This window comes from Pimephales promelas, chromosome 3, assembly GCF_988280905.1.
Source record: "Pimephales promelas chromosome 3, fPimPro1.hap1.1, whole genome shotgun sequence".
NCBI classification, from domain to species: domain Eukaryota; kingdom Metazoa; phylum Chordata; class Actinopteri; order Cypriniformes; family Leuciscidae; genus Pimephales; species Pimephales promelas.
Genome location: NC_142771.1, coordinates 5129839 through 5264886, shown reverse-complemented (window position 1 = coordinate 5264886; position 135048 = coordinate 5129839). Strand labels below are relative to the sequence as shown.

At 37.6% G+C, this 135048-nt stretch overlaps 8 protein-coding genes across 11 annotated transcripts; 7 read left to right on the top strand and 1 right to left on the bottom strand.

Annotated features, from left to right (window-relative positions):
* Positions 1-19087: 19087 nt before the first annotated feature.
* Positions 19088-23937, bottom strand: LOC148981908 (uncharacterized). The gene is made up of 2 exons (XM_089129211.1): positions 23792-23937; positions 19088-20998 (listed from the first exon to the last, which is right to left on the bottom strand). Exon 2 carries the CDS (start codon positions 20994-20996, stop codon positions 20013-20015), a length of 984 nt encoding a protein of 327 aa, XP_088985337.1. The 5' UTR covers positions 20997-20998; positions 23792-23937; the 3' UTR covers positions 19088-20012.
* An 820-nt stretch (positions 23938-24757) lies between these two features.
* On the top strand, positions 24758-28167 carry LOC148981907 (GTPase IMAP family member 7-like). 2 transcript variants are annotated; one of them, XM_089129229.1, is made up of 4 exons: positions 24758-24958; positions 26158-26198; positions 26315-26348; positions 26456-28167. In XM_089129229.1, exons 2-4 carry the CDS (start codon positions 26196-26198, stop codon positions 27178-27180), a joined length of 762 nt encoding a protein of 253 aa, XP_088985355.1. In that variant the 5' UTR covers positions 24758-24958; positions 26158-26195; the 3' UTR covers positions 27181-28167. The 2 variants fall into 2 exon arrangements, with proteins under 2 accessions (XP_088985355.1, XP_088985354.1); XM_089129228.1 differs by having other exon boundaries at positions 24761-24958; positions 26453-28167.
* A 1424-nt stretch (positions 28168-29591) lies between these two features.
* On the top strand, positions 29592-53677 carry LOC148981906 (uncharacterized). The gene is made up of 4 exons (XM_089129016.1): positions 29592-29726; positions 34529-35132; positions 40933-41043; positions 51627-53677. Exons 2-4 carry the CDS (start codon positions 34559-34561, stop codon positions 53675-53677), a joined length of 2736 nt encoding a protein of 911 aa, XP_088985142.1. The 5' UTR covers positions 29592-29726; positions 34529-34558.
* Positions 53678-62105: 8428 nt separating this feature from the next.
* On the top strand, positions 62106-65532 carry LOC148981905 (GTPase IMAP family member 9-like). The gene is made up of 3 exons (XM_089129210.1): positions 62106-62388; positions 62990-63025; positions 63139-65532. The coding sequence occupies exons 1-3, from the start codon at positions 62355-62357 to the stop codon at positions 64059-64061; spliced, it is 993 nt and encodes a 330-aa protein (XP_088985336.1). The 5' UTR covers positions 62106-62354; the 3' UTR covers positions 64062-65532.
* Positions 65533-70797: 5265 nt separating this feature from the next.
* On the top strand, positions 70798-80652 carry LOC120486751 (GTPase IMAP family member 8-like). The gene is made up of 6 exons (XM_089127717.1): positions 70798-71082; positions 71646-71681; positions 71799-72704; positions 77954-78556; positions 78666-80006; positions 80111-80652. The coding sequence occupies exons 1-5, from the start codon at positions 71049-71051 to the stop codon at positions 79622-79624; spliced, it is 2538 nt and encodes an 845-aa protein (XP_088983843.1). The 5' UTR covers positions 70798-71048; the 3' UTR covers positions 79625-80006; positions 80111-80652.
* A 9924-nt stretch (positions 80653-90576) lies between these two features.
* On the top strand, positions 90577-94355 carry LOC120463208 (GTPase IMAP family member 7). Of its 2 annotated transcripts, XM_089129208.1 has the most exons (5): positions 90577-90693; positions 91912-92097; positions 92396-92482; positions 92911-92946; positions 93046-94355. In XM_089129208.1, exons 3-5 carry the CDS (start codon positions 92446-92448, stop codon positions 93969-93971), a joined length of 999 nt encoding a protein of 332 aa, XP_088985334.1. In that variant the 5' UTR covers positions 90577-90693; positions 91912-92097; positions 92396-92445; the 3' UTR covers positions 93972-94355. The 2 variants fall into 2 exon arrangements, with proteins under 2 accessions (XP_088985334.1, XP_088985335.1); XM_089129209.1 differs by lacking the exon at positions 91912-92097 and having other exon boundaries at positions 90589-90693.
* Positions 94356-95656: 1301 nt separating this feature from the next.
* Positions 95657-109941, top strand: LOC148981904 (GTPase IMAP family member 8-like). Its single transcript, XM_089129133.1, has 5 exons — positions 95657-95764; positions 96907-97503; positions 107650-108820; positions 108911-108985; positions 109065-109941. Exons 2-3 carry the CDS (start codon positions 96924-96926, stop codon positions 108501-108503), a joined length of 1434 nt encoding a protein of 477 aa, XP_088985259.1. The 5' UTR covers positions 95657-95764; positions 96907-96923; the 3' UTR covers positions 108504-108820; positions 108911-108985; positions 109065-109941.
* Positions 109942-121810: 11869 nt separating this feature from the next.
* LOC120463194 (GTPase IMAP family member 9) lies at positions 121811-134335 on the top strand. 2 transcript variants are annotated; one of them, XM_089129197.1, is made up of 3 exons: positions 121811-121906; positions 123484-123519; positions 132500-134335. In XM_089129197.1, the coding sequence occupies exon 3, from the start codon at positions 132568-132570 to the stop codon at positions 133588-133590; it is 1023 nt and encodes a 340-aa protein (XP_088985323.1). In that variant the 5' UTR covers positions 121811-121906; positions 123484-123519; positions 132500-132567; the 3' UTR covers positions 133591-134335. The 2 variants fall into 2 exon arrangements, with proteins under 2 accessions (XP_088985323.1, XP_088985324.1); XM_089129198.1 differs by lacking the exon at positions 121811-121906 and adding an exon at positions 122086-122340.
* Positions 134336-135048: the final 713 nt, after the last annotated feature.

Below are 135048 nucleotides of genomic sequence, written 5' to 3'. Positions count from 1 at the left end.
TTCGCGGATGATTTGAAATGGTCCGACGGTTTGTTTACGATTGATGCAGCGCTGTTGGTGTGTTTGATTGATCGTTGTTAGACTGCTGGGCTTTTGCGGATCTATTGGTGTTGTGAGACATATCCGATGCGTTGTTTTGGATTGTGTTCGCTTGTTTGCCGTGGCCTGTTTAATTGCGCTGAGGTGTGTGTGCTTCAACTATGAGTGGGACGGAAACGGGTGCGGATGTCGAACCTGAAAAGGATGCATGTAGAAGAAAAGTTCAACTCACAGCAAAGGCTTTGGCTTATAAACTTGAGCAGCTTCAGAAAGAACGAAAAAGAAACGTAAATGTGATTAAAAGTTCAATCAAAGAGCTCATGCTGAAAAATGAGAACGTTTCAGCGGCAGTCTGAACTTGAAACTTTGGTGCAAATTTTTGAAGAGACCGTCAAGCTTCATGATTCAGTGATCCCATTATTGCCTACTGACGAGCAAATTAAACAAAATGAGTGGTTCTCCAAAATTTACACGCACTGTGAGGAATTTATAAAAGAGACAAAGCAATGGATACATGGAATTGAGAAGTCAATTGACGATAACCAGGATCAACAGTTGACAACAGTCGAATGCCGTTTGGAAGATCCAAAAGATCAGAATATGTCACAAATTTCCAGCCATCAGGATGATATAAAGCCAAGTGACAGTATTTCCAATGTTGGAAGTAAAGGATTAAAGGCCCGTACACACCGGGACGAATATCAGCGCGCGTTATTCGTCAGCGTTTTTCAACGCGTTTTTTGTGTTCACACCCAAGCGTTTTTCGCTGACGATGAGCCGAGTGAACATGCAAATTCATTCCCTGACATTAGCGCTTAATGTAAAACAGAAATAATAATAGAATACTATACTAGGGTGATCATATTCATGTCTCAATGTTTTATTATGACAGATAGAAAAAAACGAATGAAATAATGATAGAAATAATGTCTTCTGTATTAGAAAAATAAATATATAAAATATAGCTGCGAGCAGCGATGGCGGGCCCAAGCCGGTGGCACCGCAACCCCGGTTCCTTTAGTTACCTAAATGCACCCGGGTGGCGGTGCCGAAGGCTTTGGCCCTTTTATGATTAAATGTTAAAACGGCTTGCCATACTCTGTCATTTCGACTAGTCACAATTATGTTACAGATATCTTAAATTATAATACAAACTATCCAAAATGTAATTACGAATAGACAGAAAGACGTTGTTGATATCTACAATGTTAATTCCGGACAGGCAAACTTAGCTTTTAAATGTTAAAAGGGCTTGCCATACAGGGACGTAGGCTCAGAGAGAGGCTCACCATATTCAAACCAAAATATCTGACTTCCTCTTGGTCCGAGCTAATGACTATGTATTAGAAAGTTGTCCGGCTTGAGGAGTACAATGTATATAGCGATTTTTGTAACTGTAGATAAAACTAACAACCCCACTTTTGTCAAAAGGTGGCGCTATTTAGTCCTTGCACTATGCCCGTTTCTGAAACTTTGCACATGTCTACTGGCTAATAAATGTGATGTATCTGTTGAGTTTCAAGCAATTTCAATTTCAATTTCAATTTGACTGTTGAAAAGAAGTGCGCCGATTAGATACTCAGGATCGGTATCGGCTCTGACACTGCCATCTTTGACGAGGCTGATTCAAATTCTATATTGTGCATATATACTATTCTATGTTAGGCACAAAGGCACAAAAACTTTCTAAAGTACCATAAAGTTTTTGGGTACTGTATTATTAGTGTTCTGAAGCTATTATGTGATATAGAAATTAATATTTAAGTCATTAAATTCAAGAACACAAACTTTTCCCTCTCTGCGCCTGTCAGTCATTCTCCATTCAGCATTCAAACAGCACGTCACATTCGGTTACAGTCAATGATGAAACGATCTTCAAGATGATTGAATGTTAATCCTATTATACTGGATCTTTAAGATAAAGGTCTAAAGGTCTATATTTTCGAATGAAGAAACTTTTTCTTGCTGGACTGTAACTTAACCGTGTTACTTTCTACCGGGTGTCGGACGCTGTCGGTTAGATCACAACACTAGAGTCAGAGCACTATAATTGTTCTTCACGCACACAGTAACTGAAATTTAAAACCTTTAAAAGAAAAGGCTCAATAAACTATTGCATAGATAGATAATGTATAATACACTGTTCATAAATATGTATTTCCTTTGTGCTTTGAACTTTTCAATACGGACTCACTGCGCTGTAACTTCATGTGGCTTCAAGCACATCATTCTCCGCTCGGGATGCACATAAGTGCTTTGTGCTGCACCGTATTGGAGCCGTAATATCATAATGCAGTGACGTAATGACAGATTATTAATTGCCTTTCAATTATATGTTGCTGCGTCATTAAACATCTGTCCTATGCATTTCAAACATTTATAGCAGCCATGGCTATATTTTTTTATGATTTTTGTTATCTTGTTTTTCATGAATGTATTTTTCAAAAATAAGAGCAATGTGTATTATCTATTATTAATATGGTTTATAATAGCATTTTTGTCATAGATTATGACAAAGTAATCATATGATCCACCAGCGAGGAACCAGCAGAACAGAGTGAACATTCTTTCTGTTTAGTTCAATCCTACTTAATAGGAATTTATTTAAAATGCTCGCTCTACTCCACACCATTAATGTCTTGTGCGGACATCCGTATTTCGACTTTCGGTTTTAAGTAAGCGATTTAAAAGCTCCCAAGTCCCAGCGGAGTCACACGTTGATTAACCGGTGGGAATATACACAATAGGCCTACCTGATATTGAACACAAGAGGGCAGTATAGCACTACGTATGACTCAGATTATTATTTTTTTCTGAATTTTACAACAATTCTGGCTGTTTTTGAACGTAAACATAATTCTTAAATGAAAAAAAGGAAAAATTGGGGAAGTTATAATATTTGTATAATTTAATTTAGAAACAAATGATGTATAATTACATTTTTAGAAGATATGAGGCTTTTAGTGTTTACTTTTTTGACATTACTTTAATCTTTTGCCATAGTTGCACATGTCTACTGGCTAATAAATGTGATGTATCTGTTGAGTTTCAAGCAATTTTAAGCATGCTAAGAGTCCCAAAAGCATCAAAAAAGAATGTTAAAGTTTGTTTCGTTGCCACGGCAACAGTATCAAAGATATCAAAAATTCATTCACAGGTCTACATCTGCCGAGTATTTACATTATACAGATGAAGTTTAAAGCAAATCGGTTAAAAATAAGAGAGTGATTTCAAAGCATTTTGAAAGTGACACACTTCCTGCTGCCAGTTGGTGGCGCTATAACTTTGACTCACAATAGTCACATCCATGTGATCGGTCTCTTACAGCGAAAACACTGCTGAAGTTTCATCAAGATCAGTTAATGTATGCTGAAGTTATAACACACATCCTGTTTCATGTTTCTCGCCATAATTTCGTTTCCTCGCCACGGCCAAACCGTTCGAGATATCAAAAATCCCGTGGCACTTTTTCATCCGTAATGTCTTGACTTCACGCTGATCGAGTTTCGTCGAATTTGGTTCAGTGCTCTAGGAGCAATAATTTAAATTCCATTGCATGTGTTTTAAACACAACCCTAAATAGCCGACTTCCTTTTGGGCTGGGGTAAAAAGTAAGAGTGTGAAGTATATATGAAACGATGAGATCTATATGTGTACCAAGTTTCATATTATTACATGCAAGTGTGTTTGATTTATGGACCAAATTTTCAGACCAAGTTTATTGACCAAGTTAATCTGATTAATAAACTAATTATATAAAACTATTGTCAATTCACTACAATTAAACTAGTTATATGCCTTTACTTATAAAAAATAAAAATAAAAACTTATTTAAAAAATACCAGGCTTGAGAAATGTATTTTCTTTATGCAGGTCATACACACAGCAGTGAAATGGTTAAGCCCCCTCCCCCTGCACACACACACACACACACACACAGACAGACAGCCAGCCAGCCAAAGACACAGAGACACAGAGACATGTAGGCTCAGAGTGGCCATATTCAAACAAAAATATCTGACTTTCTGTGGGTCCTAGCTAATAAGTGTCAATTAGAAAGTTGTCCGGCTCGAGGAGTACAATATACATACCAATTTTTGTAACTCTAGTTAAAACTAACAACCCCACTTTTGTCAAAAGGTGGCGCTACTGAGCCCTCACCACGCCCGTTTCTGAAACTTTGCACATGTCTACTGGCTAATAAATGTGATGTGTCTGTCGAGTTTCATGCATTTTGAAGCATGCTAAGGGTCTCAAAAGCATCCTAAAAGCATCCTAAAAGAAGGGTAAAGTTTGATGCGTCGCCACGGCAACAGTTTCAAAGATATCAAGAATCCATTCACAGGTCTACATCTGCCGTATGTTTACATTATACATATGAAGTTTGAAGCAAATCAGGTAAAAATAAAAGGGTGATATCAAAGCATTTTGAAAGTGACACACTTCCTGCTGCCAGTTGGTGGCGCTATAACTTTGACTCACAATAGTCACATCCATGTGATCGTCCTCTTACAGCGAACACACTGCTGAAGTTTCATCAAGATCAGTTAATGTATGCTGAAGTTATAACAAACTTCCTGTTTCACGTTTCTCGCCATGATTTCGTTTCCTCGCCACGGCCAAACCGTTCGAGATATCAAAAATCCCCACACAAGCTTTCATCCTCAATGTCTTGACTTCACGCTGACCGAGTATCGTCGAATTTGGATCAAAGCTCTAGGAGGAGTATTTCAAATAACATTGCGAGCGTTTTACAAACAAACCTCAATAGCCGACTTCCTGTTGGGCTGGGGTAAAAAGTAAAAGCGCAAGGTATAGATGAAACGATGAGATCAACATGCGTACCGAGTTTCATATTATTACATGCAAGCGTGTTTGAGTTATGGACCAAGTGTTCGGACCCCATTCCAGGGGGCGCTGACGAGCCCCCCTGCCACGCCCGGGTACCATCTTCAGCCCGGCTCTGATGGCCGCGGGTTCTGACCCGTGTGCAAAGTTTCAAGAGTTTTCGAGCATGTTAAGGGCCCCAAAAGTGCCCGAATAGTCGTAAGAAAAATAATAATAATAATAATAATAATAATAAATATAGCTGCGAGCAGCGATGGCGGGCCCAAGCCGGAGGCACCGCAACCCCGGTTCCTTTAGTTACCTAAAGGCACCCGGGTGGCGGTGCCGAAGGCTTTGGCCCTTTCATGATTAAATGTTAAAGCGGCTTGCCATACTCTGTCATTTCGACTAGTCACAATTATGTTACAGATATCTTAAATGATAATACAAACTATCCAAAGTGTAACGACTAGACAGAAAGACGTTGTTGATATCTACAATGTTAATTCCGGACAGGCAAACTTAGCTTTTAAATGTTAAAAGGGCTTGCCATACAGGGACGTAGGCTCAGAGAGAGGCTCACCATATTCAGACCAAAATATCTGACTTCCTCTTGGTCCGAGCTAATGACTATGTATTAGAAAGTTGTACGGCTTGAGGAGTACAATGTATATACCGATTTTTGTAACTGTAGATAAAACTAACAACCAATGTAGTAGCACTTCTCTTTTTTTGATTGGCTGATGCGTAGCAGGGTCGACTGCTGAACTCCAGGCGAGACGCGCTTGATTCTCACGTGAGAGCGGCGCGGCCAGAGAAATTGCGTATATTAAATATATTATTAATAGTTTTTCCGCATGAGAAATACAATGTGTGACGGAAGTGTGAGACAAAAGACTGAAACGAGTGACTGTCATGCTCAATGCGTGACACACTATAAAAAAATATTTCACACTGACTCCACATTTAGGGGGCCACAAGGGGGTCCAAGCTTGTTGTCGCAGGGGCACTGGCCCCCCCAGGCCCCCGCCTAGAACCGCCATTGCTCACACACACACACACACACACACTTTCTCTCTCTCTCAAGAAGCAAAAACATGACTGCTAAAGGTTGTATCAGCGATGGCGGGGTAACATCACTTAACATCACGAGTGCTATTCCCTTAGGCCACGCCCCCTTGTCTCCCCAAAGTATTATAAGCAATCATGCGCATCCCGTGTGCAGAATGATGCACTTGAAGCAACACCAAGTCACAGCACGCAACGCTTCACATTGAAAAGAACATAGCGAAGGGATGGTATCTATAATCTATGCTTAGTAGGGCTGCACGATTTGGGAAAATGTCATATTGCCATTATTGAGCCAATATTGCAATTGCGATTTGCGACTCCGATATAATAAAATGGTTTCATGAGTCCAACTTGCTTGGTTCTAAAGTAAAATGCACACACAGATTAATGTTTATTTCTCAACTCAAACTAAAAACAACAACAACAATAAATGATTGATAACACCTATAATGATCAATAAACCATCAACCAAACCAACATTACAGTGATTCCATCAATTGAAAGCCATCAACTTTTTAAAAAATTATTACGCTTAAAAAAAATATATAACAGCTTTTAAATTAAGTGAACTTCAAACAATCCCCACATAAACCCATAATAAAAAACATATTTACCTGTGCCCTTCCTGTCTTAACAGGTACAGAAATTGAATAAAGTTATCAAACAGTCTGCGCTGCCTGAATCATAAATTATATATATAATAATCCTTATTAAAGCTACAAAAGTTCTTTACTCAAGATCAGTGAGTAATTTTCTAATTTCCCTTTGTTCTTTTAACTTTACTGAAAGAACGCTTTATTCGCTGCTGGCCCTTTAAGAGCACCCGTTGCCGAGACGCGGATCTCACACGCGCCTCATAGCACAACTCTTTTCATCCATAGACTTTTCTTATGTTATGAAGATACTAGACAAAATCACATTTTGGCATAATTGTGTGTGCTATTGTTCGTTCAAGCTCGAAAGAGAACTGTTTATTCTGGGCTGGCACACGGTCAGTGCATGCGCATTATGCGAGTCTCATCTATTCTAATCTAGGGCACTCACAGGCAGCTTTTCACTTCTTGTCGTGCAAAATGCGAAAAGGCATTTGAACCAATAAGAGGGGGATCTTGTAACACTAGTCAAAGGATGACAAAAAAGAAGAGATGCTGCGCTAATAGCCCTACTTTGTTTATTTCATATAAAATCGCGGCATTTTGCGTTATATAATTGCATAGGTTTGAGATCGCTATTACGACTGCGATATAATTAATCGTGCAGCACTAATGCTTAGTGTATTCTAAAGGGCAATAAACTCCACTCCAGCAAGATAGTCATTTTATGCAAATCATAGACCTTTATGCCTTATCTACAAATAAAGTATAATATTGGGAACATTGATCTTGAAGAGAGTGTCGTCGTGTTACTGTCGCAACCGAACGCGACGCGCTAATGCTGATGCATGGAGAATGACTGAGGCGAGATGACTTTCCGTTAACTTTAACTTAGAGACTAAAATATTAATTTTACCACACATTAAGCTATTGAATGACTTTAGAAGTCTTGGAATATAGTGTGAAAACTTGATTGTGCTTTACAGTTTTTTATGCCTTTAGTGGGGCTTAACAAAATAACACAATATGCAGAATGTCGGACGTCACTTATAGGCTAAACTGTTTTTATAGATAAAACTATTTACATTCGGCAGTCATGAAAACAAATCTCAGATAACGGTTGACTAGGTAACAATGTGTAATTTTGCGCCGGAGTTCTCCTTTAACTTACATTAGCTAGCTAACTACGAACGAGCTAACCAGATAACATTAACAAATTGACAAGCACTTACTGGGCACAGTGGGCAGAATGGCTCTTCAAATGACCGACGAAATTGGAGGTTGTCATCTGACTGTCCGCGATCTTAACGTTGCATGTCTTGCAAAGCGCTGTTCTTTTGCCATCTTGTTGTAAGAAATTCTTGAATCCAAAAGCGACGACGACCCTCGTTATCCCTCCGGCTGACATGTTGATGTGATCTGATGTAAGTGGGCGTGGTGTGCGCGTAAGGTATGAGAGGGCATGACTGATGATCTCGTGATCCAGTCATGACAGCGCTATTCTCAGCCTGCGCTCCAGCTGGATCAACTTTATTTTTTTTTACATAATTTATATATTTTATATTCAAACTGAAAACATGATGTGATTAACACTCAAGTCATATTATTACATGCAAGTGTGTTTGATTTATGGACCAAATTTTCAGATCAAGTTTATGGACCAAGTTAATTTAATTAATAAACCTATAAAACTATTAATGCACTACAATTAAACTGGTTATATGCCTTTACTTATAAAAATAAAAAACTTATTAAAAAAAATACCAGGCTTAAGGCATTTATTTTTTATGCAGGCCATACACACAGGAGTGAAATGGTTAAGACCCCTCCCCCTACAAACACACACACATACACAGACAGGCAAAGACAGAGATGTAGGCTCAGATTAAGCAAGACCACATTCAAACAAACATATCTGACTTTCTGTGGGTCCTAGCTAATGAGTGTCAATTAGAAAGTTGTCCGGCTCGAGGAGTACAATATACATACCGATTTTTGTAACTGTAGATAAAACTAACAACCCTACTTTTGTCAAAAGGTGGCGCTACTGAGCCCTCACCACGCCCGTTTCTGAAACATTGCACGTGTCTACTGGCTAATAAATGTGATGTGTCTGTCGAGTTTCATGCATTTTGAAGCATGCTAAGGGTCTCAAAAGCATCCTAAAAGCATCCTAAAAGAAGGGTAAAGTTTGATGTGTCGCCACGGCAACAGTTTCAAAGATATCAAGAATCCATTCACAGGTCTACATCTGCCGTATGTTTACATTATACATATGAAGTTTGAAGCAAATCGGGTAAAAATAAAAGGGTGATATCAAAGCATTTTGAAAGTGACACACTTCCTGCTGCCAGTTGGTGGCGCTATAACTTTGACTCACAATAGTCACATCCATGTGATCGTCCTCTTACAGCGAACATACTGCTGAAGTTTCATCAAGATCAGTTAATGTATGCTGAAGTTATAACAAACTTCCTGTTTCACGTTTCTCGCCATGATTTCGTTTCCTCGCCACGGCCAAACCGTTCGAGATATCAAAAATCCCCACACAAGCTTTCATCCTCAATGTCTTCACTTTACGCTGACCGAGTTTCGTCGAATTTGGATCAAAGCTCTAGGAGGAGTATTTCAAATAACATTGCGAGCGTTTTACAAACAAACCTCAATAGCCGACTTCCTGTTGGGCTGGGGTAAAAAGTAAAAGCGCGAGGTATAGATGAAACGATGAGATCAACATGCGTACCGAGTTTCATATTATTACATGCAAGCGTGTTTGAGTTATGGACCAAGTGTTCGGACCCCATTCCAGGGGGCGCTGACGAGCCCCCCTGCCACGCCCGGGTACCATCTTCAGCCCGGCTCTGATGGCCGCGGGTTCTGACCCGTGTGCAAAGTTTCAAGAGTTTTCGAGCATGTTAAGGGCCCCAAAAGTGCCCGAATAGTCGTAAGAAAAATAATAATAATAATAATAATAATAATAATAATAATAATAGAAAAGAATAATCCTAAGGAAAACAATAGGGCCTTCGCCCTTTCAGGGCTTGGGCCCTAATAATAGAAAAGAATAATCCTAAGGAAAACAATAGGGCCTTCGCCCTTTCAGGGCTTGGGCCCTAATAATAATAATAGAAAAGAATAATCCTAAGGAAAACAATAGGGCCTTCGCCCTTTCAGGGCTTGGGCCCTAATAATAAATAACTAAAAGAAATGCCTCCAAATGTAACAAAAAATAGCTCTCACAAACTTACAAAAACGAACTAACAAAATCTATATCTTTAGTTTTCATTCTCTTTATCTTGTTTTTCTTGCTCGTCCACCTTGTTTGCCCATCTATATTTTGCTGTCGGACTGATCTTTCCCAGCAGTTTTTTTGAGAACCAGGACATTTTCATCACTTAAAAACAGTCAGGATGGGATGTGGAAACAGGACATGTGTAACGCAAAGTGGAGATGTTGCCCAGAGATAAAAACATAGCAGATGTCGGATGAACAGATGCACGAGAGACGAGAGTTGTCGTATTTCCCCGCGTTTAATAAAACCACTCAAACGTCACACTCGTCCTCCTCATACATCGGGATCGAGCGAGAAAAAAAAAAACACAAACAAACATCTGGTCACAATAGCAAAAATAAAAGAAAGAATACAAAGAGTCGGCAGAGCGGTTATCTCCTCTCCTCACTTGTCAAAATCTAACTGACACTACACACACTATGCGCAGTTCTCATCTCAACTCAGATTTCTATAAAGCACAAAGTGACCGTTTTACACATGTCCCGGGAAAACAGGACTGTTGGTCACCCTATACTATACTATTATTACAGAAATACTAATATAAATATTATCATATAGCTCTTTATGCTCAGAGACCAGCAGCTCAACATTCATCTTGCCCATAGGTATCTTATCTCTTCTTCGCCGTGTGCTCGGCAAGACCGTTTTGTGTTTGAGCGCCCTCCAGTTGTGTTTTACTGTAACTTCAGAAGTACCAGACACGTGAGCAAACCCGCCGATCTCGTTGGTCGGATAGGTTTTGACGCGGCGCGTCAAACCAAAAAAACGAACCCGAGGCGTTTTTTTAAAAATGACGCTTTTACGCGTGGCGTTTTTCGCGTCGGTGTGAACACTCACATTGGCGCCCATTGTTTAGTCACGAGGCGTTAAACGTCGACGAATAACGCGCACGAAATTCGTCCCGGTGTGAACAGGCCTTAAGTCAAGGATCAAGTCAACGCAGCTCAAGACGTTCAACTTCAACTTCGGCCCGCATTAATGCAGAGGCTGAAATTGCAGCTTTGTTGGTACGCCAAAATTTAATGAAGGAAAAACATGCAATCGAAGAAAAGGAACAGAACTTAAGGAAACAGAAAGAGGGTTTTGAGTATATGAAGATTGCTGCAACAATTGCAAAAGTGAAAGTGCTTAAAGGTTCTAGTGTGCATTATGTTAAAAGTGATGTGACTCATCGGTCTGATGGAATGAATTCCTATTTTGATAGAGGACAACAGGCAACACAGACTCTCAACGTTGATGCAATTTCATTTACTCCTACAGCTTGAACACTTCAAATTGTTTCTTCTAAGGATGGTGGTAATGCAGGTGTCAAGGCAAACAAAGGGAATGTTTCTCAGACAATTTATTCCCAGAACATCTCAAAGTTGAGTCAAACAATTCCAAGCGGAATTGTGAATGCTGGTCCAGGAAATACTGATCAAGTTCTTCATATTATGGATAAACAAAATGAAATTACATCTTTATTGATTCAACAACAGTGTTTGTCACCTTTGCCTAAAAGAGAAATTCAAGTGTTCGATGGAAACCCACTACAATATCATGCCTTCATGAAATCCTTTGAAAGTGGTGTGGAGCGTAAAACTGAAAGCTCGAGTGACATCTTATACTTTCTGGAACAGTATACCAGGGGTCATCCAAAAGAGATTATAAAAAGTTGCCAGCATATGCCTGCCGACCGTGGGTATTTAAGAGCCAAAGGTTTACTTCAAGAGCACTTTGGTGACCAGTATATAATTGCATCTACCTATATGGAAAAGGCTCTTTCATGGTCAAATATCAAAAGTGAAGATGTCAAAGCTTTACAGGATTATAGTCTGTTCCTAAGAAGTTGTTGTAACTCCATGGAAGATATTCAGTATTTTCATGAGTTGGATACGCCCTCTAATATGTTGACTGTAGTAAAGAAATTACCATACAAATTGAGGGAAAAATGGAGATCTGAAGTCTGTGAATTGCAGGAAGCTGTCAATCAAAGAGCTACCTTCAGCGACATTGTTAACTTTGTTGAAAGACAAGTAAAAATAATGAGTGATCCAGTTTTTGGAGACATACAGGATAGTCCAGTATTGACAGGAAGTAAAATGTTGAACAAAGGCAAACCTCAGTCTTATCTCAAATCTAAAAGAAGCAGTTTTGCTACTACCGTTACAGCAATGGAAACTAAATCAGAAATTGGATCCAGCAAAAAAGAAATCGTTTCACCTAGCAACAAGAGTTGTTTGTTTTGTAGACGTGGACATGCTCTGGAATGGTGCCCTCTATTGGAAAAGAGGAGTCACGGGGAGAAGATTGCGTTCTTAAAAGAGAATGGCGTTTGTTTTGGCTGTATGTGCACAGGGCACATCAGTAGAGATTGTAGAAATCGCCTTTCATGTAAAGTGTGTAATCTTAAGCATCCAAGTATACTTCACATCTATCCTAAAGAAAAGGAGATCGATTCAAACCCCGTCAGGAGACAAATGGACACTGTAATGGGCAGTGTTTCGGGATCTGTTGAGTCTGGTGAATTTGAATGTAAACTTTCAGTGGTTCCTGTACAAGTGAAATCTAAAAAAGGAAATAAGACTGTTGTTACTTACGCTTTTCTGGATCAAGGTAGCACTGCAGTATTTTGTACACCTGCATTGATGAACAGACTTGGTCTTTCAGGTAAAAAGACTAACATTCTCTTGCGTACTATGGGACAGGAGAAAGTCACAACTACCCATGTGGTTTCTGGATTAGAAGTGGCAGGTTTGAACAAAGACGACTTTTGGGAGTTGCCTGATCCCTATACACAAAATACCATGCCTGTGCATAGCGGAAACATCCCAAGACAAAAGGATCTAAAGAGATGGCCTCATCTGAAACACGTGACTCTAACTGAAATTGACTCTGAGGTTGAATTACTCATAGGAATCAATGCCCCAAGGGTTATGGAGCCAATTCAAGTGATCTGCAGTGTCAATAATGGACCATATGCAATTAAAACCAGGTTGGGATGGACAGTAAATGGACCACTAAGAGGAGATGATGGGGACCAGTCTTCCTTTGAGTATCCTGATGTTACAGTTAACAGGATTTAAGTTTCAAACTTGGGAGAGCTTTGGCAACAACAATTCAAGGTCGATTTTCCTGAATGTAACAAAAACGAACAAGTTGGATTTTCAAGAGAAGATCACAAGTTCATTGAGATGGTAACAGACTCATTAAAGCTTGTAGATGGGCATTATTCTATTGGCTTACCTTTGAGGAAGAAAAATGTTTGTATGCCAAACAACAGGTCGATTGTTGAACAGCGTGCTCTAAACCTAAAGAAAAGGTTGAAAAAGGATGTTTTGTTTCATTCAGAATATTCGGTTTTCATGAAGGACCTTATTTCTAAAGGTTATGCTGAGAGAGTGCCAATGGAAGATTTAAGACGCAACGACGGGAAGGTATGGTACATACCCCATCATGGCGTCCATCACCCACGAAAAGGAAAGCTCCGGGTTGTATTTGATTGTGGTGCCACATTTCGAGGGATATCGCTGAATACCCAACTGTTACAGGGTCCAGATCTCACCAGTTCATTGATTGGAGTGATCTCCAGATTCAGGAAGGAAAGAGTTGTGATCACATCAGATATCGAAGCCATGTTTCATCAGGTGAGGGTGCCAAAAGATGATGCAGATATGCTGAGATTTTTTTGGTGGCCTGACGGTGACCTTACTCAAACTCTGGTTGAGTATCGGATGGTCGTGCATCTTTTTGGAGCTACATCATCACCCAGTTGTGCAAATTTTGCCCTCAGAAGGTGTGCTGAAGACAACAAATACTTCAGCAAGGAAGTAATTGAAGCAATCCTGCACTGTTTTTATGTGGATGACTGTCTGTTGTCAGTAAATTCAGAGGAAAAAGCTGTTTCTCTGTATCACGACCTTGTTGCTATTTGCGCGAAAGGAGGTTTTCCACTGTCGAAATGGATGATTAACAATCGAAATGTTTTGGCAAACATTCCAGAGGAATTAAGAGCAAAAAATGTGAAGGACTTGGATTTGGACCAGGATCAACTTCCGGTGGAAAGAGTGCTGGGAGTACAATGGTGCATACAGTCCGATGCCTTCAAGTTTAAGATTGTGTTGCAGCAAAGACCTTTGACCAAAAGAGGGATCCTGGCTACCATGAGTTCTGTCTATGATCCTTTAGGAATTCTGTCTCCTGTGATTTTATATGTAAAAAAGATCTTGCAAGATCTGTGCAGGAAGAAACTAGGCTGGTATGAAATTATTCCTGCTTCAAATGCTCAGGATTGGATCAAGTGGTTGGACGGATTACGTGAATTGGAAAACTTCAAAATTGATAGATGCTTCAAACCAATGGGTTTCGGAGAGGTGAGCACAGCACAATTACACCACTTTTCTGACGCGAGTGAAGATGGTTATGGAGTAGTTTCTTATCTGCTTTTGCATAACGTTGACTCACAATCGTACGTCGCTTTCGTAATGGGGAAAGCTATAGAGTAGCTCCTTTGAAGCCGATAGCACTTCCGTACTTAAATACATCAAAAACGAAGTTTCTAGGTACAAAACTTTTGTTGCCAACAGAGTTTCAGAAATCCTTAAGGTGTCTCGATCATCACAATGGCGGTATGTGAACACTGCGGTTAATCCAGCAGATATAGCTTCTAGAGGGTTGAGTGTGAAATCATTCTTGAAGAACAAGAATTGGGTGTTTGGACCTCAGTTCCTTCTTTTGCCTGAACAGGAATGGCCAGTTAATCCGATTGACCTGGGGGGATGTTCACCAGATGATCCAGATATAAAAACAACTGTTACAGTCAATGCTGTACAAATAGAAGAGAATGTGGATGTTACAACATACTTCATCCAGTATTTCTCTTCTTGGACTCTTTTGAAGCAGTCAGTGGCTTGGATCCTCAGATTCAGGCAATTACTCTTCAATCTAAGTCAGAAGAGGAAATCACTGCGTATGTCTTTAAAGGGTTAGTTCGCCCATTTAAGACATGAAGTTTTATGCAATCCTTACCAGCACTATAGTGCATACACACTGACCCTCTCTGTTGTGACCCCCCTGGTCAGAGTTCTGACCGCTGGAAGTTTTTCAATGAAGTACTATTTTCTTCTTCTTCTATTTTCCCCGGCTATTTTCCAGGGCCACAAAACTGTGCGTTTTTACGTGAAAAAATGATTTGCGTTTCAATGCTTGATTAATTTACCACACAAAAAACACGCCGGGCAAAATTCATACCTCAGTTTTAATGCAGCACTATTTTCGATCCATTTCTATCAATCCGCGCTGCCGCAACGTCAACAGTGCGCACGTTACGATCAGCTGTTCCATAGTTTTTACACAATCGATTGACAACTAGGTAAAAAGTATTAAATTAACAATAGTGCGAACTTGTAAATTCCCAGGCTGTGACCACAAGGATGTTCGAGGATCAAAGTTCAGATTCCATCGTTTTCCTGTTTCCTATATGAGACAGCTTTGGCTGGTTGCCATGGGAGCTAAAATATCCATAATAAAGGATTTTCTTGTGTGTGCTCACTTCAGCGAAGACGATTACATCCCCAACCAAGGAGGAAAAGGGAAAAAAAATATTTTAAAGAGTTTTGCTGTTTGCTACCAGTACCACGGGTAAGCTCACTTTATGATCCCATGTCTAAACTATACGGTAAACAAGCTGATGAGACATTTGGTGTCAAGACAGTAATAAAATTATTAATTTATTAATAATTGTATTACTGTCCACTCAGTATAATAATAATAATAATGCAGTCAGATAGACTAGGCCTATTATATAGCCAACTAGTCAAGACAACGTTAAATTCTTAAATAAAAAAACTACAAAGCAACATGAGCGATCACACTTACTCAGCCGACATCTGACCGTCAAGTCCAGCTGGTTTGGGTCGCTTTTTCCAATTCAGTTTAGGTTCGAAGAAGAACGTCTCCAGGACACCTGCATTTAGCATTGCAGGGAAAATGTCATTGGATGTAGCTAATGCAGACAGCTGGCCTCCTCGTCAATCGATAGGTTAGTTCGGCATTGGTATACTCCGGTTCATAAGGTATCCCTTTGTCGTTGTGCTAAAATTACTTTCATCATCTGATCCATCTGACATTGTGCTAAAATTCGTTTCATCATCCTAAGTTTCGCAGTCAGACATGTTGTCAGCGAGTCGCGCGCTATCAACAGCTGATCGTAACGTGCTCACTGTTGACGTTGCGGCAGCGCGGATTGATAGAAATGGATAGAAAATAGTGCCGCATTAAAACTGAGGTATGAATTTTGCCCGGCGTGTTTTTTGTGTGGTAAATTAATCAAGCTTTGAAACGCAAATCATTTTTTCACGTAAAAACGCACAGTTTTGTGGCCCCGGAAAATAGCCGGGAGTACTTCATTGAAAAACTTCCAGCGGTCAGAACTCTGACCAGGGGGGTCACAACAGAGAGGGTCAGTGTGTATACACTATAGTGTTGGTAAGGATTGCATACAACTTCATGTCTTAAATGGGCGAACTAACCCTTTAACACAATCTTGCATTGACAAAACCCAACAAACTCAACATATGCAAGAGGAAATGGAGAAAATCAAGGCACAATGTTGCAAAAATGATCTTTCTGTGGTTGAGCTAAAGAAAGCTGAATTAGAGGTAATTCGTTACTGCCAAAGAAAAAGATACTCTTTTTCTCAAATCTCAAGCTTGCAAAAGGGAGAAAATGTGAAAAAGAACAGTCACATTTATAAGCTCAATTCTATCCTAGAAGATGGTGTTATAAGAGTCGGCGGACGTTTGAGTAGGGCAGTTATGCCTGAAGAGACGAAACATCCCGCTATACTTGCTAAGGATTTTCACATCTCAAACATCATTCTTAAACATATACATCAAGAGGTGGGTCATGGTGGTCGAAACTATATGCTATCAAGGTTGCATCAGAGATATTGGATACCCGGCGCCAGTGTAGCCATAAGGAAGATATTGTCCAAGTGTGTGATCTGCAAGCGTTTGCAAGCAGCCCCAGGGCATCAACAGATGGCAAACCTACCTCTGAATAGAGTTTCTCCAGATAAACCTCCATTTACATACGTCGGAGTCGACTGTTTTGGACCCTTTGAAATTAAAATCAGAAGAAGTATGGTGAAGAGATACGGAGTTATCTTCACATGTCTAGCCATTCGTGCTATTCACATTGAAGTGGTGCAGTCATTGGATACTGATTCCTTTATTAATGCACTGCGACGATTTATCGCACGACGTGGACAAGTCTTGGAAATGCAATCTGACAATGGTACAAATTTTCGTGGAGCGAAATGTGAGTTAAGGCAAGCTATTGAACGTTGGAACCAATCTCGGATCAACAACATGCTTCTGCAGAAGGGAATAAAGTGGATTTTTAATCCCCCCACTGGTTCACATCACAGAGGCATATGGGAAAGAATGATTAGGTCTGTAAGAAAAGTACTCAATGCCACCTTAAGAACACAAAACCTTGATGAAGAAGGTCTTCATACAGTTCTATGTGAAGTTGAAGCAATTATTAATGGACGTCCCATTACTAAGGAATCTACTGATGCCAATGATTTGGAAGCACTGACACCCAATCATTTGCTGCTGTTAAAGACTACCCCATCATTGCCACCAGGAGTTTTTCAAAAGGAGGATCTATATGCTCGGCGTCGATGGAAACGGGCACAATAAATATCAGATCTGTTCTGGAAACGATGGACAAAGGAATACTTGCCTCAACTGCAAGAGCGACAAAAATGGTCAGCTCCATCTCGTAACTTCGTTCCAGGTGATATCGTGCTTTTGGTTGATGACTCAGCACCACGTAATTCATGGATAACTGGAAAAGTGATTCAGGCGTTTCCAGATAACCAAGGCTTTGTTCGTCAAGTGAGACTTAAGACCAAGACAAACTGTTTGATCAGACCAGTGACCAAAATCTGCCTTCTGCAAGAGGTGGATATGTGACATTTTTCCTTGAAAGGGAATTGACTTTTTAACACAGACATGGACTTATCACCCTTAATCACATTGACACACTACATACTTCTCACTTCACATCGATGGTGAATTCACCTGGTGTTGATACTGTGTTATGAGCTTTACAAGAACTCGGTACTGAATAATTGATGTGCAAACATTTATGATTGTTGTAATTTAAAAAAAAATGTGTATTGTCAGATCTTGTATTTATAAATGTCTCCTATGTATATTTAAAATAATTATCGATTTATAATAATTAGGGGCTGGTATGTAGGAGCCATTTAATGGGAAAGTCATGTGACCAAATGATAATGGGCGTGTCGTTTATTACGTGTGGTTAAAACACCTGTTGTTTGTGTGTGTTAATATGGAAGAATGGGGGTGAGTGCTGGAGCACAAATCTTTGTTGAGCGTGTAAAGCGTGCAAGCCTGTAAAAATAAAACATCATGCAAGCTGTACAAAGAAATGCGTCACAGAAGTTATTCCAGTCACTCAGTTCCTTAGCGGTCTTTGGTTCGTTTGTATGAGCCGGTACACTATAATTGAACTTAATTTTATTTTTTTCCCCTGTAATACTTTTTGCCAAGTACAAATAATGCATTATAATATATGCTTGGAAAATAAAGCTCTGTAAATTTCTGTAAGAGAAATTAATTATAATGCTGAGTATCATTGTTGCTTTTTTTTAATGATTCATGTTTTTGTTGTAATGAGAAAATTAAGTGAAAAAAATTTAATGAGATTTTGATGAAGAAAATGTCATTTTTAAAGTGAAACATCAACCATGCACAACAATGTTTATGAGAATGTTAATTTACTGGAAGATGATGTCATCCAGGAGCTCTTGTTCTTCTAGGGGTTTTACAATCATCTGTTTTTATTTTATAAGTTAGTCTGTACCCAAGTTGCTCTTATTAAATGGCAAATTATGGCAACGTCTGCTTAAACCAAAGAAATTATATTAAAAATGAATAAAGAATAATAAAAAAAAGTGTTAATGAAGAATACTGTTTTCCATCTTCAAATTTTGTCACTGTTTGTATTAGTCAAATATTTTTAATTTTCTAAAGTTATACATCCCTTCTGGTGAAGATCCAGGAGGTTTAAGCCCATCTAGAACACCCATCCAAGCTTTTCAGCTGAAAATAAGTCATAAAATTACACTTATCAATAATTTCAAGGTAGCATTTGAAAAAAGGATTTAGCGATGCTCAGATTACATAAAGCAGCACTTCTGTTAAAAAAAGATGCATTTAATAAAGTATGGTAAAATAGAAACAAACATATAATTTGATTTGATTTATTCAACAATACTCTTAAACAAATACAATCATGCCAAAGGCAATTCATACACATTTCAAGGCTAATTGTCGAGGATAAAATACACAAAAAAGCCTCAGGCTTATTTCCATTGTGGTCCTCATAAAATGGACGACCGCTACCAGTGGGAATAAAATCAAAAACGAACATCTCACACCATAATAAATTCATATAGGATCTTAATAGCTTGTTTTCACGTGACGTCACGCCACTGCGTTGCCATGGCGCGAAACACAGATGGGGGGCAGGAAGTGATTTCTATATTTAGGAAGCATTATAACACACTCAAAATTGCCTGTGTGTGTGTGCAGTGATCACTTCATCAAATGTGAGTTAATACATTATTTATGTGGCTTATAATTACATTATTAAGGTGTTTAAATACACTTATGTGGCTGTTTGTGTAACGTACCAGTTTCTGAACTTTGTAAAGTCAAAGTATGTCTGTAAGACGAGTTAGTTGCTGATATCTACAGCCTCGATGGCAGGCAAATCTCTCAATTCAGTTGAAAATTGGTCCTCTTCATAACGTAAGGATCACATCCTACATATGTTTCGATTTTCTGTTTATATATTTCTCTTGTAATCGCGTCTAAAGTAGTACAGTACAGATTTTCCTCCATCTCGTCCATTGCGCTCTTCACTCCTTGCCCTCCATCTCCGTTCCGCGCGTCAACACAATCACGTGACTGCAAACCACCTATTGGAAAGCCATTTTTTAACTTCTCTTGTAAAGGGCCACGCCTCTTGTATTTGTTTTAAATAATCTGGCAATTCATTCCAGGCAACTGCTCTCGAGTACGGAAGTCTCCATGTGCACATTGTGAACAGTTTAACATTTATAATACGAGGGACATGAAATATTAAAGTGCAGCCATACTGAGAATGATTCATCATAAATATGCGCACTGGTTCATGATTGTGGTGTAAGCCACAACAGCGCCCTCTATTCCTCCTAATAATACTGCTGATGAACCCACTGGACCCAATAAACACACACTGATCCCTCCAGCAGCAAAACCGCTCAGGACTCCCAGCAGTTTCACAGTTTTATGATGTTGTTTTGTATATTTCCCAATCCTCCGACACCGGTTTCTCCAAATCTTTGCCCAGATGAATCCTGACGCAGCTCCTGACACTGCTGATAAGACTCCTCTGACACAACCATACAAAAATGAGCTAAGATCCCAAGAACCGTCCTTCTCCATATTAACACAACCTACTATTAACACGATGACAACACTGACAACACACAGATATTTAAGCTTCAGATGTACTTTGTGTGACTGAGCCTCAAACATCTGTAAAGTGTAGCATCTGTCCTGATTTTCAGACACCAGTCGTTGGATCTTCATCAGGAGTTCATGGACCTGATCTCTGTCGTTCAGATCTTTGTTGTTCAGCAGGTGAAATCTTCCTCCACACTCCTTTATTAGTTTGGACAGCTCGGTGTTTCTTCTTATTAGTTGATCAAGAGATTTATTTTCAAGCTCGTCTCCGTGTGTGAAGAGGACTAATGTGTGTTTCATGGCCTTCTCTCCAAACATCTGCTTGAATAGGACCAGGACGTCAGCATCTTGCTGAGTGAAAGTGTGTAAAGGCAGAACCAGAAGGATCGCATGAACTCCTGAAGAGCACATGTTCAGTCCTCTCTTTATCTCCATACTCAGATCAATGTCAGATGAGTTAAAGAAGTTTGGGGTGTCCATCACTGTAACTCTTGTGTTGGACACTACAGCCGTGTGTGTTTGGCATCTGTCAGTGATGGAGGTCAGGCTTCGGCCGGACTGAAACACTTTTAGACCCACGATAGTGTTTCCAGAAGCGCTCACTCCTGAACCGGTTTTACCCGTCAGCAGAATCTGAAGATGCTCCATCACTGAAACACACAAGAAATATTATATCACAGATAGATGTCAGCTAAACATCGTTTCTCTTTTCTTCAGTGATTCTGCTTGTTATCATCAGGAGTCTTCAATAATCAAACAATCATCACTCAATTATTCACTTAATTATTAACCAAAATCCTGCGTAGGTGTTACTTTTACACATTTGACAGTGATATAAAGAAACGGTGTGATAGTCTGCTGTTTTTGTCAGTTGAACGTTTTAATTTAAAATGTTTGCTATTTTAACTAATACAAGTTTAAATGTTTTGCCACTTGCTTGAGCAACTTAAAATGAAAAGTGTAGCCTAGCCTAACTGTATAGACCCCTTTTACGCCGACGTCACAGTTACGTCACGGCGCTAGCTGGAGGCAAAACAAAGTGAAAACTGGAGGCGGCCAATACAAACAAGCACAGATTCGGCTATAATAAGGATCTTAGATTAATTGTTACTGTTATTAAATGTCATCTTGTTTTGTTGTTTAGTGCACGAATTTATGAAAAATTAATCTATAAGGTAGGTGTAGAAGTCAGGCCACTCAACCGAGGTAACGTACGTTAATCCTGTCAGATCGTCCATGCATTGAGTGGGTGTTGGGGGCTACGGGTCGGCCAATCTGGTTCCGTCCCTTAAAAATAACTTTTGGAAATAACAACCCAGACAGCAAACTGACATTGAATCAACGTGGAAACGACGTCTCTCATGACATTGAAACAACGTTGATTTGCTCATCGAATTAACGTTGAACCAACGTCAGACGCGGCATTCTTCAAAGCTAAATGAAAATCGAAAATTGGTTTGCTTTCATAACGTTGAAACAACGCGTTGATTTCAAGTTGATTTTCCGTTAGTTTTGAAAGAATGACGCGTCTGACGTTGGTTCAACGTTAATTCGATGAGCAAAACAATGTCAGATCAACGTTGTTTCGATGTCATATTTCCACGTTGATTCAATGTCAGTTTGCTATCTGGGAATCGCGGTCCTGGACACTGAATGACCTTACACATTAAGATGAAATCGGATTTTCTCCAGTCATTGTTAAAAAAAACAAGCTAGTTGCTAACTAGCGTTAGTGAAGCGGCCGAGGGATCATTCTGCCTCCACCTAAGCTCCGCCCACATAAAAACGTCACCATGTTTACTAACTGTAAAAGGGTACGAAGACCCATTACAATACTGGCACAACTTTTTTTAAAAATAAAAGTTGCTAATAACAACTTTTTGAAATAAAAATAGTGAATAAATGTGTATCTACAGCTAGGGGTGTGCGATATGACGATTTTTAATCGTGGACGATTAAAATGTCTCCACGATCTGCTTTTGAAGAAATATCGTAGTATCGTGTTACAGTGCGTCCTATCAGTTCAGTTCTGGCGCCCCGTCTCAAACTGTACAACGCGACGTAGCCTACACATCACACGTTAATGAATAGGTATGGGACACTGCAATTCACAAAAGTTCGTTATTTGCATAAGCCTTGCCGGTTAAACATTTAATTCACGCGCTGATGCGCTGTTCTAACGTGCGCTTTCCTGAGCGCATATACCCCCGACAATCACATGCAGGCACTAGAAGCCTGTCAAACAGTTATCTTTCGAGTCTTATTATGCTAATACTGTTAAATACACACAATGTGTACATAAACAGGCTATGTCTAAAGTGAAAGCAAACATTTGAGAGAATATCTGGTGTAATATGCGTCTATATTAAACAGGTCGCGTGCTGGTCTAAAAGCGACAGGAATAAATAGTACTGCCGCATGTCCTTAAAGGGATAGTTCACAAAAAAAAAAAAAAAAATCTGTCATTATTTACTCATTCTAATGTTGTTACAAACCTTTATTAATTTCTTTCTTGTGCTGAACACAAAAGACGATTTTTTTTAATGTGGGTAATCAAACAGTTGCTGGTCCCCATTAACTTACAGGAGAGAACCTATAAAAAACTATAGGGGGACCAGCAACTGTTCGGTTACCCACATTATTCAAAATAACTTTTATTTTCAACAGAAGAAAGAAACTTATTCAGGTTTAAAACATCTTGAGAGAGTAAATTAAGACCATTTTCATTTTGAGGGAACTATCTCTTTAGTAAAAAAAAAAAAAAAACACAAGGAAAAAATCACTCACTGACTGAGAACTTTAATTGTAGCTTTAATCAATTCATTCAGTGAAGTCTCTGTAGTGTTTTAATTTCATATTTGTTTAATTTAATTACTTTCTTCAATGCTACTGCTAAATACACCTAGTGCATCTGAAAAATAAAGCACTATTTATTTAATTTGAATATTAATTTGTGTAATGTTTATCTTGTCTTATTTTTTTAATAACAAAGAAAATAATGACAAAGATTTTTATCTTCGCCACTGGCCTAAATGTATGCCTTTGATACCTAAGGCTTTGTTTTTAACATAAGGACATTAGTTTGGCTGTAATGAACAGCCACTTGCAAAATATTAAAACCAACTTGAAAAAGAATCGTGATAAAAAATCGTGATCGTGATTTTCCTAAAAAAATCGTGATATGATATTTTTTCCATATCGCCCACCCCTATCTACAGCTGATGAGTTGCAAACTGCAAACGAAGTGTGTGCGTGCGTGCGTGCGTGCGTGCGTGCGTGCGTGCGTGTGTGTGTGTGTGTGTGTGTGTGTGTGTGTGTGTGTGTGTGTGTGAAACAGGCGCACGTTCAGCATAAGCTCGTCGAGTATATCCGAGGCGTTAAAAAACAAATACTGATCAAGTATAATTTATACGAGTTCTTAGGACACAGAGGAGTCGCCTTACCGTTAGTTGTTCTGTCTCGGTTGCTGTTTAAACAGGTGAATATCTGTAGATAATCTTGCTGAGGTTTCTGTGATCACATTCAGAGCACGGAGAGAAATGCTGTAAAATGGTTCTCTGAGGATTCATCAAAATGGCGGTTCTGTTCTTTCACTTTCGATTGACCAGCCCACTGAACTCTTCTTCAAGTGACTTTCAAGACTTTCTTTTTACTTTCAAGCCTTCGATTTTTACGACCAGGGTCTGAGATTCAGATTTTCATGATTCAAAAAAAAAAAAAAAAAAAAAAAATCATGATTTATGTGTAGCCACCTATTAGGCTAATTCATGTTATGAAACCAAAACTGTAAAATAAGACGTGATAACATTCAGGAATGTTGTTGACTCTCTCTTTCTACGAGAGAGAGAGAGAGAGAGAGAGAGCGAGCGAGAGAGAGCGACATCTGCTGGACAAACGTGTGTAAAGTGACAGAGGGATGAAACAAAGATGATGTGTTGTTGTTTTGCCTGAGCTAATAGTGAAGGACCAGATCATGAGTTTAATAATCTTTCACTGTCCAGAGCTTCAACCAACAATCGTTTCACACTTTCACACAAGTACACTACATTTGTACTTTAGTTTAGGATACTGTTTAGTCAAACATAACTTTGTGTCCTCATCACTACATATTCATGTTTATTCATGTTTATTCTATTTCAAGTGGATATTGTGGCATATCATGTCTTCATAAATCTACATCAGCATAGAATGACTAAATCTTCAGGGAATACACTCTGAGCCATCACTTTTACTGCCAATCATTTACAGAAAGTTTCACAATATACAAAACTGATGATATCTATTACATCTTCTTTGATGTAATTGATAAGTGAAATAATTGTCCCCTAAAAATCTAATTAAATATCAGTATATTTTCAAGCAGACTTAATATATATAAAGGTAAATATCAAGTCATCATTAATAATCATGTAAGAATGACTGTTCTGTGTTATTTCACAGAATATAGCATAACATCTGCGGTTTCATCTCAGACTCAGTAAATTTCCATTGAGCTTGTTCCTCTTCTAGTGGGTGGAGCCGATCACATCTGAAGAGTTTATAAATCTGTGCTGAGTCAAAAACTCAAACTAAACTACACACAGTTCAAGCCTCTGAAGATCAGCATTGCAGTGAGTATTTGTACATCCTTAATAGCAGATTTAACGTGACTGTTCGTCATCATTGTATTCTTTTAGTCAGTGTGTTATAAAACAGTGTGATATTTGTGTTAATGTTGAAGTTTAACTGAACATAGTGGATCTGAATGGGGGATTTCATGTCATTATGAAACTGAAACAGGTTTTTAGGCAGAAGAAGTTTTTCTCAGTTATACTGGAACAAAAGATGAACCCAGAGAAGAAGCTGACTACATCTACTTTGTACTTTTCCTAATTGAATATTATGCTCATCACCATTGTCGAGATGCATTGATTGAATTATGGGGTTATGGCGATCAGTGTTTGCTTTAGTTGGACTCTTGACCCTTATGTTACTAACTTTAGATTTTGTTTGGCTGTTGTATATGAGTTAAAACTGACATATGAACCAAAAAAAAACAATCTAATGGTATAGGTTATATTATGACAATCATCATTTGAACTTTATGTTTGTGATTTGTGCTGTTGGTTACAGTATAACTGTGATTCTGCATAAATATTCAGAATTTTAGATATAATATAAAGGATTTCTTAAGTTTTTTCTTAAATCTATTGTTTAGGTACACACAGACCTCAAGATTCAGTCAATGCATCTCAACAATGGTGAAATGAGAATATGTTTTTCTCAGTTATACTGGAACAAAAGATGAACCCAGAGAAGAAGCAGACTGCAGTTTAGTGCTCTAAATCTGTGGACAGGGTTTTATTAGCACTTCATTTTCACCAAAGTCATCCCTTTTTAACAGCTTAAAGCTTGCAAACATTTCAGTACCAGATTTTTGGCATGTAAAATAATATTCAGATAAAATCACGCATGATAAAATCACACAGATCAGGAAATCCAACCGCACAAAAACAGGAAGTCAGAAGCTGCAGCTGCAACTCGCAGACTCAAAACTCAAAATCAACACAACATCAAAGTGTGTGATTTATTTCTAGTATTGAGAGAAATCAAGGTTCATTAAGCTTTAGTCTAAAAATGACTCATTTCTTCACAACAGAGAGAGAGAGAGAGAGAGAGAGAGAGAGGACAAACATATGTTAAGCGACAGAGGGTTTAGACGAAGAAAATGTGTCGTTGTTTTATTAGGACTTAATTTTCACCAAAGTTATCCCTTTTTAGCTTCAATCTAGGAGGTTTAAATGTGCTTTCTATATTTTATATGTTTCAGGTCTCGCAGCTCAACTACGAACAGAACAAAAGCAGACAATGGTATTAAAACAATAATTCAGACATTTTTCACCTAAAATCATTGACGCATCCGCTCATTTTATGTTTTTTTATGATTCTAATACGTTATTATGAATGTGTTTGATAATCTCACACAGGCTGAAAATGTGCGTCACAGGAGGAATAATGCAGGTAAACCTTGTTTTGACCACACACACACACACACACACACACACACACACACACACACACACATATATAATATGCAGAATGATGAACATTTCCTCTCTTCCTAGTAGTGCCACGGCCGAACAATGGCAATATAAATATCGTCCTCCTGGGGAAAACCGGAGTCGGGAAAAGCTCCTCGGGAAACACTATCCTGGGAGAGAACAGATTCCCATGTGGAAGAAGTCTGTCTGCTGTTACGGGTAGATCTAGTGTTGAGAGTGCAGAGATTAATGGCAGATCTGTGTCGGTCATCGACACTCCGGGGTTTTTCTGTACTAATCTTCCACCAGATCAGCTCTCCAGGGAGTTTGCGAGGAGTGTGTTTCTCTCCGCTCCAGGAGTTCATGCGTTTTTATTTGTTGTGCCGTTCGGCAGATTCACAGAACAGGAGGAAGAGATACTGACTAAAGTGCAGAAGGTTTATGGTAAAGATGTGCTGAAACATGTTATCATCCTCTTCACATACGGGGATGAGTGTGTGCGGGAGAGAATGCAGGGAGAGATTGATGGGAATGCACTAGTCAAAAGAGTCGTAGAGAAATGTCATGATTATCATGTGATCAACAACAGAGATCTGAATGACAGAGGTCAGGTCAATGACCTACTGAAGAAGATTGACACCATGATAGGCAAGAATCAAGGATACTACAGTGATAAGATGTATGAATGCGCACAGAAGAGCAAATGGGAACAATTCTGGGAAATGGTTATGGACTTTTGTAATGCGGTAATTGCCTATTTCCGGAACCCAAGTAAAGGTTTTAATTATGCACTCTTAAAAGGGGTGTGTTAAAAACAACACAACCTGTGTTATATCTTAACACACCTGTGTGTGTAGTTAAGGACAACACATTTTGTGTTACTTTTAACTCAACCAGTGTGTTATTGTTCTTAACACAAGGAGTGTGTTAAAATATTGAACACACTAATGTGTCGTAAATCACACAATTTGTGTCATATGTGCTATTTTTGACCAGTTAAAATGAACGCAAAACAATTTTTTTTTAAAATAAAAATACTTTATTAACAAAGTCAACATTCACATGTAAAATGATGTTGAAAATAACACAACCTGTAAAAAGAGATGTTAAAAATGACACATGTTGTGTAGATTTTAACACATGTAGTGTGTGTGCTTAGGGACAACACATTTTGTGTAGATTTTAACACGTTTTGTAGAAGAACTTTGCCACCTTAAAGAACTAATACATCATTTTCTTTGCTTTTGCTTTACTTTTATGAAACCTGATTAAATAAAACCTAAATGTGGGTAAGAGCCTGCTCTTTAATGAGGGAAAATTGTGTATCGGAACAAAATTAAAAATGAATTAATTGATTACTAAAGTTCTTACTTTCAGTTCTCTGTTTGTGAACTGAAAGGTTCATTATATATTATTTACACTGTACTTTCATGTGTTTGAAAAGATGGCTATTAAATGCAAAATCAGATCATATTGTGTCCTCAAACGGGCATGCAAGATGTACTACTTTATCTTTACTATTTATTCATTAAAAAGAGTCTTATGTAAATAAATCCTCTCTGAATATAATATAAAATACTTTAGTCCTTTCATATCAACAGGTACCTATATTCATATACATTATCAACAGTTCAAGTTTTGTCTGTTTGCTTTTCTGTCTAAATGTTAGATGATTTTCTGCTCTGTTATTATAATGTTGTGCTGTCATTTTACGCTTAGTAGTACACTGGACTTTTTACTCAAAGATTAATGTTTGTAATGTTTTGCACTGACATCTATATAATAAACTATCACAAGGCCTCATTGTCATGTTACTTATTTATATAGAACATAAATGTTACTTATTATTTATATAGTTATTATTTGCATATTTAAATGAATTGGTTAATTAAATGAAAGAAAGGGACAGCAAGTGTTCGGTTTGTTAGTAAATTATTAATATTATTATTATAAATTAGTAGAACTAGTTTCATAAGCAAGCTTTATGGATTTGACATGCTGGTATCTCCAAATAAATGGGCTATATTGGAATAATAGAAGTATTCAATTAAAAAATGTATCTTTCTTCTACAAAAGCTGGTGTGAAAATGATATTGTATTAGACAACTTTTAAATGTGAATGGCAATTTTTTGACTGGACAAACTAAACGGGAACACGCATGAACTTATGAAAGGTAACGAGGTCTATTGATCAGGTCAATAAAGTGACAAATGTTCAGGAACACAGGAACATTGTTAAATAAAATTTAATAACATCTTGTAACAATCCATCCGTCGGTCTGTGTCAGTTTGTCTGGTAATTATGGTAACAGGGTTGCAAGTAACAGGGTTGCAAATTAATGCATAAAATGAATAAAAGCTAGCTATTTAGCTAGCTCTTACTGACATTTTTAGGACAAACTTACTTATGTAAAAAGAAGAAGAAAACCTTTAAATTAATTTGTCTTATTCTGATAATAAGAGTAACAGGGTTGCATTGGTTAGAGTGACACATTCAATCAATGCTAAAAGTTGTATAATAATATGAAATATCAAAAAGAAAACATACCTTTCTTTTACCCATTCTGGCAGCAAACTGCTTAGTGGTGTCATTTCCTGTGAACCATGTGAATCATTTTTCTTCTTCTGCCAGGCTAAATATGATTCGGTAACAAGGTTGCTTGTATGTTGTGGGATATAACTTTATTGCAACATTTGTATTATTTGAAACATTTCTATCATTTCAAAAATTGGTTTAACAATAAAAAGAGGAATATATAAACAAAATAATACAAAAAAAAAGGATATTTAAAATGTATTTTAACAGTTGTATTTAACATTCAATTTGGTCATCTAGAAGGTGGGACAAGAGAAAATGGCACTTAAGTGGGTCTTAGAGACTTTTTTTTATTTTCAATAATATTTTTGAAGAAAAAAATCTTAATATTTTTGGAAAAAAAAAAAGTCTATTTATATTTAGTCCCAGGACAAATGTTTTTTTTTTTTTTACGCATAAATTGCATTTTTTGTATATTGTACATAGATTATTTTAAATTTCATAGTTGGGACAAAATATGTATAGTTTGTTTTTTTGTTTGTTTGTTTTTTTATATAATTATGAATAGTAGTGGTATTTTGTTGTTTTGTTCTTTCAAAGGAAGGAAAGCTGTGGCCCACACTCCAGGTGGCGGTAATGCACCATAATGCTGGTTGCAACTTGCCACCCGCCATTAAACGGTACAAAGAAGAAGAAGAAGAAGAAGAAACCATGAAGTAACCATTGCTGCACCTCGTCAGTTTTTCTGATAATGAAATGCTGGTTACAAATAGACGTTCACTTCAAAACTGAAACTAATCTCGAAGTAATCTTTTACGTTAGGTAAGTGTAAACAATATTTTTAACCCAACTCTTATGTTAACTTGTGTACATTACTGGACGTTAACACATTTGCTGTAGTTTTAAGCGCGTAGTTGTTCCCTAATCGAGCGGTATCTTTTAACGTTCAGCTTTGACACTAAATCACTCATTCGCTTTTGGTTCTCCGACATGTTTCGAGGTAATCACATTTGCGTCCTTTCTTTCTCTCTCTCCCTGCGTGGAAAGTTTTAAGACATCCTCAAAATTTGCTGATATGTTCGACGAAGGCTTTGGGACGCTTATTTTATTTTGGATAGGTCATTATACCTGTCTGATCGTCGTGCAAATAAACTTTTGCGACACAGCATGTTAGCTGGCTGAGAAAATCGGACAAAGCTGGGTCAGAGAGAAACCGCTAATATATCATTGAAAGCATGAATTGAAAGGCGGGCTGTGACATAGGCCTAATTTCAGGCCTGGAAATCTCACACTCATCTAGGCCATCCCATACACCCACAAAACATTATTAAACCTTACCACGGACAACTCTGTTTTTGTTTGGCGATTACAGATTAAAAACGATTTAAATCCTTAGTCTAAATGTTCTCTCCTGAACGGCACCTTTACTTCCATTTTACTTTTACTTTTATTTCTTTTCTCGGATATAAATCAACCAGCTTATTGTAATGTGTTTGCACACAATACACTGTAAATGTAAAGTATGCATCACGACCATCTGTTATTGTAAATCTTAAAAAATAAAATAAATACTTAAGATTTAACAAACTCAGCCATATTTTCTAAATGGCCTAACTTAAATGTCAAAATTCGAGCAATAAAAACTGCATCATAAACTGTGGAAACAAAGACACCTACATCTTGGATGCCCTTGAGGTAAGCTAAAACATATCAAAAATTAATTTCAAAGTGAACTATCCCTTTAAGCTTTAGTGCTGCAACATAACGTCGTCTGCATCAGGTGAGCTTATCTCTTTTGTTATCTTTTCAAAGGGGCATGTTTGCTGCATTTAGAAAGCGAGCGCCTCTCACTCTACACTGGTTACTATTTGATCGCATCATAAAAAACGTCATTGTTCGGTAAAATTTATTCGGCCGATAATTTCAGTTGCCAAACATTCGGTGCATCCCTAGTCGCAGATCACTGTGTAGCCTCAGTTAAAGTTGCTCGTAAACCGATCATCTCTTTCTTCTAGTTTATTTATAGCATGATATAAACATTAATTAATATCAGAAGACATTTTGTTTCTTTACCACGGAAAGACATCATCGGTGCACACTTTTTTAAAAGGGTGGTAAAACACAATTTCACTTTTCTAACTTTAGCTAGTTTGTAGTTTTGCGGTTTAAACATAAACAACATCTGCAAAGTTACAACGCTCAAAGTTTATAGATGTATGCTTTTATAGATATTTTAAAATATCTATAAAATAATAAAATATTATTATAAAATATCTTTTATAGAGATATTTGCTTTTAAAACACGACATTCCTTCAGGGTTGCTGACGTCACTAACCCCAATATTTGCATAAACCCCTCCAAGAATACTAATAAATAAAGATTAGTATTTATCAGTAATAAAGTGGGCGAGTCCATTTTATATTGCTTTGGATAAGAGTTGTTGTGGCATAGTAGGCTAGAGTGATGTTGCCGCAAAACAAACGTTTTTAAAAATCTCAACAGCAAACTTGAAATTAGTGTAAATTATTCTTTGATTAATGTTAGAGCATTTATGTATACGTTTATCGACAGGTATGCTAAACATGATTCTGTGTTTGATTTGGCTACTGTAGTAAAGCCAATGTTTAGTGTTCGTTTTGATAATTAATAGTTATTAGTTCTGGCGACAGATATTTGACAATCATTTTAAAAACGGTGCCATACAGTCAGTCATAACAGCGCATCTAAAAAGTATGACAACAACAAAAACCAAACTTCGTTCAAAGGTTCTATATGTAACTATTTTTATAAAATGAATCCTTTTTTTATTGCCTGTGTGTGAAGGGGTTGTAATCACACATTGCAACGATCCATTTTTCGGGTTTTGCCATTACCTCTGAAGGCCAATATTCTTATTTATATGCGAGGTCTCCGGGTCGGATTTCCTGAGAAATCCATCAGATGTGACGTGCATGCGAGCTCCCGAGTCCCGAGCCTCTCTATCCTACAGTCTATCATGCGATCAACAGCACTTCAGCTGACGACATGGAGTCTGATAACCCCCCAAAACGTCCTGTCTCCAGCACAACACAGACTCCTACACAAACTCCACATAAATATAAAGAAAAAACAAATTTTATCTGCCCAAGCTCGTCAGGCAAAACGTGAATCTGATCGACTCCGGACGAAAACGCGGATCAACATAATAACCTCAAGTGAAATAGATAAACTACATGAATACAAAATAATGTTCCAGGATAACATTAGTATAACATTTAGTATGTAACTTATTTTATTTACTAGATCTAACGTACTGACTAACGTCGTCATCCCACTACCATATTGTTTATACACATTTCCAGACACGTTCAGTGCAGTATTGTTACTTCCTACGATCTTACTAATACACTGAAACTGTTCAGTTTAGTTCACTAACCGTTTTCGTTATCATATTATACATTCACCTTTGTTGACATTGCTGATTGTGAAAGATACACGAATAGTTAGAGAAATGGCTTATGCTATCATCACATGTCGGCTAAATGCAGTTTATTGTAACATTATGATCATGGTACGAGCACAGAGCATTACGTCAAGCTAATAAAAGTAGGCTATTATTGTACCTGCAGTGGGAGTTTACATTAGTTTCTAGGGCTGGGTATTGTTAGGTATTTCACAATTCGATTCGATTTCAATTCTTGAGGCTTCGATTTCGATTCAATATTGACTTATTAGCTTCGATATCGATTCAATAATAAGTAAATACACAAGTAATTAAGTGCCTGAGTATATTTTTAAGTAATGTGCACAGTTTTACCAATGTTAAAGAACAAATTGACCCCAGCATGTTTGTTTCCTGTCATGGTTTATTCAGCAGAATAAAAATGCACAATATTGTATGTGTTGAATTCAAACACAACTGTGACAAGCACTGTACAGTGCTTTAACAACACCTCTAAAGTGCAAGTAACTAAGTAGTAGAAAGTAGATTTCTTTCTTCCTATACATTCAAGCTATAAAAGAAATGTAAACAGAAGCACAAAATGTGCATACTCAAAAAAGTGCAATATTATATTCTAATTATAATTTTGTAAACAATAAGACTTAATAGCTGATCATACTTAACAGCAATTGCGAGTTATCAGGCCAATTCTAAGGGGGAAAAAATACTAACCTTTTTCCCTCTCAGAAGTTTATATCTCATAGACTTTATATCATGCATTTCTGACTTTATATCATGCAATTCTGACTTTATATCATGCAATTCTGACTTTACATCATGCATTTCTGACTTTATATCACGCAATTCTGACTTTATATCATGCATTTCTGACTTTATAACACCCAATTGCGACTTTATATCACGCAATTCTGACTTTATATCTTGCAATTCTGAGAAATAAAGTCAGAATTGCGAGAGGTAAACTCCCAATTGTGAGAAAAAAAGTCAGAATTGTGAGATAAAAAGTCGCAATTATTTTCCATTCTGTGGCGGAAACAAGCTTCCATAGTTCCCGGCTTACAGTGGAATCCAAAATGAGCCCAAACGTCGGCTTTTAATGTTGGCGGTGCAGTCTTGAATCAGGCTTGAACGGAGTGCAGCTGCTGTCCGTCATCGCGCTGTTTTGCTAAGGGCTAAAGCGCGACTTGTACAACGCTGAACGCTCTCACTAGAGTGTAGCCCACAGCGCCGCCACTGGCCTGGATGGCTGAATCGATTCATAGGATTTGATGAATCGATATTGAATTGAGAAGCAAAAAATTGCAATGCATTGATGAATCGATATTTTACCCAGCCCTATTAGTTTCCAGCATGTGTGATAATTTCGCCATTGCGTTGAAAGTCTCCGTGTGGCTGGTAGTGAATGACTGCTCGCTCTTGAGATTGAGCAGAGCACGAGCGCTCCTGTTGCATTCTGAAACATCACCGCTAGAGGTCGCTAAAAATCGCATACAGCACCTTTAACAGCCGTTCTTGAACAGGTTCTGCTCAGTCGTCTTCAATAACATTCTCTGGGTTCGATTCAGGCTTAAATTGGTATGGTTTTATTGATGCCATTGTTTATAATATACAAACTACCGGTAAAAGGTAAGGGGCGTGACATTTCCGAAAAACCTGCACCAGGCGGTTAGCGAATCCAGAGCCATTTCGAGAGATCTGAGCGAATCACAATCTGAACCAATCTGAGCCCATTGCGTATTTTTGAGGGACTGGCTTCATAGAATCTGGAAACCATCAGACCGTTTTCACAAGGAGGGACAAAGCAGTGTAGAATAAAGGTAAAATATATTAAAAATAATGATTTTTATTTTTTTAAAAACAAAGCATTAATACGTTACACTGCACCCCACAAACACAATCAAGCCTTCGAAAAAATTTGTTTTACCACCCCACATCCACCAACGTTAATCTATTAACGCTCCTGATGGCTTTGTCGGACAAAATGGTGGAATATGATTGGTCAATCCCCTGTCAATCAAACTCCATGCAACGGGTCAACTTGTGGGAATTATAAGAACTTTTTAGATCATAATGTCAACGTCTCCGAGCCAGTAGGTCCTCACAGAAGCATTCTCATGTACTACATGTACTAAAGGAAATGTCTGAGATTTTTGATAAATGTGTGGTCATTTTGTCTTGCAGCACGTTTTAGGTTTAGGCCACACCTTGAAAATGGCGGAAAGGATTGAAGGTCTGAATTTGGTGTTACTTGGAAAAATAGGAGCTGGGAAGAGTGCATCAGGAAACACAATACTGGGACGAGAAGCTTTTCAATCAAAGAAAAGCCCAACTTCAGTCACACAAGTTGTCACTGTTGAATCTGGAACTGTTGGTGGACGACGGGTCACTGTTTATGACACACCAGGATTATTCAACACAAAGCTCAAAGAAGAGCAGATTCAGCAGATGATAAATGTAAATGTTCTTCAGAGATGTGAATCAGGTCCTACTGTGTTTCTGCTGGTCATCAAAGTCGACAGATTCACTGATAAAGAGAGAGAAGCTGTGGAGAAGATTGAGAAGCTGTTAGGAGAAGAGCGCTTGAAGAAAACCTGGATTCTCTTCACCAGAGGAGACGAACTGGAGGAAGAAAACAAGTCAATTGATGAATTTGTTAATGAGACTGAACCACTGAAGAGACTCGTTCAGAAATATGATCAGAGATATCATGTGTTCAACAACAAGCCAAAGGGACAAGTTCAAGAGCTGCTTACAAAAATATATTCAACATACCCTGACACAAAAGGTGAGTCGTTCTTATACAAGATATTATACTGTAGGGATTTGCATCTCCATAGCTGAGGCCGATGCGATACGGATCTCGATGCATACCCAATGAACGATACATTAGGCATAAAAAAAAAAAGTGTTTGGTTCCGGTTTCCGACCGACCCTGTCCAATTATGTGTGACCCAAATTTATTTTATGAGCTTGGGGAAGAAATAATAAAAATTAAATAAATACACGAATTTAAAAAAAAAAACTTTGAGGCGAACTATTTCACACATCGTTCGTCAACTATAATACATATATAAGTCTTTTGCATGCATTAGGCACGCACACACCACATGATATGTTAAAGTGTAACCTCCATCCGCCTCCCAAGTTTCATTAAAAATCATCCTCTTCTGCTGTCTACCACTTCTTTCGCCATGTATTTTTTCGTTTCTTTTATTATTTTATGCAATCCAAAAAAACACTCTTAACCTGCCGCTCTTCGTATCTCCAGAGCCCGTTCCGCTTGTTCGGGACAATTGGAATTTTGAAGGACAAGTAAAAGAGAAATTTACTCGCCCGAACGGACAAGTAGCCTGATTAGAACATCAACAACAAACAAAAAATAATAACTAGGGAATCACTAAACCGAGAGAATGATTCTGATTTTATTAAATTTATTGTGAGTTGGGATCGATTGTGGATGTATTAGCCTACTGACGGTGAGGTTGCGCTGTTGACGCTCGCGCCGCCTCTCGTGGAGAAATCTGCACATATGAGCGCAGCACGCACACACACTCAGTTAACAACATAGTGCCTATTAGTGATGGGAAGTTCGGATCATTTTACTGATTCGGATCTTTGAGTCTCGTTCAGTAAAATGAACGAATCTTTTATCGAGTCATTTCGTTCATTTCGGTAATTTCATAATTATATAATTAAAATGTCATGTTAAATATCCCAAAACATCTAGTACTTACGAAAATCTTAATTACATTTGTAAAAATAACATAATAGGGTAATGCAGCCAAAAACAAATGCAACTGAAATATCTGTAGCTATTAATTAGTTGCTGGGTCTCAAGTTCAGGCTATTGCAGTCTGACCCTGTTATAGTTCACCTCACCTCCTGATCCGAGACGTTCTTTGCTTTGCAACTTCATATTTATCAGGTTTGTTGTCCTCCTCTCATGTCTCGAGACGTTAGCTGTCGACTCGTCAGTGTCTGACTCTGATCTGCTGTTTGCTGGAAACAGAAATGATTAGTTCATCTCTCGAGTTCGGGTTCGGCGAGTCCGAGTCTTTCGTTCTTCCTGTCAGTCCCATAGAGTCTATGCTTTCAGTACCGGAAAGAGAAATGATTAGTTCATCTCTCGAGTTTGGGTTCGGCGGGTCCGAGTCTTTCGTTCTTCCTGTCAGTCCCATAGAGTCTATGCTTTCAGTACCGGAAAGAGAAATGATTAGTTCATTTGAGTCTTCGGGTTTGAGTCCGTCGTTCTTTTCTCACGTGGCCACGGGACGGGTCTCGCATCAAATACAACATTAGATTCGTATTATTGACTGCGTCTAAATGTATATTGTGGTTTATAGGCATTAAAATACAAAATATGTTCAATAAACACTATAAACAAAGGTTCCATTATTCATTATTCCTTATTATTGTCCCTGTCCGTCTCTTTTCTATATGCATCTGTGGTGTGTTTCATTATATATTGTACATTAATTACTACTATTATTGTAATTACTATTAATTAATTACTATAACTACTATTATATTATACATCTACGTGCTTGTTTGTAAAAGGTTTGTGAATTAGTTTGTAAAAAGTTTGTGAATTTGGCTATTCAATACGGTGACAATTCACGTGACTAAAGAACGAAGGACTCAAACCCGAAGGCTCAAATGAACTAATCATTCCTCTTTCCGGTACTGACAGCATAGACTCAATGGGACTGACAGGAAGAACGAAAGACTCGGACCCGCCGAACCCGAACTCGAGAGATGAACTAATCATTCCTCTTTCCGGTACTGACAGCATAGACTCAATGGGACTGACAGGAAGAACGAAAGACTCGGACCCGCCGAACCCGAACTCGAGAGATGAACTAATCATTTCTCTTTCCGGTACTGACTAGTGTTGGGCGATATGCTCCATTTTCATATCGTCCTATCGTCAGCCTGTGAGATCGGCGATACACGATATTATCGTAAGGGGGCGGGGCTAATTTATTTGATTATTAAATTGATTATTTAGCCTACTCATTAATTTGCTTGTTTTATTAGCCTACTTCGTTTTATATACGAGAATCTTTTTTCTATTTTGCTAGCAAAGGTGGAGTGTTTATTAATAGGATCAGGTTATTTCCTGGTATAGTGAGGTAAAAAAAAAGAGATCCTAATCCTTTTGTTTGTCAACGGGAAATTTACGGACACATTAGCCTATCCTCATGTCATTACATGCAGCATTTTGACTAGGGCCTATTTCTGCACGAGATGAAAACACGTTTTAATAATTTCTTGGGTCAGAAAGAGTCGGAGTTTGCGATATGTGCCCCCCTACCAGTGCGCTCTCTGCGCACTTCATATGCGCACTTCAGTAAGCACGAATTACGCGGGTTAATGTGTTTTAAATGCCGATAGAAACAAGAGCAAGGGCCAAACGTCTAGCTGAGTCGATCGGTTTATACTTATACTTATGACTTGACTCTGATAAAGGAAACGTTTACATGACCACATGCATTGTCAAGTTTATTCAACATAATCAGGTAAGGAAGTCGTCGCATGTAAACGCGCTCAATCTCTGAAAGTGAAAGTAAAAACGGACTGCTTTCGGCATCTGCATTAACGCCGCGTTCCCTCAGAGACGACGATGATAACGGTAACTATAATACTATTTTAGTGATATTATTATTAATACTATTTAGTAATTGTATTGTTTTAGTGTTAGTGTCATTAAACGTTTTGTTAATGTGTTGCAGAAACAAATACTGAAGAACAACGATGCCGTTTTCATCTTGGATCTGTAGGAAATTGAATTTTGCGTCTGTTAAAACGAGCACACTTGATAATTTGTGAATGGATCACCTTGCGATTGAATTTTGATGTGGGATGTTTTTTAGTCTGTTTTAAAAACATTCTCTTAGAGGAGTCCTCATTAGTGCGTGTGTTGTTGCAATTGTTATGAGGTGATGTACGTTGTAAATTTAGGCAAGGCAAATTAATTGTAGTTCCTAATATTCATTTAATAACAATACTAGCTTTATAATAATAATAATAGGCCTAATAATAATAATTTAATACATTATGGTAAAACGAGCCAATTATCGTATTGATATCGTCAAAGGCATCTGCCATCGGCGATATGTCAGACTATCGTCGATACACGATACTATCGTCTATCGGCACAACCCTAGTACTGACAGCATAGACTCTATGGGACTGACAGGAAGAACGAAAGACTCGGACCCGCCGAACCCGAACTCGAGAGATGAACTAATCATTTCTCTTTCCGGTACTGACAGCATAGACTCTATGGGACTGACAGGAAGAACGAAAGACTCGGACTCGCCGAACCCGAACTCGAGAGATGAACTAATCATTTCTGTTTCCAGTACAGATTCAGAATCCATATGTTGCGCAATGCGCATGCGCGGGTCACACAACATGAACGAATCACTCCCTGAGACAACTCGATAGTCCCGAGTCATATTAAAGATTCGTTCAAAATGAACGAATCGTTCATGAACGACACATCACTAGTGCCTATAAAACATCTAAATGTGTAGTTTCTATATTTTAACAAATGTGTTAAGCAGCCTCAATTATTTTTCCTGAATACCATCACGATTGAAAATGTGACATTGATTTCCTACAACAGTTCAATAAACAATCAAATTTTAGTCACTTACATTTTAGATGCAATATTGGCTGTTTTTGTTCTGTTTCAGCAGCGAAAATAGCTCCAAACAAAAATCACAGCAGAACCACAACGAATCTCACAGGAACACTCACTGTTTTCATTACTGAATGATTCAGCCGTTTAAACGAATCGGTTGAGTCAAAGATTCAATGACCATTAACATCTGTCTCATTCTTGAACGAATCAACAGTTTAAACGAATCGTCTGAATTAATGAATCAATGACTCACTCATTATTACGGCCGTCTGCCGCCACCTATTGGCGGTTTAGTGTTATGTTTATAAGTAGCCTAGTATCTTTCCAATGTTTCTTACTGCCTCTGAGGGAAAAAAAATAAAAATCTCCTACCGACCCATGACCTCAACTGACAAACAACCGGAACCAAACTTTTTTTTTTTTTTTTTATGCCTTAAAGATACAAATAAGCAGCTACAGATGCGATGCATATGATTCACTACTCATATGATGTGGTGCAATCCGTTAAAATCACTCGCTACAGACGCTCTCTTTGTGTTCGGCATGAACGCAGCAGTTACATAATAAAATATTGGTCACAAATGATTGGTCACTTTCTCGATAATAAAAGTATATCGGATCTACTAATAATTATATATGAATTAATCGTGTTTTACCAATGCAGATGTTAGAAATGATGCATCGCAAGCGATACAAATGCCAACTTGTATCCGATGCACACTTATTTAAATCGACGCATCGTATCGTTAGCTTTTATGCCGATGCACCGATGCGAATCGATGAAACTTACCATCCCCCTTATACATAATTGAGACAAATTGTGAAAGTCTGCTCTCACTGACTGTCTTTAGAGATTCAAATGCAGCGTCACAGCAAGACAGAGTTACAGAGAGAGATCTCTGTATTAGGGCTGGGCGATATGGCCAAAAAAAATTATCACGATATTTTTTTTTATATCAGTCGATATCGATAATTATCATGATATGTCAAATATTTATTTTTTTCAAGTTTAAAGGCAGATTTTTGCTACTAAGTGAAAGTTGTATAAACCAGAGTGTTAAATGTGTTTTTAAACTACTCTTTAAATTTTTGTTCATTAACAAAAACACTAACATCTGTTTGTTTTTTTGTTTTTGTGTTTTTTTTTATGTACCAACCACATTTTTATGTGGTAAAAAGTAATATTCTGACTGTTTGAGAATACATTGTCTGCATTAATAATGTTAGTTATACAATTCAATATGTATATCCCACATTTCATGGTGCAGTTAATATTACCAGGCTAACCTTACAGTAAATCCATGGTAGGCTAAATAGATTCAGTATCAATCCAGATTCTGACTGTATCGTTGCACGCAGTGTTTCTCCTTTTTGTCAGCGGTGTTTCATCTGCCTTTAAACTGGTTTAAACTTGACATTTGTTTTTCTTCGCTGAACTCAAGTGCTTCTCACTGGATCTCGTGAGCAAAACGATCAGAGGCGCGTCTGCGTGAGCTCGCGTTCGCTCAATGCACTGCCGGTTGAGCAGAGCGGATAAATGCTCCGTGTGGCGCGCGCGGTTTAAATGAGTTTCGTTCCGCTTTTTTGACGCATAAACATTATCGAACATTTATCGACCTCTTGATATCGTTTTATCGAGAAAGATTATATCGCGATAATTATCGTTATCGTTTTATCGCCCAGCCCTACTCTGTATTATGTTTTACTCATCACAGATTGGTTTATTATGGCTATTTTTTTTCTCCTGCATGACATGATAAATATTCTGCACACTTTTTTCCCCAAACGCTAGTGTTTAATCTACTGTCTTTACAGATGTGACTAGAATAACACATGTATTGTTATAGTATGTAATGCATCTGTAAAAAGCTGAAATGTTTTTCACACTGAGTGTTGGAAATGCTATTCAATTTATTCTATTTTTCTATTTTTATAGGCATTTTTCGCAGATCAACTAGGCCGTGGCATCCGATGCCTGTGGTCAGGGTGAGGCCTCCGTCTCAGATGACGAGGATAGCGGAACTGAAGATGTTAAGTTGTGATGAAGGTATTGTTAAAATACTCCATCGTTCTCCTCACTCGTGGAGATCTGCTAGAAAGTTTGATATTTGAACTCTTTAATACACAGATCTTACTGACACAATGTAGTTTCTTTCATAGTCAGCAGTTGCCGGGTTTAATATCATCCGTAGGGATGTGACTCATTCGCATACCTGCCAACATGTACGCATTTTGCGTAGTGGGCACGCATTTTGACCTCAATGTACGCTGGTACGATTTGTCACTCTAAACTACGCATAAACCTGGTGATGCCTATTTGCACGCGCAGTCCTCAAATCAAGCAGCAGCAAGAGAAGAAGAGTTCGACCTATCATAGCGCTGGGTTCATTCCCCAAATTGCAAGCGGAGATGATTGACAGATGCGTACGTCCTATAATTAAAAAGAGACTGAAAATCGACACCAATAAAGAATCCCGCTCGATCCCGCTTCCACTCGCACGCGCCCCGGGTCTGACTGATTTAAGCGAGGACAGTAGGCCTACAGTAGTCGGGACTTCTCCTGAAGGTAAACGGGCTGGGGTGGATGTGGAAAGTTGATATATTGTATTTGAGTTCATTTAAAATTGATTGGTTATCACACGGGACGGGATCGCAAGGATTATTTAAAAAATACTCCGTAATTCGTTCATGGTAACTCAGATAAGAGGAAGACATTCAGCCATGCAAATTAAAAAATGCTCAAGTAATGTTGAACAATAAATCTAAATAAATTTGAAATCGCTATGTCTTAGTGATTATGAAAGTGCCGTGATTTGTGGATGACTGATAACGTAAAGTGCGAATCTGGAGAAACAGGCGTTTATTTTTTTCATTTTCAGTGTTGAGAAACATAGTCTGCATCTGCATGTGTTACGTTATTATGTTAATAACCAAAGTACCGAATTATGTTACGTATTTATTTTGTATGAAAACTAGAGTTAACGTTAGTTGGCGTACTAATGGATTAAAAACGACCGTTGTGCTGCGCGAGCTCTCACAAACACAGACTCGCGCACACACACAGAGAGAGAAGATATTTATAAAATAAAAATTGACAGGCAAAGTTCTTGCTTGTGTTTTCTTTGGCAAAATGTCAAAGCTTTTTGTCTTGTCTATTCTTGTTTTTACAATTCGTTATGCGACGGACGCTTCACTGTTAACAGCCCTCATTATGTCGGATTTGTCTTATTTGAACAATTATATTATTGGTGGTCATGTGACAGGACTCCTGTCTGTTCATTGTTAACTGTTTTCTATGAATATATTTGGATTGGTTAAAGTTTATTCAGCTAATGCATGTCCTGTTTATAATGTGTAGCCTAATGTTCAAATGCAAAGAAAGCACAAATATAAGCCCTTTTCCCTGTAGGATTTAATATCATATTTGGATATTGGAATAATCAATTTAGTAGCCAATTTAAAATAAATAACATGCCTGTTTTTGTTTTTACACTGGTATCTAGGTTTTTTTTATTATTATTTTAGACTAATTGACCAGCACAGATTATATGCAATACAATACTAATCAATCATAAATAAAGAAATGGAGTTGAGCAGGATTGAAACTTTGTACTTTTACTGTTGCATTGCAGTGCACGTTAAATGTAGTATTTGTGTCAAATTAAAAAAACTAAACTTTTTATAGAATTATGAAGATAGGCATGTGTCTGTGTGTGTCTTGCATTCTCAAAATAATAACAAAAATATATGCAATATTGGCTGTTTTTGTTCTGTTTCAGCAGCGAAAATAGCTCCAAACAAAAATCACAGCAGAACCACAGCGAATCTCACAGGAACACTCACTGTTTTCATTACTGAATGATTCAGCCGTTTAAACGAATCGGTTGAGTCAAAGATTCAATGACCATTAACATCTGTCTCATTCTTGAACGAATCAACAGTTTAAACGAATCGTCTGAATTAATGAATCAATGACTCGCTCATTATTACGGCCGTCTGCCGCCACCTATTGGCGGTTTAGTGTTATGTTTATAAGTAGCCTAGTATCTTTCCAATGTTTCTTACTGCCTCTGAGGGAAAAAAAATAAAAATCTCCTACCGACCCATGACCTCAACTGACAAACAACCGGAACCAAACTTTTTTTTTTTTTTTTATGCCTTAAAGATACATATAAGCAGCTACAGATGCGATGCATATGATTCACTACTCATATGATGTGGTGCAATCCGATTTCGATTCTATTCAACGTTTTGCGATTCAATGTAATACGATGCAATGGAGAAAATATGATGCCAATGAGGTGAAATCGTGTCTCGCGCCACAGGACCTCCAGACCCGCGTCAACGCATCTTTACATTGACTTAACATGGAAATCACTCGCTACAGACGCTCTCTTTGTGTTCGGCATGAACGCAGCAGTTACATAATAAAATATTGGTCACAAATGATTGGTCACTTTCTCGATAATAAAAGTATATCGCATCTACTAATAATTATACATGAATTAATCGTGTTTTACCAATGCAGATGTTAGAAATGATGCATCGCAAACGATACAAATGCCAACTTCTATGTATTCGATGCACACTTATTTAAATCGACGCATCGTATCGTTAGCTTTTATGCCGATGCACCGATGCGAATCGATGAAACTTACCATCCCCCTTATACATAATTGAGACAAATTGTGAAAGTCTGCTCTCACTGACTGTCTTTAGAGATTCAAATGCAGCGTCACAGCAAGACAGAGTTACAGAGAGAGATCTCTGTATTAGGGCTGGGCGATATGGCCAAAAAAAAATTATCACGATATTTTTTTTTATATCAGTCGATATCGATAATTATCATGATATGTCAAATATTTATTTTTTTCAAGTTTAAAGGCAGATTTTTGCTACTAAGTGAAAGTTGTATAAACCAGAGTGTTAAATGTGTTTTTAAACTACTCTTTAAATTTTTGTTCATTAACAAAAACACTAACATCTGTTTGTTTTTTTGTTTTTGTGTTTTTTTTTATGTACCAACCACATTTTTATGTGGTAAAAAGTAATATTCTGACTGTTTGAGAATACATTGTCTACATTAATAATGTTAGTTATACAATTCAATATGTATATCCCACATTTCATGGTGCAGTTAATATTACCAGGCTAACCTTACAGTAAATCCATGGTAGGCTAAATAGATTCAGTATCAATCCAGATTCTGACTGTATCGTTGCACGCAGTGTTTCTCCTTTTTGTCAGCGGTGTTTCATCTGCCTTTAAACTGGTTTAAACTTGACATTTGTGTTCTTCGCTGAACTCAAGTGCTTCTCACTGGATCTCGTGAGCAAAACGATCAGAGGCGTGTCTCCGTGAGCTCGCGCTGCGCACAGTGCGCTGCCGTTTGGACTTTGACCCGAGTGATAAATGCTCCGTGTGGCGCGCGCGGTTTAAATGAGTTTCGTTCCGCTTTTGACGCATAAACATTATCGAACATTTATCGACCTCTTGATATCGTTTTATCGAGAAAGATTATATCGCGATAATTATCGTTATCGTTTTATCGCCCAGCCCTACTCTGTATTATGTTTTACTCATCACAGATTGGTTTATTATGGCTATTTTTTTCTCCTGCTTTTTCTCTAAATATAATTAGCCTATGTTTTGTCCCCAACTTTAAAATGCTTTAATTTAGGCTATTTCTGTAACTGCGCCACAGTTTAGCGCACACACATAATACACTCGGGAACCGCACCTGTGGCTGGCTGCGCTGCTGCTCGCGCTCTGTAAGGGATGCTGTATTCATTCAGTTAGAACGCTGCTTGTTTTGGCTTTAGTCGACAACATGTCCAGGAAATATAAATCTTTTGTCTGGCTGCATTTTAAAACAAAGACGACAAGACTGTGGAGGAGGCGATCGCGTTGCCATTATGAGCGCGCAAGTCGCGCGCCTACATTTGAAATCGAACTTGAGCGCGCAAAGACGTGAGCAGCCTTTTAACGGCTATATCATGCTGACTCAATAGATTGTGTTTTCTTAATGTTTTCGTTTTTATTTGTACACTTGACGCATTTGAAAATAGCCTAAATAATGCAACAAAACGAAAATAAACCTATACGCGGTCCTACAGCCTATTATTAGGATTGTTTTTAGGCTATTTGGGTTTTTTGTGTGTTGTTTAAAACGCCTTGATCATCAGGCCGAAAGTTAACCCATAGCTTTGAAAGTAAAGAAGAATATAAAGCCTGTATAAACGAGAGCTTTTGTTGGGATTTTTCATTATGTGGCAGATAGTAGTTATTTTTTGCAGTGTGTGGTGTGGTCAGGTGCGCGATTGGGACTGTTACTATAGACCTAGGAGGACAGAGCTCTTCACTCTTTGCAGTTAAAAAATCACTTAATTTTCAAAGAATTGTATTATTATTATAGTTTTATTTATTTGTAATGTTTTTTCGTTGTTGTTTTATAAATGCTCAATGACAAGTGTTTAAAAAATGTTTAATCAAAACATCACTTTTTTGTTTTGTTTTGTTTTTTTTAGTCGACTAATCGTTGCACAGGACAAGACTTAGGTTGACTAAGGATTTCTTTGGTTGAATACAGCCCTAGCAGCTAGTTTGATCTCTGCATTTCATCATTGTCGTCTTGAATAAGCAATAGGTGACTTTAGGGCTGCAGGATATAACATTTTAGCATCAATATCATAATGTGTGCATCCGTGATGGTCACATCGCCACATGTGTGATGTGAAGTATAGGGATCATAGATCAGGTTCAGAACGCTTGTGATTCGCGGATCATTTGCACGTGTTTTCAAGTCCAATCAGTTTAAATATTCAAGCCAACTTAAAGCATTCAAATGAAAAGACTTGAAAGAGAACTGGATCTCGCACCCTGTTTCCTGTGCAGAGATCCTCGCAGACAGAACATGAATATTTTCAGTTCTCTTATTTTTGTGTTTGAACGGACGCACACAAAAGTGTTAATTCAAATCTCAGAAAGTATACTCGTACAGACAGTTGCTATGTCTTAAAGGGGTCATTTGATGCTATTTTCAAAGATAATTGTTTTGTGTACAGGGTGTAATAAAATACATTAACATGTTTTATTGTTCAAAATATATAAATGCGTAGAAGTCTTTCCTTCTGAAAAGCTTAGGTTGCTCTGATTGGCCAGCTGACCCATTGCATTGTGATTGGCCGAACACCTCAAGCGTGTGTCGGAAATAGGGCTGAACGATTTTGGAAAATAATCTAATTGCGATTTTTTTTTTAACCAATATTGCGATTGCGATTTAATATGCGATTTAAAAAAAAAAGTTATTTACCTTCTGTATTAGTCGACAAAGACAAGCAATAAATCATTGTACAGTAGGGATGGGAATCTTTAGATAGCTCATGATCCGATCTACTTTTTTTCTTATTAATTAATCTTAATAACTCTTAAAATATGTATTTAATTACATGTGTAAAAACACATACTTCAAAAAAAACATTTAATTAAACCAATTACATGTTAAGAATTTTAAATAGGCTATATAAAATAATATAGCTTCAAAATATAAAAGCTAGTAAATAAAGAGAAACAAAAAAAAAACATTACAAGCAATAAAGAAAGAGTGGTCTCAGTATTTAAAAGTAGGCTGTCTGAATGTTTTTCATTCAAGAGCTGGAGTGATTTCCCTTCAGTTTAAATACGATATGCTGCATTCACACTAATGAATATCTCTTTTCAAATTGTAAATGTGGTTTGTCCTGTTGGTTTAAGATATAACTGACCGTGTTTACATTAATTTCGCGTCATAAAAGCATTTTGACATGCAAGTACATTTACCAATGCAACATGAGTCACTCACAGCCGCATGCACGAGCGCTCTTCACAAAGCGCGCGTTAGTATTTTAAAATGAAAGCAGCCTTCTCAGTGATTTTCATGATTTTAATATAAAAGCCAACTGCATTCCAAAAGACACAAATAATGCCTCTGTGAAGCATTTGTAAAGAAAATTCCCGCGGGAGAGAACGTGCACTGCAAGAGAGTAACGTTATAACATCAAGCAAAGCGGCAAAACCTGTTCAATGAAGCCCGCGAATGTCCTTGTAATTCGGTTCAATCCCGAACTTTATGAAATAACGTTAGCTACTATGTTTTGTAAGGTTCGAGCGGTGTCGTGTGTGTGAGTGAGGAAGAGAGAGAGCGAGAAAATAGAAGCAAGCAGATTCAGAACCCGGTTCGTTTCTAAAGCACGCGCACGTCGCGCAGCGTCATCACGCATCTGTGTTTAAAAACTATAAGCTCAGACTCGATTCTGAAATTCTCTGAATCGATCCAGGATTGTTGACGAGAGAATAAATAACACAATATCACATACATAAAAATAAACTGTTCTTTTCTGAACGCCTGACCGCGTAGCGTGGCAAGTTGATGCTTTATCTTGCAGACTGCTTTTCTCTCGCGTGTCACGTGACCAGTGTAATCGCAGCTCTTGCAATTACGAAATCGCGTTTCATCATATCGCGAGTTTATCGCAAATGCAATTAATCGTTCAGCCCTAGTCGGAAATGACACGTCCATTACCATAATCATGAGTTTTAGCTTCCAAAGCAATAATAAAGATAATTAAAGTCCCTGTAAAGGCAATTCTACAAAAAAGTTCTAAACACATTATAAATGTTACATATATATTGCTAAAACATATTACAAAGTCTGTGAACTGTGAAGTACTTAAGACATTTATTGTTATAGTATGTAATGCATCTGTAAAAAGCTGAAATGTTTTTCACACTGAGTGTTGGAAATGCTATTCAATTTATTCTATTTCTTTTTATTCAGAAAAAGGAGCAAAACCAAAGCTGACTCGAGTGGAGAGTCAAGAAGGCATTACTCGCTCCAGATTAACTGGGCCACTGTTAAAATACTCCATCGTTCTCCTCACTCGTGGAGATCTGCTAGAAAGTTTGATATTTGAACTCTTTAATACACAGATCTTACTGACACAATGTAGTTTCTTTCATAGTCAGCAGTTGCCGGGTTTAATATCATCCGTAGGGATGTGACTCATTCTACGGAGCATCTGAAGGGACATGGTGGCGGAAAAATGTTTCCATGCTTTTGCATTTGTTACGGAGTTATCGTTGGGTAATTGTATGTCCCTTCTGGGTCTCCGTACAATGCTTTATACATTTTCTATGTCTGGCAATTGTAATGCAGCTAGTTTGATCTCTGCATTTCACCATTGTCTTCTTGAATAAGCAATAGGTGAACTTAGGGCTGCAGGATATAACATTTTAGCATTAAAGGGATATTTCACTTTGAAATTAATGTTTGATATGTTTTATCTTACCTCAAGGGCATCCAAGATGTAGGTGTCTTTGTTTCCACTGTATTTTCAATTTTGACATTTTTAGGTCAAACTGTTCTTGTCTATTTTTAGGTCAAACCGTTCTTGTCAAAATTAAACATGATTTAATGACTCGTAAATGTAAGTACATATTGATGGCCTAAGACACGAAACGAGCGGTTTGTGTGAAAACGGACAGTATTTATATCGTTTTTACCTCTTGTAATCATAGCCATGACAAAATGATCTGACGGCACGGGCGCTTCGGTCTGTGCATGCGCTGGAAGTGATCGCTTGCGCGCCTACGTCACTCTTTGTTTATACAGAGATTTCGGAAGTTTTACCTTTCACTAAACATATTTAGATATACGGGAAACCGCAATGGAAGATGATTTCGGGATATCTAAATATGTTTAGTAAAAGGTAAAACTTCAGAAATCTCAGTGTAAATATTGAGTGACGTCACACGCAAGCGATCGTTTCCGGCGTAACATTGAACTGATTCAGTTCGGTTCAGTTGGACATTGCACAACTGATTCAGATCACTTGGACGTCACTGTGATTACACGAGGTAAAAACTATGTAAATACTGTTCGTTTTCTCACACAAACCGCTCGTTTCGTGTCTTAGGCCATCAATGTGTACTTACATTTACGAGTCATTAAATCATGTTTAATTTGGACTTCTCTGTGCATGCTCTTTGAGGTTTGTGACCATAGACCTCCATTATATGACTGACAGACAAGAACGGTTTGACCTAAAAATATCAAAATTGAAAATACTGTGGAAACAAAGACACCTACATCTTAGATGCCCTTGAGGTAAGATAAAACATACCAAACATTAATTTCATAGTGAACTATCCCTTTAATATTGTGATGTATGCATCCGTGATGGTCACATCGCCACATGTGTGATGTGAAGTATAGGGATCATAGATCAGGTTCAGAACGCTTGTGATTCGCGGATCATTTGCACGTGTTTTCAAGTCCAATCAGTTTAAATATTCAAGCCAACTTAAAGCATTCAAATGAAAAGACTTGAAAGAGAACTGGATCTCGCACCCTGTTTCCTGTGCAGAGATCCTCGCAGACAGAACATGAATATTTTCAGTTCTCTTATTTTTGTGTTTGAACGGACGCACACAAAAGTGTTAATTCAAATCTCAGAAAGTATACGTAAAGGGGACATTTGATGCTATTTTCAAAGATAATTGTTTTGTGTACTGGGTGTAATAAAATACATTAACATGTTTTATTGTTCAAAATATATAAATATATAAATGCATAGAAGTCTTTCGTTCTGAAAATTTCATTATACAAATTCTTCCAAAGAAGTGACGGAGGATTCGATCAAGGCGTTTTAGCTCGGTCTGGATCTGCCTTCTCTTTTAGATAGAATACATCTTTTTGCGGGAGACTTTGCGCCTTGTAGCTTCACAGATCTTATACATGCACAAACCGCAACATAACACACTAAAGTAAAAGGAAAACATGAAAATGCATTAGATCAGGGGTTCTCAAACATTTTGGTGCCAGGGACCCCTTTCAGGGGAAAAAAAATTTCCAAGGACCCCCCTCATATTTATAACCGTTATTGAGCACAAAGTTAATGTGTGAGCGGCTAATGAAATATTTTTGCACAAAATGAATGGTCTCCACCCAGGGTACTATGCAGGAATTTCTAAATAGCCTACTGAGATAACGAAAGTGATCTTGCTAGGAATCACTTAGGATCCCTCACTTAGGAATTTTTGATGTTCTTGATCTACACATGTGCATTTTAAGGTGTTTTAAGGCCCCACAATTGGATAACTATAGATTTAGAAGCAGTGTCAGTGGGCAGTGGCATACATTTTTTTTTGTCAAGATGTCACGAAACACAATCACATATTCCAATCAGGAATGGCCTTAAAAGATAATGTTTCAATGATTAGGCCTATTCTGCACACAAATAAAGCCCATAAGCCTATAAATAGGCTACAATGATAATGGCATTATGTTTAATAGGTGCGTGCGTTGTTAATTTGAGCTTCTGTAATTAAATATATGAATCCATAATGTTAATCTCATGGGCACAGTATGTTTCTCTTGACCTGCTTTTTCCTTTGTTAAAGTTGAGCTTGATTAATACTTTGCAAACTGATTGTTTCAGTCGTTTTTTAAAACTTTTATCTAAAATAGCTGTTTAGTTTATGTTAATTTATGCCTACATCTTATCTCGCACTTTATGAGCGTTGACTGAAACGTCGTGCGGGGAACTTTGAGTTCACTCCGTCTCAAACATTTTGACATTGAGCTGCGTTGTTAGTCTGCTGAAGCACCTCAGACGAGAAGGTCAGTATCATCGCGATGTGCATCCTTGCAACCTCAGTTGTGGGTACGGCCCTGTCACTATGCACTTTTATTTTAATAATGATCAGACTTCTAATGTCAAATCTACAGTGGCAGTGCTAGAACTGACTATTGTGCGCGCACGCGAGACGCCGGCGCGCAATTAAATGGGAATTTTTCCTCAGCAGTAGAAACAGGAATACTCTTATTTATGGTCATAGATAAGACAAGAGTGCATCATCCGAAACGGTAAAGTGTCCATTTTTTATTTGTGTATAGGCTACATTATAAATGACTACAAAATGTCATGCCTTTTAAAAAGACACATTTATATGCGGGTTCATGCCGTCTCTCTGTCTCCTTTCTGGCGCACGTCCCGCAAATCAACAGCAGCGAATAATCTACTTGACGCACAGATATAGATTATCTATCTATAGAAAACTTTAAGTGTCTACTTTGTATTGTTTTATGTTAAATGCATTATATAAGTTACTTAAGAATAAATAGCATGTTTTTAGATGATAAAGAAAACATGACTCATAGCACGGAAAAAACGTTAGGTTGTTATAAATTATTTCGCGGACCCCCTGGCTTTAGCTCACGGACCACCAGGGGTCCGCGGACCCCACTTTGAGAACCACTGCATTAGATGACCCCTTTAAGGGAACTTAAACATATAAGAATATAATTGTCATTATATGGATCTGTGCAACTCCTACAGTGACATCAGCCGAATAAACCTGCAGCCGTCTGTCATTTATGTTATTTAAATAATAAAAGACAAAAAGAAAGTCATTAAATCATAATAAATCTATTAATTATAATTAATGCAGTGAAGACTGTTGTTATTTCACATTTGATTATTCCATTTCTATACCCAAATAGAGTTAGACTTCCCTGAAAAACATAATGCACTGTTTGTATGATTTATATCTTTGTTCTTCTGTATATCTTTGCTTTTGTTTATTTTGCAGGTTCATCCGGAGTCCCTTCTACCGATAGACGGATTGTTCTTCTGGGTAGAAGTGGTGTTGGGAAGACTGCAGCTAGAAACACAATACTGGCACTTAGTACATGTGTATCCATGAGTGCAAAATCAGTAACCTGTGGATATTCAATTTCTGACGGCACTGTTTCAGGCAGATCTGTGACTGTAGTTGATACTCCTGGAATATTTCACACACACATGAATCCTGAAGAGTTAATGACAGCGATAGCGAGAAGTGTTTATAAAGACAGACCTGGACCGCACGCTTTTCTCATTCTTCTCAGAGCAGATGACAGATTCACTGAACAGGAACAGCAGATTCTTCAGCAGATTGAGATGTTGTTTGGTAAAGAAGTGTTAAAATACTCCATCATTCTCTTCACTCATGGAGATCTGATAGAAGGAAAGTCTGTAGAGAAACTCATTGAGAGGAACAGTAGATTAAGAGATGTAGTTGATCAGTGTGGAGGCAGATTTCACATCTTCAACAATACAGATGAGAATAACGGAGATCAGGTGAATGATCTACTGAAGAAGATTGACACAATGGTAGAGCAGAATGGAGGAGGACACTACAGTCATCAGATGTATGAAGATGCTGAGAGATTCAGACGAGAGGAAGAAGAGAAAAAACATCAAGAGAAGAAACTAAGACAAGAAGATACACAAATAAAATATACAAAGGAGAGAATCAGAGCAGAGTTTGAAGGTCCACCAAGATTTTTACAAGAAAGACTTAAAGCAATGAGAGTGAGAGAAGAAGAGAGGCAACAATCAGAGAAGTTTGAGAGAGAAAGGGGACTGGACAGAGAATGTCGGGGGTATTTTGATTTTGATTTCGACCGTTATAGGGGAATGGTTCGAAAACAAGAACAAAGACGAGAGGAGATTGAGAGAGTGATAAAAGAGACAGAGAGGAGAATCAGAGAAGAGTTTGAAGGTCCACCAAGATTTTTACTAGAAAGATTTAAATTAATGAGACTGAGAGAGGAAGCAGAGAAAAGACACAAAGAGGAGATTGAGAGAGTGAGAAAGGAGACCGAGGAGAGAGTCAGAGCAGAGTTTGAAGGTACACCAAGACTTTTACAAGAAAGACTTAAAGCAATGACACTAAGCGAGGAAGAGGAGAAAACACAACAAGAGGAGATTGAGAGAGTGAGAAAGGAGACAGAGGAGAGAGTCAGAGCAGAGTTTGAAGGTCCACCAAGATTTTTACAAGAAAGACTTACAACATTAAGACTGAGCATGGAAGACAGGATACAAAAACATCTGGAACGACAGGAGAGGTTTGAGAGAAGGATGAGAGAGATGGAGAAAATGAGAGAGGATATTGTGGGAATGAGACAGGAGATCGAGGAAATGGGACCTTTATGGCGCCATATGATGAGACGTACTGAAATAAGACGTATGGAGAAAATGAGACGTATGGAGGAAATGAAATGTATGGAGGAAATGAGAGGGGAGATGGAGAAAATGGGACCTATATGGGGCCATATGATCAGACGTACTGAAATAAGATGTATGCAGGAAATGAGCGAGGAGATGGAGGAAATGAGAGAGGAGATGGAGGAAATGAGAGAGGAGATGGAGGAAATGGGACCTATATGGGGCCATATGATGAGACGTACTGAAATGAGACGTATGGAGGAAATGAGACGTATGGAGGAAATGAGACGTATGGAGGAAATGAGACGTATGGAGGAAATGGGACCTATATGGGGCCATATGATGAGACGTACTGAAATGAGACGTATGGAGGAAATGATAGAGGAGATGGAGGAAATGAGACTTATGGAGGAAATGATAGAGGAGATGGAGGAAATGATAGAGGAGATGGAGGAAATGATGCCTATGGAAATGAGACATGTGCAAACGAGACATGTGAAAATGAGACATGTGCAAATTAGACGTATGATAATTAGACGTATGGAAATGAGACGTATAGTAATGCAGAGAGAACTACAAGAGGAGATTGAGAGAGTGATCAAGGAAATGGAGGAGAATATCAGAGCAGAGTTTAAATGTCCACCAAAATGATGATGAGACACACTTCAATCTATGAGCTGAAAAATCTAGAGGAAAAACAAAGACAAGGTGAGATTGAGAGAGAGAGAAATGAGACGTAAGAGCAGTGTTTGAGAGGCCATCAATATTGTCACTATTTGTGTCCACAGAGCAGAAAGGTTTCTATCAGCACTATAAAACAGTTCAACACATCTAAACATGGTTCATTGTGTCCGGCTGCATGACGATGATGATAATGAGGTGAGCTCTCACACTTACTTTCCTAATCTAGTTTCTGTTCTGATATTAAGATATTACCAATCTCATTCGTACTGGAATATCAAGCAGTCTTTTATCAGATTCAATGATTTCAGAAGGCTGTTTCATATTCTTCTCTTCTGTTTATGAAATTATCTTAAATGAATTCTGTGTTTGGGTAAATATGTGTCTGTCCTTTTAAATCAAGACACAACCAAGTATAAATACAAGGTGAGGGAAAGGCCATAGTTTACCAAAAAGTAGAATAATGCACTTCATAAGTGACCAAAAGTGTTTATTTGATGATGATAATAGATTATTTTCACTAACAATACTCTCTTCCCACTGATCAGACATTCTGCATTTTGATTTTTAAAATAAATTATGGGAAGAAAAAAAACCCCATCAAGAATCAGCATATATCATAGACTGATTTATGCGCATTTATTGTGTGGAGTGAAGTAGTACACAGTGTCAATACTTCAGTACCAACTCTCTGTAAAACATATTGTTTTGGACGGCCCAAACTTCAATGTAATGAGACAGAGCTTTTTATCAGGACTTATTTATGGACTTATTTATGGACTTATTTTTTTTATTATTTTTTTAGAGCAAGTAAAGAATCTTTTCTAGAATTGTACCCACTTTGTACATAGACAAAAAAAAAATTCAAAATGAATTTTTATAAAATGTTGTGATGTTGTTAAATGTCTTCTGTTTGTTACAATAATAGCCTCTTTTAAGGAGATTTTTGATAAATCATAGAATTTATTTACTATGTTGAAGTTGAATGAACATTTTAGTGCTACTCAATTGCTTTTCAGATATTTAGTAAACCCTACTTTATTATTTAAAAAATGAATGTACTTTTTTTCCCAGTATAAATCAAACACTCAGAAGCTGAGAGTATAAAACAGACACAAGCAGCTGAAGTGGAAACAAGATTCATCATAATGTTATTCATCATACTGCTAAATGCATTCTGGCCAGTTTTAGAGATTCTTCATCATTAAAGCGACTCATGGCCACAAATGTATATATGCTGTTTAAGTATAAGTTTGTACTATTAACAAAAATTACATCTTTAATAACATGTACAACTTCTTTTTATTTTAGGCATTTTCATCTTCAAGACTCATCTTGATGAACTTTATCTCTGTGAGATTGCTCAACAGTTTATTCAATACAGCTTTGTGAGAGTTTATCTTCCTCATTACAAACAAAGCAGACATTTCTGTCATAGTTCAATAATTAGTCTTTTGTCTGAATTGTTCGTTTCTGTTCACTAGTGTTCCTGTACTCAGTTCTGGATTATTCTGGTCCCTTATTTTCTCAGTAGTTATTAAATTTCTCAGTAGAAATCGTCGTAAACATCGTTTGTTTTCTGGAGAAAACAGTGATGTCATCGTCCAGCTCAGTTCAGTTCTCTTATAATGGTGTCAAGTGATGGGAATAACGCCGTTATAAATAAAAAAAACGTTACTAACGGGTTACCTTTTTTACAGTAACGTGTAATCAATCGAATTACCGTCTCCACTGTTTCAGCACTGTTACCATTACTGACAATAAATTGTGGCGTTACTATAATTGAGCTCACTGAAGCGGTTTTCATCCGAGTCATTGAGAGCACTTCTTGTTAAACTGTTTACTTTTGTGAGAAAGGAAATAGGCTACAGTATGTCTACCAGTTGTGAAGTTGTGTGACAGTTTTATAGTTTTAATTTGCACTACAAAGGGTGTATATATGTATATTTATTTTTTTCATTTTTGGTGCATTTCTTAAGAAGCCTAATTTATTTTTACACTTATCTGTTGGCCGGTTGTGGTCTGTGCAATAAATATTACAAGTTTTAAACCATCTTTTGTTTTATTGTTCCACTATAGTAATGATCATATTTACAATTATATATTGCTATATTTAATAGGTGTCTCTCACATTGTCCCACAGCAACATTAAATAGTGAAGATTAATTTATAATGTTTTATTATGATAATTTATTCTAGTCCAGTGTCTATTTCATTCATTTAACATACTTAATATGGGGGCATCCACATTTGGATATATATATATATATATATTTACTTTCCCTGGTAATTAGTTACTTTTATAATGAGTAGTTGCATAGCGTAGGATCATGGTAATGCATGTGTATTACCAACACTGATGGTGTCAATGCAGGCAGATCAACAATATTGTTGAATATTAAATGTCCCCAAATAAGCAAGCCGGAAAGACTATGGGTTTCCCCACGCTGCCTTCCTGCACTGCGATTTTATTCACGCTGAAAGGCAGTCTGGACGCCATGGCCAGATTTTCGCCTCATTTAGGGAACCAATCACAGAACGGGGAGGGAGCAGCAAGACGATGACGACATCAATCCCTCACGCCGACGCAGTTTGTTACCAATACCATATTGGATGTTGCCTGAAATTAATATTGAGTTGGGTTTTTTACAGGAAAAAGATAAGTGGAAAGTGGCACCAAAAATAGGGAAATATTTTAATTCAATTAGTCAGAGCACAATGATTATTTTTACAGATGGATCTCGAGATCCAGTTAGTGGGAGAGCTGGATTTGGGGTGTATGTGGAACAGTTAGGGTTGGAAATTAGTCGGCGTATTTCTAATGGAAGTTCTGTCCTCACTGCTGAATTAATGGCAATTCTATGGGCTCTATGGTGGATTGAGGAAGTCAAACCTAGAGAAGTTATTATCTGCTCTGATTCTGTAGGTGCTCTAGATAATTTAAAAGTAGGAAAATCTAAATCTCGTCCTGACATTGTCAATGACATCCTGAATGTGGTTTTTAGTACTAGGTTTATTTGCAACATCAGTTTTTGCTGGGTCCCCGGGCATGCTGGGGTGAGTGGGAATGAACGAGTGGATAATATTGCAAAGGAGAGCTTAGGAAGAGAAGTAGATGTTCATGTATTATTAGGAAGAGTGGAATTAAGAGAAAAAAATTAAAGAGAGTTTAATAAAAGAATGGCAGAAATTAGGGGTAGACATTACTTTTCTATACAACCTGAAGTTAGGAAAAGATGCTCATGTAACTTTTTGTCCCGCAGGGACTCAGTTAAAATGTGCAGATTGAGATTGGGGCACTGTGGGTTGAATTATTCTTTGCACATTGTAGGGAAGCATGTTTCTGGCTTGTGTGAATGTGGGAGTCTTGAGACTGTAGGCACGGCCGCATTAACCATAGGGCTAGGCGGGGCTTAAGCCCCGGGGCCCAAGCAAGGAGGGGGCCCGTGATTGGCTGTGGAGCAGATACTGCAAGCCATCTGATTACCAAAGCCTTACCACGCAACAACGTCCCCCACAAATTATCCCTGTTATTTAGTTGCACTTTGCCTTATATTCCATGCATTATCATGGAATCATTATCATTAATAGAGACGTTCGCAAAGACCCGCCTTTTTTAGGTACTTTGTGACGGACGGGCCACGAGCCAGGCGGCTCTCGCGAGTCACGCACATCATGTTCTCATGCACTCACGCAGTGAAAAATACTTCGCGGGGCAAAGAAGACTAACGTTACACCGAGTGATTACGAGAGAGAGTTCAGAGCAGCTTACTGTTGATATGAAACAAAGTCTCAACTTTCAAATATTGTCATTTAAGTAATTTAAACATTACCGTTTTCAAGTTCATGTCCACCGACTGACAGCTTTGTTGTCGGACAAAGTTGCGTATTCGGCGTTATGATTGGCCAGGCCACCTGTCAATCAAACCCCCGTAGGCATGCAGGGCCAACGGCTCTGAGCAGGGCATGGTAAATTGAAACGTCAGGTTTTAATTTGATATGACAAATATATTTATTCTATATTTAACTTGTGAACGACCGACCTGCTGCTGCACGTAGGCCTATAGATGATTGCTGCCTGCGCCTTATTAGAATAGGTTATACATCAACCAATAAATCGCCTTTACTCTTCTCTTCATTCTAATCTAGTCTATTCTTAAAACACAGCGTCATCGACCCCACAAACTTTCGGTAAGTTTGAATATTAACTTGATGGATGTATAATTTTGCTTTTTGTGTTTGATTAAACTCAATATTCGCCTAAAGGACTGGCGATAATATATCCGGTAGAAATATTTAAATTTTGCTGCGCCATCATGATGTAAGTTTATCATTTAAACGCGTTTTTAAACGTTGTGGTTTGGATACAAATTATTTCAAACTGCTCAGGCACAGTGAGCAGCGGGAGAATTTATTTTGTAAATGCTGGTTTTGAGACCAAGGTGAACCATAGACTGTGGTGAACTTGAGACGGTTTTGCACAGCGCACTTGAATCCGACTCTGAGGTCTCAAAGTGACAGACGCTGCTAATAAAGCTGCTGTCGCCATGTGTGTCAATAATGTTAATCAAACATCAGAAAGAAAGTAATTTACTGCATTTGACTGAATTACTTTTGCAAAATTAACAAGAATGAATGTTGAATTTATAGTGAAAACCATGTATTGTATATTTGATTACTTTATATAATATTATTCAGTGCTTTAAGTTTTTCATAGGTCGATTTATTGTGCCTTTGTTCTATTTTAATTTGTGACTCTTGTCATCAGTAAGCTTGAGATTATTTTCTTAAGCTACTATTATTTTTTGGTGATATTGAAATTGGTCACAATAATTATGAAATTTTAGTCAATACATTTTGATATGATAAAAAAATCATGTTAAAAGTAACATAACTTAACTGTGAAGTATATCATAGATGGATAAAATGACTCGTAGGCTATAATAATATAACATTTAGCTCATGTAGTTGGTGACCTAAAGTGGTGGGGGGGCCCTGCAGTAACTCATAGCCCCGGGGCCCAGTGAGCTCTTAATACGGCCCTGACTGTAGGGCATGTTTTCCTGGAATGCAGAAAGTATAGGGTTGAAAGAAATGTTCTCTTTAGTAAACTGTCAGGACATGGAGTTAAGGCTTTTTCTGTTTTATCTTTGTTTGGACACAGTGACGAGCATAAACTGATCTCCAAAGCAGTTCTTCAATTCCTGCATGACACAGGATTGTATGTAAGAATTTAGTACAAACTTTGACTCGTGGAGGGCAGTAATACGCTCAGCAGCGTCTACACTGCCGGAATCAAATAAGAAGAAGAAGAAGAAGAAGACGCAGTTTGTTTATTTCTATGTTTTCAACATGGCAGCAGACGCGAAGCTACCTTTTGATGCAGCCTTAGATATTGTTCTAAGTAGTTTCGAATACAAGTTTATTTAGAAAAAAAGAGCAGCTTTTGCCATTAAACTTCACGAGACCAGTCATTATTGTTGTCTCACCATTTATCGCCCTAATGGAGGACCAGGTACAGGAGGCGGTCAACCTCAGAATATCTGCCGCTCAGCTGTGTCCCGAGAAAGAAAATGCGATAAAGAATTGTCGATACCAACTTCTGTTCGGCAGTTCTGAGGTCTGGATGAGCACAAAGTGGCAAGACATGTTAGCCACGGAGTTGTATAGTACCAACCTGCTAGGCATCGTCGTCGATGAAGTCCATTTAACTTATAAATGGTAAGTGGTATTTATTAATATATTGTCATTATGCCTGTAGACTACCTACTGTGGTTGTCACAGTGCCACTAAGTTGTGTTGCTTTTCAATATCAATATACAGCTACCGCTTTAGTAGCATAAATTTCAGCTGTGCACACGTACCCGATTAAAGTTGTTGACACTTTAGTCATTAAATTAAATTTTTTTTTTAACTTGTTAAGTACAAGCGCAAACCATTTCCAATGCAAATAACAACTTCCACATCTGTTAAACTGTACTTAATACTTGTGTTTTTCTAGCTTGTTTTCACGTGACGTCACTCCACTGCGTTGCCATGGCGCGAAGCGCAGATGGATAAAGATTTTGCTGTGGTTATGGATGCTGTTCCCTCTGGTCTAAAAATGCTTCTTAAAAATACCTGCCCTTTGCTTTCTCCTCTCTCATTGGATCCTGCTGATACTGAAGTTGGCCGTATCTGTTTTTCTCTTTCCTATGTTAAAAACAATAGGCCTAATCGTTGTGTACGGGCTTTGTTTCAAAGGGATATTTTCTCCAGACCTGCTGTTACATCATTTTGGAATGGTTATGCTGATAATCTGATATGGAATAAAATCTGTGAACTTCCTTATAAATATTTAGTCACAAACAAAATCAAAGAAATTCCCCTTAAACTAATTTATAAATATTACCCAAGTAATCATTATCTTGTGACCAGATTTAATTGTGATATTGATACATTTTGTGGTCTATGATGAAACATTTTATCATTTATTTTGGAGTTGTCCTCATTCAGTTTGTTTTTGGTCTGATTTCTGCTCCTTTATTAAGGCTCACATCATGCCCAGCTTTCAACTCTGCTTCAAAAATGTGTTATTTGGATTTTTCCTTTATGACCAATCTTATCGTAGGGAATACTACCTAATTAATCTTCTTCTGTTAGCTAAATTTAGTATCCATAAATTTAAATTTGGAGGAAACAAGCCTTTGTTTTTAATTTTAAGAGCAGAAATTCAACAATACCTAAAAACAATACTGGGTTTGAAAAATAAGAAAGTGTGCATCTGTGTGTAACCATTTTCACATTTTTGTTTAACTTAAGTTTGTCACTGCTTTGTTTGTCTTTTCATGTTTTCTTTTTTTAGTTTATTCAATGTACCCCTGACTGTAATTGTAATTCTTGAAATTCAATACAAAAATTTTTTAAAAAGCGCAGATGGAGGGCAAGAAGTGATTTCTATTTAGGAATCACTATAACACACTCAAAATGCCTATGTTTTGCGTCGTTTATGGTTGCTCAAATCGATCAAACCATGAGGAGTTTTTATCGTGCCAAAAGTTGTTGTTCATAAGGGGGAAAATACAAGAAATTGACAGAAAAACAGGAAAAATGCCTTGCAAACCTACGTCTGCGGTCGGGAGGAGCCGAATGGGAAAACGCCTGTGTGTGTGTGTGTGTGTGCAGTGATCACTTCGTCAAATGTGAGTTAATACATTATTTATGTGGCTTATAACTACATTATTCAGGTGTTTAAATACACTTATGTGGCTGTTTGTGTAACGTAGCAGTTTCCGAACTTTGTAAAGTCAAAGTATGTCTGTAAGACGAGTTAGTTGCTGATATTTAGAGCCTCGATGGCAGGCAAATCTCTCAATTCAGTTGAAAATTGGTCCTCTTCATAACGTAAGGATCACGTCCAATGTTTCGATTACTGTTTATATATTTCTCTTGTAATAGCGTCTAAAGTAGTACAGTACGGATTTTCCTCCATCTCCATTACATTCTTCACTCCTTGCCCTCCAGCATCTGCATTCCGCGCGTCAACACAATCACGTGACTGCAAACCACCTGTTGGCACGATACGTACAGGAGCTCAGGCAGCACCCAATAAACGGAGATGGTGCTCGATGCAGAGCCAAATGGGAGGAGCTAGAGCTCAAGCTCCCCCTTTTCTGGAGCTCCAGCTCCACCTCGCTAAATTTAGTGGGCGGGGCTTCGCTGCAGCTTCCAATGGGAAGAGCTAGAGCTCCAGCTCCTCCCATTTGGCTCTGCATCGAGGACCACTTGAATAAACGACACCGGGCATTCGTAAACCACGCCTCATATACGAAAAAATGAACATGTAGTTCCCAGACCCAAGTCTCAACGAGAATTGGGTCTGGCGTTAGCCAGGCTAGATAAAGACCAGAATGGAGGAAAAACCCTTGGGAGAAACCAGACTCAGTCTTAGATGAAGAAACTGAAGAGTGAAGAAACTGAGACTTACAGAGATATAAGTGCAATTATATATATATATAAAAAGAAAACAACTGTAAAATGAACATTTTTACAGTGCATGTAAACTAAAGTGACTTGGGGGTATTTCTGTTTTCTTTTTTCTGTTATTTTGCTTTCAATGCTCAATGTTAATGTTATTATTGCAAGAACAGTTTTTTGATCACTTTTAGAGAACCTTTAGAGAATGTTAGCCAAAGTCAGCAGGTCGTCTCTGATGGCTGGGATGGGAGAAAACAACATGTGATGATTTTGAATTCTCTCACAAATGTTTTGCTTCCCAGAATTGCGTTCACTCGCATAAACTGTTGAGCTCTTTGCGTTTGTTTCTAGAAAACGCAAATGTTTTTTACAGGGAAGACAAAACAGTGAAAACAATTTGTCCTCTCATACCTTTTCCTTCACTCTTTTTTATTAGAGCCACTCCCCTAAAACGTCAGCTCCAAAAACGGAAAAGAAGGGTTTATTAGCTCTGCTCACGACATAAAATAATATAAGTTGGCCCTATTCCGCTATATCTTACACCCAGGCACCGCACCGCAGATTGTACTATAATGCAGAATTAATTCTTGTGACTTTTATTTTCGCTTGTTTCCTGTTTCCGGGTAATCGCAGCGCTCGCGCCGGAGGGATTCGCCATTATCAGCGCGAGTGACGCAGATAAATCTGAACCATGGCCTCCTCAAGCCCCACAACAGACTCAGCAGGTAACTTTCTGCCTTTAAGAACGGATTTAGACTAAATCTCGAAATGAATGCGTTAACTCTCATAGAAGAAGAAGAAGAATGCGTTAACTACGGACAGATATATGTGCGTTTTCTTCAGTCTTTGTTCTGTTCTACTTTCGATTTCAGCGAGAAAGCTGTTAACCCCCATTTCAGAAAAGGGCCTATTAGCTTTCCTTTATCTGTACTTACACATCGTGTTGTCTGTTATTTCATTAATTTAATTTATGTTAATAGAGGATTCCTGTAAAGCAATCGCAAACATTGAAAAATGAAGTATGGCTGAAATGGCAACAAAATACGAGCAGCCTTGAATCTGGACTTTTGACTATTTTACAATGCCAAATAGTGTTAAAAGACTTGAAGTGGTGTTTTTGAGTTTGCAAAACTATTGGTGAATGTTTATTGCTGCAAAGAGATGTTGATCACATGACAACTGTTAACTTATCAGATGTCTTGATTAATTAATTGCTTGCCTTCCAGTCTTCGTATTCAATCAAAAAAGATGCCTCAGCCTCTATTTTGAATATTTTAATTAGTAAAATAAATGAAATGAATAAAAATGTTTTCTCTTTTTTTGTAGGTAGAAGGGGCAGCTTTGATCTCAATCAACCGAATAGTGAGTATAAACGTTCACAAATGTTTTTGACTTAAGTCACAATCAGTCCATTTTAGTTTATTGATGTCGTCTCTCTCTCTCTCTCTCTCTGATTCTGTGTCACTCTTGTTCAGTGTGTTTGAGACTGGTGTTGGTGGGAATGACTGGAGCAGGGAAAAGTTCTTCTGGAAACACAATCCTGGGCAGAAAAGCCTTCAGAGCCGCCAGTAAAGGTTCATCCGTGACTAAAGAGTGTGGGAAACAGTCTGAAGAAGTGGCTGGAAGAGAAATCGCAGTGGTTGATACACCCGGTATGTTTGACACAGATATTTCAGAGGAGGAGCTTCTGAAACAAGAGATCAGTAAGTGTATAAACATGACGGCACCTGGACCTCACGCCATCATCCTGGTCATTAAACTCGATTCATTCACTGAAGAAGAGAGACTTTCAGTGGAGAAGATCAGAGCCGTGTTCGGAGAAGAAGCAGATAAACACACACTCATCCTCTTCACACACGGGGATCAACTGACCGGCACTATTAAAGAATTCATTGAAGACAGTGATGATCTCAGAGAAATCCTGAGTCGCTGTGGAGGAAGATATCACGTGTTCAACAATAAAGAGATGGAGGACCGTGATCAGGTCATGGAGCTCTTGGAGAAGATAGACGACATGATCTCTGATTATGGAGGAGGATTTTACACCAATGACTCTTACCGGGAAGTTGATCTCATGCTGAAAACTAAAGAAGAGGAGCTGAAGAAGATGTACGAGAAGAAACTACAGGAGAAAGAGAGGGAACTGGAGTCCAGATTTGCTGAAGAAAAGAGGAAACTACAGGAGAGAAAAGAGGCACCAACAGCATCTGAACAAGAAAAAGAAAGGAAGATCCAAGAGCTGGAACAACTGAATCAGAGGATCAAGAGTAAAATGATTGAGCACAAGCGTGATTATGAAGCGAAGATCAGAGAGGCCAGACTGGAGGCAGAACTCTCTCATATTAATGAGAGACAAATGATGGAGATCTTCACCAAGTTACAAAGCCTCCATCTTTAATAATTTCGGTGTATTTGATGAACACTATAATTTTCTTTTTCAAGATGTTGATTGTGCTCAGACATACAGTTCTAGATGTAACTCTAAAAATAAGACATTTTTCTTTGTGCACTAAATAGAAAGTGCCAATAATGTGCCTTGCACGTAAGTGAACGTTGTTGGAATGACTGTTCCCTGCTGGTGGTGATGATCTGCCTAACTCAACCAGAGCGGCTGACTCCACAAGAGAAAGAGAGGGAACTGGAGTCCAGATTCGCTGAAGAAAAGAGGAAACTACAGGAGAGAATAGAGACACCAACAGCATCTGAGCAGGAGAAAGAAAAGAAGATCAAAGAGCTGGAACGACTAAATCAGAGTAAAAAGATTGAGTTCAAGCGTTATTATGAAGCAAAGCTCAGCGGGACCAGACAGGAGGCAGAACACACCTATGTTAATCAGAATATAATAACTGAGATCTTCACACAGTTTCTCAACATCAAATTATGTTAATATGCACAGTGCACAATAATGTCAATATTACTTGTAAATAAGCTTGTTGTAAATCTCATGAAAATAAATTTGCCATTTTATTTTATTATTAAGCAGGGTGGCCGCGGGTACTTAAAAAGCATTAAATCAATTTTCCTAAAAATAAGGCCTTAAAAAGTATTAATTTGTCTTAAATTCAGATTGGATAGGTCTTAAATATGTTAGTCATGTCACCGCAAAGATGCAGACAAAGGCAATCGTTCTGCCAGGTTACTAACGTTAACGTAACCTGTGTGTAGAGACCATAGACTGTAAAGTATTTTGTAGTATTATTTTATACGGAAATCAATTATTTATAATTCTTATGATGAGAATAAAGTTAGGGTTAATTAAAATTAAGGAAAATAAATATATTGATCTGAAATATAGCAAATTAATTTTAATTTATTAATTAAAAGGTACAATGACCAAACATATCTGTCTTTTTTAAATTTTTTTATTAGTTTAATTAACAACCTAATTATATGAAACTATTATTAGTTCACTATAAATAAACTGGTTCTATGCCTTTATTAGTAAATTAAATCTAAGCCTTTATTAATATACTTTATTATTTTTATTATTCTATATTTCATTGTTTATTTAGCTTACATGTATATTAGTTACATTAGTTGTTGCTGTTCACGGTCGGGGACTATTTTTTTCCTAGCACAAGTTGCACTTATACATTTTTTTTTTTTACTTTTTTACTTTAATATTTGTATTGTGTTGTAATACAAACCGTTTTATAAAAGCTATAGTTGAGGCAAGTGCAGTAGCGCGAGACTTCATCCGTTACTTATTCATGATACATCACTGCCTCTCGTACCTTATTGTTTACATTAATCACAACTGATCCATATTTTGTAGTTGACAAATATTGCTGGTTATTTTTAAATAAAAAACTTTTCTATTTTGTAGAAAGTTGTCTTTACAATAAAGATTTATTACAGTCTTCCGGAAATGGAAATGTGCAAAATGTTTTTTTTTTCTCGTTTTTTTTATTGAACAATAAGAACAGAACAAAAACATAATATACATCTACAATGGCATTGATAAATACAGGTAAATGAGTATTAAGCAAGGCACATATCACTTAAGGTAAAAATAAGTACATTAAAAAATAAATAAATAAAAAAGTGTACAAAGGGGTCTCTTTATTCTTCTTTTAAAAGCTCAAGGTCTTTTATAATAATTCCAAAAATGTGCAAAATGTAAGCTAGGTTAGCGGTGGGTGCGTCAGACACACAGAGATGAAAAAGGTATGTATGGACTTATCTAACTCTGGGGGAAATGGTGAAAAAGCAAAGTCCCAAAAAGTCGGCGTGTTCCTTTAAACTGTAACGCTCTTATGGAAATATGATAATTGTAACAATGGCCTTTTGTATTCTATGTGACCCAATTACCTTTTGTGATGACAAATCTGATGAACATCTGTGATGTTAAGCTTTAGCAGCTCTTGTAAACAGCGGGTGTTGATTGCCATTGTTGAACCGGGAAACAGCCGCGCAGTAATAATTGGAACCACAAAATTATTATGCAAGTAACAAATTAGTGTTCTTGATTTCCTTTTCATGATCAAAATAAATAAGTTGATTGAGACAGATGGGTGTTAAAAGGGAGGGAAGAATATCTGACACTTAATACCAGTTGTGGGAGAAATGCAAAAACAGTTTGTTTTCCAGCCCCCAATAAAACCTTAAAGGAAGAAGAAGTGACTTTTGCTGAAAAGAGGATTATAGGAAGTTTCTCTATTACAAAAAAAAAAAAACCCTAATACATTTCACTATAACTTATCAGTTGATTGTTTACATTAATAATTGCAAACTTTTTTAGGTATTGCACGTTTTCTGAAATGTTGTTTAAATATGGAAATGATGCATTATCTAATTGAATATGTGCTAATTTGCATACATTTCTTGAACAAAAATCTGAACATTGGATGAAAACAGGTTCAAAATTATTGTTTCATTTTTTATATTAGAGTCAAATGTTTTTACAGAGGGGATTTTGGATATCTCTTTTATCACCACGAATCAGAAAATCCTGTCAACAGCCAAAAATAAATACATTTTCACCATTTATTTATCAACAAACCCACTATAAAAAAAATCTTAAGACTATAGATTAGAATAAAACTGTAAAGTCTTGTATATTGTTATTGAAGTGGAGATTTCTGGAGAATTTTTCTTTGTTTCCTGCTCACTGCTCCACACTCCAGTCCTGCAGGTGGCGGTGATGCTCCTCTGAGAACCGCCATTACAAAGCAAAAGAAGGATAAGCTTCCATTTTGCATGTGCCTTTCTTTTACTGTCTATGCTTTTACTGGCAGTTTCTCCATACCAAGTACGCAAACTTCGGACGGAGTAAGATTTAGCCTTATCTAGATTATTCCAAATGTTGAGAGTATTAAGTGAGGCATCATCCCTTGTAATGTGCATAGGTATTAAACAGTATCTTTGACAGGAATATTGTAAAACGTTGCTGGAGTGAAGTTATGAATTGGTAATAATTCACATTTATTCAGATTTAACTTTAAACCAGATGCCCTAGATAAAAAATTCAATAGTTTTGAGAATTTTTGGAATTTGGTTCCTGACTTTCATAAAAATTGTTGTCATCAGCCAATTGGCTAATGACTGTTTCCCAAACGCTGTCAATTTTATGTCAATTGAAAATCTTGAAGATGTATGAGGCAATATAACTGAACTATTAGTGTCCTTGTAAATGAATTAAAAAAATAATAATACAATTTTCTCCTAAACCAAATAACTCAAAAGCTTTAAACAAAATCTAAAAATAAAATAAAACCTTCATCTTCAATCAAATCATTGTAATCCAATAAATCGAGCACCAGTCATTATTGTGAGAAAACCTGATTGTGTCTCTGATAATCTGTGAAATTCCAGTTTTCAATCTTAAATTAATATGTTGTTAATATTAATATTAATATATGTTAATATTAATATTACGTTTGCATAAATATGAGTAAAAATGTTATAGTCATTATTAAGCAGGGTCTAAGATTGTCTATTAATTTAGGATTTTCCCCGGTTTGGGGATGAGAGTAGGCTAATAATCCCTTGTTTTCATAGTAGTTGGAAGAATGATTCAGCTATTTCCTTTATGTGAAAAACAAGATTGTTAATATACTCCCAAAAATGCCTATAAAAGTTACTCATTAGTCCATCTGAACCGGATGATTTGTCTAATAATAAACATTTCATGGCTTTTTCCACTTCAACCATAATATACATACATTTTATCTATTTTGGGACTCCAATCTTTCATAAGATCAAAGAAAGCATCAGAATCTGTGTGTGAATAAGTTTACTGTAGAAATGGTAAATTTCCCAGGATCTGCGCATACTTGGTTATTAATTAGCAAAGACTTAATACCATTACAGTCTTGTCTCCTTTTCTCCAATCTGCAAAAGTACGCAGAGCTCCTTTCGCCCTCCTCGATCCACTTCGCCCTTGATCTTGTAGGCTATACGCTCCCACCATAGATGTTGTCCAGTGAAGATTGAAGAAGAATAAGTTTTTGTTTGTCCTCATTTAAAGGTCTAATACAAATACTGTTTATTTGTTTAATAATCTCCAGTTCTTTTTTTCCCTATGGCTGCTTATTAGATACAGAGATTTGACGCACTTTATATTTTAAATATTCCATTTTTCTCTATAAGTGGCCAAATCTGAATCTTCAGTCATATTATTAATTGTAGCTACAATTTCTTGACAAAAGCTTTCACTGTATAAAAGATTTAGAATTTGAATTACATTTCCAGTAGCCTTTTGTCCTTTGATAAGTGTTTGCAGGTTTAAGAATAAGATTAACCATACAGTGGTCAGTTAAAGCTGCAGCAGAAACTACAGAGCTTGACTCCAGACAACAGAGAAATCTAATCTAGATTTCCGGTTTAAACCAAGTGAAGACTTGGCTACAAGTGTTATTAGTCCGCCATTCATGTCATGATCCTGGTTCTCTACTACTCCTTCTCTGTCTCCCTCTTGTGGTTACACACACACACACACACACACACACACACACACTCAATGACTTTTCCCTCCCTTTTTAAGTTTACATAGTGAATACTGTAAACTGAGAAATCACTAATCTAATGTAACAACATATCTTTTTAACAACAGTGTGATCATGAAAAATATTTAGGTTAGGACTGATTCTATAATATAAAGCCCGAGATATAAATCTCAATATTTCAGAGTGAGAGGTAAGGGATACGCTTTTGTCCAAAGCTCTGTCTAATCCAGAGTATCCGTCTGTTATCGTTGATATAGCACACATGCCCTCTGCTCTCCATCTTCAGCCATGCAGACGAGTCTGTCTGTCGGCTTGGCAAGTCTTTCTTGAAGTGAATCCCCATATCTTTGCAAATCTTTGAGTTTTTAGACAACTTCCTAAAATGCCTAAAAACTGCCTAAATGGTATAGAAGCTACAATGAGAAATAAGGCAAACAATTCAAACATAATTAAGCTCTCTAATAGGCTACAACGTTAAAGTTAAATAGCCTAAATATATAAAGTTATGAAACTTCACTTTGCCCTCAGCCAAAATGATTTTTTGCCATGGAACAAACATTATAGTTTAATGAGACCAAAGATAGACTTTGTTGTGGAAATCTTAATCATTAGTGAAGATTACTAGGTAGTCTGAGCCATGTGTTTCCATTGAACCTCTTCCATGAGTAAAATATAGATGTATACGTGGTTGTGTGTGACGTTTCAGGGTTTCAGGAACATATGGGACAGGACCTCTGACCTTAGGGATGGCCAGTTTTGGCCAGTTTATTTCAGTTTGAGTTTGTGTCTTTAAGTAGCGACTAACAGCTGTAAGGGCCTTATCTGGGTGGGTGAAAAGTACAGCGGGTGAAGAGGAACCTTGAAAAGACTATAAGAGCTGTCTCATGTCTCCCTGAAGGCGTCTCACTTACTCCACAGTGTAACTGCTGTGTTGGCGACTGGACCTATTCTTGCAAGAATAAAAACTTCTCTTTCTTTATTAATTTGACTCTGAGTGTCTCTTACGCAGTGATGATGTTTGACAGGATTTTTGCCACAACAGGAACAAAAAAAGAATTAGTTGCTAACTGAAGTCTTCTTTTGTGAACTGAATGATTCATTATATATTATTTACGCTGTACTTCCACGTGTTTGAAAAGATGGTTATTAAATGCAAAATCAGATCAGATTGTGTCCTCAAACAGTATGGCATGCAAGATGTACTACTTTATCTTTACTATTTATTCATTAAAAAGAGTCTTATGTAAATAAATCCTCTCTGAATATATGAATATAAAATACTTTAGTCCTTTCATATTCAACAGGCACCTATTTGCATTATACCTCAACAGTTAAATGCCGTAAAGTCAGGAGTCAAGAGCCCAACTCAAGGTAACACTGATCACCACAATTGTGACATCAAATATATATATATATATATATATATATATATATATATATTTTACAATATTACATCTAAACTTCTGTTAATTCTCAATAAGAAATTTAGTATGAAAGAAATAAAGTCAAACTGGATTTTAATAAGTGAATTTGCAGAGATCTTGAGAGATCTGTTTGTGTTTAATATTCTAACAAGCTTTGCGTAGTTCTACGTGAAATCTGGAGGCCAACAGAGAAGGAAATAACTAGTTGAATAACGTTGTTATTTATTTATTAATTTTTAAAAAAAAACTACTACATGTAACAACATGAGGGTGAGCAATTAGGCTACTGACACTTACATTTTAGGGTGAACTAACACTTAAGTTAAATTGCAAAAGAAAAAAAGTATAATTACTTTTGTCAAGACATGTTTAATAATGTTTTTAGAACGTTTAAATGGCATAACTTTGAGAAAATGTTCTACAAAGTTACTGGAATTTTTTTTTTTTGTATAACTTTAAGAGAACCTTTAGAGAATGTTAGCCAAAGTTGAGAACATCTCTGTTAGCTGGGATGGGAGAAGAAAAAAAAACGTGATGATTTTGCATTCTCTCACAAATGTTTGGATTTCCTCCAAGAAACTTGTGCACTCCTCGCAAAACTTTTTAGCTCTTTGTGTTCGTGTCTTGGCGAAACGGAAAGTTTTTCACAGGGAACATTTGCAAGAGAACGCAAAAGCCTTAAGGGCTCTGTAAAATTCAAATCAATTGTGAGAGAACGCAAAAATGTTTCCTCCCGTCTCATTGTTTTTTGTCCCTTCATGGGCTCCGTAGTTCCACTCCCCTAAACGCCAGGACCAAAAATGGAAAAAGAAGGATATATTAGCTCTCGACATAAAATCATATAAGTTGTCACTACTCCTCTATATCTTACACCCAGGCTCCTTAGATTGAACTATATAGCAGAATTAATTCTTGACTTTATTTTCGCTTGTTTCCTGTTTCCGGGTAATCGCAGCGCTCGCGGAGAGATTCGCCATTATCAGCGCGAGTGACGCAGATAAATAAATCTGAACCATGGCCTCCTCAAGCCCCACAACAGACACAGCAGGTAACTTTCTGCCTTTATTAACAAATTTAGACTAAAGCTGATCGAAATTAATGCGTTAACAGATATGTGCGTATTTTCTCCAGTCTTCGGTCTGTTTTACTTTCGATTTCAGCGAGGCTGTTTACATTTAAAAAACGAGCCTGAATTTATTAGCTTTTCTTCATCGTTACTTACACTTCGTGTTGTCAGTTATTTAATATAATTTATGTTAACAGAGGATTCCTGTAAAGCAATTGCAAACATTTAATAATGACGTATGGTTGAAATGACAACAAAACGTGCTGTGAATTCCAATGAAACAAGCAGCCTTGAATCTGAACTGTTCACTACTTTATATTGTCGAATAGTATAAAAAGAAGTGGTGTTTTTGAGTTTGGAAATGTATTGTTGAATGTTTAATGCTGTAAAGAGATGTTGATCACATGACATATGTTAACTAATCAGATGTCTTAATGACTTAATCTTTGTATTACATAAAAAATGCCTCACAGCCTCTATTTTGATTATTTCAATTAGCAAAATAAAGGACGTGTATGAAATCGTTTTTTCTCTTTTTTTTGTAGGTAGAAGGGGCAGCTTTATTTATGACCAACCTAATAGTGAGTATAAACGTTCACAAATGTTTTTGAATCAATTCACAATCAATCCATTTTAGTTTATTGATGTTTATTGATGTCTTCTCTCTCTTTCTCTGATTCTGTGTCACTCTTGTTCAGTGTGTTTGAGACTGGTGTTGGTGGGAATGACTGGAGCAGGTAAAAGCTCTTCTGGAAACACAATCCTGGGCAGAGAAGCCTTCAGAGCTGCCAAAAGTGGTTCATCTGTGACTAAAGAGTGTGGGAAACAGACTGAAGCAGTGGCTGGAAGAGAAATCACAGTGGTCGATACTCCTGGTATGTTTGACACTGATATTTCAGAGGAGGATCTCCTGAAACAGAAGATCAGTAAGTGTATAAACATGACGGCACCTGGACCTCACGCCATCATCCTGGTCATTAAACTGGAGACATTCACTAAAGAAGAGAGAAACTCAGTGGAGAAGATCAGAGCCATATTTGGAGAAGAAGCAGATAAACACACACTCATCCTCTTCACACACGGGGATCAACTCACAGACGGCACTATTGATGAATTCATTGAAGCCAGTGATGATCTGAAAGAAGTCCTGAGTTGCTGTGGAGGAAGATATCATGTGTTCAACAATAAAGACATGGAGGACCGTAATCAGGTTGTGGAGTTCCTGCAGAAAGTGGACGACATGATCTCTGCTAATGGAGGAAGATTTTACACCAGTGACTCTTACCGGGAAGTTGATCTCATGCTGAAAAATAAAGAGGAGGAACTGAAGAAGATGTACGAGAAGAAACTACAGGAGAAAGAGATGGAACTTGAATCCAGATATAGTGAAGAAAATAGGAAACTAAAGGAGAGAATTGAGGCATTAACAGCATCTGAGCAGGAGAGAGAAAAGATCAGAGAGCTGGAACGACTGAATCAGAGTAAAAAGATTGAGTTCAAGCGATTTTATAAAGCAAAGCTCAGCGGGACCAGACAGGAGGCAGAAAAGACTTGTGTTAGTCAGAATATAATAAAGATCTTCAAGAAGTTTCTCAATATCAAACGTTAATATGCATAGTGCACAATAATCTCAATATTACTTGTAAATAGGCTTGTTGTAAATCTCATGAAATTTGCCATTTTGTCCGATTGAATTATGCCAGAAAGTTCAATTTAGTCAAAGAGATATAAGAAATGTGAATCACTATTTTTAAGTTTTATAATTGATTATTTCATATCTTAACCTATATTATAAAACTGTTAGTTCCAATCCTTGATTCTGATTGGTCAATGGCTTTATTCACGATAACACACGGCTATGATCGCGTCACCCAATGGCTCTATATATCACTGCGCAACACTGCCGTTCCTATGCTGTGTTTATTTGAGCTTTCCTGCATATCACACATTGGAGCGTTACTGCTGTTCACGGTCAGGGACTATTTTTCATCTAGTGGAAGGAAGGCTTTTAGTGATTTTACTTCATGAAAGTTGCACTAATTCATATATTTTTTTTACTTTAATATTTGTATTGTGTGGTAACCGTTTTATAAAAGCAGTAAGGCACTCGAGGCAAGTGCTGTAGTGTGAATAAGTTCTATATATGTAGCATAGGGTTCTTTACTCAACTCCAAAGGACCTTTTACGCAAAAATTTTTAATTTAAAATCCCATTTTAATCATGCTGATTTTTGGAGGATAAAAACCGAAATGGCACTCTTCGTGTGATATTGATTAATTAAATTTTTTAACCCCCATATCTTGAATTTTGTGATCATTCATGCATTGCATTTTAGGGGCTCCAAATACATAGCGCTTTAGAACCTTTTAAAGGTTCTATATAGAACCTTTTCTTCTAAGAGTGTAACAGCGCCCTTCAGCTGTTACTTATTCACCATACAGCACAGCCTCGAATGCCTTACAGCTTACATATATCACAACTGATCCATATTTTGTAGTTGACATTTCCTGGTCAATGAATATTGCTGTTAATTTTTTTTTTTTAATAAAATGTTTCTCTTTAGTAGAAAGTTGTCTTTACAATAAAGATTTTATTACAGTCTTCCGGAAATGGAAATGTGCAAAATGCAACTGTAGCACTCTCGTTATGTGGCCCAGTCTCCTTTGTTTAATGGAGTATATAAACAGACGTTTTAATATTGGTATTAAATGCATTTTCTGAGAATTTATGATGTTGAAGAATGATCATGATATGTAGGCGTGGGCACGATTGCATTGCACTTGAACTGGAGCACATGCTGTCAATGATCTAGCACCCCCTCAGCACCTGCGTTAAAAATTATCTGGCGCCGCCCCTGAGCGACAGTGAATTCACCTGCGGCAAGTCACCAAATCTTCTAAAATAGAGTTATTTTTACCTCTTCTATAGACATCATCAGTGTATATTTTACCAACTCTAACGTTAAATGTTTTTTTTAGTTGTTTTTTTTTTGTACTTAGGTGCATATGCGTTGTCGATTTCGGTGGGGATAGTGGGTCCCCACCATATTTTCGTCATTAGTCATTTGGCTACCCACCACTTTTTGAAACAGTGAGGTACGGATGTACACTGTAAAAAAATCCCCTAATTTTTACAGAATAATGCTGGCAACTGAACAATTCTGTAAAAAATACATCAAAACCGTAATCCCCTTTACAGTAATAAACCGTATTTCGTTTACTGATATCTGTTGAGATAATAATTTTATGACAATTTGATTTTTCTGTTTTGTACTATTGTAATACACTGATAAACATCAATCACCACAGCAGTGATTTAAGGTAAATGAGCAATCACAGCTCATCACAAGTTGTCTTCTGTTAAAAGATACTTATGGAAAGAAGCTGCACAGTGTCATTCACACAAACATTAAACATCATCATGGTAACACACGTGAAATTTAAAAATGCAATAAACATTCATTTAACAACATTAAATGTAACATAAAACCCTAATTTACATAAACTGATTAGAAAAAAACAAGAAAATTATGAGGAAACAGTTATTTCAACAAAAATGCATAAAATGTAAAGTGTGACGCAGGGAATTGTGGGAATGCCGATTTACGTTTTTTCATTGTAAATTTTACAAGGAGTTCTTTTTCACTCTCAAAAACTGTTTATAATTTAACGGTATTTTACTGTAAAAAATATATATCACAGTTATTTACCGTATATAGTACAGAAACTTTCTGTTAACCAATTAACAGTTTTGCACTGTAGCATTTTTATGGTCTTTTACCGTTAAAATTACGATTATTTTTTACAGTGTACCTAATACAAATAAAACATCCCCAGGCTCATGAGCTCCTTTGTTTGATTCCTGCTGATAAGTCCTCAGTGTTTTTCAGTTCTCTTTTCTGTTAGTGTGTATTTCTCTTGTTTGCTGTTTATTTGTTAAAGAGGATGTTCTAGCGTTCTCATTTCGTCTTCGTGAGCTTATTCTTCATGAAATGTTAATTTGGTTTCCCATTATGAATAAACTTGGCTAAGTCTCGCTGAACAATGGGTGAACAAAGTTGCAAAGCTTCCTGCCTGCACTTGTAGAGAATTGAAACTGGATAAAGCATGTCGCATTTTAAACGTTAGACAGATCATTTCGAAACTCTTACCGGTAAGTTGGCGAATTTGTAAAACTAGAGCTAACGTTAACATTTTAGTTAGCTAGGTCAGTTAAATGTTTTTTTTTTCTTCCTAGTTTTGTATAATGCAGCATATCATTTAAATTATTTACTAATGCTTGTAGGTGCCATATGACAAATGTGATGAACATCTGTGATGTTAAGCTGTAGCAGCTCTTAAACAGCGGGTGTAGAGCATTGCTATTGTTGAACCGGGAAACAGCCGTGCAGTAATAATTGGAACCACAAAATTATTATGCAAGTAACAAAGTAGTGTTATTGATTTCCTTTTCATGATCAAAATAAATTAGTTGATTGAGAGGGATGGGTGTTAAAAGGGAGGGAAGAATATCTGACACTCAATACCAGTTGTGGCAGAAATGCACAAACGCTTTGTTTTCCTCTTAGAAGGTATTCCTGGGGAATCTACAAACATTTAAAGTGAATAGTCCTAAAACCCCAATTCGCTATAATTAATAATTGCAATTTTTTGTATCGCAAGTTTTCTGAAATTTTGTTTAATATGCAAATTAGGCATTATCGAATTAAGTATGTGCTAATTTGCATACATTACTTGAACAAGTATCTGAAAAAAAACGATACTATATATTAGAGTCAAATGTTTTTACAGAGGGGATTTGGGATATCTCTATTTATTAACACAAATCATAAAATACTGTCAACAGCAAAAAATAAACTTTCACATTTTGTTTTTAATTAAAATGTATAAAACCAGGAAAATTATACACACACACACACACACACACACACACACACACACACACACACACACACACACACACACACACACACACACACACACACACACACACACACACACACACACACACACACACACACACACACACACATATATACTTCTGTGTATATATATATATATAAAGATATATTATGTAAAGATTATATAAAGAAAATATTTTTTTACAGTGCGTTTGTTGAGATATATATATCAATCAACAAACGCACTGTAAAAAAAAATCTTTTCTTTATAATCTTTATATTCTTTATATGTTTCCTGCACTGCTCCACACTCCGGTCCTGCAGGTGGCGGTGATGCTCCTCTGAGTTGGTTGCGAACCGCCATTACAAAACAAACGAAGGAGAAGCTTCCATTTTGCGCTTGCCTTCCTTTTCGTCTTTTTGGTGCTTGCAAAGCTAGGCCATGAGCCATTTCGCAGAAAGCGTAATCGAGATGTTATGAAGTTTTCTATGTAAGGTAAGTTTAAAGTTACGTTACCCCCTTAACTTTTATTTTAAGGTGTGTATGTTATGGGGAAAGTCATGACTAAGTCGTAAGCTTAGCTAAGTCATAAGTCATGGCTTATGATAGATTGTTAAGCTCTTGGTTGTTTATTAATGATCGACAACCATTGTGACACTGCATTTTATTTTCTTATTCTCATAAAGTTCGAGCTGTCTTTACTACGTTCACATTTACGCAATTTCTCTGCGTAAAAATCTGAATATAGGCCTCTTTATTCTATAGGCCTAACTTACTCTATATAGGCGAATTCCTTCTAAGATATTCGAGGAAGACTTTAGGAGGTGGTGTCAAGTCTTTTTATTAATTGTGTTTGGCGTATTTTTATTTAATTTACTAAATAAATACATTTTTGGGATATGGGCTAAGTACTACTAGCTAGGGCTGGGCGAAAGCTGGTGTCGTCAGAACACCGGAATAACCGTGTTCCTGCGAGTGACGGTCCGTGCGCAGTGAGTCAGCTTCACAGGCTTCACACAAATCCTTTATTTCAAAATATTTATTGCTATATCCAGTGTCTCACTGTGTCATATTCATGTGGTTTTCAGTGTGCTGAATGTAAAATTAGCGTTACCTAGTCATGAGCTAAAGTAAAAAAGTATTAAAAAAATATTACTGAGTGTCCTGTTACAGTGTTTACTTCATTTTTATTCTCATATTCATATATTTTTAAACAATTACTTTATTTTGTGAAAAAAAAAAAACTGTAATGGGATTGCAGATTCAAGAAGTTGCCATCTTCTGATTCTAAGTTAAGGGCCTCAAGAATGTATATTTCAAAGATTTTTAAATATAAGTTTATTAAATGTGTCTGATGATTTAATTAAATATTGATTTAAATTATGTTTATAATGCAGTTGGTATGTAGATTCACTACAATTACATTTATTCATTTAGCAGACGCTTTTATCCAAAGCGACTTACAAATGAGAACAATAGAAGCAGAAAAACTAACAGTAGGACAACAATACGTAAGTGCTACATACCCTCTCGGTTAAATTTAAGTTTTGTAGATCAAGAATTGTTTTGGAATCAGATCATGATGTGCCTAAGATTTCCATCCCTACTACACAATGATTTATTGCTTTTTTTTGTTGAATACAAAAGATAACAGGCTTAAAAAATAAATGGAACATTAAATCGCAATATTGGTTTTAAAAAAATTGCAATTTCGAATCGAAGACTCAAGAATCGAAATCGAATCAAATTGTGAAATTCCTAACAATACCCAGCCCTAAATTAGACTATTTTCTAAAATTGTTCAGCCCAACGCTCCAGTTCACAGAGGCCGAGATGGCAGAAAGTGAATCTTGTTTGTCTTCATTATTTTACAAAAGCACAAGGTTTTGTTGTTATTGTGAGTTTACAGAAACTAACTAACACAATCATGCGTGTTCATTTTTGTCTTGCAGCACTTTTTAGCTTTAGGTTGAAAATGGCTGAAGGGATGCCAGGTTTGAATTTGGTGTTGCTGGGAAGAACAGGAGCTGGGAAGAGTGCATCAGGAAACACAATACTGGGACGAGAAGCTTTCATATCAAAGAGAATCTCCAGATCTGTCACTCGAGATGTTTCTGTTGAATATGGGACGGTTGATGGGTTTCCAGTCACTGTTTATGACACACCAGGATTATTCAACACACACATGAGTGATGAAGAGATTCAGCAGATGATAAATGAAAATGTTCTTCAGAGATGTGAATCAGGTCTCTGTGTGTTTCTGCTGGTCAACAAAGCTGACAGATTCACTGAAAAGGAGAGAAAAACTGTGGAGAAGATTGAGGAGCTGTTAGGAGAAGAGCGCTTGAAGAAAACCTGGATTCTCTTCACCAGAGGAGACGAACTGGAGGAAGAAAACACAACTATAAAAGAGTTCATTGATGACACTGAAGCACTGAAGAACCTTGTTCGGAAATATGATCAGAGATATCATGTGTTCAACAACAAGAAGAGACACACTGAACAAGCTAGAATGCTGCTTATGAAAATACTTAAGTCTTACATTGACACACAGGGTGAGTCTTTAATACCAGTCTTTACTAAATATACTGGACACTTTTTAATCAATATTCTTTGAGTTTAAAATGGTATTATTTTTTTTTTGTTTTCTTTATCATGTAATAGAAGAAGGTGCAGAGATCCTGAAGCAGAATCCACCGACGAGAGAAATACCAAAGGATTTTGATCTCTCATCCAGACGGATTGTTCTTCTGGGTAAAAGTGGAGTTGGGAAGAGTGCAGCTGGAAACACAATACTGGGACAGAAAGTGTTTAAATCTGTGATGAGAACGAGTTCAGTAACCAGTGAATGTTCAGACGCTCACGCCACTGTTTCAGGCAGATCTGTGTCTGTAGTTGATACTCCTGGATTCTTTGACACAACGATGAAGCCTGAAGAGTTAACGAGAGAGATAGCGAGAAGTGTTTATATATCCAGTCCTGGACCGCACGCTTTCCTCATTGTGTTTCCTCTGAATATGAGATTCACTGAACATGAGCAGCTGATTCCTCAGCAGATTGAGATGATGTTTGGAGAAGAAGTGTTAAAATACTCCATCATTCTCTTCACTCATGGAGATCAGCTAGATGGAGAGACCGTAGAGGAACTCATTCAGGAAAACAGTAGATTAAGAGATCTAGTTGAGCAGTGTGGAGGCAGATTTCACGTCTTCAACAATAAAGATGAGAATAACAGAGATCAGGTGAATGATCTACAGAAGAAGATTGACACAATGATAGAGCAGAATGGAGGAGGACACTACAGTAATCAGATGTATGAAGATGCTCAGAGATGCAGACGAGAGGAAGAAGAGAGGAGACAGAGAGAGGAAGAGAGGAGACCGAGAGGGGAAGAGAGGAGACGGATAGAGGAAAAGCTGAGACGGAGAGAGGAAGAGAGGAGACGGAGAGAGGAAGAGCTGAGACGGAGAGAGGAAGAGAGGAGACGGAGAGAGGAAGAGAGGAGATGGAGAGAGGAAGAGAGGAGATGGAGAGAGGAAGAGCTGAGATGGAGAGAGGAAGAGAGGAGATGGAGAGATGAAGAGCTGAGACAGCTTGTAAAAGACAGCTGTGTCTGTAGTTGATACTCCTGTATTTTTTGGCACTTCCATGGAAACCCGAAGATTTACTGACAGATATTTTCACTGGTCATGCTCTTCTCATTGTGAAGTGAGACAGAAGAGAAAACTATAGCAGTTCTGCATCGTTCATCTGTTAGTGGAGCTGATGAGACAGAAAACAACAAGAGGACTAAACTGAGACCAGTGAGAGTGAGAAAGCACACAGGAGAGAAGAATATAAACCATGATGAACGAGAGAGAGGAATCAGAGAAATTGAAGATAGAAGTGTCTACACGTTTAATGAAACGGCTGATATCAGTTCATCACTGCTGTTCTCCAGCCGGAGGACTCAAGATAAAACACCAATACAGCAAAACATCTGCAGCTGAGATACGGCACAGACAGGTACAGAAATGTAGATTGTTTATATTAAACTGATTAATACTATTTTTACATGTGTTGCATAACATCAGTTATTGAATGATCATTGACTGTCACTGTTCACACAGCAGAACCTGCACATCTCTATCAGTACTGTAGCTGCTTTTACACGGACCCTTATAATCGGACTGACGGCTAAATCGGACTAAAAAACCTTCATGTAAACACCTTAATCGATCCGAGTGAGCTCGATCAGATTAGAATTTCGATCGGATTGAAAGGGGTGGTTTACTCCTTTAGTAATCCGAGCGAGAGAATATGTAAACACTTGATCGGATTGGAAACCGAAACTAAAAGGACTGCGCATGTGCAATGACGTTGAAATAGCGTAATGACGTATGACGCACGGAGCGAGCTGTTCTTCCTGTTGAATAAAGTGTCGTATAAATGAGTGTTTCGTTATTAAAAACATCTCATTTCACTCAGTGTGTGTGAAGAGGAGCAGGACAACGTCCCGCCAGTGCTTGTTTTACATTCTCATCCACACACGACTTTTGGCCGCGGGGTTTTACTGCGAGAGACGGATAAATATTAAGTCTGTTGTTTAAAACAAATACAGAACCAATAGTTGAGAATAGTTATGCGCGAACAGTGGCATATTCGTGCAGTGTGCGCATGTCAAAATATCAATTCTGATTTCAATCTTGTGACATATAAACACGCACATCAAACTTCATTTGTACTTCATGTAAACACCTTGATTGGATTCATCAATCGTATTGATTTCATTCCGATTGTGTCCATGTAAACGCACTTCAGCTCATCTAAACACTGTGTGTGTCAGCTGCATGAGGTGGAGGAAGATGATGATGATGACGAGGATGATGAGGTGAGCTCTCACTACCTGACGTTCTGCTATTGTTATTAACAGCGCTTCGTTCTTCAAGGACTCACTTAGAATTAAATGTCCAGATAATTTACTCTCCCCACATCATCCAAGATGTTCATGTCTTTCTTTCTTCAGTCGAAAAAGAAATGAAGGTTTTTGAGGAAAATATTCCAGGATTTTCTCCATATAGTGACTTCAAAGTTTCGACACGATCCAGCCGAGGCTTGAGAGTCGTATTTTGAAAAACCATCCGCCATTGAAGGGTCGCGTGTGTTCAGGTTCATAAATGTGGATTTGGGGAAAAAACTCCCTCTTATTTTCTCCTCCAACTTCCAATCGTCCGACATCTTTGTTTTATCTTTATTTTTTATAAATGGCGTTGGACATTTCTTTGCCTTAGTCACTATATGGAGAAACAGTGTTTTCATCAAAAACCTTCATTTATTTTCCACTGAAGAAAGACAGACATGGACATCTTGGATGATGTGGGGGAGAGTACATTATCAGGACATTTTAATTCTGAACTACTATACACAAGCTAATCATTTATCTGAGAAAGATGACACTTTGCACATGAAGAAAGCACATTGTTTTAGATTTGTCGAGTCAAAAAATCTAAATATGTGGAAAACACCTATTTTAGCTTCAGCTTCTAAAGGGTTAATATCAAGCAAACCTTTACTTGAAGACTTCTTTTAGATGTGTGTTTTACCTTCTCTACTTGTGTTATTTAACTCTGGTGTCGTTTGCTCCTCTTACTGTATATAATGAGCTCATTTTATGATGAAATATCTAATGCATTAGCTTTATTAAAGCATTAAAAGAATATTAATGCATACTGTTACTCATTTGCTTCAGTAAATCCTGCTGGATTATTTCTAAAATGAGTGTATTTCTATTCCAGTAGACCTTCGATACGCTGAAGAAAAGAGAGGAAAGCAGACGCATGCAGATCAAACTAAACCAGATGTAAGATTTTTCAGTATCATTATCATCTTTGTAAGTAAAACATTCATAACAGTTTTAGGAATTCCTCATCATTCCTTATAAAGCAACATAACCCGTCTGGTTTATTGAATAATGTGAGATTTTAATGAATGATCTGATGGCCACAAGCACATTATTGAATGCTTAGCATTTCTATGTTCACACTATTACCATAATCACATGTTTAACAGCAGAATCAACTCATTGTGTTTTAGGGACTCGACAGTGAGATCTTCAAGACACATCATGAACTTGGTCTTCATGAGATTGACAAACTAATGATCAACATCAGGACCGTATTGTTCAGGATTTAGTCTTTTCGAGAGAGTTTCCCGTTACAAACAAAGCATTTCTTTCACTTAAATGTGTTCAATAAGTCGTCTTTCGTCTGAATTGTTAGTTTTGTTCGTGTTATTCGTTCCTGGATTCAGTTCTGGATTGTGTTCTCAGTAGTGTGTGCTTTTGTAGAGCTACTGTTGATCAGATGTATAAAACGTCTCAGAAATGCTCTTAACTTAAGAATAGTCTTAAGATTTGACTTAAGCCCAGCGCACACTGTGATTTATTATCGTCCTTTACGACTGTTGCTTGTTAGACTGTAGGAACATGATCATCGCTGTAAGCCGTGTCACACTGTAAGATCTTAGTGGTCATTAATGTCAGGCTGTACGACAGTCAAGATGTGTTAAAGCAGACGCACGCAAGAAAACTCATCTGTCGTTTTACATCATCAATCAATGACTACGTTTACATGTAGCCAATTTTCGGGTTATGGTCATTATTCAGGGTTTCTGAAACATTAGGAATAATCAAGGGGGTAATCCATCGACCGGAAGTTGAAGCCTCGCGTTAGCTGCCATCTTGTAGCAGAACTTCACTTGCGTTAGCATTCCCATTGACTCCCATTCATTTTGGCGTCACTTTGACAGCGAATAACTTTAAATCTGAGGCGTTTGAAGACCCCATTTGTCCTTTATTTATTCTAAAGAAACATGACAATGTATAAAATGCTCCATTACCTTGTAGCTTATGTTATGGCCCCGTAGAAGCAGTTTTAGTGAAAGTAGGCTAACGATTGCGTCATACCCACGCAACTCTCTGTCGCACAGTAGAGAGATTACCGTATGGACATGAGAATAAGCTCATGCGCAATCGGGGAAACGTGGACTCAAAATGACAAAATAATTAATCAGAATAGCAGAATTGTCTCCTTCTCCTAGCTCATGGACAGCTCATATTCACACTCTCCGCCTCTGCATGTATCGGAAGGGAATGATTCAGATTTCTCGTGCCACAGCACTAGAAGACAGACGGGTCACTCACGTCACATCTACGTCGTCAAGCTCTGTTTCTCCTGTATACATGGAATTGCAATATCCCGATGTAAACGGCGACGCACGTTTAGTGTCTAGACGTACCCACAACCTTACGAACCAATATGTGTCATTTCCGATTCTTCTTCCTGTATCCAAAGACAACATCAACAGCAGCACATGGATAATGAACAGTTCGGGGCAGATAGCGATCGCCTTTGTTTGCGTTTTGATGCTGGTAACGTTACTGACCTCACTCCAAAAGTATGCTGTGCTGTGTCTCGCATAGACAGTAAAAGAAATGGACACAGCGACCCTGTTGATTTCAACGGAGAGAGCTGAAGCTCAACATGGGCGCTCACTTCCTGATAGCCAAGCGTTCTGCGCAGGCTCAAACTGAGCTTGACTACGTAGATGTCACGTGAGCAAACTGACTGACTTATAGTAGCTGTGACAAAGAAATTTTAATCGTGCACAGAGACGGCGAAGCGCGACCTGGAGCAACTTTTGGTAAGTATTCTGATGAATTATTTTGTCATTTTGCTTCTATTTATGCCATGGGCTGACTTTAGACAGTAAAAGATTGCCTGTGCAAGGCTGTGCAAGCTTCTCCTCCTGTCTATACGGTAATTTTCTACTGTGCGACGGACAGTCGAGTGGTTATGACGCAATTTTTAGCTTATTTTTACAAGAACGGCTTCTACGTGGCCATAACGTAACATACAAGGTAATGGAGCCTTTTATACATTGTCGTGTTTCTTTAGAAATTAATAATGGATAAATGAAGTCTTTGGACGCTTCAGATGTAAAGTTATTCACTCTCAAACTGACCCCAAAATGAATGGGTGTCAATGGGATGCTAACAGCAGGTGATAGTACGCTACAATGGCGGCTCCCGGAGGCAGCTTCAACTTCCGGCTGATGGATTAGACTTGGTGTCTTGCCTGGTCTCGCCATGTTTAGTTTCTCTACTCAAAAGACCAAGATTCCTCGCGAGTAGAACATGCGCAGAACACAAATCATATGGGGATATGCTGATACACGTTTACATGACCAAAAATTCGGGTTAGAAAAAGGGTACCCCAGGTATAATATCCCGGTTTTTAAAATCCGGGATATGAGCATATTCGAGTTTTTGCCGGTGTTTACATGGACGTTCGCGACCAGGTTATTGCTAATATCCCAGTTTTGAATGGATTATTGGCTGCATGTAAACGTAGTCAGTGATCAATGACAAAAACTTTGCAATCATTTAAGACACAAACTTTAAATAGCCTATTTAAATTATTTAAAGAAGAATAAATAAATGTAATAAATTTATGTAAATAAATTTGTTGGATGAATACCTTCACAAAGTTTAGTTTTTTGTTCTTTCTTCATATTTTAAAATATTTAAAAATATATTTATATATTTTCCTCATATTTTGATGGATAAAGCAAACTTGTAAACTCTTTAAAGGGGTCATATAATGGTGCATGCACTATTACAAGTTGATTGCACTGAAATGTGTGTTGTCAGCGCCTGTACACAACCATCATTTAATGATAAAAATCCATCCAGTGGTTTTGTTTTAATCTCATTTGTTTTCCCCTGCCTCAAATCGAGCCGTTCGACTGTTTGACGTCAGATGGTCGCACGCCCCTCACGCGGTTGTTGATTGACAGCAGTGTTTCAACTCAGACCTGCCCTTGCTCGTGACCGAGCTGTCAATCATAGTCCATCATTGTTGATACGCTGGAGCACTGACAGAAATCATTCTGATGTTCCTAAATCCGAACCGCTGAAGACGCAGTGGCTGAGTTTTGTTTACAAAGGGAATATTCCACACCATCAACATCAATACTTTCTTGTTTGCGCGAATCATTTCTCACCAGACTGCTTTATTAACGAGGATCAGCATAAAGCTGTTTTTGCTAAGAAGCTGCTCCTGAAAAAATAATCGGTACTGTTTATTTGTGTTACTGATGCACCACCAGAAGAAGTGTGTGTAACGTTTAATCAATCTTTATATTAATATCTATTAATATTTGCATTTTTGACAAATGCTGCTAATGCCCCCAACTGAGCCTGGGTTCTCCCAAGGTTTTTTTCTCCATCCAATCTGATGGAGTTTTGGTTCCTTGCCACTGTCGCCTTGCTTTTGGCTTGCTCAGTTGGGGTTATTTAGTGTTTAGCAATATTATTGATCTGTGTTGTACTCAGGTTATCACTGTGAAGCTGCTTTGATACAATCTGTACTGTGAAAAGCGCTATATAAATAAATGTGACTTGACTTGACTTAATGTTTACGCTCAGGGTACATTATGGCATGTTTTTGTATGTTTGACGTTCTCAATATAATTCATAATCCCACGTTTATAATGAAAAACACCAGTTATTGTGTTATAAACGGTGTACGCACAGAGCTCATTATCATTTAAAGGCATATGCACTGAAACTGCGCGCTGAAAACAGAGCTGATTTTGACCAGGTAACATTTGTGTTTTCTTACAATACTAATGAGAATTTTTTTATTAAAGTATATTACAAACTTTTGATTTTGACCCTAAAGAAAGAATCATATTAGCTTGTACAAAAATGGCATTAAATGACCCTTTTCAAAAAAAAAAAAAAAAACTTGTTCACTGCTGTGTGTTCAGTGTCTCTATAGTGTGATTTACTGTTGGACTTAAGAGCTCATCATCATTGATCCATTCCTCCAGTTGACACAACATGTCATCATTACTTTCATTTCTGTTATTAGAGCATTCATTTGTAGAGTGGGAGAAGTTATTACATTTCTTACCAAGTCAATTACTAAAATAATACCTTATGATAAAGTCTGTATTATTTTATATAAACCTTATATCATAATATATACAACATAATATACATAACTCCAATATATGATATATTTGATGGAAACTGTGTTCTTGCATCTCCTCTCTAGGTTAGGATCTCTCTCCAGCACTGTTAAATTGTTTAGGAGCTGAGTCTTGACACTTGGGAACCTCTATGAATGACACTTAGTCTTAAGTTTAGGAATAAGAGTACAATGATGACACACTTGAGACTAAAATTTGACTGAGTGACTCTACTCATACGGCCCCTGATTTCTAGACTTTGTTATATATGGCTTTACTATTAATTCAAGCACTGTCCTTTGGAGAACTTCATTTAACATAACATTTTATTTATTTACAATATTTTTAACCCACTAATGTGACCTACAGTATTATCCTTAAAATGTTTTTTTTTTTTTTAAGAAACCCCAAATCATCTCTTGAATATGTTGTTAAATGTATTAATTATATGTGCAAAAATGTTCGCCCTAAAGCAAAAGTTGTTTTCCTCTTTTTCTTGTTGAAGTTATCTCGGTTTATCCCTAAGGCTTATAAATACCAAACAAAAAATATTTTTCTTTATGTATTATGATGAATTATTCAAAGATATTTAACCTTGTCATTGTGCTTTTTCTGCCTGTTAATATAATCTTATAATACGATGCACATAAACATTTTTTTTTTGTTATTTATGATTGTTTATTGTTAAAGGTACAACTATGGTATCTTTCCATGATCTTTATGCAACTATAAGTTCTGCGAAAATAATGATATGGGCGACAGGTGCACTAACACCAGTTCTCGACAGCCATAGAAAGGTTTTCTTCAGCATTTGTAGTGTCTGAACAAAGGAGACGGGCTGCTGTGGGAAAATCTCTGTTGATTTTATTCAGGGAAAATGTAAGCATCACTCATTAAAAATTAAGATTACCCCAAAATGAATTGCATTTCTTGCCCACCTCAACACAATAATAATGATAAATGCTGACCAATTCTTAATATTACTCCTTATTTCTTTTTTTTTTTTTTTTTTTTACTGGAAATTATATATTTTACTAAAAACAAGCCATACTGACAAATGTGCAGGATAACATCTATAAAGATAATAAACACTGACAAGACCTTATTGTCCTGTAACTTAACCTTATTTCAACCTACAATTTTTTTACTCAGAAATTATCAGTCTGAAAGTCTTTTCTTGTAAGACATTTTTTATATGATAATTTGGATACGGACTGGAGTTCTGCTGATGATTGGGCAATCTGGAAAAGGGGTTTAGATTAGGTTTATGGTTTTATTGTTAAAAAACATTATAGTAGGCTATAGTTGAAGAATTGTTAAATGGGCCGAGTGAAATATTTGAGGTTTTAAGGGCTGTGGTTTGATGAAATCAATAAATTGGTGATGTCATTGATATGAGAAGGATATCAGTGAATTATCGGTCTAATTAGCAAGGCCAAAGTAAAGACTATCCAACACTAGACACATTAAAGCCCTGTTGGGAAAAAGAGAGGAGGAAAACTAAAAGCTTTGGTTGTTATAAAGCAACTGTTAGTCCTAAAGTGTAATTTTATTTAGTTGCTCTGTGTGACAGGCCACTGGGTGGCAGTAGTGGTTGTTTCTCTGTCTTCTTCTGTGCAGGTAAAGCCAGGTGAAGGTGATCACCTCTGCTGATGACAGAAAAGATGAAGATAAAGCCTCACTGATCTCCACTGGAAGGGTGGCTAGTTTTTCTGTTGGTTGAATTTGACTTTGTTGTGTCTTTACATTGCTGCTGTTTGGTTGTGACCAATTTCAAAGGTCTATAGTCTCCACTTTATTTTCTTCTTGTTGTTAAAAGCCTCTAAAATAGTGTTACGTTGATGTATACACTTTTTGTTGCTGAACCCAACTATCATACTGTTTATTTTGATGCTTCTTTTGTATATATTGTATGTAGAGTAACTTTGGAAGTCTAGGGAGTGGGTGCCTTTTTTATTTTTGTACCGCTTTTCTGCTGTTTAAGGTAGAGAGGGAGTTAGGGAACTATTCTGTTGTTTCTTTCATTTTGTTTGCTTGACTGTTTCTGACTTTGGTGAAAAGGGTAATTCTGTGCTAGGGACAGAATATGGATTTTGATCTTCGTTTACACTTAGGCTGACAACAGAAGAATATAATCGTTGTCGAAAGAAAGATCTATTGTTAATAGCTGACTTCTTTAGAATTGAAATACCAAGAGAAAGTGCTGTGTTAGTGCTGGTATTTTGCATTTTGGTGATTGAGGAAGTACCAGATGTTGCTGAGGAAACTGTAGATCAAGAGCTTTTTCCTGGATCTAAAAGTGTTGATTCTTGTGATGATCCTAAGATGGCACTTATAAAGGAATTAGATCTGTCAACAAGGAAACAAGAGTGTGAGGCTCAAAGAATCCGGCTACGGGCTATTGAAGTAAAAGCTGATCGTGATATTAGATTGCGGCAGCTAGATTTACAGGCTCAGCAATTGCAGATTAATTCTTTTTCCTGTGCAAAGTCCTGCTCGTTCAATGCCAGATGCACAAATGTACTTTGATGTGAGTAAACACATTGTGAACGAGTGGCTGCTAATCTGAAATGGCCAAAGGAGATGTGGGCTTTGTTACTGCAATGCAGTTAGGAGGTTTCTGCAGCTTTTCCCATAGAGCAATCTATGACATTGTTAAGTCTGCAGTACTTCGAACTTATGAACTTGTGCCTGAAGCCTATCGCCAGAAGTTTCAGAATTTGTCAAAAACAGTCAGACCTTTGTAGAATTTGCTAGACAAAAGAAGGCTCACTTTGAAAAATGGTGTCTATCAAGCAAAGTTAGTAGTTTTGAACAGCTACTTTTGTTGGAAGATGTTGTTTTGTTAAAGTTTTAGTTCTTTAATGTTCCTTCCCCTATCCTATAGACTGGGTGGAACGTAACACAACAGTTAAAAATTAATCAGTTTATTGTCCAACAGTATTGCTACCAGCAATAAAACCTTTGTTACTTTCAGACGCTACAGGAGATTTTACTGTTAGAGAAAAACAAGGATGTGCTTCATATAAGATGCAGACGTATATTAACGAGTATCAAAGCTATGGACGCATCTATAGATGAAAAAGCAAAAAAAGCAGTAAAAGCAACGTATTAGGAGTTGCTTTTACTCTTCCAGAATTTAATTTGACAATAAGGAAAAGGTTCAGTGATGAGTTATCTGTTTATACAGGGGAAATTATTGCACTATTATCAGCAACACAGTGGATAGAGGAGAAAGGACCTTTGATATCAGATGTTTATTGAGACTCAAGTTCATCTTTGGCTAGCTTACAGTAGTCACTCGGAAAGTAGGCCAAACATTTTAATAGAAATACAGCAAATATTGTACAGAATTCAAATGATGGGTTACAGTAGTATTTTTATGGGAACCCGCACATATTGGTATCCAAGGAAATGAAATGTCAGATAAGGCAGCAAAGAAGTCATACAAAAGAATGACATTAACTTACGTGTTAGTATAAGTAAGAATGTAGTCAGTATTAAGGAAAGGTTGATGGTAAGGTGGCAAAAAAAAGGGATACTGAGAAGAAAGGTCGATGGTTTTATAGAATTTAAGGGAAAGTGGGAGAGATGAAAATAATATCAAGAATGATATTTGGACGTACAAGACTAAATAGTACACTTTATAAAATGGGTAAAAATGAGCGAGAAATTGTCAAGAACTTGAAGAAGAAATGTGTAACGTTATTACATAGGCCTTCTGTCAGAAATACAATGCTGAAAGAAGGATTCTAATGCAAAATCTAGCAAAAATAAAAATGCTATTTATACTAAGAGATAGTTAACTAAACTCGGAAAATGAATGTTATATTTTATAATGTTTTATTTTAAAAAAATAATGAAAATAATAATTTGTGGGAGAGGACATATATATATATATATATATATATATATATATATATATATATATATATCCTCTCCCACAAATTATTATTTAAATTATTTTTTAAAAATAAAACATTGTATGTCCATATATATTAGGGCTGTCAAATGATAAATCACGATTAATCACATCCAAAATAAAAGTTTGTGTTAAAAGGTGTGCACTGTGTATAATTATTTTGTATATATAAATACACACACATGCTTGTATATATTTAAGAAATATTTTCATGTATATACTGTATATAAATTTATATAATTTATACTATATATAAATATTTTATATATAAATCATATTTTTTCTTAAATATACATGCATGTGTAAATATACATGCATAATATATGTGCACCCACATATATTATGTAAACTAATGTGTGTGTGTGTGTGTGTGTGTGTGTGTGTGTGTGTGTGTGTGTGTGTGTGTGTGTGTGTGTGTGTGTGTGTGTGTGTGTGTGTGTGTGTGTGTGTGTGTGTGTGTGTCATATATATATATATATATATATATATATATATATATATATATATATATATATATATATGAGGAAGAGTTCGTTTTGATCCACACTCCACACCAGTCGGTGGCGGCAATGCACCATTTTGCACCATTTCGATTTTTTTGTTAACCGCCAATAAAATTTCAAGAAGAAGAAGCAGACTTTTGGTTCTTCTTCCGGTGATCGATTGACGAAGTCGCCATTTTAGATCTGCGTAGTAACTCTGGTAGAAATCGGCTGTGCATCATGTTCTCATCAAGTGCCACAAAATAGACAAAAGGTAACTTTCTGTCTTTATTTTACGGTTATTTTTTATGATAATAATTATACTAACAATAATTTGTGCTTATTTATGTAACGTTAGTGCAAACAAGTGTGTCTTTGCCACGGCACATTCGTACTGTTTTACTTTCGATTTGCGTTGAGACCTAACGTTAGTGTTTACATCGATAATAAGGCCGTTTGTCCACCAAAGCGTTTTTCCAATGCGCCTGGCGTACTTTTTCAATTGTTTTCAATGGGAGTGCCGCGTTTTTTAAACGCCATGAGTGTAATAACGAGGCGCTGAGCGGTTTTTTTTTTTTCCACGCTGAAGCGCCCAGGGCCCAGCGTTTTTTTTTTACTGGTCGCCGAGAGTTGAAAAATGTTCAACTTTGGATAAAACGCAGCGCTCATCACTGGCACTTAAGGGAAGCCAAACAAACCAAAAGTGGGACGAGACAGCGGGGGTTTACATGTCATCTGCGCGGATCAATGGTCCGAGCCGCGCAGCCGATTCGTCAGCGCAGCGCGGCCGTCCTAGCGACACTCATCAATGGGCGTCAGCGCAGCGCAAACCATACATGCGGATAAATGTACAAAAGAACATTCTATAAAACAACTATTTTTTAATTTAATGTGTGTGTGTGTGTATATATATATATATTAGTGTGTGTGTGTGTGTGTGTGTGTCCATTCAGGTTGATTGGATTGGGATTGTCTATTCACACACACTATATTGTGTTTTCAGGTTGATTGGGAGGGACACTTTTTCCAATTATCTCAATGGCAAAAAGTGTCCAAATCACACTGAATTAATTCACCCTATAAGTCAATATCACAAAATATCAATAACATTAAATCGATCTTTAGTTTTAACATTTTATTCAAAATTAACAAATGATTGTTTTAATTATGGAATTCAAGCATAAAAAGCTTAAAGTCTACAAATGATGGCTGGATGCAAAACTTACTACAATAATAAAATACATTACCTGAACATGTAAACTGTCTGATATAATTACCAGAAGGTTGGCGTGCTCCTCAAGACGACTACGATATTGAACGTCATTGAATTTTCTGCTTTATTGCAGCTTTCCGTAGCCTCTCTATACATGTATATGTGCAATTCTTCAAAATATCGACGCACAACACTACTCTTTACTGACACTATTAAAGATAATAAACATAAGAAATGTATGTATTTCATCATCTCTTTCTTCTTCTTTGTCTTCTATAGGAAAACTCCTAAACTTCAGCAGAGAACCAATTTTTGTAAGGAAGGAGGGGTTTCTTTATTGTACATTTATTTGCATGTAGGCTATGTATGGTGTGCGCTGCGCTGGTGAGGATTGTTCGCGCCACGCTGGCCATTGAGTGTCGCTAGGAAACACGTCCGAGCTGCGTTGACGAATCGGCCAACAGGGTACATTGCTCAACTAATAATCACTGCCAGATTCATCACACTTGACCGTCTTTTTTGTCATTATTTTATGCTTCACCCAAAGTTTATTTCACAGAACAGATTGCAGCTATTTTGTCTGTAGGCTTTTACTTTTTTATTTTTTATTTATTTATTTTTTTAAGTGGCAAAAGTCTTGTCTTGTTTCCTGCTTCATCATTGCATTCTCAAATAAGTCTTTTGACCTATAATTGCTTCAAACTCCTGCAGTACATGGCAGAAATCATTTTATTATTAATATTAATATTTTACTTGTTTTCAGTGATCACAGTGGAGAGATTCGCCATTACTGATCTGGTATAAATCTTAATCATGTCAGCCTTCTCAAGTGCCACAACAGTGACACGAGGTAACTTTATGCCTTATAAATATTGATATTGTGGCTTAGTTTATCGAAAATTTACTACACTTATTTTTGTATTATTTAGAGTTGAATTTTTAGTGATTGCTGCAACTCAAAAAAAAAAAAAAGACTAATTTGATAATAACTTAGGCCTACTACTATTTCTACCATATGAAAATATGGATGAAATAATAAAACCATGTACGCTAGTTTATTTTTAATACAGCAACTGAAACACGGTTTTTACACCGAGATCATAACAGTATCGTTTTCTATCTGTTTTTTTTTTGTTAATCTTTATTGTGACTTGTAAGGTTGACTTGAGACTGGAGCTTGTATCAATGTCTAAGTAGAATTATTTAAGGGAAATCTGTAAGATTTTTTACTATATAACTCAATAGTCATAATTAAATGATTGTCTTTTCTTTTTGCAGGTAGAAGGGGAAGCCTTGATTTAGATTCTCCAAATAGTGAGTATACATTATGGTCATAATATAAGCATTTGCTTGCTTTGTCTTTGACTTAATTTACTCTGTCTATAGCAGATTTGCTCATTTCATCTTTTTCAGTGTCCATGAGACGGATGGTTGTGGTGGGAAGGACTGGAGCAGGGAAAAGCTCTTCTGGAAACACAATCCTGGATAGAAAAGCCTTCAGAGCCGCCAAAAGTTCTTCATCTGTTACCAAAGAGTGCTGGAAGGAGTCTGCAGAAGTGGCTGGAAGAGAAATTACTCTTGTAGATACACCTGGTCTGTTTGACACAGATGCTTCAGAGGAGCTTCTGAAACAGGAGATCAGTAAGTGTATAAACATGACGGCACCTGGACCTCACGCCATCATCCTGGTCATTCAACTCGGCCCGTTTACGAAAGAAGAGAGACTCTCAGTGGAGAAGATCAGAGCCGTATTTGGAGAAGAAGCAGATAAACACACAATCATCCTCTTCACACACGGGGATGAACTGACCGGCACTATTGAAGATTACGTCGATGGAGCCAGTGAAAACCTGAAAGAAATCCTGAGACGCTGTGGAGGAAGATATCATGTGTTCAACAATAAAGACGTTGAAGATCGCATACAAGTTGTGGACTTCTTAGAGAAGGTAGATGACATGGTCTCTGATAATGGAGGAGGATTTTACACCAGTGATTCTTACCGGGACGCGGAGGACATGCTGAACAATAAAGAAGAGGAACTGAAGAAACTGTACGAGAAGAAACTACAGGAGAAAGAGGGAGAACTGGAGTTAAAATTTGCTGAAGAGAAGAGAAATCTGGAGGAGAGAATTAAGACACCAACAGCATCCGAGCAAGAAAAAGAAAAGAAGATCGAAGAGTTGAAACGACTGAATCAGAGGAACCAGATTAAAATGATTGAGTACAAGCGTTATTATGAAGCGAGGCTGAGAGAGGCCAGAGAGGAGGCAGAACAGACCCGTATTAAAGACGGGAAGTTGACGGAGATCCTTGGCCAGTTACAAAGTCTCCAACTTTAATTATTGCTGTATTTGATGAACACTTTAATTGCCTTTATCAAAAGTTTGATACAAATCATGTTTTTAATGTTTTTTATGTGTATTTGATGTCTTTAATATGCTTCAACACAATGTGTTTTGACGTAAACATCATTCTGGGCTCATCAGATTTAAAAAAATTTTTTTTACATATTGTATAGCTAATTAATTCTGAGTTGTTGTTTTTTAATATCACTGTTTTAGTGCAGTAAGCCACATTAAGCCTTTTTCACGTTAAGCGTTTTAGAATGTTAACAGCAACATCTGCAGTTAGGATTAATATGACACTTTACCAAGCATGTATACTGTAAACATTCTTTATTCATATGAAAATACCATGTAACAATAAATCAATATTTCTCCAAATACGTGCACCATGGACTAAAAGCCCTGGCGGATCAAATCAAAACCAAATCCTTTTATTGCCACACAACCATATACAAAAGTGCAACAGTGGGTGAAATCATTGGGTGCAATTCAGAGCAACATATAACCATGACGTATAGTATAGTCATGGACGTATAACAGTTTACGGTCAACATCCGATTATATAGATTTACACATCTAATGTGCCCACAATTACTCACAGTACCATATACATTAATAAAAATAAATAATATAGCCTATAATGTGATATATACAAAATGTTTTGTTTTCGATGCTGTATATTTTTATGGTTAAACTCAAACCGGAGAAGACGTGAATGAATGCATTTTGAGTGACGATTTCTATTCAAAATGACGAACGTTACAAATTAATTATTTTGCACGCAGTGAACAGTTTTTAATTTTTTTAAATATTCATCAGGCAACTCAAGACTCTGCTGCTGTAGTATATTACAATTTCCAGTTTTCGGGACAGCCTAGATCAATCCAGGCCCATATCACTTTCTACACCAGCCACTGTCACAAGCTGAGTGCTCTATTATCACTCAGTTATCTATTATTATTATTATCATTATTATTATTATTATTATTATTATTATATGTGCTGGCTTTAATCCGCCTTGTTTCGTTTATTTACAATATAACACGCACCACATTTCTTTTCCTCCATTGCAGTGTATCGGATCTCGCGATGCTTTCTCCGAATTCGCGAGACTTAAGCTCTGTGTCCCTTTAAACTCCGCCTACTCGGCAGAGGCACTTGGACAGAACAATGTACTACTATAATACAAATTAAATTAAAAAAAAAAAAAACTTGAACATGGCGTTTTGCACGGAAGTGAACTACTCATTTAATTCAACAATATATACAATATGAAAACATCTTACAGGATTACAGGATTATTATCTGATTGGTGGAGTCAGAGAAACAGTGGAACATGTATAACAGTGTAACAGATATAGAGGGAATAAGATGAACTACTGAAGAAAGGAGAACAACAATTAGCATTGAAGAAGCTTTTGAATCTAGAAGAGCATCGTTTATTAATATATGAATAGAATTTGGTTAATTGAAAAATATAGTTCGACCATACACGTTGGTATTTTTTTTAAACAAAAGTCCAATGGTTCAGGCCAGGGGATAGAAGGAAAATAGTCTGACTCTGATCCATAACCTTCAGTAGGACAAGAGAATTTAGTGTAAATGGAATTCAATACGGTAGGTGGCAGTAATGCTACCGATTGGAGGCAAGCTGCCGTAAAAGCCCAAAGAAGGAGAAGAAGAAGAAGAAGAAGAAGAAGAGGAGCGTAATGAGGAAGGGGAGAAATCGCATGAATATGCTTTTACTACACTACTTTTTCATACATCTGGTTTAAATCTCATCTGAGGTATGGTTTAACAACATTTTATTACAAGATTAGAGGTTTTGGTCCGTAAATAGTAAAGAACTGCAGGTGTCCTGAAAATGTGGCCTGCCTGCTCAGGATGACGCACTTTTAGCATTAAAAACAGTCTAATTCAAGTTAAAACATAAGTAGCAAATAACAAGCTGTTTTATGTAGTGTTTTAGTGATGCGCATTTCGTAATAATCTAGTAAATAAAGATAATTCTTTATTTATAAAGAGAATTCCCTCGAATATATTTGGGCTACTAATCCAAACGATACAGCTTATATATATATATATATATATATATATATATATATATATATATATATATATATATATACGCAAAATGAACGCATCTTATTATTATGTGATTGGTGGAGTCAGAGAGACAGTGGAACATATCAATGCAGTGTAACAGATATAGAGGGAACAAAAGAAGAGCAATTTGCATTGAAGAAGCTTTTGAATCTAGTAAGAGCATTGTTTATTAATACAATATATGAATAGAATTCGGTTAATTAAATAATATAATTCGACCACACGTTGTTGTTTTTTTAAGCACGAGTCCTGAATGGTTTAGGGGATAGAAGGAAAATAGTCTGATCCATAACCCTCAGTTGGACAAGAGAATATATATATATTAGGGCTGTGCAAAAATTAATTGCGATTAATCGCATCCAAAATAAAAGTCTGTGTTTACATAATATATTTGTGTGTGCTGTATATAATTATTTTGTATATATAAATACACACACATGCATGTATATATTTAAGAAAATGTGTTATTCATATATAAAATATTTATATAATATAGATTATGTATTTATAAATATATACAGAATTTAAGTGCAAATATTTCTTAAATATATACATGCATGCATAGGTATTTATAAATACAAAATAATTATATACAGCACACACAAATATATTATGTAAACACAGACTTTTATTTTGGATGCGATTAATCGCAATTAACTTTTGCACAGCCCTAATATATATATATATATATATGAACCTAGACGTTAATTTGGAGAATTTAACAAAACGAGCAGTTGTGATATTAACTCATATAATGTAATACTGTTTATTTAAATATACCAAGTGAAATGCATTCACAAATAATTGATGCGTTCGCTTTCAGGATTTTACATCACTGAAATGGCAGAAGGGATGTCAGGTCTGAATTTGGTGTTGCTGGGAAAGACCGGAGCTGGGAAGAGTGCATCAGGAAACACTATCCTGGGACGAGACGCTTTTGTGTCAAAGAAAAGCTCCAAATCTGTTAGTCAAGATGTTGCTGTTGATTCTGTTAGGTTCTGTGGGTTTTCAGTCTCTGTTTATGACACACCAGGATTATGTGACACTGAGCAGAGTGAAGAAGTGATTCGGCAGAGATATCAGAGCGTTTTCCAGAGATGTGAATCAGATCTTTGTGCGTTTCTGCTTGTTATTAAATCTGCTAGATTCACAGCAGAAGAGAAAGAAACAGTGGAGAAGATTGAGGAGCTGTTAGGAGAAGAGCGCTTGAAGAAAACCTGGATTCTCTTCACCAGAGGAGACGAACTGGAGGAAGAAAAGATGACAATAGAAGAATTTATCAATGATAATCAATTCTTAAAGAAACTCATTCATAATTATCAGGGGAGATACCACGTGTTCAACAACACGGCAAAGAAACACACCGCACAAGTTAAAACGCTGCTTGAAAAAATATTTAGGACAATCCTTCACAGAATGGGTGAGTTTTTTTTGTTGTTGTTGTTTTTTAAATGTAATTATATTATTTAGAATTCTTTGCATCACAGTAATGGCATGTAGTTCTCCTTTTACTGACAAATCTCAGCAAGACAGGTAACTTTTTAAAGATTGACTTAAAGTCACTTAAAAACTTTTGCTGATAACTTACCCCCATGTCATCCAAGATGTCCATGTCTTTCTTTCTTCAGTCGAAAAGAAATGAAGGTTTTAGATAAAAACATTCCAGGATTTTTCTCCACATAATGGACTTCAATGGGGTCCAAACGGTTCAAGGTCCAAAAGACAGTTTCAGTGCAAACTGCTCAAAGGGCTTTAAACGATTCCAGGCTTTGAATAAGGGTCTTATCAAGCGAAACGATCGCTCATTAAAAAAACTGAATACAAAAGTTACGTTTTATAAGCACAAATGGTCGCCTTGCTTGACTCTCCTGTTCGAACTCATTCATCAAAATGAACAAATCTTTTTTCGAGTCATTTTGTTCGTTGAATGAACAAAATGACTCGAAAAAGATTTGTTCATTTTGATCAATGAGTTCGAACAGGAGAGCATATTTTTTAAATGAGCGATGTTTCGCTTGATGAGACCCTTATTCATCGTCTGGAATCATTTAAAGCCCTTTGAACAGTTTGCACTGAAACAGTTTTTTGGACCTTGAACCGTTTGGTTCCCATTGAAGTCCATTATATGGAGAAAAATCCTGGAATGTTTTCATCAAAAACCTTAATTTTTTTTCGACTGAGGAAAGAAAGACGTGGACATCTTGGATGACACGGGGGTGAGTAAATTATCAGCAAATTTTTTTTTTAAAAGTGCAGTGAGCGGAACCATGCCGAGCTGAACCGTACTGAGCCGTACCAGCAGTGGAAAAGCGAAGCGAGCCGAACCGTGCCGCGCCAAGCCGAACCGTTGTATTAACATAGCATTTTCTCCACCGTATGTTTTAATATTAATTGCATTCCATTTAGCAGCACAAGTAATCCAGCTTTCATTAATATGATATTGTAATATGCATCTAGTTTACTGCAGAATAAAACAAGCATCTCATAGCAGCCGCCGAGCAAACACACCAAGTAACGACAACAGACAACTTTCAAAACACAATATGTATTTACTATGATTGTTTTTACAGTAAAACAACGCTACGTAAGAGAAAGTGACCTGTATGAGTAGTAATTTAGCACTCCCTGCTTTTTCATTAGAATGAGATAAAATAATGGGAATGTAACTGATTAAACATAATTGTAATTCACTTGAAGTTCAGGGAAAAAAAGAGGCATACATTAAAATGTAACTTTAAAGCTGCAGTCCGTAGCTTTTTTTGGTTTAAAAATGATCCAAAATATATATTTCAGAATACACACTGCACTGGCTGGCAGTGTTCAAAACTCTCTGCTTGCCTTAGCCTGATTCAAAGCGGTAAGCTTGTAATAATGTTTTTAATTCCAGTGGTGCTGCTGGTGAATTTCCACAGGAGGTTCAAGCAAGTCTTTGCGTCATTACGCCACATCCGTACACATAAAGAAGAGTCTCGGCTAGTAGACTATATTGAGTCATTACGTCACATCCGTACACATAAAGAAGAGTCTCGGCTAGTAGACTATATTGAGTCATTACGTCACATCCGTACACATAAAGAAGAGTCTCGGCTAGTAGACTATATTGAGTCATTACGTCACATCCGTACACATAAAGAAGAGTCTCGGCTAGTAGACTATATTGAGTCATTACGTCACATCCGTACACATAAAGAAGAGTCTCGGCTAGTAGACTATATTGAGTCATTACGTCACATCCGTACACATAAAGAAGAGTCTCGGCTAGTAGGCTATATTGAGTCATTACGCCACATCCGTACACATAAAGAAGAGTCTCGGCTAGTAAGCTATATTGAGTCATTACGTCACATCCGTACACATAAAGAAGAGTCTCGGCTAGTAGACTATATTGAGTCATTACGTCACATCCGTACACATAAAGAAGAGTCTCGGCTAGTAGGCTATATTGAGTCATTACGTCACATCCGTACACATAAAGAAGAGTCTCGGCTAGTAGGCTATATTGAGTCATTACGTCACATCCGTACACATAAAGAAGAGTCTCGGCTAGTAAGCTATATTGAGTCATTACGTCACATCTGCACACATAAAGAAGAGTTTCGGCTAGTAGACTATATTGAGTCATTACGCCACATCCGTACACATAAAGAAGAGTCTCGGCTAGTAGACTATATTGAGTCATTACGTCACATCCGTACACATAAAGAAGAGTCTCGGCTAGTAGACTATATTGAGTCATTACGTCACATCCGTACACATAAAGAAGAGTCTCGGCTAGTAGACTATACTGAGTCATTACGCCACATCCGTACACATAAAGAAGAGTCTCGGCTAGTAGACTATATTGAGTCATTACGTCACATCCGTACACATAAAGAAGAGTCTCGGCTAGTAGACTATATTGAGTCATTACGTCACATCCGTACACATAAAGAAGAGTCTCGGCTAGCAAGCTATATTGAGTCATTACGTCACATCTGCACACATAAAGAAGAGTCTCGGGTAGCAAGCTATATTGAGTCATTACGTCACATCTGCACACATAAAGAAGAGTCTCGGCTAGCAAGCTATATTGAGTCATTACGTCACATCTGTACACATAAAGAAGAGTCTCGGCTAGCAAGCTATATTGAGTCATTACGTCACATCTGCACACATAAAGAAGAGTCTCGGGTAGTAAGCTATATTGAGTCATTACGTCACATCCGTACACATAAAGAAGAGTCTCGGCTAGTAAGCTATATTGAGTCATTACGTCACGTCCGTACACATAAAGAAGAGTCTCGGCTAGTAAGCTATATTGAGTCATTACGTCAAGTCCGTACACATAAAGAAGAGTCTCTGCTAGTAGGCTATATTGAGTCATTACGTCACATCCGTACACATAAAGAAGAGTCTCGGCTAGTAGACTATATTGAGTCATTACGCCACATCCGTACACATAAAGAAGAGTCTCGGCTAGTAGACTATATTGAGTCATTACGTCACATCCGTACACATAAAGAAGAGTCTCGGCTAGTAGACTATATTGAGTCATTACGTCACATCCGTACACATAAAGAAGAGTCTCGGCTAGTAGACTATATTGAGTCATTACGTCACATCCGTACACATAAAGAAGAGTCTCGGCTAGTAGACTATATTGAGTCATTACGTCACATCCGTACACATAAAGAAGAGTCTCGGCTAGCAAGCTATATTGAGTCATTACGTCACATCTGCACACATAAAGAAGAGTCTCGGGTAGCAAGCTATATTGAGTCATTACGTCACATCTGCACACATAAAGAAGAGTCTCGGCTAGCAAGCTATATTGAGTCATTACGTCACATCTGTACACATAAAGAAGAGTCTCGGCTAGCAAGCTATATTGAGTCATTACGTCACATCTGCACACATAAAGAAGAGTCTCGGGTAGTAAGCTATATTGAGTCATTACGTCACATCCGTACACATAAAGAAGAGTCTCGGCTAGTAAGCTATATTGAGTCATTACGTCACGTCCGTACACATAAAGAAGAGTCTCGGCTAGTAAGCTATATTGAGTCATTACGTCAAGTCCGTACACATAAAGAAGAGTCTCTGCTAGTAGGCTATATTGAGTCATTACGTCACATCCGTACACATAAAGAAGAGTCTCGGCTAGTAGACTATATTGAGTCATTACGCCACATCCGTACACATAAAGAAGAGTCTCGGCTAGTAGACTATATTGAGTCATTACGTCACATCCGTACACATAAAGAAGAGTCTCGGCTAGTAAGCTATATTGAGTCATTACGTCACATCCGTACACATAAAGAAGAATCTCGGCTAGTAAGCTATATTGAGTCATTACGTCAAATCTGCACACATAAAGAAGAGTCTCGGCTAGTAAGCTATATTGAGTCATTACGTCACATCTGTACACATAAAGAAGAGTCTCGGCTAGTAGGCTATATTGAGTCATTACGTCACATCTGTACACATAAAGAAGAGTCTCTGCTAGTAGGCTATATTGTGTCATTACGTCACATCCGTACACATAAAGAAGAGTCTCGGGTAGTAAGCTATATTGAGTCATTACGTCACATCTGTACACATAAAGAAGAGTCTCGGCTAGTAGGCTATATTGAGTCATTACGTCACATCCGTACACATAAAGAAGAGTCTCTGCTAGTAGGCTATATTGAGTCATTACGTCACATCCGCACACATAAAGAAGAGTCTCGGCTAGTAGACTATTGAGTCATTACGTCACATCCGTACACATAAAGAAGAGTCTCGGCTAGTAGACTATATTGAGTCATTACGCCACATCCGAACACATAAAGAAGAGTCTCGGCTAGTAGACTATATTGAGTCATTACGCCACATCCGAACACATAAAGAAGAGTCTCGGCTAGTAGACTATATTGAGTCATTACGTCACATCCGTACACATAAAGAAGAGTCTCGGCTAGTAGACTATATTGAGTCATTACGTCACATCCGTACACATAAAGAAGAGTCTCGGCTAGTAAGCTATATTGAGTCATTACGTCACATCCGTACACATAAAGAAGAATCTCGGCTAGTAAGCTATATTGAGTCATTACGTCAAATCTGCACACATAAAGAAGAGTCTCGGCTAGTAAGCTATATTGAGTCATTACGTCACATCTGTACACATAAAGAAGAGTCTCGGCTAGTAGGCTATATTGAGTCATTACGTCACATCTGTACACATAAAGAAGAGTCTCTGCTAGTAGGCTATATTGTGTCATTACGTCACATCCGTACACATAAAGAAGAGTCTCGGGTAGTAAGCTATATTGAGTCATTACGTCACATCTGTACACATAAAGAAGAGTCTCGGCTAGTAGGCTATATTGAGTCATTACGTCACATCCGTACACATAAAGAAGAGTCTCTGCTAGTAGGCTATATTGAGTCATTACGTCACATCCGCACACATAAAGAAGAGTCTCGGCTAGTAGACTATTGAGTCATTACGTCACATCCGTACACATAAAGAAGAGTCTCGGCTAGTAGGCTATATTGTGTCATTACGTCACATCCGCACACATAAAGAAGAGTCTCGGCTAGTAGACTATATTGAGTCATTACGCCACATCCGAACACATAAAGAAGAGTCTCGGCTAGTAGACTATATTGCGTGTTAGTATGTTGGAGGTGGAGATTTATAGATTTTTCTCACAGCACTTGATATAATTAAACTTATCAATTTGATGGCGGATCCAGAAAGGTTCAAACGACAATCAAAAGTGACAACAGATTCAACCGCTGTAAAAAGCAAAAGACTTTCGGACCTTGGAGTTGCTACATAAAAAGCAACCGACTCATGTGAAAAAAGATACGACATTAAATGTAGTCACGCAATGCTGACGTTGTTAACATTAACAATTTGAGAACAAATAATTTGCATGGTTTTGCGTGATATGATAACTTATAAGCGATGGTTAGATTTTATCAGCGCGATTTACTGAAATGTCAGAACCAGAACAAAAGTAGATGTTACTTGTTCAGATGACATTTTCATGGGAAAATTATTATGTTGGTCATACTTACAAAAAGAATAATCTGTGATTCTGAATGTCAGTATCTACACCGGCGCGGTGATTGACAGCTTCCCACTCTCCTCAAACATTGTTCATCCACGCTGTGCCGTTATGTAATGTTATGTGACAATGTTCTCCAGCTATTTTATGGACATATGTCCGTGGTTGTTCAAGTACAACTCACGCACAGTCGATAATTCCTTGAATAACTGCAATTGCAGATTTCGAACAGAGATGGTGACAAAGAGGAAAAACTCCGGACTGCAGCTTTAATCATAAAATAAACATAAGCAACAAAGTGAAAGGAGCAGCAGGTGGCCGACAGTGGCATATAAGCATAATAAGAAAGCAGGTTTTTTCACAAAAAAATACGATTTATGATTTTGAGTGCAATCAGAAACAAAAAGACAAGATGGCCTTTGTAAATCGTGAAACTGTAACATAACGTAAAGTGTATTGTGATTGTCAAAACAGTTGGTAACTTAAAAGGATTTTATTAAGTTTAGTGAAAACACAATATTTACATGGTACAATGACTGGTATGCTACTGTTTTTATTATAGCTTGACACAAATTTCACAATTTCAATTCAATTATTGTTGTGATTAGACTCTGATCTTGTTTCATTATCGATTCCTTTGGATAAATATTAGGTATGATCCGTTAATGTGTTATGTTAATCGTTCTCTGAAAAATATCTCTTCAGTAAACATATACAGAGAGCCCTGTTAGCTGATATTAATCATATTATTATTAAAGGTTTAAAATAATTTAAACATCTTAAAATTAAATATAATGCATTTTTTTATTAATCACAACATTAATTATATAGGTAAGAATATAATAAATATGTAATATAGTTATCATATTTAGAAAGTTTTTTTTTAGTCAGATGGCTTTCCTGAGGTAAATGTAACATTATGTGACAATGTTCTCCAGTTATTTTATGGACAAATGTCCGCGGTTGAAAAACACTGATCGATCAATTTTATTACATTTCTGTCACGATCCACACACAGGAAACAGGGGTTAAATCCAAAAGCAGATGTTTATTTAAAGGGTAATCCAAAATCGTAAACCAGGTCAAGCAAGAGTCAAAATCCAAAGACAATCCAACATATACAGGAAACAAACCAAGAAGCAAAGAAAACAGAACATCAGAAGTGGCGTGATAAATGCAAGGACTCCATGGCACACACTGAAACAGACAGGGTATATATACACACAGGGAATTGTCAATGATAATGGGGAATTGGCAGAGTGCAATGATAAAACAAGGATCGTGGGAAATGTAGTTCATGAAGTGAATAACACCGTGGGGAAGGAGGACATCTAGTGAATACCTGGGGAACACAAACCAATCACTGTGACAATTTCGGAAATTGAACTGTATCTTTCAAATTCAGTTTTTTCATAGTAATGTTATCTAAGGGATACAACCCCTTCAGGCTGATAAAGACTACTTCGCGTCGGGCTCCTAGTTAGCCTGTCGGGGTTGTATCCGCTGTAACAACCTCCTTGCTCTAAATTATCCTGCTTATTACATGGCTATTGGCTACTTACCAAATAAATCAATAATTTGACTCAAAATATTGATTTAAAATGGAGTTTGATTTAAAAAACGATTGTATTGCTTCCGCTAAAGAAAATAGTCTGTTCCAAATCTGAACTGCGTCCATGGCAACGCTCTGTTTTTCATGTCAACGGTGTGTCATCCTTAGCAGCGCCTGTTATCAACAAATAAACAATCTTTAATACATTAGCTCATCCATGAACATGATTTCTGCTGGAGTCTTGTTTTTGTTTTGAATAAGACAGTGTTGTAGTACTCGAGACTCGGACTCGTCTCGGACTTGGTCTCGAGACCATATTTTAATTAGAGGTCGACCGATATTGGATTATACCGATAACGATAGCTAGGTTGGGCTGTACTTGCCGATAACCGATTAATCAACCGATAGTTTTTAAAATTGATACTGGATAAAAACAAACATAACACTCCAAGTAAAACAGTGCTGAACTTTATTATAAAAATACAAAAAACTGTATGAACCATGAAAACAAGTCAATAAAAGGCATTCTTTCAAACAAAAAAAAGAATAATAATATAAACATTTCAAATGTAACTGTTTAACTGTTTTTTTTAAGCCAACCTAATGAATAAAAAAGACTTTCAAATAATAACAGAATTTGCCATCTGAAAATAATTTAAACATTAAAATATGTCAAATGTGTGTTTCTTTAGCTATAACATGTTGCAAGTCCAATTTGTTAACAATGATTTATTAGCTAGTTTACATGAACTATGTGCATTATGCAATATAATTGTTAATATAAATAAATAGCCTACAGCATTAATATTTGAGCAATACAATTTCACCTTGATCATTCATGTTAATTCATAGAGTTTAAACTATGGTTAACAAATAAAAACCTTAATTTAAAAATGTAGTATGTTAATTAACAAACAATGAACAGCAGTTATTAACCTTAGTTAATGTTAATTGATGTGTTAACCAGCGACTGGCAAGTTCGGGGCTTTATTACTGTCGGTGGTTCGGGGGGCTCCACTATGCGCTGCTCTGTCTATTATTGGTCCAACCTAATAAAAACGCCAACGGTCCGTGAAGCATAGCCAATATGAGTTGCGTATTTTAGTTTCACTTTGTTTGTATTCGCTGCTAGGTAACGTGTCGATAGATCGCTTATTGCTCAGACGCACATCAGGTTGTGATATTTGTCTCCGTCTCTCATGTTCCCACAGACGTTTAATCGCGCTATTCTTGTCACGGATTCATTGACGCGTCCCTTCCACGCTTTACCATGCGTTTAACGTGTGGCAAATTTACCGGTCGCACATGTGCGACTGGATGTAAAATTCAGTCGCACACTCTCAAATTTTGGTCGCAAAATGAGACTATTTGGACGCAGTCTGGAGCCCTGTATTTTATAGAACTTAATGAATATTTAATAAAAATAAATATGGATTAAAGTGATGGTGAAAAAAGAACCGAAATCGAATGCTTCTCTGATTCGTTTGTTTTTGTCGGCTGTATGAACATATCAGTTTGCTATCATACGTCTCTAGCTTATATGCAACGTCGCTGCATAATGAATGCATCAAAGTGACCAGCTGGATATAAACTAATGCAAATAGATGGTAACAATTTGTGACATTAAACATTCGGGTCGGACTTAGGTGTATTTTTGTGTCCGCGTTTTAACCGCTTGAGGTACTACTAATGTGTGTCCTCTCAGCCACTCTCGAATGCAAACAAACATAACGTTACTGTTGTGCGGTTCTTTCTCTACTAATGCAGCATTTAGTCAACAAATTCATCCGTTTATAATGATATGACAAAATTCCCTGTACCTTTTCGCTGTCCGTGCTTTAGCACGCGCATCAGATGTCAGCGATCTCCGCTCTCCACACAGCGCGCGATCTCAGTGCAGCGCGCAGTGTCACGTGTTGAAATAAACAACACGAGGCATCAGTTGATAGTTTTTATGACACCTCTAGAGGCCGCTCTTGTACTGCATGATCCCAGCAGACCCTTCTCAGCTCTCTCGTACTGTGTAATGAATGACAGCGCGCACTCAGCCGCCCCAGCAACGGACGAAACCAGGAAATAACTATCGGTGCGGATTTTTGCCGATAACGATAGTTGCACCAATCAACTATCGGTGCCGATTAATCGGCAAATCCGATGAATCGGTCGACCTCTAATTTTAATGGTCTTGGTCTTGTCATGGACTCGTGTGCATTTGGACTCGGAATTGACTCGTACTCGAACATTTTTTTTTTAGGACTCGGACTTATTCCCGAGTCCACTCGAGTTCAATTAAAAATATTTTTCATGATTATTAATGTATGTTAATAAAATATTTCTTTAAATTGATTGACACGCCCAGTGATTGGTGATTTTCTAGTGCGCAACTGCGCATGACAAATTGCAATAAAATTACTTTTAACACCACCTACTATGTGGCCTTTTTACCCTAAAATGATCATATTTTTTAAACTCTAAGTAAATTCAGTATAAAAAAAGGATTTCTCTAAGTAAATAAAAGTAAATTAGGTAATCAACTCTCACTGGTCTCGGTCTCGACTCGGACTCGACTGTCTCTGGTCTCGGACTCGACTCGGACTCGACTCTTTGGACTCGGTCTTGACTCGGACTCGACTCTCTCTGGTCTCGGTCTCGACTCGGACTCGAGTGAGGTGGTCTCGACTACAACACTGGAATAAGATACTTTTAGTCGCAATACTTGCATGCTGTGCCAAAGTTTCCAGTTCGATTCTTGTCATTTTATTTCCTGAGTAGTTTGGGAAGAAATGGTGTAGAACATTTACCAAGACCAGTATTTTAGACAATGATCTGGAAATTACAATAAGTGCAACGTTGATTTTGATAAGACTATTCAAGATAACACAAATCTAAAGTGTAAATACAAAATGATTATAACATTTATTGTTACTGTATGTAAGACTGTGTGGTTTTGTTTCTTTTTATTCCATGTAACGTACAGTAAAGGGAGCAAGAGAACCAAAGCAGAGTTCATTGAGACAAAAGCTAAAAGCAACACTTGCTGCCTCCAGTCCCTCATCCAGACGGATTGTTCTTCTGGGTAAAACTGGAGTTGGAAAGAGTGCAGCTGGAAACACAATAGTGGGACAGAGAGAGTTTATATCTGCGATGAGTATGAATTCAGTAACTAGTGAATGTTCAGATGTTCACGCCACTGTTTCAGGCAGATCTATGTCTGTAGTTGATACTCCTGGATTATTTGACACACAGATGAATCCTGAAGAGTTAATGACAGAGATAGCGTGGAGTGTTTATCTATCCAGTCCTGGACCGCACGCTTTTCTCATCGTGTTCAGAGTAGATGACAGATTCACTGAACAGGAACAGCAGATTCTTCAGCAGATTGAGATGATGTTTGGAGAAGAAGTGTTAAAATACTCTATCATTCTCTTCACTCATGGAGATCAGCTAGAAGGAGAGTCTGTAGAGGAACTCATTCAGGAGAGCAGTAGATTAAGAGATCTAGTTGGTCAGTGTGGAGGCAGATTTCACATCTTCAACAATAAAGATGAGAATAACAGAGATCAGGTGAATGATCTACTGAAGAAGATTGACACAATGATAGAGCAGAATGGAGGAGGACACTACAGTAATCAGATGTATGAAGATGCTGAGAGATTCAGACGAGAGGAAGAGGAGAGGAGACAGAGAGATGAAGAAGAGCAGAGAAAACAAGAAGAGGAGAGACGAAGACTATTGTTGAGAGTGAGAGTGAGACGGGAGACAGAGGCGAGAGTCAGAGCAGAGATTGAAGCTGAAAGACGTAGACAGGCACAGACCTGTGTCTGTAGTTGATACTCCTGGATTCTTGGAAACAAAAATGAAACCCGAGCAGAAATAAGGAGAAGTGTCTATATATCCAGTCCTGGACACTTCATGCTTTTCTCATTGTGTAAGGAGACAAAAGAGAAAAGATAGCAAAGGTAAAAACAGACTGATAAAATCAGCTTGAGAAAACCACATCTCAGTTTTTGCTGGGATGATTCTCACTGCCGTGTTCCAGCTGGACATCTCAAAACTGTACAGTATAAAATACTGTACTACACCAGAACAGCTGGACGTGAACATCTCCACATCCAGCTAGTATGACGCACTGGATCAGCGACCATGAGGTAGAATATTAGATATAAAGATGAACATTTTTACATTTGTTGCATAGTCAATTCTTGAATCATCATTTACTATCATTTCTGTCCAAAAAGCACAACCAGTGTGATTTCAATCCATATTCATCAGCGCTATTCAATACATGTTTCAGGCTGGAGAATGCAGATGAGGTGAGTTATTTCACTACGTTATCGTTTCTTTTCTACTTTTCTTAATATCAAGTAGTTAAAAAAATAATAATAATTACAGGGTGGAGGAAGAACTGCCCAATGACCCAGGTACAACGTGAACTACTGTCAGGACAGTTGACAACCCTCAGTGTCTGGATCGGGTTACTGCTGCATCGTTACGAAAGTTTATTATTTGCATTTTTTTAAGCCTTGCCAATTTAAAATTTAATTTAAACAAAGAGCAAGAAGCCACGAAAGACAACTCGATTCAATACCAATATCCAAAGCATGCACCTAGAATGACCATCGCAGGCAGTGTGCAAATGTAGAATTGATTTATTTTGGTGATTTTTTTTGTGCTTGATTTTTTTTTGGGCTTTGATCATAATTAAAAATTGTCAAAATGCCCGTATTGGCGAATATCCTCATAAACACAGTGGGTTTTGTCTTAAGTGAGCGTAAAGAGTTGAGAAATAAGTTTCCTGTGTATCAGTTTATTGGATCTGTGCATTCGTTCTTAAAGTGACAGCAGACTAATAAACCTGCTTCTGTATGTTTTAATGATAATCACACAATAAGGAAGGGACAAAGAAGGAATTGACTCGCTGCTCATGACTGAATAACATATTTAACTTTTATAAGGATTAATCTATATTTATATTGTACGGTGAAGACTATGCAGTTATTTTACATTTGATTATTCAAAAATCTGAACCTGAAAAACATGAAATGCAGTTTTACTGCATAAATTTGTATTTTTGTTCTATTGTATTTATTTTTGCTATTGCTTGTAATTTGATTATTTGTTATTTTGTTACTGACAGTTTACTTGTTGTCTTTAATAATATTTGAAATGTAAATGAGTTAGGTTAGTAGTTTTCGCTGTCACAACCTTATTAATTAAAGGGTTATTTCACCCAAAAATGAAAATGATGTCATTAATGTCTCTCCCCCAAGTCGTTCCAAGCCCGCCAGACCTCCGTTCATCTCCAGAACACAGTTTAAGATATTTTAGATTTAGTCCGAGAGTTTTCTGTCCCTCCATTGGAAATGTGTGTACGGTATACTGTCCTTGTCCAGAAAGGAAATAAAGACATCATCAAAGTAGTCATGTGACAACAGTGGGTTAGTTACAATGTTTTGAAGCATCGAAAATACATTTTGGTACAAAAATAACAAAAACTACGACTTTATTCAGCATTGTATTGTCTTCCGGTTCTGCTGTGGATCTGCGTTCAGTGAGACGCGGCTGACGTGTGTCTGGTGCGGCTGAGCTTCGGTTACAGTCTGAGGGAGACGCACGCTGTACAAAACGATCTTCACAAAGGATTTCCACACAGCCAGCCATATTTATTTGAACCCAAATACACGGACGCACCAGACACATGTCAGCCGCGTCTTACATCAGCGTCTTACATCATGTATTTTCGATGCTTCAAAACATTGTAACTAACCCACTGTTGTCACATGACTACTTTGATGATGTCTTTATTTCCTTTCTGGACAAGGACAGTATACCGTACACACATTTCCAATGGAGGGACAGAAAACTCTCGGACTAAATCTAAAATATCTTAAACTGTGTTCTGGAGATGAACGGAGGTTTGACGGGCTTGGGACGACATGAGGGAGAGACATTAATGACATCATTTTCATTTTTGGGTGAACTAACCTGTTAAGATTTTGGGTCAAAAACAATGAAAACAATAACAATGCCTATTTTATTTTATATATTAGTTTTCTTTCTTTTTGGTGGGGCCAGTGAATGTTTTGACAAGTAAACATTTGAACCACTGAAAAAATCTTTAGCGTTGAGCACTGATTCAATTTCAGGCTTTTGGAAGATTGTTTCAAAATATTCTCTCCTGGTTATGAAAAGCAAAATCAGATGCAAGTTTGTTCTTTATCATTATAATCCATTTGAGAAAGTCAATCTGGACAACCTAGAAAATATCTCAAGGTTAAAGCATTAGCAAGTTTCATTCCATTGCTAAAATCACATAACTGTTGCATCTAATTTGGGGTGGTGATGGTGCAGTGACCAATGTGTCCCTGAGCAAGACACTTAACCCCTAGTTGCTCCAGAGGCGTGCGACCTCTGACATATATAGCAATTGTAAGTCGCTTTGGATAAAGGCTTCAGCTAAATGAATAAATGCAAAATGTAATTTTGATCAGGGACCTTCATGGCCTTAACGCAGTAAAAAATGAACTTTGGCTTCATTGGTTTTATGTCAGCAAGAAAGCATTACTGTGAAATCTATAGTCTCTGTGAGAGTTGCCAGATCCCATTATTAACAAAGCAGTCATTTATTTGACTTCAATGTTTTGTTAAATAACAACAGTCTTTGGTCTGACTTGTTTTTTTTTTTTTTTTTTTTTTTTTTTTTTTGTCTATAATTGTTCCTGTTAAAGGAGTCGTTCACTTTTGGAAAAAACTTTTGCTGATAATTTACTCACCCCCATGTCATCCAAGATGTCCACATCTTTCTTTCTTCAGTCGAAAAGAAATTAAGGTTTTTAATGAAAACATTCCAGGACTTTCTCCATATAATGGACTTCAATGGGAACCAAACGGTTCAAGGTCCAAATGAGAGTTTCAGTGCAAACTGTTCAAAGGGCTTTAAACAACACCAGACGATAAATAAGGGTCTTATTTAGGACCCTTCGAGTCATGACTCGAAAAAAGATTTGTTCATTTTGATGAACGAGTCCGAACAGGAGAGTCACAAACGTGCATCACAGAACAGAGCAAGGTGAACATTTGAGTTTATAAAACTTAAACTTTGTTATTTATTTATTAAATGAGCGATCGTTTCGCTTGATAAGACCCTTATTCATCGTCTGGTGTCGTTTAAAGCCCTTTGAACAGTTTGCACTGAAACTCTCATTTGGACCTTGAACCGTTTGGTTCCCATTGAAGTCCATTATATGGAGAAAAATCCTGGAATGTTTTCATCAAAAACCTTAATTTCTTTTCGACTGAATAAAGAAAGACATGGACATCTTGGATGACATGGGGGCGAGTAAATTATCAGCAAAAGTTTTTTTTTTAAGTGAACTACTCCTTAAATTATTGTTCCTGTTTTGAGTTTATTGTTCCCAAATTGTTTTGTGTTTCATTTGTAGTTTAAATGCATTAAGGCTGTAGTCTCCTTGTTTGTCAGTATTCTTTTTTCTTTTCATTTCTTGTCAAAAAGTTTTTTTTTGTTTGTTTGTTTGTTTTTTTTTTTTTCATAAGAACAATCAAGGAAAAATGAACATTTCAACAATTTTCATTGTTCTTTTGACTTTGCTGTATTTTGGTATGATGTATTATTTCTCATTTGATAAAAGTCCTGCGCTACACCCGTTGCTATAATTGTGAAGGTTGTCTGAGATCTTAATCTCGTGCGAATCGGCCATGTCTGTAATTTGTAAAGTAAAAGTTCCCCGGCAAATGACCTACTGTATTTCGCTGAACACTGAGGTCCTGTGCTAATATTAGTTCCCACTGACTGCGAATCGGCACATTTGTGTTGGAGTGTTTTGATAGTATTTTGGGCGCTGGGTCATATCGCTTTACACAACTAAACAATTTACAGAAAAAGACAGCTGAAAATCACCAGAAGAGCAAAAACCACCTATAACGAAAAGAAATGTCCTATCATCAGAGTCAGAACATGTCTTGATGTCATATCTGGGACTGGGAGATGGGTCAGTAAATTTGTATAAAATCACATGCTTCGTTTTCCCGTGCCAATGCGCCTCATGATGTGGCGGCGGGGTCACTTCTAAATCACACACACAAGGTCCCCAGATAACACTAATCCCGTGCAAATATGGCTATAGTTGCTAATTTTGAGTTGCATAAATGTTGCATTCAACATTAAAAAATATAAAGAAACAATTGTGTGATTTTGTTTGATTGATTGGGAATCTACACTGCAACAGCCTATCATGGCCTTACACATTTTGAAAGCTGGATGAGTTTTCACTGGTTTATTCGCTTCAGTTTGCCTTGGATATTTCAGGATAAGTGGTTGAAAAGGGACTGGGGAGAGGTGAGCACTACCTCCACTCAAAGTACCGGTAGCTTCAGTGTGTGTGTGCGTGACCTTTCTCACAACTTCCGTATTTGTGAGCGGAAATACGCAATTGTCGTGGTAATCTTCTTCTGCTCCATTCATAACAGATAGCGCCGTAGCCAACTAGTAAGAGTTTGTTGCGTACCAATCTTTTTTGTTATTCCCAAAAGCAGCCATAAGCTATCTGTCGTTTTCATTCCTTCCCTCATCAGTTCCCTGTCGATGAAGTTCGACGGAAATGGATCCAGGCAATCTGGCGGGATGTTATCTTGTGATCTTCTGTAATTATCATCACCATTCACTAAGCCGTCATTTTATGTTTATTTTTTATGTTTTATGATTTGTGTATTTTGAAGTAACGTTAGTTCATGTTCAACTTTATTAAGATATTTGTATCCAGCGTAATAAACACATAAACATATACAAGATAAATAAGAACACACAACAGTGGGCTACATATAAATTTAAAATATTAATACCATTCTGAGTATTTAACAATCTGAGTGTACAAGGGATAAATTAATATTTGTATAAATTGTTCTTCATCTTTGATCCTTCTATAGCAAGAGCAGTGCAAAAATTCACTACCTAAGAGGAATAAAACTGACAGACTTCTTTCTGGTATTCACATCAAAATGCAGTTTATTGTAAATAATAGTCCCTAAATATTAATAACTTTCCACACACTCCACCTTCTCACCTTTAATGAACTGGAAAGAATGAGCTTCAGTTCTGAAATCAATATCATATCTTTGGTCTTAGATACATCAGCTGCAGACAAGCATCACCACAGCATTTTACAAAGTCATCAACAACTGGACCATGACAAGTTTACATTTTTTCAAAGTTTTGAAGACTCTCTGATCAATTTTTCTCTTCCTAGGGTAGGTTTTTCTAATGTGTTGACATTTGACGGGGATCCGCTTCCACAACGATTATTTCCGTTTTTTGTGAAAAAGGTCTATGCAATCCCTATGTTGACGGCTTTAAAATGCAACGAGAGATGCTTCTGTGTTACATCTGATATGTTGTATAGTCAAGTGTTTTAATAGATATTCATAATTTGCTTTTGTGGCTAACTGGTCGTATTGCTGTTATGTTTAACGTGATTATGTGCTGCGCAAATAGACTATACAATTATTAATAATGTACTTTAGGCTACTAATAATTGTACATTTTATATGAGGTCTGCCGATGCATGGGGTTTGCCTTGAGTGAAGATATCCTGAGTGTTTAAGAAATCTACTACATAATCTTTGGTCTCATCAATAAGCTTGTCAACAAAAGCTTTTTAACCTCTTGTTTCTCATCTGTAGGTTGAGTTCTGTGAATTAATTTTTCAACAGCACTGTTTATTTTTGGAGTTCATTGAATGGAATGATGGATGTGCCTCTTTTTCCCAGTTTTGTTATGGTAAGAATATTTTCACAGCAAAAATTTGAAAACTAGCCACATCCCAGCCAGCACAGCACAGTCATGAGGGGCCCACATGTTTTTTTTTTTTTTTTTTTGACCTGGGCTGTCTAACTGGGACCCAGCCAGTTTTGTCCACAGTTTCCATGTAGGACGCACATGGGTTTGCCCAGATAAAATGAGCAGTGTTCACCCAGGTCAAACCCACATGGCACCACATGGCTTCCCATTCACTTGAGTTCTATGAACACTGAAAACTGTACAAAACAAAACATATTACAACTTATGACATCATTACAATTGCAAATTACAGCCAAGTATATTTAAACTAAAAGGCAGTTGTAGTAGCCTATTGTATTTTGAGTTGGTGAAATGGTGAAGCCTTAGGGTCTAGTTTTTGTACCTTGCTTAATACATCTGAGATGAAGACAGATGCCAGATCTTCTAATCGTGATAACTGATCTCTGGCTAGTTTGGTTCTTCAAACTTTATGGATTTGATTAAAATATCTGGATTAAGTTTTCAGCATATTCTCATGTTCCTTAAAGAGGGCAGATTGATACGTGAAACCATGATGAGTAATGCATTGATTGGCTGGCGGCAACACAGCTCTGCAGGGGCCCCGGTCACAGCACTAAGGAGTGGCCCCCACACAACACAACAGTATAAAGGTGCTGGTCATATAATTAGAATATCATCAAAAAAAGTGAAACTTGAATATTATATTCATTCATTACACACAGACTCATATATATAAATTACAAATACATCCGGAAATGCTTCTCACCTTCATCCACCTTAAGTGAATGTAGCCTTGGCCTGGAGGGGTTGATGTCATCAGGCGGTACCAAACCTTCATTGGGTGTTTCGACCCTTATCCGCAACACCCTCCAGATTGTGGGTCGGCAGTGGTGGCCAGATCACTGCCCATCTTCCCCTCCAGGCTTCCAGCTCAACTCCTCCCTCCTGCTCCATAACCAGCAAGAGGCTCTTTCCGCTGCCTCCCCCATCCTACGAGCTGCTGCCTTCCTCTCTTTCCCTGTCATTCCAAGGGCTGTGAGCATTCTCCACACTGACTGGGCAGGGAATCCTCTACAGCCGACCTTGACCGGGAACAGCCAAGCCTGCCAGCCTTTCTCCCTGCAGTCGTGCAGAATGTTTTGGTATTTGGCACTCTTCCTTTCAAAGGCCTGTTCACACCCCTCTTCCCATGGGACTGTAAGTTCTATGAGGATGATCTTCTTTCCCTCATCAGACCACAGTATCACATCCAGCCTCAGGGTTGTCTGGACAAACTGGGGGAACTGCAGCCTTCCTCCCAGGTCAACCTTCATTTCCCATGATTGAGCCTTTTGTAGCAGATTGGTTCTTGTTGTTACTGTGGTTGGTGGCTTTTCCCCCTCCCTTACAAACTGGATTGATGTTGTCTTCCGAAGTGGTAGCCGTTTCTTTTTCCTCTCTTGCTCTAAGGTGTTGGCGAGTGTCATGAGCACTCTGTCATGGCGCCACCTGTACCTTCCCTGGGTGAGTGCTTTTTTACACCCGGACAGGATGTGTGCCATTGTGCCTCTCTCCCCACAAAGCTTGCACAATGGGTCCTCTCTCATACCCCACTTGTGCAAGTTTGTTGGGGTTGGCAGTGTGTCATACACTGATCTCAGCAGAAAAGAGATGCGGAACGGCTCCAGTCTCCATAGGTCCGCCCAGGTAATCTTCCTCTTGGGAAGCTCCCATTTGGTCCAGGCTCCTTGGGAAGCTAGGTCCACTGCCCTTGCCCTTCGTCCCTCCTCTTCCAGGTTCCGTACCTCCTCTTGAATCATGGCTCTTCTTTCACTAGTTCCTGCCTTCCTCCACAGTTGGAAATGGGAGGTTCCAAGACCCTGCCTTCCTGTGCATGGTGCTCCAATTATATCCCGTAGCTTCAATATACATTCAGCTTGTGCAACAGATGAATCAGCTGCCCACTTGCGACCTGATCTTGTAATGACGCCTGCATGTCTGACTTGTTCATCTTGTGAGTCTCTGTATGTCATTACAATTCTGCACTTTGAAACTTTGAATTCCTCAACCACAGATGAGAGAGGAAGTTGGAGCTGCCCTGATCTTATATAGAGGCCTACTGCAGTGAAGCTTGGAGGGATTCCCAACCATTTTCGGAGGTGTTTATTGATCTTCCTCTCCATACCTTCGACGCATGTCATCGGGACCTCGTACACAGTCAACAACCACATGAGTCTTGGCAACAGTCCGTGCTGATAGAGCCAAGCTTTAAACTTCCCAGGGAGTCCTGATTTTTCAATCCTGCTCAGCCACTCCTCCATCTGCTTTTCCGTACTGGCTTTGTTGTTCCTATCAGTAAGTGAGTCATCAAACCACTTTCCGAGGCACTTAATTGGGTTCTCCTCTATAGATGGAATTACTTCCCCTTGCACATGCAGCTTGAACCTGTTGGTCAACTTCCCGTTCCTGATCACCAAACTCCTAGATTTCTTTGGCTTAAACTTCATTCTGGCCCATGTTGCCATGTGGTCCAGAACATTTAGCACCCACCTTGCCTCCACATGGGTTGTGGTCGTCACGGTAAGGTCATCCATGTAACCTCTTATTGGGGGTTGTCGGATGCCTGCTTCCATTTTTGGACCCCGGGCTTCCTTCTCTGCAGCTGATATTAAGAGGTTCATTCCCATGACGAAGAGGATGGGGGAGATTGTACAGCCAGTTACGATACCCTTTTCTAGGCTTTGCCACTGAGTTGTAAAATGGGCTGCATTGAATCGTAGCTGGATTCCGGAAAAGTAACTGGTGATTATTCTCTTGATGTGCTGCGGGATGTGGTAGTGGTCTAATGCTGCATGAATGAGGGCATGAGGGATTGATCCATAAGCATTGGCCAAGTCCAGCCAGACAACAGTCAGGTTGCCCTTGCTGGCTTTGGCCTCACGGATCATCTGACTGAGAACTCCGGTGTGTTCCAGGCATCCAGAGAAGCCTGGGATTCCACCTTTCTGGATAGCAGTATTGATGTATCCATTCTCTGTCATGTAAGAGGTCATCCTCTTGGCCAGTACTGAAAAGAAGATCTTGCATTCTACACTTAACAGTGAGATTGTTCTGAATTGGTCAATGGTTGAGGAATTCTCTTCCTTCGGCACAAAACATCCCTCTGCCTTCTTCCAGCCTGATGGAATGGTACCCTTACTCCAGATCCTCCGGAACAGCTTCCACAGCCTCCGGAGGAGCTTTGGGCATTTCTTGTATACCTTGTAGGGTATACCGCTTGGGCCAGGGGCAGATCCTGTTCTGGCCTTCTTCACCACCTCTTGGACTTCCTTCCAGGATGGTTCGCTGATATTGAGCTCTTTTTCTGGGGTCTTCATACTGTTGATACTTGAGTTGGCATTCAAGGCCTGGTTTCTCAAGATATCATTGTGGGTCTCCCTCAAAAACTCCTCCACATCTTCTCTGGGGCTAGTCAGCCTTCCAGATTTAGCTTCTCCTAGCAGGGTCCTGGTGAATCGGAAGGGATCTTTGGTGAACTGGGATCTTTTATTCTCCCTATCCTTCCTCTTCTTCCGAGTACTTTCAGCTTTTCGAAGTCTGCAGAGGCGCTCCCGGAGTTGACTCGTCAGAACCTTGATGCCTACCCTTTCATCAGCAAGAGCTTGTTTGAACTGCTTGGTTAGAGACTTTATTTCTCCCCTCAGACGATGAATTTCCCTCTCTCTTCTACTTGGCTGGTATGCCGCCTTGATGATGATTTCCTTCTCCTTAATTCCAAAACGCTCCTTTGCCAGATTATAAGTTATTGTTGTGAGAGTATTGACTTTCTGCTCAGCCGTCCCTGCTAGTGTGGCTTCTAGCACTTTGTCGAGATCTTGGTCTAGTTGGTACCACTCTTTGTTATCGCTCATCTTAGGCCATTTGATTCGTTCCCTCGCAGGGTGGGGTTGGCTCCCTGGGATGGCATCAGGTGAGTCCATCCTGCAGTCTTGAGGTGACACAGGTGCTGAGAGATCTCCAGTACTGTGGGGTGCTTCCTGCCCGGAGCTCTCCTGCGTCTCACCAGGTGCTACCGCTGTGCGCTGCTCCTGTGACCCCTCTTTTCCGCAGTTGGTTCGGCTTTGGTGTATCTTAAGCCCTCTTTTGTTCCTGCAGATCTTTCCGCAATGACACTTTACTTCTAATGCCCCCCCAGTTAATGTTGTTTGGGTGAGCCGTCTCTGGGTCCATATTTCGTTCCTGGTCGTTACCGTTGTGTCTGTCCTATCGAGTCTCTCATCCTCCCCCCCTCTCGGGAGACTCTGGGGGTATTGCTCTGTATTGCTTTCTGTAGCTTGAGTTGGTGCCCTCTTGCGAGTGCTGTGGATGAGGTTGCTAACCTCATACACCCACGCCAGTCTTTCCTGGAGGTCAGCTGTCTTTCCAGCATCACCGAACTTCCTCGGTTGCCACCCAGACTTTCCTGGAAGTCACTGGTTGCCCAGAGTTTCTAAATTACAAATACATCCGGAAATGCTTCTCACCTTCATCCACCTTAAGTGAATGTAGCCTTGGCCTGGAGGGGTTGATGTCATCAGGCGGTACCAAACCTTCATTGGGTGTTTCGACCCTTATCCGCAACACCCTCCAGATTGTGGGTCGGCAGTGGTGGCCAGATCACTGCCCATCTTCCCCTCCAGGCTTCCAGCTCAACTCCTCCCTCCTGCTCCATAACCAGCAAGAGGCTCTTTCCGCTGCCTCCCCCATCCTACGAGCTGCTGCCTTCCTCTCTTTCCCTGTCATTCCAAGGGCTGTGAGCATTCTCCACACTGACTGGGCAGGGAATCCTCTACAGCCGACCTCGACCGGGAACAGCCAAGCCTGCCAGCCTTTCTCCCTGCAGATATATATATATATATAATAACTGTTATAAAATTAGAATATAATAATATAGCAGAAAAACAAAATATTTTACGGTTTTCAATATTGTGCATCCCTAATATTGAGCATTTAACCTTTTACTTGCTTTTGCATAGATGGCTGATTACAATCATGTTCTGTATAAGTTTTATTATAGCAAAACTGAGCACGTGTGACAGTGGAATCTGTAAGTGTAAAGTAGTCAGACATCAGTACATTGAAAATCACAGAGAGGAAGTTTTTTTTTTTAGAAGTTTCAAACTTTGTTCTCTTTCACAACTCACAAAACATTTTCTTGAAGACTAAAAATCTACAATTTGCACTGTTATAGCGACTCTGTTTTGCTTCAATAATACTAGATATAATATAGTGTCAATATTAACTACTATTTATTTTGTATAAAATCTAGTACCAGTCAAAAGTTTGGAAACATTACTATTTTTTCTGGTCTTCTGGAAAAAAAAAAAAAAAAACGGGCTTGTAGTCTTCATAAGCCAGCTTTAAAACCTCCAACTCAGTTTCACCGAAGGATGTAGCTCGCTTTTTTTGTCCCTTGGTTTCCATGGTGACTCCTGAAATCTGCGATCCATTCAAATGTACTCGCCGTGTGCGCCGTGTAACTGGGAAGGACCCTACCAATAGGAGGTTGATTAAACTAACTCTTCACAGGTGTTTTGGAACCAACATACCCAGAGTAAGCAGTGGTTTCCCGGACAGGGTTTAAATTAAGCCTGGAGTAGGCCTTAATCTAGAATAGTTAATCATGTCTTAAAAAATGGCTTTTTATATAGTAACACAGATTAAGCATTTCAAGTTACACTCTTAGAAGAAATGGTTCTATTTCCATCCCCCGCTTCATATATGGAACTCCAAAATGGTTCTATATAGAACCATTTTTTTGGTAAAAGGTTCTATTGGCCAAGTATGGAACCCCAGGGTTCAATATAGAACCCAGAGGAACCCTTTTTTAAGAGTGTATAGAACCTTTTAGGAGTTCCAAATAAGTAGATAGAACCTTTCTTTTCTTCTAAAAGTGTAGTTTAACATTAACTAATCACATTTTAACAAGAAACCCGATTCAATGGTGTTAAAACATAATTAAATGTTTAAATGATATATTAATATATGTACTGTATGTGTGTATCCAAGTAATGCAGGTGTCTTCTTTGAAACACAAAATTAATCTGAAGTTAAACCTGCCTCCTGGTAGGTTTAATTTAAGTCTCAATTTAGTCCTGGAGTAACTGTAGTCTTCCTCCAGGAAATCGGCTTATTAAACTCTGGACTAAACCAAATCTAGGACTATTTAAAGCCATGACATAGAAAGCAGATTTCTGTTAATCAGGTTTAAAGGGCCATTTTATTCTAGGACTAGGCTTAATCTCTGTCCGGGAAACCGCCCCCAAGAGTTCAAGGTTCATCTGACGGTAAATTGATTTCTGGAATACACCCCTGGTGACCACTAAAGACCCCAGTAATGGCAGAACAGGAGCGGCAGTGAATATACCACAATATAATATCAAAATGAAAAGGAGAACTTCTGATTATCTTGCTGTATATACTGTTGAATTAACTGCCATTGAGTTAGCTCTTAAATGGTTGCATATGAATTACATTGAAGGCATAAACAGAGTTGTAATTGCCTCTGACAGTCAAGCTGCATTATTGAGCATTAAAACAGGAAAGTCATGCAGACTAGATATACTATACAAAATTTATCATAAATTACATCACATACATAGTAAAAATGTCTGTGTTCAGTTTGTATGGGTTCCAGCCCATGTAGGTGTTGAGGGAAATGAAGAGGCGGATACTCTAGCTAAACAGGCCCTGAAGTTAGAGGTGATTGACATCAATGTTCCGCTGAGCAAAGCTGAGGGGAAAGCTATTATTCAGAGTAAAGTGAATGATATGTGGCAAGAGCAGTGGGGATAATAACGACACTGGCAGACATCTTTATTATGTGCAAAGAAATGTGGGAGGGAGGAGGTCTAGGGATGGAAGCCGGAGAGAAAAGGCAGTGCTGACACGTTTAAGAATTGGCCATTCAGGTCTCAATAAATCGTTGTTCATTATAGGGAAACATCATACAGGAGCCTGTGAATTTTGCGGTCAGCCAGAAACAGCTAAACATGTCCTGATAGAGTGCAGTAAATACAAGGAAGAGCGTAATTGTTTAACATCAATCCTCCATAAAGAAGGGAAAACACTCACTTTAGTTAATATATTAGGAGATATATCCAAAAATATTAAAAACCAAGTGATAAAGTTTCTGAAAAACACAGGGTTGTTTCACCGTATTTAATATTGGAATGTTTATACTATAGGTATAAATGTACATCCCTCTGACTATTCTCGATGATCACACTCCAGTTCGGTAGGTGGCGGTAAATGCACCTTAAGTTGGTTTGCCATCCGCCAGCTAAACTTTAAAAGAAGAAGAAGACCCCTGGTGACCAAACTTTCGTAGCAAGCAACCGGAAAAGTGAAATTCCTGGATTCGTTTCGGATCTCGTCGTCGTCGTGGATCAACAGTGTGTTGGTAACCAGTTGGTCATTTTAGTTTTAATTAACTAATGCTTATGATTTATTGATTAATAGAGTTAGGGTTAGCGTTCCCTGGTTCATTCCATGTTTTATAGGCAACATCTGGCATGCTAATTCAGACTAGCACAGTTGGTTTTAATTTAATCTTATTTATTTTAGTTGTGGACTCCATAGTCCAGGTGTAATCTAATCTTTTTTTAATACACGATTAACTATTCTAGATTAAGGCCTACTCCAGGCTTAATTTAAACTCTGTCCGGCCGGGAAACCACCCCGTAATATCTATCGTGTCAGTATCTCTTGAGAGTCTGTCTGTGTTCAAAAGCCTCCATATGAGGGCGCAAATGAGTTTCATCATCACGTGACGTCAAGCTTTTATTTTCGGTTTTGATTTGAAAGTTATTGAGCATAACGTGGCGCACAGTGCAGGTAAGATTTTATTAATAACAATGTGTGTATATTATTAGCATGCTATATGCTATTTCTTAAATGCAATATCGGAATCAAATACAATCATACCAGCCATTGTAGCGCTTAAACCAATTTGTGTTTGTTGTCTCAGGCCTATATCGATAAGCAATAGGGTACGTCGTAGGCTATAGGCCTATTTTTAATAGCTTTTAAACAGCTATATTTTTGTAAAAAATCATGACACATGTAGTCTTTTGTTCTGCGAATCTTATTTTTAAGTTAAGATCCACCACTTCATGTAGGCTATCCCACTAAACAAAATTATGTTCACAGACGTCTTTTCAACGTCTTTGTCACAAAAGTCGGAAGTTGAAAAGACGTCCACTGAGGAGCCAGAATGAAAGTTTTTAAGACGTATTTTTTACGTGTTTTGCACGTCTGATATAGACATCCATAGACCCTCTTGTTCAAATTTAAAATCTAGTTAAAATGTGGTCTTTGTGTACATATTTTCAATGTCATTTATGGTCTCATTTAGACCATTTATAGCCTACATTTTCTTTACCAAATAAACACTCTCAGGATGCATTACATTTAAACTTGTGTTTATTGCAAATGTAATTTCCATCTGAAATTGGGTTATTATACAGAAACGTCCAATTTTGGTTTGGCAAGATGTCTTAAAATGTATACATTTTTCAACATTAAAACTTAGACCACATTATTATATTTTCCTTTGACTTTATGAATACACATAAATGACAGCTTAATGATTTTGTTTGTGCATTTATTTAAAGACAGCATGTACCATTTTCTTCACTGGCCTATTTACTTTACTTCGGCAATATTAAAGGTTTTTATGAAATATTGTTATTTGTTCAGCACATGTAGTCAGAGTTACAGAAATAATGCAACAAATATTAATAATTGTGTGACTCATATAACCATGATCATCAACAAATAATATATCAGAACTTTATTTAAAAAGAAGAAAGATAAAGTAACAAATAATATATTTATTGTGATACGGTCACTCAAGTTGCTCTTCTCCTCATGTCAAAAACATAAATTCTGTAAAAGATTAAAAAAAAAACTAACAACACTTGTTTTCTATGTCTAATGTTCATTATATTCACTCCCAACTTTTGTTGTGTTTTGCAGCAGGCAGAAGTTGGACAGATTTTGGTCACCCCAACAGTAAGTTTATTATATGAATATAATAAGTGTGATATTAGTTTTGCAGTTCTGGTGAAAGTTCAGTTACTATAATTTATGAATGCAATGTCTGGATTGGTATTCTTCAGTTAGGAAAGCTGTTAAAGACAATGATCTGTATCTTGCTAATATGTTAGTGTATGACACAGTTCTTTTCCTTAAGACTCATATTTGACTTTCTTTTTTTTTTGGTCATAATGTGTCTGAATAAATGTGTGTTTTTCTTTTCATTGAAAATAAATTCGTTTTTTTTTTTTGCCACACCCACTAACCAAAACAAGCAAGTACTTTTATCGATGAAGATGAATTTGAAGACACGCGATGATAACAAGCAGAATCTCTGATGAAAATAGAAGCACGAGAACTACAACTGACTTCTGGAGATGAAATACACTGAAGAGAAGAGAAGACATTAAATCTGTGAAAATCTCAGCAGAGGAGGATTAAACAACTCCACAAACAGCATTACCAGCTTAATTTATTGCCTACTTGAATTAATAGAGGTGTAGATGTTGATGTTTTATTGGAAATAATAGGTTTTGTCAAGTTACCATTATGGTAATCAATGTTTCCTTTAATTGGGCAGTTTGACTCTTGGATTACTTTATGCTAGTGTGTAGTGTTTGTAACAGTGATTACCAAAATCCATAATTTATTGCAGAGAAAGCCAAACAAAGATTGTCAGGTGAAATAGAATAGAATAGAATAGCCATCATGATGTAGAATGAATCATTGATATCATCACTGACCAAAAATGTCTATTTATTATTAATAGCGTATTTTTACAAACAATAATTTCATGACACAGATCATACATTCAGAATTTTTAACTTTATTTTTAACTTCACTTTGTGTTTTAACTTTACTTTGTTTACTTTACATGCTGGGAGCCACCATAAAATAAAACTAATGACTCCCAGCATGTATTGCAGCATGAAGCATGTCACCATTGTTGAGATTCATAAGCTGATTTTTTTTGTTATTTGTGTGTGTCTCTATGTTTATTTCTCGATATGTATTTAGAAATTTAAAATTAGAATGTTTGATCTGTGGCAAAAAGTATTGATGGTTAAAACTGTTTTTATTAAAAGTAACCTCTCTTGGTCAGTGAGGACTTTAGTCAAACATTTTTGTTTATGATGATGAAATGTCACCTGGTCATCTTTGTTTTGTTTGTTTGTTTGTTTTTTCAACAAATTTGGTGTTTTGTTTTCACAAACTGTGAAACTAAAGGAAACACTGATTTATATGACTATAAAGGTGACAAAACATTTTCAATAAAACATCAACATCTAAACTCAGTTAATTCTCAAAAAGAACTTCTGTTGATGAATGACAGAAATAAGGTCAAACTGGTTTGTAACAAGAGAGATTTCATGTTTTTTTTCAGTTGATTTCATCTAAAGCTGTGTCTGAAAATCAGTTGTAGTTCTTTTATTTCTCTTTTATTCAGTGATTCTGCATTCGGCGTCTGTCCGTGGCGCCCAGCTACATCTCAGGACCTTGTTCAAAACTGTTGCGTGGCAGGGTTTTGAACAAGGTCCTGAGCACGGGTTAGCGAAACACTAGCTAAATAAATATTATTGTATTTTGTGACATAGTTTCCTAGACAACGGATAACGTTACAACAAAATAACAGACTTAACATGATAGACATTTTTACTCGATTAACGTTCAAACATAAGTTATTATTCAATCAACATAAAAAAATAATAAAACAATTAATAATTGAAATAATTTAATTTAAAAAATAAATAATTAAAACCCACACATCGTGCAGCTCTTCTACCAGGAGTTGATTCAAAATTGAGCTCACGCAATTAGAATGTGCGCGTCAGGTGTGCGATACCTGGAGTTGTCCTAGATGTGGCGTGGCGCTGCGCTTCTTGTCCGGTGTGCGATCACCTTAACACTGCATCAGTGTTACTTTTAACAAGCGCCTGTCCCTTTTGTTTCAGAAGGTATTGTGCCCCTCTTTGATAATTGTAAATAATAATAATAATAATAATTATTATTATAAATACTATAATAAATAACAATACACTATTGCCACTAACAATAATAATACAAAAAAAGTATATCAAATTTGTTTTGGGTGGAAGCATTTGGCGGAGATGAATGGGTAGGCTGAGTTTCTTTTGCAGCGCATGCACAGCAGTTCACCTCGAGTCTTCAAACTACAAGAGCGTTATGTGAAGTTCACACTACAGGATTTAAGCCCGATGTGCAAGTTAATGAGCTCGCCGACAGGTCGGGCTGTAATCGCATGCAAATCTGCGGGTGGTCCACGCTCGGCAATCTTCATGTGTGAAATACTATATGACGCATCAAAAACGCTCACTGACAATTCTCCGACGCCAGACAAATGACATGACTTGCTCTGGTGTCCTGAAGTTGTTGTGGTGTTCACACTACGTGACACTATACGAACATGATCTGCAACAGGGGGTGACATACTACACAAGCTGACAACCACTATGTCACCCAACAAATCTATCCGGTCCCCAAACAAAATCACATGCAAGAAGTGAAATGGAAAATGATGCGAAACAGGAGTTGTCTATTTGAAAATGGGCCTCCATGTCATGATTATTGTCTGCTATATTTGCTTCTTATTTATTAAATACAGGCGATTGGTTGACGAAAAATTTATTACAATTAAGATACAATTTATATAAAACGAAATTTAAAAAAAAGGCCTTCTACTAAACAAAACTTAATGAAGTGGTCAAAATCATGTCTGATCGATATTGCGCCTCCTATCTTACAAAGCAAAATCCCCAGTGTTAAATCAACACTGCTTGGAGCAAATATGGTCCAAGGAATGGCGGAAGGCAGTGACTGTGCTCAGGAGATTTTTCAGCCTTTTAAGAGGACCAAATCTGAGGTGGTCATATTTTGGCTTTTACAAAAGTCCTGAGGGAAACTTGATCGAGGATGGTCACCCTGTCTGCCGAACAAAAATTCACTGCAATAGAAACACTTCAAATCTGCAGAGTCGTCTTGTGTGGTCATCATCAAGTTAACTTTGACCTCAAAACCAAAACTACGTCTGGGAAACAATTGGGCATGAAATGTTGTTTTGAGGTGAACTTGAAACATTTTATGTCACTCACTTGAAATAGACGTGAAGCTTCCGCGAAGAAAAGATGACCAAAAGCATGTTGTGATTCTCGCATTAAGTTGAAATAACAACTTAATATCTCGAAATAACAAGTTTTCTTTTTTTTTATTCTTTACCATGTGGTTCAGGGCTTCCATAGAATACAGTCTGAATATAAATGCTTCCAGAAATTATTATTTCTGGTGCGTGCTATCAGGGTGCTTTGGTCTTTATTGGGGGTGCTGAAGCACTGCTAGCCCCTCCTATAGTGCTGCCCATGTCTGTGCTACAGAAAAAGTAAAACATGTTTAAAATGAAAAAGCTGCTGCCAGCTCAGTTGTGTCAGGCCACATCTGGTTGGAAACATACTTGCATTCATGCTCATACCACAGTTCATTTAAAATCTGCTCCATTTCTTGTGTCCAATGCCTATAACCAAGTCGGCCGACTGCAATCAAGTCGGCGGACAGCTCCAGATAGCATGCTAGATATCCGTCTGGCATCTGCGACACATCGGCGAGGTGTCAGCGAGCGTTTTTGATGAGTCGTTTAGTATTTCACTCATGAAGATTGGCAAGCGCAGATCACCCGCAGATTTACACGCGATTACAGCCCAAACTTTCGGCGAGCTCATTAAATTCTAAATCGGGCTTAAATTGGGGTTAAAATCCTGTAGTGTGAACTCGGCACAAGATGTCACGTGTCGCATCGAGCAACAGCCACAAACAAAAGCCTTTTGTATTTGTAACCATCGTTGCCAAACCAACACGAGCTGCTTTTACATTATAAACATGTTTATACCAGAGACTATTTATATAGAGACATGTCACTTCCTCAATCCTTAAAGTCCCTGTAAAGTCAATTCTACAAAAAAGTTCTAAACACATTATAAATGTTACATATGTATTGCTAAAACATATTACAAAGACAGTGAACTGTGAAGTACTGAAATGTGGAGTTAGACCGTTAAACAGTTTTTCACCATTGCAATTTTACGGATTAATTGGGCGGGGCTAAAACAGGGCTCCGTGACGCACTGGAACCCATGAGCTGATGGACACCCCCCTATTTGATGAACAGAGTCTGATCTCCCCCTCTCCACACACACTCCCCGAACACATTCGCATTCACCGCTCGATCGCGAGTGACTGTCAGTACTATTAGTTACTACAGCTGAGCCTACAGTTTTCTATAGCTATGCCTTCGACACGGACATGCATGGGCTACTACCTGGATGCGATCATGTACAAAACAGATCGGTATCTTCATTTAAATTCCCCTAAAAACGATCACATCAACAACACCCGCCTCTGTAGTGATCGTTTTACACTGGATCGTTTTATAAACTTTCCTCAGAGCCAACTTGGATTCACTGATAATCCGCTGTTACTGGTGAACCACTGGGCCGAAACGACGATCTCCCGCCTCAGCGTTCATCCTCCCGTCTCCAAAAGCTAATCAGCTAATATCACCGTCGACAGCTTTCCCGTGAGTGGGCGTGGTTTCAGCACAGCCAGCGGACACGCCCCCAGCGTTTGAGAGCAGAGAATCTGCTCATTTTTTCAAGATTTTGATAGCTTATTTTATGTACTTGCCGGCTTTTTTTATCATTCAAATTTGGCTGGATGGCTAATAACACATTTTTCTGTGGTGTGACAAACTCAGAACACATACTTAATTTTGACTTTACAGGGACTTTAATACAAATGTATAGGGAAAACCCGTAACACCAAAGATGGCGGTTGTATGCAAATGCCCCGCCCCTCCCGCTGGACTGCCAATCATCTGCTTTTAACGGTCAAGCAGGGAAACATTTAAATATGTTACTGTTTGAAAAGGCGGCAGATTAGATATGCAGTGTATGTGTGCGTTGTGTAAATATCAGACATCCCAAGTCTCCCAGAAGTTCCGGGTGTCTCCCGCAGATTGATAGAGGCTCGTTGATGCCCGCAAATTAGTTAAAATCTCCCGGAATCTAGAGTGAGCGAGCAAGAGCGCACACATACTGTGATTCAAACTGTGCAGCGTGCGCGACAGAGCGAGAGAACCCTTGCACATGCGCAGTAAAAGTATAACCTGTGGGAAAACAGCGTTTTAAACCTTATTTTGGGGCAAAGTCATCAAACTTTTTCAGCGATTTTTATCTTATTTTACTGCTGTTTCTATACATGGAGTTTTTATTTCCTGGTGACCAGTGAAAGTGCAGTTCTGACTCTCTGCCCATTCATTTAGATAGAGCCTGGTCTTGTTAAGTCCAAAATAGCTGCCCGGAGGCGTTGCCAAGATGGCGGCGAGTGGCATGACTTACCTGAAAGGACTTTGGTTTTACTCACCTCCAACTCTCTCTGTAGCACTGACAAGCTTATCCATCCTTTCACCCATATTCTTTTCTAATTTTGTCTTGCCATCCATTTTCAAATAGACAACTCATATTTTGAGTCACTTCGCATTCCAGATCAAATAGAGTCATTGGGTGACAGTTGTTGTCAGCTCGTGCAGTGTGTCACCCCCTGTGTGTGAACATCACAGCGACTTTAAGACTCCAGAGCAAGTCATATAGTCTGAACAGCACATTTTCGGTTGTTATTGTTCCCTTTTCCTTCCGCGATTCTGCTTGTTAACAGCAGGTGTTCATCACTAATGCTCAACAATCACTTACATGTTCACTTAATTATCTCACTGCAACACTGATATTTCTTCCTCGTACTCTTCGTGGAGGGGCTCGTCAGTCCAAAAAAGAAGTAGAGGCAGAAACAAGTGCACTCGAATTAGAGCCAGACTGATATATCGGCAGGCCGATATTATCGGCCGATATTATGGATTTTCCAAACTATCGGTATCGGCAGTTATAATGGCTGATAAATGAATATTTCAAAAATAAAATAAAAACGGACAAAACACGCTTGAACCATGTCATGAGTAGTTTGTCCACCAGAGGGCACTCTACACCGTCTCTGTTGGCAACACTCGTTGAGTTGGTCACGAGACACATTGCTTGAATAACAATTAAAAGATCATCCCCATCAGTTCTCTTAACTCAAATAAGCATGACAAAATTTGTGATTATCATGTCCAGTTTTGCTGCTGTTAAATAAGCCGTAAATTAAAGCTAGTAAATTACGTTACGTTGTTACAGTGTAGTTGACAGACTGTCCTTTAAACTTTTGACAATGTGACTGAAGTATTTCTTTAATAGTACATGACAGTTATAGCACTGAGACGTATCATCTCTCCTTGGCCTGTTAAATGTATGTTTTACAATTTGCAGTATGACGTTATCCATTGCTAAATTATGGCTCATCATAGACTAGCTAAACATAAAGCTAGCTAATGCCGCTATCATCAGTCTGTTCTGTTGTGACAATAAAAGAAACAAGTTACTTTTAAAATGCATTATCATATTATTTTAGTCAAAACTCATAAATAACTACAAATAACTAATGTTAGGGAAATCTGTTAATGTTTTGTTGCGCGTTTTAAAAAAAAATATCGGCCGATATATCGGAATATCAGATTTTAAAAGAAAAAAATATTTTGTATTTTGTATTTGTATTGGTATTGGCCTTCAAAATCCTTTATCGGTCGGGCTCTAACTCGAATCACTGTCTATAGTAAACTCACTCTCAGTAGAATCACTTTGCCCGTTAGAATAGGGCGATCCATTTCTTCTTGTTCGATTGCAAGATCGAGACATAGCTCCTGTTTGCTTTAACTGTTTTTCTTTTTCTTTTCTTTTGTTGTTGCCTTCAATGGTTGTTGTGGTGATATACAATGATGCTGATAATGTGGAAATTAGATGAAGTGGTTACAGTTGTAGCCTTGTTTAGTGGTCATCTGCTTGGTCTTAAATGGGATAAGTTTGAAAATGTGTGTTTGCCTGATGAAGGTCGTGAGACCGAAACATTGCTAATAAAGAATTTCTAAATGCAAGTTCTGATAGTGTGCAGGAGTGTCTCGTTTGCAGATTGTCGACCGATCTTTTTTGGTTGTTTTTCCTACGCACCTATCATCTGCAGGTGTGCAATGTTTTTTTTTTATTGATTTGTGCAAACTCACAACAACAAGAAAACGTTGTGCTTTTGTAAAATAACATAAAATAAAATAAAACAATCACAGGCACGGTTTCATGATCTCAGTGAACTGAAGTGCGAGAACTGAAACAAAATATGGCCTATTTAAAGGTGCATTTCTCTCTAAATCAGTCTGTTACACAGGTAAGGCTACGGATGGTCTATTTTTTTTTCAAGATTCAATGTAAAAAAAAAGGATAATTTTGGTCATGGTGATTATGTCGGTATGAATTGTAACAAGTTTGCATATCGTGATGTCACTGACTAGGTCGTTAACCCATGGCTTCGGGTGCACCATTGCGAACCTCATTCTGATACAGGTTATAGACCACAAATAATTTGAAATCTTTGTCAAAAAACATGTTTATTGCATTAATTCCTGCTGCATTCATTTGATATTAATAATAATGATAATAATAATAATAATAATAATAAGCAGAATCAATAAAAAAGAAGCCACTAGATTTCAATGAAAGTGGATTTTCAGAGGGAAACAAATAAATGAAAATGACATCTCACCAGCGCCGCGCCGACCAATAAAACAGCACGTTTGGCACCATTTGTTTAAATTTGATCCATAAACCTCTACTATTATTAACGGAAGTCAAATGGCCAGGCGCATTGTAGAAACTATAGGCCTATTAAGTAATCCTGACATATGGTTGATTTTCTTTAGTGCAATTTAGTAAATTTCGGTATGCGATGTGCTGTTTTATTGGTCAGCGACTTGGGCCATTGAGCCGCGCAGATAACATGTCAGCGCAGAGCAAACTCTGTAACACTGTGCCGTTTCGTTCCACTTTTGGTGTGTTTGGCTTCCCATACTTATGTGTGTTTGTTTGTCAGAGCCTGCAGTTGCTGTGTGATGCGCTTTCACGGCGGGCATATCGTGACGAGCTGGATGTGCTCTGAGAAAAGGCTGTTAACAAACATCGATTCCCTATTTTCCTATTCCCTATTTGACCATGAGTCTTGAGCGCCTAAATGTAGGCTCATACAGACGTATTTCACTAGCAATCACACCGCAGCCATCACCAAGCGCAAACAATTGACAGTGAATTAAACGCTTCAAACGCAGGCCATGGTGACATACGTAAAGCAATGGTGTAAACATAAACGTACATCATAGATGATGCCATGGGTTTTTATTTAAAAGAAAGAACGTAGCCTACGCAATTTATATTCACAATACTTAACAAAATATAATTGATATTATTTTATTGCATTTGTATTAGTTGTTTGAAGAGTAAAAAAAAATCGTCGCTCTTACTGCAAGTTTACAACCGGCAAGTCGATCAGACTACAAGAAAAAAAAATATATATATATCTGGGTCAGTCCTAAATTGACAGGGTCGGCCTGGTTATGGCAAACAAGAACATATTTAAGGATGGCCTAACCATCATCACCTGATCACATTTCACTTTAGCTTTCTTTGCTGCTGCAAATGTGTTTGACAAACACACTGTCACAGCAGCCAAACAAGACAAAAGATGTAATGAGAGTTAAGAACTAATGGATTTGCTCTTGGCTGACCTGCAGAGGAGTAAAGTCCAGGTTCAGAAAGTAAAAGTCCTCCTCAGTATTTTGTTCCAATCACCTGGATTTGCTAAGTCAGACAGGAGACAGAACTAATTGGTGAAATAATCTGGGGAATAAGCTAATGGGTGGAATAAACAAATGGCAGGACTTTCTGTCCACTGGACTGTACACCTGGTTAATTTGCAAGAAGAAATGTTATATTATTTTGCAGATATGTCACCACAGAATTTTTTTTTGTCTTAAATACAGCATCAAAAGGAGGGAGACTAGTCAAACATATTCCTGTCATCAGAAACAGTGCTCCTGATAAACTTCAGATGGCTGCCTCCAGTCCCTCATCCAGACGGATTGTTCTTCTGGGTAAAAGTGGAGTTGGGAAAAGTGCAGCTGGAAACACAATACTGGGACAGAAAGAGTTTATATCTCAGAGGAAAATGAATTCAGTTACCCGTAAATGTTCAGATGCTCACGCCACTGTTTCAGGCAGATCTGTGTCTGTAGTTGATACTCCTGGATTCTTTGACACAAAGATGAAAACTCAAGAGTTAATGATAGAGATAGCGACAAGTGTTTATCTATCCAGTCCTGGACCGCACGCTTTCCTCATCGTGTTCAGAGTAGATGACAGATTCACTGAACAGGAACAGCAGATTCCTCAGATGATTGAGATGATGTTTGGCGATGGAGTGTTAAAATACTCCATCATTCTCTTTACTCGTGGAGATCTGCTAGAAGGAGAGTCTGTAGAGGAACTCATTCAGGAGAACAGTAGATTAAGAGATCTAGTTGGTCAGTGTGGAGGCAGATATCACATCTTCAACAATAAAGATCTGAATAACAGAGATCAGGTGAATGATCTACTGAAGAAGATTGACACAATGATAGAGCAGAATGGAGGAGGACACTACAGTAATCAGATGTATGAAGATGCTGAGAGATTCAGACGAGAGGAAGAGGAGAGGAGACAGAGAGATGAAGAAGAGCAGAGAAGAGATCACCAAAACCTAGAGGAGATTGAGAGAGTGAGAAAGGAGACAGAGGAGAGAGTCAGAGCAGAGATGGAAAATGGATTTCAACGTTTTTTTAGCAAGTATAGAAATCATTTTTTTACTGCTGCTACTACTCTATTTGGAGCTGCTGCTGGAAGTTTAGTTGGAACTGGAGTTGGAGTTGGAGTTGGAGCTGTAGTTGGAGCTGTTGCTGTAGTTGGAACTGGAGGGCTTATTTTACCTGCTATTGCTGTTGGTGCTGCTGCTGGTGCTGGTGTTGGTGCTGGTGTTGGTGCTGGTGTTGGTGCTGTTGTTGGAGCTGTTGCTGAATTTCTGAGGGAAAAAAAGTAACAGAACAACTGGAGAAATAAGAATTTTCATCTAATTTCAACTATCATTTATAATCATTCATATAATCATTTAATTATTCAATTTAATCAATCATATATTCATGTATCATTTAAAAAATGAAGATGATAAATTAGAAATGTTGTTCACTTCTAATGATATCAATGGGCAAACTATCAATTCTGCTACCACTCAACCTTCACTTATTACTAACCAGACTGACTTCATTTCTGTCAGACGTCTACAGAAGTTATTATTGAGAATTAACAGAGGTTTAGTTGTTGATGTATTGTTTAATTTGGCATCACCATTATGTTGGTCAGTGTTTGCTTTAGTTGGGCTCTTGACACTTGACTTCAGATCATTTGTTTATCTCTGGCTGCTGTAACAGTGGTTTTAAGACACATTTGTTATGGCAAAGAAAAGCCAAAGTAAATTTGATCAGATTGCTTTGGCCATTATTGTAAAATTTCAAGAAAATGCAATTACCTGCCTTCTTTTTAATGGTAGATCCTTTTTTTACACATATTTTGCTAATGTACTGAATATAATGCTTTGTGCACGATGTATACACAATGCTGTATTGGTATAGATGTACAGTAATTGTAAACATTTATGTGCAGAAGCCCAGAGCTGACTATACACCTTTGATTCAAAACGTGATTATTGTATTTTATACTTCAATGATGTTTTATTTGCCTTTACATTTTTGTTTATTATTAAAATAAATTTTATTGATCTTCAAAAATCGCCTACTGAGAGTTTGATTTATGGTGTTTTAATAAAAAACATACCACAGAGAAGTCTTCGAACCAAATTATAAGTGATTTTAAAAAATCATTATAATTTAGGCCAGACTTGACTTACTTTATATAACCTGAGAATAATAGAGAGAGAGGAAGAGAGACAGACATGGAGAGAAGAGAGGATGAAGAGAGCGGAAGAGGAGAGAAAACAAAGAGAGGAGAAACCAAAAGACAGCTGTGTCTGTAGTTGATACTTCAGGATTCTTTGACACTTCATGGAAACCTGATGAGTTAATGATATTTTCACTGGTCATGCTCTTCTCATCGTGAAGTGAGACAGAAGAGAAAACTAGCAGTTCTGCATCGTTCATCTGTTAGTGGAGCTGATCAGACAGAAAACAACAAGAGGACTAAACTGAGACCAGTGAGAGTGAGAACGCACACAGGAGAGAAGAATATAAAGCGTAATGAGCAAAAGAGAGGAGTCAGAGAATGAAGGACAGATCAGTGAGAGAAGTGTTTAATGAAACGGCTGATATCAGCTCATCACTGCTGTTCTCCAGCCGGAGGACTCAAGAACTCAAGATAAAACACCAATACAGCAGAACATCTGGACATGAACATCTGCAGCTGAGATACGGCACAGACAGGTACAGAAATGTAGATTGTTTATATTAAACTGATTAATTAAGATTTTTACATGTGTTGCATTTGT

Excerpts from the sequence above, each read along its gene's own strand:
- LOC148981904 (XM_089129133.1), top strand. The coding sequence starts at position 96,924 with ATGGCAGAAGGGATGTCAGGTCTGAATTTGGTGTTGCTGGGAAAGACC. Across the intron at positions 97,504-107,649 it reads GACAATCCTTCACAGAATGG|TAAAGGGAGCAAGAGAACCA; the intron begins GTGAGTTTTTTT and ends TGTAACGTACAG.
- LOC120486751 (XM_089127717.1), top strand. The coding sequence starts at position 71,049 with ATGGCCTCCTCAAGCCCCACAACAGACACAGCAG. Across the intron at positions 71,682-71,798 it reads TATTTATGACCAACCTAATA|TGTGTTTGAGACTGGTGTTG; the intron begins GTGAGTATAAAC and ends ACTCTTGTTCAG. Across the intron at positions 78,557-78,665 it reads GTCTTACATTGACACACAGG|AAGAAGGTGCAGAGATCCTG; the intron begins GTGAGTCTTTAA and ends ATCATGTAATAG.
- LOC148981908 (XM_089129211.1), bottom strand. The coding sequence starts at position 20,996 with ATGGAGCATCTTCAGATTCTGCTGACGGGTAAAACCGGTTCAGGAGTG.
- LOC120463194 (XM_089129197.1), top strand. The coding sequence starts at position 132,568 with ATGGCTGCCTCCAGTCCCTCATCCAGACGGATTGTTCTTCTGGGTAAA.
- LOC148981905 (XM_089129210.1), top strand. The coding sequence starts at position 62,355 with ATGGCCTCCTCAAGCCCCACAACAGACTCAGCAG. Across the intron at positions 62,389-62,989 it reads CCCCACAACAGACTCAGCAG|GTAGAAGGGGCAGCTTTGAT; the intron begins GTAACTTTCTGC and ends CTTTTTTTGTAG. Across the intron at positions 63,026-63,138 it reads TGATCTCAATCAACCGAATA|TGTGTTTGAGACTGGTGTTG; the intron begins GTGAGTATAAAC and ends ACTCTTGTTCAG.
- LOC120463208 (XM_089129208.1), top strand. The coding sequence starts at position 92,446 with ATGTCAGCCTTCTCAAGTGCCACAACAGTGACACGAG. Across the intron at positions 92,483-92,910 it reads TGCCACAACAGTGACACGAG|GTAGAAGGGGAAGCCTTGAT; the intron begins GTAACTTTATGC and ends TTCTTTTTGCAG. Across the intron at positions 92,947-93,045 it reads TGATTTAGATTCTCCAAATA|TGTCCATGAGACGGATGGTT; the intron begins GTGAGTATACAT and ends CATCTTTTTCAG.
- LOC148981906 (XM_089129016.1), top strand. The coding sequence starts at position 34,559 with ATGGCGGAAAGGATTGAAGGTCTGAATTTGGTGTTACTTGGAAAAATA. Across the intron at positions 35,133-40,932 it reads AACATACCCTGACACAAAAG|GCATTTTTCGCAGATCAACT; the intron begins GTGAGTCGTTCT and ends CTATTTTTATAG. Across the intron at positions 41,044-51,626 it reads GATGTTAAGTTGTGATGAAG|GTTCATCCGGAGTCCCTTCT; the intron begins GTATTGTTAAAA and ends TTTATTTTGCAG.
- LOC148981907 (XM_089129228.1), top strand. Across the intron at positions 26,349-26,452 it reads TCACAGGAGGAATAATGCAG|TAGTGCCACGGCCGAACAAT; the intron begins GTAAACCTTGTT and ends CTCTCTTCCTAG.